This window comes from Coffea arabica, chromosome 11e (genome assembly GCF_036785885.1).
Source record: "Coffea arabica cultivar ET-39 chromosome 11e, Coffea Arabica ET-39 HiFi, whole genome shotgun sequence".
NCBI classification, from domain to species: domain Eukaryota; kingdom Viridiplantae; phylum Streptophyta; class Magnoliopsida; order Gentianales; family Rubiaceae; genus Coffea; species Coffea arabica.
In genome coordinates, this window is record NC_092331.1 from 11,039,441 (window position 1) to 11,163,306 (window position 123,866).

The window sequence follows — 123,866 nt, forward strand, 5'->3', positions numbered from 1 at the left end:
TTGCTGATATGTGTGATGTTGGGTTTTGGTTGAGGAAAAATAATGAAGCCTAAATGGCTGAAAAATTAGGTAAACACAAAGGGCATGCTGCCCGAATTTTTACTCGAGGACTAGAAAACTATATTAGCGACTTGAGTAAAGGTTAAGTGATTATCACTTGAACTAGCAAGGACCTTTGCTACTTATTTCTCGAGGGTTATACGTTAGGACTTGGCCGAACTTGTACCCTTGAGGAAAAGACATAATGGCCAATGTAAACTTGAATTTCCTTGTACTTTCAACTCAAGTGTTATTTCCAAGCATCTGTGTTACAAAACCTTATGATTTGAAAAGCGAGCAAGTGTTTCACGAGTGCCTTTCAAGTGAATTTCAATTGGTCGATTCTTAATGAACGGAACGTTTAAGTTTCAAATCCTACTCGTGTTTCAAAGTTCTCAAACTGAAATTTTATCGCAGATTTGGACTCCAAACCCGGAGTACCACCTCGACGCGAGCATTAGAAGCACTATTTTGGTGAGTGCTTCCAAATATTCGATTGTACTTGATACATGTGTTCCTAACTTGACTTGTATGATTACATGGAAATGAATGATAGGGCAAGGGTGTACTTTACCGCACTTGCCTTAAAATGACTTGTTCTTGCTATTGATTATACTTGACTTGCTTTACATGTACTTGAAATATGTCTTGTCTGGAATTCCAGAAACCCTGTGGCTAGTTAATCGAGTCGAGCCGGCAAGGGCCTGGTTGATTAGATAACGAACCCTGGGTCACTAGTTAAGTCGAGTGGAGTGTTATCTCCTCGGCGATCCGGTATACTCGAGTATTACCACCCGTGTTTCGTGTGACGTGCGGCCCGAAAAAGGGGGTTGATCGGTGGACGGGGATTGGCGTGTAGTGGAGTTTGTTTTGGACTTGTTATTACTTGAAAGTTGACGGAGTGTCAACTACCCATTTATCGAGCTGGAATGGAGCCGAGATATGATTACCGTATCCTTATATATGAATGCAAACTTGATATTACTTGGCTAGTTGAAGTACTATTTCTCTGATTTGACTTGTTTGCTCGCTATTTCACTATTACTATGTTATTCTTTACTTTGTTGGCCAATTTGATATTTGGAACTTCACTGGGTTTCGGCTCACCCTATTAGTTTTGTTTTCCTTACAGGGGTACAAGCGAAGCGTGAGAAGTGTAAAGGCTAGCGTAGTCTAGTTACTTTAGACTTTGTTTTAAATTTTGGTTTTGTACTCGCGCTATTCCTCGAATGGAACATTTTGTACTTGGACTGTATACGTTTTGAACTAGTTTAAGTATATCGAGACTTTGTACCTTGTTTCCTATCAATGTAAATTATAAGGTTGAATTGCGGATGTTATTTATAGTTCTTGGTTGTGTGTACGTGATTCGAGTGAGTGAGTCCTGGCGAGAGCTGGGCAGGCGGTCCGCCGAACCCTCTGGTACGCCTTAGGGGGAGGTGGGGTCGTCACACCCCCAGTCTCTCTCCAATGCTAAAGTCAGAAATAGTTTGGAAGTTAAAGGTATGGGTCAGATTGCATATCTCATTTGTAAATGGTGAATGGGTATTTATAGTGGATTAGTGTGTGGATGGGATCATAAGCTCTACTCACTCTCAGACATCATGAAACAGCTTAGGGCAGCGGTGTCAGACATAGTTTTGAGCAATAGGGTGACTAGCGGTCACATCAATCCATCAGTGAATCACATCCTTTGCTTAGATGTCAGTTATTTTGAGTGGAGAAGTAGACAAGGTGAAATCCGGTTAGGGAATGATTTTGTCAATCACCTCGTCTAGAGATGTCCAAACGAGGTACCTCTTGAATTAGCGAAGTGAATGGGATTAATTTAATTCGAACAGGCCAAGGTGTCCATATAAGCCCCCCAACCTCAGGTGGAGTAAACCTAGCTGATGCTCCATCCGAGGCTACGTTTTGCTATCCAAAAGAGACACGTGTTGAGACATGTGTTGCGAGGAGATGAAGCATCGTTCGAAGGTAATTGACGTGTCTTGCTGTAGGGGTGTTAGTTGAACTGTTAGTCATTTAATGAAGAGAGTGAGTGGCAGGCATTTCGAAATTCAAAAAGTCCGTCATTTACCTTCCTCTCCTTTTATAAATAGGGGACGATTTACAGTTCATTTTCACCATAAGTCAAACTGTAAATGCATATTCGAGGTGATAGTTTGACGTGTGTCTTACGAGCAGATTTCCTCTAAGCACTTCATTGAGAAATAGTAAGTTCTTTTCTTCCTGGTTTTAGTTATGGTTAGGGTAGCTCGATCTCATAAAGAAACTGTGAGGCCAATTTTTGAGGAAGTGGAGAAGCCCGACCCGTCTGAAAAGGAGACTACCAGCTCAGAAAAGTCGACCATCTCAGAAGAGAGCACCTTGGGGGAGTCCGAGGAAACAGTCTTCCAAGTCCTCGAGAGATTTCGATGTCCTGTATAACGACGCTATTTGAGTCGAGGTGGCACAAGATGAGGGTGTGGTTGTTCCGCGAATTCCATCAAATCTATCTGCCATTGACTTCAGTGAGCTCCCATTGTTTAGGAGCACTATAAGAGAAGAGAGGCAAGGAAGTTGTTGAGGCGAACATCTACTGAGCCAAGGCAACAACATCTACTTTCCATCAAGGCTAGAACATCTACTGGGCTGAGGCAAACCAATTAGCAGCGTTTCCTCTCGAAGGCCAGGTGTTGATCTATGCCGAACAATTGGAAGCTGATTTAATGATGCCAACCACGAGGTTTCTCCGAGATAATCTTTGGTATTTGGAGGTTTGGATTGTGAGAGGTCGAAAACTTATCCACATATTTACATTTATCCAAAAGATCGAATGCATTTCATATACCTTATTATTGAATGGTCTATTTGTTTAATTCTTCCTTTATAATTTAAGTGCATAAGAATGTTTTAAATTATTGCATGATTATCTTTATAGGAATTGTACTAATTAGAACAAATTAATGGGGCAATAGTTTGACCACTAAAATTAGTTTTGCCATAGTTGAATAAAGCTTTGAAGTAACACATGCAATTGACAAACGTCCAACTTCTTGCCAAGTGTCAAAAATTTTGCCAAATGACCAAATAGATAAGGGAATGTGTCTAAATTTTGCCAAATGACCAAATAGCCAGGGGAATGTGTCTAAATTATCATGCAACCAACCTACCATTTCTTTTGTCTTAAAACCGAGAGAGTGAGGAAACTTAGTTCATTTTTCTTTGTTCACTTCAAGACACAAGAGAGAGTGTGAGTTTGCATTTTGAAACCGATATGGAGAGAGAGTTTTAGCCTCAATTTTCTTCTTCACTCCAAGACAAAAAGAAGAGAAAGAGAGAGCCGAGAGAGAAGAGTGACCTGCCTTCATTTTCCAGCTTTGATTTGTGAAGAAAAGAGAGTTAAAAATTGCTATAAACCACTTATTTTCTCTATGACTATTGAGTATTATAGTTGTATGTTAATTTTAAACCAAAATGTAAGAGGTTTGTGAAAGAAAATTCACTTTTCTAAGCTATATGCTGTTGGAATTTCAATTTAGATGCATATGATGGATAGTTTTGATTTATAGCTTTGTATTTGGAACTTTAATGGATTTCTTTGCTAAGAACTCATGTCATATGTTTCATATTATGTTAAAAGTGTATTTGCTATGGAAATAAGTGAGAAAATTAGTAGGTAGGATGAAAAATTTTAAAAAAACTTGGTTGAAAAATCTGTTGAGCTAACCAAGTAAGAGAGAGAGAATTTACCAGATTTTCTCCATGATTTATGACTGAAAAATCTCATATTGTTGCCCAGTAACCTTTATAACACATTAATCTTAACATGCATGTTGGATTTGAGTGAAAAATAATGAGTTTTAGAGAGGAAAAATTCATTTCTTTAAATTGTTCCCTTGCTGGAAAATTTTCAGTTTTAAACCGTGGATAAGGCTTGAATTTTCAGCTCTTAGATGCAAAGTTTCCTTGCTGAGTTTTGCTAGAATGCATGATTAATACCTCATCTCTTGTTACAAGCCTATTATAGTGTAATTTATGGTTGAAAGTGAGTAAGAAGGGTGCTGTTTTGGTGTGAAAAATTGAAGAAAACTTGCTGGAAATTTCCAGCCTAAACCGTAGGATGTGAGCTGCATTTTCCAGCTCGTAACTTCCACTTTTGTAGATATTTTTCTAGGAGATTCATGCTTTATAGTCACCTTATGATACATTGTATAATTTATGCTTGAATCAAGAAGGAAAGTTGAGATTTTTGGTTAGATATCAACATGCATGTAACCTATTTTGGATGAAAGTTTCCAGCTTTGAATCATGGTTGAATTTGAATCTTTATTTCAAAATTTTGTTGGCACTTTATTGTAAATTCGTGTGATATGTTTTTTTATAGGTTATGTCAAGTTTTGGTGTGATATATCTAAAAGCTATAAAAGAGATTTGAATTATATTGCTGGAAGTTTTTGCTTGAAATCCGAGAGTATATAGCTACCATTTTTTCCAGTTTTAACTCTAAAATATTGGCTGCAAACCTGCACATGTTGGTTCATTGTACTTTTAATGCTTTAATTATAACATGCATGAATAAATTCACTGGTTTTTGGAGAAAGATTTGAAGTAAATTTGGTAAGAAAATTCTATCAAAAGGGGTCGAGAGTGTGGGAAAGGTTTCCAACTTTATTTCCAAGAATTTGGTTACAAAGCTTTATACATTTTAACCTACATGTTAGATAACCTTTTTAAACTAGAGTTTTATGTGGTATTCGACTTGATTTGACTAAGATAATTTACTAGTTTTGGAAAGAAAGTTAGCAGTGTCTAAAGTTGGAAAAAAATTCTACTCAACTTGCTGCATGTGGTCCGAAGGAGTCAAACTGCAATGCTTTGGTTGTTTCCTCTCAAAACCTGTTAAATTATGTCTATATGCATCAAGATCTCCACCAGGACTATTTTATTCAGTTGGGAGAATAAAATGGACGCTAATTGAAAGAGGGCATCAGTTCATTTGTTTTGAGAGTGGGGTATCCTTTAAATTTCAAACGATTCAAAATATCCGACTAGTTGTTACACTCGGGATAAATATTTCTTCATGTTTGAGACTTGTAAATGATGTCGTATTCTCCGACTTCAATGGCCCACTTAGTTAATCATCCCGAGGCTTCCGACCGAGTGAGGATTTGTTTGATCGGCTGGTCAGTCCGAACGGTAACTGGGTGAGTCAAAAATATGGTTTCAACCATTGAGCAGCGTGGATCAAATATAGCATCAATTTTTCAAGGCACGGATATCGACTCTCAGATTCACATAAAGTTCTGCTAATATAATATACAGGTTGTTGCACTGTCGCGTCCTCTTGCACCAATACCACACTAACTGCTTCATTAGCTAAGGCAAAAAATAAATAAAGAGTTTCTCCAGGTCTCGGAGAAGTGGGTGTGGGCAGATGATGAAAGTATTCCTTTATTTTGCTCAAAAGCTTACTAGCATTGCTTATCTTAGGCAACCTTGTCAACCTTTTTCAACACCTTGAAGAATGACAGCTCCCGTTGAACGGATTGAGAGAGGAATCGATTTAATGCAACTAACTGTCCTGTCAGCTTTTGCATATTTCAAATGTTACCTGGAAAAGCCATTCCTTGAATCGTCTTAACTTTATCAGAGTTAGGCTCAATACTTCGTCTGGATATCAAGTATTCCAAAAACTTTTTCGAGGTGATTCCAAATACATACTTCTTGGGATTAAGCATCATCCGAGTTTCTTGCAATAGCCTAAATATTTTTGCAGGTCTGGTAGGAAGACGTCAAAAGTTTTACTTTTAATTAAAATGTCATCCATGTAGGCTTCTATGTTGCACTCAATTTGTACGTAAAAGATATGATTAACAAGACATTGATAAGTAGTTCTGGCATTCTTTAGTTCGACGGGCATTGTAGTATAACAATGAACACCTCCATCCGTGATGAAGGCTATTTTCTCTTGATCCTGCTCGTTCATCCCTATTTAATGGTAACTCTTAAAGGAGTCTAAGAAGTAGAGGATCTCATGTCCTATAGTCGAATCAACCAAAGCATCTATTTTCGGCAATGGGTAACAGTCTTTCGAGCAAACTTTATTGAGATTAGTAAAATCTAAACACATGCTCCATCCACTGCCATTTTTTTTACTATCACAGGATTAGACAGTCAAGTCCGGTATTGTACCTCCTTTATCATCCAAGCTGAAAGATATTTATCTACCTCTTCTAGGATATCTTGGGCTCGCTATGAGCCAAAATATCTTCTCTTCTGTTTCACAAGTCATACCCGAGGATCTATATTAAGTTTGTGTATCATTAAATCGTGTGGGATACCAATGACATTTTCAGTCGTCCAAGCAAAAATGTCCTTAAACTCCTTGAGAAATTCTATCAGCATTTTTCAAATAAGAGAAGGAAGAGTCATTCCGATTCGGACATTTCGCTCAAGCATATTAGGGTATAATGTGATCTCTTCTATCTCATCCCCAATCTCTAACTTCTTTGGCTTCCTAGTCTCTTTAGAGTAAATCACATCAATGGATAGCATATCTAGTCTACTATCTCTTGGTCTCGGTGAGGAATGGACCAAGATGGCTGCTTACAAGATGACGAGGCCACGTTCGTGAGTCGCTTGGACATCACTAGTTGCCTCAAACACTCTCGTCGGAGTGAAAAATTTGAAGTTTAAATGGTATGTGAAAAAGATTACACGTAGGGCATTTAATATGGATCGACCAAGGAGCATGTTGTAGGGGTGTCCGCCTTTACTACGGTAAAGTTAATAGGGATAGTTCGGCATAAGGGGTATGCTCCCACAGTCATTGTTAGGGTAATCATGCCTTCAGGGTAGATGATATGTCCATCGAACCGTACTAAGGGAGTTCGGATTGGAGCTAACTGCTCGTTATTCAACTACAACCATTCGAAAGTTGAATAATAAAGAACATCTACCGAACTTTTGAGATCAACATATGACTTCTTAATGACAAAATTGTTGATGCGTACATCAATGACTAGTGCTTCATGATTACTTGATGCTATCGGCATCGGATCATTCTGGCCATAAGCAACCATTTGCGTTAGCAAGAACTCGACTCCATGGCATCCGAGTTAACTTGCCAATATGTCAACTTCTTGAAATTTTGGCTAACCCCGCTAATGGATCCACCGGAGATGGTGTTAATCACTCCAACTATATTAGATCCATAATCGGGGGATCTGTTTTGGGGAGGTCAGCCCGGCTCCTTAGGATCTCTCCAGGGTTTGTCATGTCCTCTTAGATCATGTCAATCATCTCGTCTATTGTCAAGGCAGTCTTCTCGGTACTCAGCTTCTCGGTCGTTCTTGATGTATTGCTTGAAATAACCTTATTTCAAGAGATTCTCAATCTCTCTCTTCAAATCATTGCAATTCTTAGTTTCGTACCTGATATCTCTATGATAGGCATAAAAAAGATTCGAGTTCCTCTTCTCTCTCTTCCTAGTCATTTTAGGAGGGGTTCTACCTAAATTATGTTGTTTCATAATAGTAAGTATATGCTATCGAGTTGTTGTAAAAGATATCAGCTCAGTCTCAGTGATTGGCAATGCTTTTCCTTAGCTATTCTACCAAACACACTTCGTCAATCTCGGGAAGAGCCTTGCCCCGAAGTTCCAAATGTCCCAGGCTCGACTCTCCCCTGATCTTTTCTTCTTCGATTAGGGATTGTTCGAGATGTTTGGACTTCTCTGTTTATGTGGTTAACATCTTCTCCATAGATGCTTTTGTCAACCCTTTTGTCAGAGTTCACGCAATGTCTGACGGTATTCTTAGTACACCTCGGTATTGAAAATCCTATCTTTCAATCCATTAGTGAAAGCTGCAACTGTTATTGTATATCTGGATCGGGAATTTGAACGCTTTCTTCATTAAACTTTTAGAGGTACGAGTGCAAATATTCATCAGGTGCTTGATGTATATTCATCAAGTACATCGACGTCTTGGTCATTGGTCGAGAGGAGATGAATTAATGAACGACTTGTCCACAAGTTTTTCTAAAGAGGATATGCTCCTAAGTTCTAAACTCCAGAACAATTTTCGTACAGTCTCCTGAAGAAAGATCGAAAGGACTCAGCATATAACCGAATCGGGTAATCAATACAAATGGAAAGGCGAGATGAATATGATCCTCAGGGTCACCTTATCCATTATAAGACTGTAAGACGGGGAGTTTAAGTTAGAGGGGACTAACTCGTTATTCATCTCATTGGTGAAGGTCGGAGCCTTCATATAGTCAGCAGCGAATCCCGCGTGACACTTAGGCAAATCATTCATTCACCTTTCGAGCAGGCTTTGGAGATGGAGGCCAATTTAAAGGTAGACTTAAAGGGGGTTTGCCTGAAGTAACTCCGCCTCAGATGATGATCATCCGATTCTTTCTTAGAAGGGATCTCTAGTAAAGTGACGGACTGTCGTTTTGATAACTCTGCCTTCTTCTTCCCCTTCCTCTTGATAACCTCCCTAGCTCTTCAAAGATGCTAGGATTTTCGGCCATGAATTCAGTCATTTTGGTGAGGGCCTCTTCGTTCACGAACTGAGGATCTTGTCTCAGTTTCTCCATATATCAAGTGGCATCGTGTTGATTATTGGTGACAACCTTGGATTTAGCGCGAGGAGCTTTCCGACTTCTTGATCGTGTAGATATCATGGTAAAGGAATTGTCATTCCCACAGACGATGCCAATTGACGAGGTGAGTTCTTGGTGAAAGAGCCGAGGTCACCATGAAACGAGCCCACTTGTAAAATATCAAATAGCTAGGGTTTTGTCCCCCGATCTCTTTCCGATGCTAAAATAAAAAATAGTTCAGGAGTTAAATGTACGAGTCAGATTGCATACCTCATTTGTGAGTGGTGAATGGGTATTTATAGTGGATAAGTTTGAGGATGGAATGATAAGGTCCATCCACTATTAGACATCATGAGATGGCCTAGGGCAGCGGTATCAGGTGTAGGTCTAAGCAATAGGGTGACTGGCTGTCACATCAATCTAGCAGTCGCAAATCACATCCTTGGCTTATGTCAACTATAGCTAAGGTGAAATCTAATTAGGAAATGATTTCGTCAGTCACCTCATCTGGAGATGTCCAGATAAGGTGTCTCTTGAATCAGGGGAGTAAACGGGGTTAATTTAACTCGTATAGGTTGAGGTATCCATAGTGAGTAAATGCATTATGGTCTCCAAATCATGCACATATGTAGATGTCCAGATAAGATGTCTCTTGAATCAGGGGAGTGAACGGGGTTAATTTAACTCGTATAGGTTGAGGTATCCATAGTGAGTAAATGCATTATGGTCTCCAAATCATGTACATATGTACTTCATTTTGGAGGTACAATTGTTACTTGACAGAACCTTTTGGTTTGCACCTCAGCAAGGCTGCCAAAATAATTTTAAGTTTTTGTTGGTCTTCGCAATGCCAAACTCTGCCTATGCTGATATCATAATTCTATTTTGGATGGAGAAATCCTATGACACCAGGAATCAATAGGCACTTATTTGTGGTGCCATGTTGAATTTTTTTCCTTTTTTTTTTATATGTTACTCTGTCACATATTTAACTGATATCAAAGACTAGATAAGCTAGTTTTCTACATTTTAGTTAGTGGCAATTGAAAGGGAAAGGATTCTCATCCATATGCTTTTGTTTTGCAGGTTTAGCTTTTCAATTATTTTTTTTACCCACAGTAAGTATTGATGAAAATTATGAAGCTTTTTTAACTATTGCTTGGCTACTCAGACCGCTCATGTGGATTTCGTGATCTTCCTTCCAGGGGAAAATACAATGAGCACATTTGGGCAGATTGTCCTAATTATTTGGCTTTTTGTGGTTCTGATAATCAATTCGACCTATACCGCAAGCTTGACGTCAATCCTCACAGTGTAGCTGCTAAGCTCATCCATCAATGGAATTGAATCCCTGATAACCAGCAATGATCCTATAGAGTTCCAGGTAGGATCTTTTGTTGAAAATTATTTACATAAAGAACTCGATATTGCTAAATCTAGGTTTGTTCCTCTCAACTCACTAGAAGCATATGTTGATGCTCTTGAAAGAAGAATAGTTGCTACTATGGTTGATCAACTGCCATATGTTGATCTCTTCCTTGCGAGGTACTGCAAGTCAACAATTCACGAGAAGTGGGTGGGGATTTGTGAGTACCTTTTAAATTTGGCTAAATCAAGTACTCAAAATCTAGTGACTTGTGAAAGATGATAACAAGATTATATCAGTGTTTATGCTATCATAATTTACTGGAAAAGAGACAAGCAAATCCACATATATAAGCACAATAAGTTTCTGGTCACTAACTAAAGAACATGATTATTTCAAACAAGGAATTAGCTTTCAACTAGTATTAAGAACTTGGGCTCTTCGTGGATTTGGTAGGATTAAAGCATAAAGCAGATGCAACTCTTTTCATTTTGCACATGGTGTTGAAGCAAGAAACTTGTCATTTGCATATGGAAAGTGCAATTCAGATAAGGGGTAAGGGATCTCCAAATCTCATTTTTCATTTCAATTGTAGTAAATGTCGGGTTAAGATTTGAAATTGCAAGATTACTCAAACAAACTGCATCATACTTTAAGAAATTCTGGTCTCCCACATGCCAGTATTGCAACTTTGGTTGATCACATTTACTATAATATTTACATCTTGTTACTCAAGTGCAAATTCATTAGTCCTGTTTCTCTTCTTCTCAACTCGTCAGGCATTTCCCAGAAACTCTCCCTTAGCCATTGACATGTCAACTGCAATTCTTTCATTGTCGGAGAACGGTGAACTCCAAAAAATTCATGACAAGTGGCTGAAGAAAAGTATATGTGGTCCTCAGAGCTCTCAATCAGACCAACTTAACTTGGAGAGTGTTTGGGGTCTTTTCCTCGTATGTGGAGTTGCATTTGTTATCGCTCTGCTTGTATACTTTTGGCTAATGTTCTGCAAGTTCAAGCAAAGTTGCCCTGAAATATCTGAATCCTCTAGTTTTGGTATTTCATATTTTGCATGCTTCTGAAGATCTCTCCTTTGTTAATGAGAAGGAAGGGGTCACAAGCAATAAATTGAAAAGTAAGCGGACACGAAACAGTACTGTGTGCCAAGGGAAAGAAACTTGACCAAAGAAATGAGGTCTAGAAGAACTGAAAGGAGTTGTTTACAAGAGGAGTGCTGAAGTGTCGGCATGTATATTTCCTATAAGCTCACTTTCTTGTAATGAACTTTTATTGCATGTGATGTCATCTATATAAGGAAAACTAGATGTTTGGACATGATAGATTGTGAAATGAAATTGAAATAGTGATAATTGAAACTTTCTTTGCTTCTAATTTGTCAGAGAATAGCATATTGTAGTTTGAGCTTGGTGATTATGCGACATTTGGTCCAATCTTCACCGCTTGAGGCCGTCTGAATTGAAGTGTCATGTCTAGCTTCAGTATTACCAACATTCTTGACATTTTAGAATCCATTTGTAGAAATTGTACCTCCTAAATAATATTTAGAGAAAATCGTTCAAAACGTCTTTTACATTTTGCAAAATGAATTTTTTAGTCCCTCATTTTTAAAAGTATACTTTTACGTCCCTTATAAATTCACATTGGTCAAATTTGGTTCCTATCTAAATTTTTGACTAATTTTTGGTCGAAATCCACCACCTACCTTGCATGTAATCATTTTTTAAGGGCAAAATTACCAAACCAAAATTTACATAATCCGATCCATAGTCCCTCACATTTTACAAAATGAATTGTTTCATTTCTCATATTTCACAAAATGAATTTTTTCATCCGTCACATTTTACAAAATAATTTTTTATCCTTCATTGATCATGTGTACGAATAATTTTTCTCATACATATATTTATTTAATTTCACCTGAATAATACGAATAGCATGTAATATATCTCTATTTGATTTCGCCTGAACGTACTATTTAGGTGAAATTAAATAGATATATACAAGGATTTAAAAAAATTTGTTAATTTTTCACTTATATTCATTTTCTTTTACTTGAAAATTGAAAACAAAAAAAAAACATTTAATCCTAAACATTATCAAGTGTTTATAATGAACTAAATTTGGATAGAAAAAAATAAATAAAGAAAAAGTATGACAAAAAGAAGTAGATGATTGGAACTTTCAAATTTTAAAACAATCACAAGATATTCAACTGTTGGTCTTAAAGGTGACGAATAGAAATTTCAAATTTAAATTGCAATTTGTTAGCATGACTATAGAATTCGATTTAGGACTGATTAATTAGATAATCTTATTACACAACTCAATAAATGAATTATTATTAAAAGAGAAAAGGCCACAAATATTGAATAGATTCACATAGTGAAATCAAATAGATATATTGGGTTTAAAAGAAAATTGTTACATTTAAATCCATATATATATATTAAATAGCATGTGTACAACTATAATTAGTTTGTTTAGATGAAATCAAATAGAAATATATTATATGCTATTCGTACTGTTCAAGTAAAATCAAATACAAATATAAATGGATTTTTAAAAAAAAACTATTCGTATGCATGGTTAATAAGAGATGAAAAAATTCATTTTGCAAAATGTGAGGGATGAAAAAATTTATTTTATGAAATGTGAGGGACGAAACAATTCATTTTGTGAATTATAAGGGAATATAAATTGGATTATATAAAATTTAATTTGATAATTTTGCGCCTAAAAAATGATCACATGCAAGGTACGTGATGAATTACGACAAAAAAAATTAATCGAAAACTTAGGTAGAAACCAAATTTGACCACTGTAAATTTGTAAGGAACGTAAAATTACACTTTTAAAAATGGGACGAAAAAAGTTATTTTACAAAATATAAGAAACGTTTTGAATGATTTTCCCTAATACTTATCCAAAATACTTATATTTGATTGCTGCATTATGTAAAGAGTATAAACCATGGCTCACGATCGCAGCTTGGACTGTTTCACATCGATCTCGATATATTAATCGCTCTTTAATTTTAAAATATTTAATATTTTAAAAATTGTGAATAATATAAAAATATACTAAACAAAAATAATAAAAAATTAGCAAAAAAAATCTGTAAAATGTACTTTTTTTTTTGTTGAATTCGAATTAATTCGAGACGCCTGCTTGCGAGTCGACCATTTCTATCCTTATTGAAAATTTCTCGACCGAATTATTTGCCATCCATGTATTTCAAAATCATTTCGCCCCGGTATTGAAACAGAGAATTCCGTTCCGATGACGTCTCGACTGAATCCGAAACTCACCGATTCTTTGAACCATGGTATGAACAGATGCGAATCCCACCAGTACTGTTCACTTGTTTAAATGATTAATAGTCAGATACAAAACCTTTCTTAGTCGAACCATATTAAAAGCAGGGATTTGATTATCAGAAACTAATTTCTACAGCTTTAACAAGGAAAAACATCTGTTAAAGAAGTTATATGTAACTCAATCAATCAAGAGGAATTCAGGCAATTCAGAGCAAAATCCAGAAGCAAATTCGCATTCTTCTTTTTGTCTTCACAATCGAAACATCTGAAGAGCAATGCTTACAGCCCACCCACCTACCCGTGACGGTCCTTGGGCCAATAAAACTAATTTCAACATGTACCATAGCCACATTCGGCTGGATAAGCTAAGCTAGTAAACAAAATTTAACTACAAGGAGTATCCATGAGCCTTTGATGCATCATATCTTACATGGTAGACGGCCTAAACAGCGAACATATTTTATGTTCCTAACGTGGTCACACCTGCGCATGCACGTTCGGTCATTTACTCTGCAGCTCTAAAGAAAAAATAAATTGCCTATAAAGAATTTACTTTACCTCCAATTCCAAAGGGTTGTAAACAGGAGCCACAGGCAACAGCTGTAGGCTTTAGCTTCTTCCAACCTTTACATTAAAGAAACACAAAAAGAAAGAAGAAACAAAGCCCATCTACAGACATTTAAAGATCAAAGTTCACCCAGAAAATAGGGTTAGGGAAGAGATGAAACAAAAGAGTGGAGAAAAAGATACTCCAATCTCCCAACACAATTTTCCTTCGGCGGGTAAACATTCTACAAACATGAGATCAGTAGATTCACTAGAGCTATGGTACACAGGCCAACACAGGATGGCAACCATAAAATACATGAGAACCAAAAATAAAAGAATCACTCGTAGCCCCAAAGCTTGGGTATTGAGACAAACTTTCTCCCTGTAAAAAGGCAGCTGAGTGAAGTGCAGCAAGCAGCTCTGACATATGAACTTTACCATGGAGCTACTTCAGAGAGGTATGTATGAAAGAATTATAGCCCAGGAATATACCCAGTCAACCTCCTATCAGTTTTTTTGCCTTGGAGCTTTATCCAGTTAATTTATCAACAAGTGCAGTTTTTAATCGTCGGCACCCGGTTACAGCCCACAGAATAAGCTCTTTAAGATGTGTAATTAATCTACCTTACTCTTAGAAGCATTTCTTCAAAGTATCCATCCATTATGTACAACTTGCTCATCCAGCATTACCAGCAACCTCCGCAGCACGCTGTCTCATCATTTCCATCACAGCAGCTCTGCGTCGGGAATCAGACTGCTGTTGTAGCCTTCTCAAGTGTTCCTTCAAATCTCTGCATCATTACCCAGGCATGTGTAAACATACAGCTAAACCACAGAGAGATTTTTCTCTTAATGGCAACCAGCATGAAATCCTTAACGATGGGGGAACATTTGAAAACAAACCTGCAACGTGGAACATGGCATTCAGATTCTTTGCACGCTCGGGCATGCAGTTGAAGGAGATACCACATTCTCTTACAGAGAAGACAGCCTCCAGAGGCACGTGTTTTGCACTGTATTCCATGGCGGAAAAGACCCTTAACCTTGCGGCAATTCGGGTATTGACATTGTGGAGAACGGCATTGAGAAGCATGCACCAGAAGGTCAAGCATTTTACGAAGCTGCAAAAACCAGTAGCCCAATCATATTAGACTCACCAAACAGCTTAAGATGATAATATTTTTCGTAATCAAGCAACCACCACCTATATACTACAAGCTCTTCTGGAACCAAGCATCCTTATTGTAGCATAATAAATTAATAAAAAAATTTGGACAAATAATTTACAAAGCACACAGGCAATTGTAGTGATCAATGACTATATTCACCATTTTATTCATTCAGGCAACTCCCAGTAGGGCTGTAAACGAACTGAGTCCTTAATGAACAGTTCAGACTCAACTCAAATTCGAAAAAGCATTAGAATTGATTAAAGTATCAATTCGAATTCAACCTTGCATATATTCAGCTCGTTAAGGTTTGATTAGGCTCGAATACTTTCGTACATTTAATATTTGTTTATTAATATTTCCTATAAGATTATACATTTACTATTTTACTATATAGATATTATATATGTATGATTGATAAAATTAAAAATTTCAAAATTAAATAAAGTTTCGAGCTCTCCAATCAAACTCGAGCCTATCGATATTAAATCGAATCGAACTCAAGCTTGACTTTCAAGCTCGTAGAGAGTTTGAGAATCGAACTTCGATTCGATTCGTTTACACCGTTAAATGCCAGTCCATCTAAACAAAAAGGTAAAAATAATGAAGGTGAGGAGCCAAGGATGCCTTTTGCATGACAGGTCTTCAAGTTGATGCACAACATGGTCTTGAATCACTTGATTGTTTAGTCAATAAAAAATACCTTTTTCAGTGCATCTGTGAAATTGATGCACAGGTTTAGACAACACCTAGTTCCCTAAATAGGAAGAAAAGGAAATAACATGAACAGCAGCCCTCAGGCCTTATAGGTTCCTCATTTATTAACACAGCAGAATATATGGCATGTCACAAAATGCAGGACATGCACAGCAGACAAACAAAGCATGTAAAATATACAGTACAGTCACAGCACAGACAAACAAAGCAAAAGTATTAATACAAACAACAAATGCACAGCAGTGACTCGTAACTTTTCTGAAATGGATATTTAACATTGTTGAATCACTTAGCATTGATTAACAAAATTCCTCTTCACTGATTTGTCAAAATCCAAGCTTTATGCTTGCTAGGCTGTCAGGTGTGACATATTTCAATGCCCACCATACACCAGAAGATAAAAAACTCAAGACTCAAAGTAACCAAAAAGAAGTCAATTTTCAAAGAACTATAAACATCCCTCAACCGAGGCTGAAAAAAGAATTAAAAAAATGTAAATATAAAGAACTGAAAATCTTGAATTAGGAAAAGGAACAAATACCTGTAAGACCCGCATTTGTCTTGCTTCTTTGTTTTGTGCATCACGTTCAGCCATGGAGGGATGATTGGTCAACTTATGAGGATGATCAATCCCACCATCTTTTTGGTAACATGAATTGCATATATCATATTCTGGGCAAGTTTCGCAGCGCCAGCCTTGACCAGCTTCAATATCCAGAAAGCATATATTGCATGTCGTCACGAATGCTGGGGCAGTAGGATTGTGAAGATGGTAAAGAACCATCATGGATGAATGTTTAGCACGGCGGAGGGTATCATACTGATAATGATTTCCTTGACAGAGACTCAGAAATGCCTGCCTGGTGTCAAAGAACTCACTCTCAAGGATTTCATCTTTATCTTTGGTATCTACTGGTACATCATTGATTTCAACCTGAAAATTTTATCAATCTCTTCCATGTTAGGACTGCTAAAGGAAAAATGAAATAATAGTATGGCAAAGGATGCCTTTATTATGTAGCGCCTCATTGAAGAACTTACTCGATAAAGAGCATGCTTGTCTTTCTGGTTGATAGGATGTCTCTCTCTGTCTTCAAGTTTTTGCTCAGCTTCATAACACCTGTATTATCAAAGCTATGTTCAGTATAAACCAGTGCATAGACTAATTAAGACAAAAGATCACAATATACCTGCCATCAATTAGACATTGGTAAAATGACTCGTAACCCAAAAATAGCACTTTTATACAGGCTGATTCAGATTAATCTCCAAAGTAAAAATTTACCATGAAAGTTTAACTATAATCACAAACAGATATGTAGTTTTTCAATTTGATAGGATTTTTTGTCTCTCTCCTTCAACCATACCCCTAACTAATCGCAGAATTTGTTGCCCAGGGGAAAAAAGAAAGCTTTAATTACAACCACGACTCAATTTATGGTCAAGCCATACTCGATGCTTCTCTTCAGTGTACAGGAGTTCCAATCACCTTCCATCTCTGTATCCTCCTTTTCTAGCCGGTCCTTTTGTACTCACCCACAAGGAAAATGCTTAGAAAGTATCAGGATTCTCTACCAAAACAAATGAAAATGTAGGGCAGCTTATGGAACTTGGCTCCGTATGCTGCCTACAGAATTCCAGGCGCATTTGGTATTCCAGTGTTGAACTAGTGCTGAAAGGCCTGGTAAAAGTTGTTGATTATTTGTGCATGAAAATAAAAAATTTGATGATCAAACCAAGGAAAAAGCACTTCTCTCAGACTGTTTTCTCCTTTCACTAACCTCCCAAAGAAGACTCTGCTTGGCCCCCAGAAAAGTTTAAAATGCCTCACATAATTCTGTAACTCAACGAAAAGACTCGAAACAAGAAACTGGTAATTACAAACATCAAGGATCACACTTTTTTTTATCAAGGAAAGAGACTTGAAATTCAAAAGCAATTTTTTGTAATTAATTTGTTTAGGATTGCCAATCAGAAGCAATAGCAAATCAGTAGGCACAAGATCTTGTAATTAATTTGTTTAGGATTGCCAATCAGAAGTTGGCATCTACAGAAATCGAGCAGGATATGCAGCATCCTATTGCCATCGGGTGGACAAAGGTAAAATATTATTGCAGTAAGGCATACTTACAATTTGAAAAGAAAGAATCCCATAAGTTTCCATGAACAAGTTTTACTTGTGATGCAGCTTTAGAACCATGCATAAAATTCCGAAGTTCAAGCCCCAATGACCTCTATGGAAGGGCAACTCGATTGATGCAGTTCCATTGAGAATTAAGAAAAACAAAAATCTTTGGTTGAACAGGAAAAAAATGTTTTTGTATGAAGTTCGTTTATTCCTCTCTAATGCATTCCTTTCCTCTTGGAACAAATTCTCCTCTCTTATTCAAATTGCTCAACTAATTCTCAACTCTCTTGATTTGTCTTTCTGTTTAATTGAGAGAAAAAATGGCAGCTATTAAGAAACTTCAAAAAGGAAAGTGAAATAGATACCTGTCACAGAGCTGAAAATTTTTGCACTGATTGCAAACCCATTGGTTTCCAGATACCATTAGAATGCAGCAGTGAGTGCAAGCGTGTTGCAAGTGAACCATGATAAAATCCTCCTTCATTGGACATATAGTTTCTCCAAGCTACAATGAAAAGCAAAGCCCCCAAGAACCAAAAAGATCAGCACAAAATTAAGTTGTAAAACAGTATTCAAGGAGAAAATCAGGTCATTGAACATAATTAGGCATGAAAAGCATTTAGGCTGGTGAGAAGTTCCAAAACAATAAACTAATAATTGCATCTCTCCTACCCATTGTGTTGCCATTAGAGAATCTGTTCAACTGGCAGTCCGGCAATTCAATTAGAAAAGTAAAGGAAAAGAAAATAGCAAAAAGCTTTATGGTGGGAAACCATTGAATCTTTGCATCTAATTCAAACAAAACATAAGACGTTCGAAAAACTTAATTAGTGCTGACAAAAAGAACAAGATTCAGAGCAAGAGATTGGTATTGTTGTGGTAGGAAGATAAACAAAAACCAAAAAGGTTCAGATGCAGTAAATTACTTTATGCATTAGTAGCAGATCCTTTGACGCATTGCCAGAAAGATCAGTCTGACCGGATGCTTTTAGAGCTCTCTTTGTTATGGTCTTTTTTATAGTTCCCTTCTTATGCTGTTTTCTGCCATCCTCCTCTTGTTGCAATTGGTATATCATATCTTCTGCAGCCCCAGGCCAATAATCTCCATCAAAATACGGTAGCCGAGCAGCCGTTACCTTAGCTTTACATTCACCCGTATTTACAAAGAAATGGTCATACAAATTAGTAAGATCTACAACAATATTTTCCTTTGAAGCTTTTCTTAACATTGATAAGTACCTGAAACAAGAAAGCAAAACCATATCAAACATCTATTTTGTGGAGAACTAAAATATTTTAGGTGCTAGATACGAAAGTATTGTAAACCATTAGTCTTTTAGCTCACCATTCCCTAAGTTTATCAGATTTTGGCGTCTTCTGGATTTCTGGATGGCAATATAAGATATAATCTTCACCCTTTAGTGGAGGACAAGCCCATATATAACAACTTGTAAAGCCCCGCTTTTTGCAATATTCCAGGTATCCGATCTGGGGCAAATGTCATTATGTAAAAGTTGTTAGTCTGGTGATTAACCCCAAAAAAAAAAAGCAGAATAAAACATTGGAGAAAATGAAAAAGTTTACCAAAATTTCATGGTACACATATGTACGGAGAGCTTCTCCAGTCACAGTTTTCACCTCTGGTCTGAAATATTTAACCGAATCCAGATATGAAAGATAAACACGCCGATGATTTGGTTGCTGGCATTCTGATCCGAATTCTTGAACATACATGCCAAATAAGCATACTTCTACCCCTTCAATCTTTTGGAACAAGAGTAATACCTGGAAGCACAGCTTTTAGTGTTGAGTTCCAAAAGTAAGAGGCAATACAAGATGGAAATCTGATGAAAATCTAGGGCTACAAGACAATTAGCATTTGCAAAGAGAATCTGATATTTGGATCACAACAAAAACAAATTTATTTAGCAATCCAGCAAAACATTTATTTCAAGTGCAGGCACACCCTGAAAATTTGAGGAATAACAACTGAGCTACTCCTAGTGATATTGACCTATTCCCAATACCTCTCCAACTTGTTGAGTCTCTGCTCATAAATCATAATTCTTGATTACTGACAACATTATTCTGTGTCTAGACACCCCTTAGCACCAAAAAGAGGCAAGACAAGAAATTGGGATCCACACTGTCAGAAGAGGTGCATGTGCGAATCTCCAACCCAAAAAACAACCAAATTGATCCACACATTTGGGATTTTGAACACACATAAGAGCTCTAAGATCTCTTGATAAAAAAGAAAAAGAAAGAGACATTTCCCTAGGCCAGGCACAAAAGATAACTGCGATTTATACCAACAGTTAACTTGTATTGCACAGAAATTTTGAAATTTAGAATCCAAGGATATAACTTTTAAAAATTAAACCTCAAACCACCTTCACAACATAACCTTCACATAACTTGGACCGCATACCTTGGACTTGTATGGAAATTCCAATGGATAGTTTTCCTCTTGGAAAATCTCAAGAAACCGTGGCTTTACATCCAACTTTTTGTCCACAGATGAAACTACTCTTACAACGAGTCCTTCTGCTCCAGGAACCTAGTGAAATAGATGCATAAAGATATTAGTAGTAATATATCAAAGATAAGAAGAAGAAAATATTCAGTTTGTTTAAACAATCGTAGAAGAATTAGTACTACAACAAAATCCTTTTTGTAAATACGATTCCCACATGGAATAAATATGATATAGAAACTTCACTAATAGCACCATGTGGAGGAACAGAAGATAACACTTCGCATTCAGACAGGAAAGATCTGAGAAGAGAAGCAGCAAGCCACTAATGCAAAAACCCCTACTCAGCTGAATAATATCAGCACATTATGGCTTCTTTTAAACTAAAAGCTATTTTCAGATGTTGCCAGTAGCTTTTTTCATTTGTTATATTAAGCCTTTCCAGGCAGTGTCACAGAAAGTCAATACAAAATCCATGCTTTTAATATTGTAAACAGCATTTTTATCAACCACTCTTCTTTCAATAGCTCTACAAAAGCTGAAACAGACAAGACAAGGCCCCTCGACAGCTGTCACTAATATCTAAACTTGCAAACAGGTTATAATGAGTATGCTTAATAATCCAGAGCCAGTAAATCCTATTCCTCTAATAGCATATGAACTTGAAACATTGTCAGCTGGTTAATGGCCACTCCCAAAGATAAGACTCAGAAGAAGAGAATACAACATTCAAAAGACAGGTTACATCTCATCAAGATTCCAAGAAATGAATAGAATTGCATAGATGGGCTATAGGCTATAACAAAACATTTAAGCACTTATAATTAGATTCAAAATAACTCTAAAAACATCCATCAACATTTGAGAAAAAAAATCAAGATGTGTCTAAAGTACCACCTCATCAATATTCTTTCCTTGAACACTTGCTCTCTCTTGTCTTTCGTGTTTCAGTCGCTTTGCTAACCGCATCTCAATGTGATCACTCAAAATGGTTCTTGGTAGATCTTTTGCTCCAAGGACAGCACTTTGTGGTAATGGCTTGCGCTCCCCTCTTTCAACTTCTTCTACATAGCAATTTGGGCAAGTATACTCGGCTTGTCCACCGTCATTTCTTCTACCATTAAACAATGCACAAATTTGGTGTTGCCAAGCTTCACATTTGTCACATTGAACCCACTATGAAAAAAGTGAAATAACATCCAACATCACTGAACCATCTGATGAACAAAAAAATTAGAAAAACGCAAAAATGCAGAAAAAGCTAAATGTTATGTACCCATTCTTCAGTCTCCTCATCATTTTTCTTCTTCTCAAGCCTTGCTTTGGGGATTGCTGTTCCATCGGCTATGATGGTGTCTCCACGAGCCTCATTGTAGCAAGGAATACAGAAGTAATGCCGAGTATCACCAGTTCCAATTGTGTAGTACATTGCATTTCTTTTAATGCGAGCACCACATGGGGTGCAATATATCGGTGGTGGTTCAAAAGTGAGCTTCTCAACTGCACATAACTGACAAGAATTTTCACTCATTGATTGTTCCATCGCTTGATTTTTTTCTGCTTTTGCTTTACTCTGCACAAGAAAAAGTAAATACAGATCAAAAAGGATGGATTCATAATATCTACAAGTTTCTATTCCCAGAAAAATCCTAGAAAGCACGATGTTCTCGTTCACAACCAAATGGCAACCAAACTTGTATTCCTGTACACTAGTCATACGAATGCTACAAGGTTTGACCTAAATACAAGATTATATGTTAATTTCAATGCATCATAAGTATAAGATAAGTTATGCAGCCCAGCCTTCACACCACATGTACATTTGCAAAAAGGATATGATGTTCCCCAAACAGGTGATAATAACTTCATTTTGGTTTAATTTATCACAGCACAGAACTTGTAGTTATTCGTGACATCCTTTGACTCAATTGAGTAGTCGTAAATTCATAACCTGGTAGAAGCTCAAACAGGCTTATGGAATATCACATTATTCCACTAAAACTTGAACTTTGAAAAGAATTGTTCCTCAGTAACAGGAGTCGACAAGGTTCAATCATTTCACATTCTATTCACCCGGTATTTCCCCAATCCCAAGCTTGTTTTTCTTTTCAATTTCCTTTCCAGGTCCCCCAATACATCCATACTAACATTTTCATTGTAGAAAAACATTTCAGAATAAAAGCTTAAAATCACAGAAAACCGACATGAATTTATTCAATTCAGCCAATTGCAGAATGACACGGATTCCTTTCAATACCAAGTTGACTATTCCCAGCCCAAAGTACCAATGGTTATGACTCACACGTAGCAGAAAACTGATAAGACACTGAAATTTAGAAAGCCTCAGTTGCCATAACAGATATTCAGAACAACAATCTAATTGGTTATAACTCTGATCATGATTGAAAAACCAAGAGAAACAACTGTGTGCAAAAGAATCTATTGATTTCTAGTGATCTGAACACCAAAGCGCACACTAATAATCCCATATTGTGGCATATCCCGAACCTCTCAAAATACAGAAGCAAAGAGATGAAATTAACATTATCTGAATCACGCAATAAAATTTGCCTATGTCAAAGTTTTTATTGCCTATGTCAAAGTCAAATTATATAAATAATACATTTAACTGGTTTCAGGTCTTGAAACTAGAGATGTCCATCTACAGGAAAGCTACTTTAACATCGCCTATTCAATGAATACTTGAGTAAACTCATAATATATTAAACTCACAACATAATGAACTAACGTTTGTGACATCATTTTTAGACCATAAAGCAACCACAAACAAGATCAGCATTGAAACAGAACGCAAAGACAAGTACAATAACATTCATGAAAATCCTGAAATTGATAAAATCTGTAGATTTGCTACTGTTTCTATTATAATTTGATGTATTTTAACTTTATTGTAAATGTACTTGCAGTAGACCTATATCCTGTCAGGGCTTAAAAGTGTGTGGGAGAAAATTTCAGCGGTTGACTACAGGTTTGTACAGCTAAGACTTTCAGTCATTTTAGGTCTCCAACATAGCATCAGAATGTACAAAATTTCCCTAGGAGACATACCGTTAATTATGAAAAGTAAAAATTGGAGCTGCCAGTTAGAGTAGTCAAATTCACCTCAACTTCCTATCCTCACTCTCAAATGATAAATTTTCTTAGCAATTAAGTTGGCCCTATCTTCAAGAATTCATAGCTTTTAAGTCTTGATCCCTAATAAATAGCTCAGGGATATTGAAAGATATCAAGTAGTTTTGTTGAGTTTAAGATGGTGCATCGTGCTGTAATTGAAAAATCTAGAATTTCTACTCCCTTCTTTCTTTCTTCAGCTCCTAAAATTCATTTTTTGTCCTCAGTCTTCTTCCATTCTCTGATTTCAACAGTTCTACCGTTAAGATTTCAGAAATCACAGAGATCCTCTATTGTTCTTGGTGCTAGATCAAAATATATTGACAACCCACCATGAAGTTATTCCAGGGTATGTAACATTAACCACACACAAGCTAATTAGCTCCAGCTCCCACTCCAGAATATCAACCACACACAAGCCACTTAGCTCCAGCTACAATTCCAGAATAAAACTAATTCCACAAGAAGTAAGAACCACCTTTACATATTTAATAGACCAGATTCCTCTAAAAAAAAGTAGTTTCGTGAAGTCAGTGCAGTAACTGGCTACAAAAAGTTATTGAATTTCTTTTCTCCCCACCAGAGAACTTGGGTGCACCACATTGGCCCAACAATTTTTTTCTCGCTGCATGCACCAGTTACCTAAACCTTTTCCACACCCAAGACCTAACCATACGACAAGAAGGGTTTGGTGTAACAAAATATGTAATTTCAGATATTCAAAAGTAGCTCCCTATTTAAGGTAATATTATCTGTTAGTGCATATTTCTGAATGTCATCCTGGAATTTAGACTCTACACTGTAGTCATTTAAAAGGTTCAAGTTTGCTTCTGAAAAACAATACAGAGATTAAGTCAAGTCAGAAACAAAATTCTAGCCAGTAACATTTTGATGTAAAAGTTCAAATATATGTGAATCCACCAAAAAGTTCTGCATTTTTCACCAGAACATTCATCTTTGTCTGGTATTATCCAGCAAAACACACTAGAAAAATTGATCATAACTTAGAAGCCATTTGGTTGAATTCCACAATCACTATCGCTATCATAGGGTGGTCAATGATAATGGGTTTTGATGAAAACCCATAGTGGGTTTGTTTGGATTGGCTTGATTTCAAATAAAAAAATTTACTTCACAAATTTCAACCACCTTTTTATCTCACATTTATCACATCACAAAAAGTGCTACATTAATTATCTCAAATAAATCATGCAAATAAACTCTTATCCAAACAAACTCAGTGTGTTTGTTAATGTGGAATGGGTTTTACAATATATTATTTTTCTTTTACATTATTTCTTTTTTTATTTTTTTCCCTTTGTTGAATACAGCAGAAATGGTAGCATTTTGTTTTCTTATTTTTAAGGAGAATAAGGGGGCTATTGAAGGAGAATAAGATGGGTAATTAAGATGATTCCCTAGTGAGAGATGGTTAATCAAAAAACACATAAAAGAGGCCTATCATTCCCATTGATCTATTCCCATTGGCCCCAAGCAAACATTACGTATGGGTATGATTGAATTTGAAACCCATAGTAGGGGTTGAAACCCATTTACCAAACACCCCCTTAATATATTACCAACTTGTCTACAATATTCGATAATCAATCTCAGCCATCATATCCTCAACAAGCAGATCTAACATGCAGCCCCTCCTTTACCTTAAAATTCAAGCATTACATGGCAACAAGACAGGATTTACCAGATTCAATACCATGTTAAGTAAAAAGCCTCAAAAGACAGGTACACTGAGATGACACGATGATGTTTTTACTGACTTCAATATAACCCTGGATGCGGCTATAATTGAGAAACCATGTTTATCTAAACAAGAGGTAAATCATTTTTTGCACAATGTAATGATGCAAGTTCTCCAAGTGACTTTGGAAAGAGAAACCAACTGTAAGGAAGTACGTTTGCTTAGGATAAGGCCAATACATTTCATATTTCCCTCTTCACAGAGAAAAAGCAGAATGACAGGTACCAAAGTGGAACAAATTACAAGGAAACAAAAATGCATAGCTTCTGGTAACCCACTCAAGTATCTCCTGTTTCACTCGAGAAAGATTCATTGAATAATCGAAAAAGTCTTTCCATTTTACAGTTTTATACTGAGCCAGGCAGCATTTATGAATAGTGAGTCCTGAAAAGGCTAAGAATATTACAAGAATCTGGTAGGTTCTTCAATTATTTCATTTCAACATTTCAGAAGCCGAAGGAGCTAGTGCTGCAGCTCCATTAAATGTTTATACGACAACAAACTATTTAGGTCAAAGTATTGCAAAGGTAAAATTGCAGTTTTAATTAAACAAGTTCTATAGTGAGAAGCATCTCCTATTCTCCTCTTGGAAACAGGTAAGTGTTATAAGTCATATAAGTATGTGGGCAAGTTAACCATGGTTGCAGGGAGGATGTTTTGATGCTCTCAAGACTCTTCAAACAACCTAACTATCTACGATCAAAGACATCAAGTATCAAATCAAAATAAAAGCATAGATGGTGAAGAGAATGCAGTATAGTGCTAATCAATGTTACGTCCATGCCCAATCCTCTTATTCAATTGCTTCCATTCAACTGCAAACTGAGATGCCAAAGAACAGCTTGTATATATGGGAGTTAACTAAACTATGCTGGATAACTGCTAAAATCGCAATCCATAAATGAAATAAAAACATGGTTTGTGGCATTACCTGGCCAACCCACTGCCTGAGACCTATTATATGCTGCCGAACTTGCTCAGGTGTGAACAATTCAGTCAGTGATACTCCCTTAATTTTTGGCTTCCCAGACTTTGAAGCACCAGCATTATCGGCAGGTAATGAGTTGGATTCCTCTTTAGCTGGATCCACTTCTTTTTCAATCTTAACACTGGCCTGTTTTGGCAAAACAGCAGGGTTATTTGACATAACGGGATCAGCATCAGTCCTTTGCATACATGAATCATTTGAATTGTCCTTTTTCACAACAATATTCTTTGGACTTCCCTGACCAATGTTCATAGAGACTTCCATCTTAACCTCTGCAACCTCAGATTTCATGGGCATACTCGGATTGACAATTTGTTCAGTTTGCTGTGTGGTATGAAACACTTGAGATTCGCTAACAGTGGGAGCTTGTACTACTGGATTTTGGATTTCATGAACAGATTGGGAGGGCAGCTCAATCTTCATGCGCTTAATAGATGGTTGTAAATCTTCAGGGGTCTCAACTATTGTCTTCAAATTTGACCTAACTGTATTTTCACCAGTCTCATATGGCTTACGGGATCCATTGACTGATCTCACAAAACCAGAACCAAAATGGGGCCGACTAAATGCCTTTAACTGGGCCTGCACAAAATTTTTTACGGGAACGCAAACAGGGCAACTAGCATCCTTGCACCGCTTATGATGACTAATTAGAATCTTTGTTGCACAGCAACGAGGAAACGAGCATTGTAATGATTCACACTTTTCCATATGCCTCAATAACTCTTGAACTGTAAAGCAATGGGGATCTGGACATTTCCCTTCTGGGGCGGGACAACGACGAGCATGTCGCAAAAACAGAAGCCATCTCTGCTGATTCCTGAACTGCCTGTCACGACTAAGATTACCGGATCTGCAGGCAGCTCCACCTACATTTGAAGGCTTATCCAATCTAGAAGCAGCAGAAGATTGACCAACAACAGAACCATCTGAGGATAAATTATTTTGCTGGGCTCCATCTTGCCCTGCAATTCTCTGGTGAAATTCCTCTTGAACATTTTGTTCATGTGGGAAGCACCCTGGGACCTGTGAACGATCCTGAGACTCGGGATACCACTGGCCCTGTGCCACAGCATCTGATTGAACCCCACTAGGGAGGCAGCCAAAATCACTTTGCGAGTCAGTAACAAACTGGTTCTGATGCATTAATTGTTGCATTTGCTCTGAAGTCTGAGATAGCGATGGACAAATGTCTTGTGGGCCAGATGGAAAAGAAATTAATTGTGCACCTCCTCTAGAATGCTCCTCCAAAGAATTCTGCCCAAACTGATTTGGCAATTCAGAGAACTGGTAGTGTTCAGGGACTTGAGAATGTAGAGCCCCTTCACTACGCTCTATCCCTGGTTCAGTCTTAACTGAGGCAGGTAACTCTGATGAGAGCTGAGACCGGCCAAAAGCATCATTCTTTGGTAAAAGCTGGTGCTGCTGACTTTGCGGCTTTTGCTGGAGTTGATGCTGAACCAGTTGTGCTTGCTGAAATTGATGAGACTGCTGCTGAAATTGTTGGTGTGGATGGGATCGCCCAAGATTCTCTGTCAGTGAATTTTGGTTTTGAAAATTCTTTTCCATGGAATCAATGGACTGAGGTTTAATGCTTGCCACCTGTTGAGAAGTGTGCGAGTGATGTGACTGATTTGACAACAATGGAGAGCTCGTTTGAGGCATAGACTGCAAGGTAACTGCATTCAAGTTCTGATTGTTCATCATCGAACCAACAGAAGTTACAGGGACGTATAAATTTCCAGATCCTGAAGAATCCCCAGTGCTAACCCCATATCCATCCCCTGCCAAATGGATTAGTTTCAGTGAGAAGCAAGTTGATAGTCAATGCCATCTGATTAGAGCTTGGGAACTCTTTATAGCTTTGCTAAATTTGTGTAGCACATTATAGAAAACACACGCAACGTATGCACACACACATATATAACTCCCTTCACAAAAATCCATGCAGATGAAATAGTGAAATTTTTATTTAGGTAGAACCTACTCCAGTGCCAGTGCTAACAACACCACACACACAGACACAAAGACTACCTTGCACCAATGTTCGTTGATTTGGATCAAAAGATGGTTGCAAAGGCTTGGGTGAGTTTCCGTACATAGTGCCAGTCATATAGCCCTCTGAAGCCCCAGGACCACTTACTACATGCAGATTGCTTGTCATCATTCCTAATCCTCCGTTTAAGACTCCATTTGATAGTCCATAGGACTTCTGCTGCATGCCAGACCTAATCCCGCCACCCATGTGGCTGCCAAGGCTGTGCAAAATTCGGCTGTTTTGACCACCAACAAGCTGCTTTTGCTGCAGCGGTTGGGATATTGCCGTAGAATCAACACTTGAAAATGCACCAACATTACTTGATGACTCCATATTCATGTATGCTTGACTACTACTGGTATTATTAATAAGCTCACTGCCTGGATTATTAAATCCAGGAGTAGGGATCATTTGGCTTGCCATTCTTTGTGCTCCCATAGATGACACCAAATTGCTTCCACCAGAACTGATGGCAAAATTGGAAGGTGGCTGCTGATATCCATTTGAAGATGGTCCTGCAAAAATGAATCTGATTAAACTTTGCGGTTGAAAAGATAAGCTGATAGCATAACCATTTAAAAGAACATAAGCCTTCTCAGTACCATCAGCTGAACTGAATGAACCAGCATGTGCTGCAGTCACGGAGGGCCCATGGGAAGGCAAGAAATTTCCAGAATTTATATTGGAGGAAGCAATATTATTAGAAGTATTTCCATTATCAACAGCTGATGTCGCCATCAGGTTCGAATTCCCACTTTGAGCCATGCCAGGAGTTGGTATCATTGTACCAATAGAAGAGGAAGAATTCACATGTGAGTATTGCTGACTCTGGTTACTCAGAGGCAGGCGTTCAATTAAAACATGCAACCGATTCTCCAAGGTAGCTATGTTCATGTACTCCTCCTAAATTAGAAGACAGCTGCCATGGTTAAAAATACTATAGTATGGCAAAATTTCTGCATAAAAAAATTCTGATTAGAAGAACGATGAATGCTAAACCTCCACATTTATAGCACAGACCAACTTAACTTTTATCAGAATGGTAGGATAATTGAAATATGAAGAAGAAATCAGCAGCACTTAAGTATCTCATAGACAACACGTGAGGAAGATGGATATAACTTGCAATAAAACAGCATGTATAAACTCGGAAAAAAAGTAATACACCTTTGTAGCAGCATTTTTGAACAGAGCCTCTTCTAAACGTTTCACTATATCAACGATCCTTCTTTGTGGCATGTCATGAGCAGGCTGCAAACGCTGCATGAGATAGTGAAATCTGGAAGACAAAAAAAAAAACTTTTATTCAAAGCCTAGTTTTAGAACACTACAGGGATATAAACAATTTATAAGAAGTCAGAATCACAATCCAGCAAAAACTTGACCAAGAAAATATATGATTTGAAAAGCAGAAAGTAGCTACATGCCTGAAAAATTAATCGAGAATAAACAGAAAAAGACTATAGGCCTATATGCATTTCACTATTTTTCAAATACTAGTTTTTCAAATACAACTCTACAGTAACACACCCCAAAAACACTTAATAAAAATACCAAAAAAATCCATAGGAAAAAGTAACATCACCCGCCCCTCCCTCCTCCTCTACTCCCCTCCCCTCCTTACTTCCCCCAACCAGGCACTACATCCACTTTTCCCCTCCCGCCCCCTCTTCCTCTACCCTTTCCCTCCCTCCCATCTGTTTTCCCCCGCCATCCTCACCTCCCTCCTCTGGCCGCTCCCCTACCCCCTCCCCCAACCAGAGCTGGTCACCCTCTTCCTCTACCCTTTCCCTCCCTCCCCTCTGTTTTCCCCCGCCACCTCACCTCCCTCCCTCCTCTGGCCGCTCCCCTACCCCCTCCCCCAACCAGAGCTGGTCCCGACCAGCTCTGGGCGAGGGTAGCCAGGGAAAACAAGGAGGGGAAAGGCCAGCAAGGGAAAACAGGAAAGGGAAACAGTGGAGGAAGAGGGGGCAGGAGGGGGAAAAGGGAGGTGCTTGGGGAGGGTGGGGGAGGCGGGATGGGGAAGGTGAAGTGGTTGGGGAGTCTCGAGGGAGGAGGAAAGAGCTAGCGAGGGACGGGGAGGGTAGCAGGGGAAAAGAGAGGAGAAGAGAGGGGGAGGGATGAAAAGAGATGGCCAGAGGGGGGAAGGGAGGGCGGAGGCAAGAGGGAAGGGAGAGGGAAAGGGGGCTGAGTACAGTGGTGGGGGGTGGTCGGGAAGAGGGTGGTGGTGTGTGTCCAGGGAAGAGGGAGGTGGAGGAGTGGTGTTTGCGACACACCTCAAAAACTCCAAAAATGATCCAACATACATCTACAGTAAAAAAATTTCTCATACAGAGCTACAGCAAAATTTTTTCAAAAACACCTATTCCATATTTTTTTTTTTTAAGAATTAAGCAGAATAGCTGCAAACAAATGCTGGATCTCTGGTGATCTATCGATGTCCATCTATTGATATGACGAACCCCAACACCAATGAGAGAGAGAGGGAGAGATGGAAAATAGCAAAACACCAAGTCAAATGACACACAGCCATACAGACAAAGATCTTACATTCTCTGCTGCATATTTCTGCGTACTCTTATAAACTCGGGCTCCATATTGGGCACATTTGCATGAGCAACAGGATTTTGCATCTGGGCAGTTAAAGGATTTCCATTTTGCTGGGATATTCCAGGCAAAGGACCAGATTGATTTGGTACTTGGCCAGAAATTTGGCCTGACATGTGCGCCTGTAGATTCATCCTTACCTAATAGCAGACTTTTCGGCAACAAATCCTCACAAATCCACCATCCAGGCAATAACTTCATACTAATAGCAATAGTAGCAATAATACATTCATCATTAGCCAATGTACTCCATACTCTGTACAAGCACCTCTCCTGGGGGAAAAAAAAGAGCGTGTAATAAGAAACTCAATTAGTAGACGGTTAAGTCAAGCAATAAATAATACAGTAAAAACAGCGTCCTTGCAAAGAATCAGAAAAGAAGGAAGAGGAACTGCATCCAATGACACCAACTTTAGAGGAACTATTTCTCCTTGAGACTGAAAATCAATTTGAGATGAGCCCGAATACTAACAAATGATAAGAAACCAAAAAAAAAAAATCAACTTTGACCTAAATTATCAAAGGCTTGAATACTCCACACCACAGAGGTGGAATGGCACAATGACCAACTAAGAAAGCATCCTTTCTTTTTTGTCAGAAATTTTAAGAATCAGTAGTTAAATCTAATCCCAAATTAACCTAAAAAGCCACGGTGGTAACTCCTGAGGCCAACTTGGGGACTTATCTACCCAACCCCCAAACCCCCTTACTCAGTCACTCAAAATCTTTACTTTATACTGACATTCACTCTATACACAAAAACCAAAAAAACTACCAACAGAAAACTAACAGGAAAAAAAAATCAACTTTGCACATGAACAAGCAATGAGAGCTTGTTCTATTCCATTCGAATACAATTACCAGCAGCAACAGAATCAATACTATCAAAACTAATGACAACAACAGAATAATCTCAATCCCCAGTTAAGCAAGCAGCAGTGTATGTCAGATGATCCTCATTCCACTTTTCAGCAAGCTAAAGAACGAGCACTTCCCATAAATTTAACGTGAAGCAGCATCATTGAACATGAAAAATCACCTTCAGGAGCAAGTAACACTAGAACCAGCAATCAATTCCAAAAAAGAGATGATCTTTCAATCAAATTCAAAAAAGCAGCAAGAACTACAAACTGAACTCCATTTTTAACAACACATTCATTCCTGGACTTAACTCCCTCCCCGGTTGACCATTTAATAGCACAAAACAGCCCCCCCCCCCTCCCGTACTGGCATGGTGCGCCACAATTGAAGAACAGAAGAAGCACGGTTAGAAGAATAATTAGGAGAAGGTGACGGAAAGGAGGAAGATTTTACCTAAATAATAGTAAATTAATTTTGACTAATTTGGTCAGATTAGGGTTTGAAACCCCCTATTGAGCTGTGGTGATCGATTGCGGGAACGAATCCTCAAATTGGGGCTCAATCGAGGCTGAGGCGACAGAGAATCAAACTTCCCCCAATCTTTGATGGACTCTGGACAACGCCGGGATCTTCGATTTCTTCCCTTTTTGGGTTCGTTCTTTCGTACCTTCGTTCTTCTCCGATGGTGCTCTCTCTCTCTCTGTTTTTAGTGTTTCCTTCTACTACTATAATATTATTAAATTAAAAAATTAAATGTTTTTGTCTTCTTTTTTTTTTTTTTTTTTTTTGCCCTTCCCTTCTCCGTTTTATTAAGTCGCCACGAGGAGTAAATGTTTACGAGTGTAGGATATTTATAGAGCAAATCCTTCAAATGGTTCTTTAACTATTTTGCTAATTCACGTTTGGTCCTCTATCTTAAAAATGGGACCGAATTATCCTCCAATAAAATTTTTTGAGCAAATTGATCCCTATATTATATATGTGACAGAGCGGTTAACAAATAGTTGAACGAAAGTGACGATGAGATTTGAATTCTTTTGATTTTTTCGTGGCAAAGATACCAATTTTGCTGAAAAAAGTTTTGTTGAATGACCATTTTGTTTCATTTTTAAGATGAAGGATCAAAGTTGGATTAGTAAAATAGTTGATGGACTAATTGGGGGATTTGCTCACACTTATCTTTAATTATTTGAATCGATTCATGAGTGAGTAAATATGATAACCCAAAGCAATACTCACTCTAAAGCACTTCTCATGATGAAGAAAATAATTTTGCTTGACTTTAAAAAAAATCTCAAATGAAATGTTAATCATAGCGTCCATTTTGACTTTAAAAAAAATCTCAAATGAAATGTTAATCATAGCGTCCATTTTGACTTTAAAAAAAATCTCAAATGAAATGTTAATCATAGCGTCCATTTTGATCGTTATTTTTTAGAGTTTTATAAAAAATATATATATATACACTATAGCGACTTTATGTATATGAAGTAAAAGAATGATTGGAAAGTATCTCACAGAAAACGTAAAAGTCTTTTTACAGAAAACTACGATCCAAACAAGATAATTTTAGTTAAGATATCATGCAGATATTTGCCGAAAGATGAAAGGAAAAATGCTTAAATTTATGCTTCGTGGAGTACAAAATAACTATTTTTATGCATTATAAAGAGTTTCGGTGAGTTTTAGAATTTTAGGGGAATTATGGAAACCCATCAAATCTCTCATCTCTTTCAAATTTTTATTACAAGGATCGGTTGATTTTTATTTTTATTTTTATTTGAGCTAATATTTAAAAAGTTAGAATGAAGTCCAAAAAGTCTGCGTTGACGTGACAGCGTATAAAGACCTAATCCTACCTAATGATGTATTTTTTAATTAAAAAAAAAAAAAACTTAATCCTAACTTTTGCTACCAGATTTGGACTAGAATTGGGATCAAACCACAGCTCAGAATAATCTCCAAGTTTCAAGTAACAAATGCTCACAGCTAAGCTGTAAGATGATAACTTCAATCTTTGTCACATCCATCCTTCACCTTGTCACAACAAAATTCAAAATGGGGAGGAAAAGAAAACAGAAAAACAGTGGAACTTCAGCCACAAAACAAGTTCACAGAACCACCAGAACTAGTATTGATGTCTTGCAAATTCACTATGTTCAGCAGCAACAGCAAATCTTTTCATACGCCTAAAACCTGCGCAAAAGTGGTCTCTAAACGGATTCAAATATTAGGCGTAGCTTCTCATGAAACACTGAATATAAATAATGTTTTCGAAATCTGAAATCAAGAGGCAAAGAAACAATGAAAGTTTCAGCCTAATTGATCAGTAAAATGTGTTCTAACTCCACCAACGAACTTTCTAAACAATCATATATGTTACCAATGAACATGCAATTTCACAATTCAGTCTCTAGATCATGACGGGACATAAACAGTAAATCATAGACCCAGACACACAAGCATGCACATGCACAACATTGATGAAGGGGATCCAAAGAGTAGCCAAGCACCTTTTGGAACGAAGAAGAATAGAGTCCTGATATCCAAAGATTTATTACACAAGCAACATTTTTCTGATTTCTCAAATATAATAAGAGTGCGCGGCCACCTATTGCCATGGAAATGAAAGCATACGTGATTCCTAGAGGGATCTCCAGAAGTTAATTTTGCATAATGGAATTCAAAAGGTGGTTGCTGAGAACCAAAATGCTTGGAGGCACAAATGAAATCAGAAACTGAGAACATGTGCACATGAACTAGAAGTTTCAGGCTACAATGCTGAAACTTGTGATTCATAAATTTTCATTCATATCTTTTGGAAAGTGATAAAATCAGAAAATAAAAGTAGATGATTAAGTCTACTATGCAAACTAAGTTAGTTTGAATACTAAAGTTGAATTGCACAAAGAGGTGACATGTAGAAGAAATAAATAAATCTACTCCATGAGAAAAAGTTGCATAACCTTTTTATCTTGAGATGACTCGCTGACAGCCGACGGAATGTGTCAGGTAATATATTTACCAAAAAACAAAAACTGAAATAATACTGCATAGGTCACACATAGACAATTCAGAACAACTTATAAAGTTAAAAGACTAGACCTGGATTACAAGATAAAATGACAATTTATATCGGAAAAAGATAACATCTATCAACATGTTAAACAATTTAATCATTAAGGTCAATGCAACTATGACTCAACATCAAGATACAGATATGTCAAAAGTAGCATTGATGTGTATGAACACAGACAGAGATAGACAGCAGATTTTGGCCAAGGTAGATATCACAAATTATAATCATTTTTGGCAATGTAACATCACATATCACCAGAATTTCTTACAAGTAAGTCTGTGGACTCAATGCAACACAAAAATTTACCCAGAAAGATTGTTAAAGAAACAACTACAATATAAGGAACAAAACTAAAAGAAGGGGATCTTGTAGCAGATCTAATGGTATTCATGCTGACCTCAGTCCTAACAAAAAAAATTTTGTTCTAAGAGCACTTCAAGCAACAAAATAAGGGAGAATAATAAAATATGTGACAAAAGCATCTTGTTGCTTAGCAGCTGATTTTGAAGTCATCGTAATACACACTGTTAGGTCCCTTGTTGGGAATGACATTTACACATGAAGGAAATTAGAACATACAACCTTTTGGATCTTGACTGCGACACTGGTGCAACTGAGTCCATATTAAGGTGCTAACCAACTCTGTAAATCCAATTAACTAAAATTAGGAGATATTGTTTGATGAAATGAATCAAATGCACAAGTCATGATGTAAATGTACTACACCTGTCCACTAAATCTTTCTTTTGACTCACATTCAATGCTGTAATTGTGCTTGTCATTCACCTATTAATTCAAGGGAGTATGTAATTGAAGGTTAACGGAAGGTGAGGTTAGGAAGTGACATGATTTCTTTGTGCATTCAACTGCCTATATCATCTTTTCTTCAATTTTGCTTTCCTCAGTACAGTTCCTCCAACTGGTTCCAATGCTATACATACTGAACTAACTAATGGAAAATGCCTTGATTCCCCGTAGAGGTATGATTACTGGCATATGCAATACATGCCCAACCCTTCAGAATCAGTTACTTTCCTCAATTTAGTCCCTAGAAGTGCTTTTATTAGATCTTGTAGATAAGTTAACATAGACTCATACGTTAAATATTTATAACAAATACAGCGGGCACATACACTACAATATGTCACTTTATCATGATCAGATTCTATTCCACAAAGCATTGCTAGTAAATGGCAGTTTTACAAGTTCATTCCAATTCAATAGCTACAAAACTACCATACAAACAAGCTGCAATTTTACCAGATGATTCAAAAACGTGCAAAAGTTCTTGTAACCCTTTCCTTTCAAGGGGACTATGAGGCATCCTAGGTTTATACACAAATCTAAAGAGGTGGAGGGAAGAAAACATAGAAAAAGGATGAAGAGTTCTAACCACAAAGAAAGAATAATATAGTGGGAGACCCAACGCATGATATCAATCAGCCCCTGGAGCATTTGGCCAGTGAAGGAATTTATAACCTTGAAGTGATGGTGGCATATAGGTCTGAGATGAAGCTTTAGGATTGTCAGGAGGATAGACATAGCCTTTCCCATATCCAATCTCCTTCATTAGCTTCGTCGGTGCATTCCTTAGGTGAAGCGGCACCCCCTCATTCTGCCCAACAGAGTCTCGTGCTACCTTCTGTGCATCTTGAATTGCTCTGTAGACGGAAATTGATTTAGGAGCCAGAGCCAAGTAGGCAACGCATTGCGCTAGAACCACATTGCACTCTGGCATGCCAATAAAGTGACAAGCTTGGTAGCAAGCAACAGCCTGAGTAAGGGCAGATGGATCAGCCAAGCCTACATCTTCACTGGCAAATCTGATGAGGCGACGTGCAATGTACAGGGGCTGTTCTCCTCCTTCCAGCATCCTGGCCAACCAATAGATTGACGCATCAGCATCACTCCCTCTCATGGACTTGTGGAGCGCACTGATGAGGTTGTAATGCTCTTCACCGTCCCTGTCATAAGCTATATGCTTAGACTGCATTGCCTCTTTGACATGACTTACAGTGATCGAAAGCACATCTGAATCCAACGATCCTTCTCCTCCTCCACCTCCTTTTTTCTGATGAAAGCGCTCTGTAGCTGCAGTAGTAGCCGAAAGTTCCAATTTGTTCAATGCCACCCTTGCATCTCCGTCACAATGAGCTGCCAGGAACTCAATGGCTTCATCCTCTACTTGAACTTTCGAGAAAGATGAGAGTCCCTTATCGGAATCGGAAATGGCCCGCTTTAGGAGAGTGGCAATGTGGTGGGGTTTGAGGGGATTGAGGACAAGCACAGTGCAACGGGACAATAATGGAGTAATCAAATGGAAAGATGGGTTCTCAGTGGTAGCACCTATGAAAACAATGCTGCCATCCTCAATCACCGGTAGGAGAGAGTCCTGTTGGGCCTTGTTGAACCTGTGAACCTCGTCAATGAAAAGAACAGTCCTCATCCTCCTATTGTTATCGATCTTGGAGTTTTTTGATTTCCACTTTCTAGCCTCCTCCACCGCGTCTCTGACCTCCTTGACCCCCGAATTCACGGCTGAAAAGGGAACAAAACGGTAGACATCAGAGCAAGAACTGACAATGGCTCTGGCAATGGAGGTCTTGCCGGTGCCGGGTGGTCCCCAGAGGACAATAGAAGGGAGGCGGCTATGTCGAATGGCGGAGCGGAGGGCGGAATTGGGGCCCAGAAGGTGTTCTTGGCCAACCACTTGGTCAAGGGTGGATGGCCTCATCAGCTCCGACAAGGGTTCACGTGGAAATGCCACCGGCGAGGAGGAGGGCTGTTGTTTACTACCATAATTATCACGTTCTTGCGGGGAGCTGCTTAGCCTAGGCCTCTTCCCTCCCTGTAAGTGATGGTCATCATCATCAAGAACGTCTTCATCAGCATGATCATGCTGCTGCTGCTGCACCACCTCCTCCTTGCATAGTTGGGATTTAGAAGAAGAAGAAGTAGCGGGCGTTGGGGTTTGAGTTTTGCAACGGAAGTGAAAGAAGCGATCGATTTTGGGCTGGAAATTGGAGGAGGCAGCAGCAGGAGAAAGAGGAGGAGGAGAAGGGCTATTATCATGGTGAATTTGAGGGGGTTGTAAAGCAATTGCAGTATCAGCAGTATGACGATGAGGAGGACTGGGTGTTGTTTGGCTGCGGCTGAGAATCCAGTCGGTGGCCTTGACGATGTCGCCGCCGGCGGCCTTTAGAGCTTCAGCAGCCAGAGAGTTGGGGAACCCCATGCTCACCAGTTGCTTCATCATTACGTGCATCTTTTCTCCCTTCCGCTGGCGCCAACTCTCATCAAGGAAGTGGAATTTGGCACTTTTAGGAAAGCTGAAATATCAATAGCCCACCCCACTTTGTAACTTTCCCATCTTGCTATATCTTACGTTGGTCACATTCAAAAAAGTTGCCCTTCTTCTTCATGTTATTACACTAGTCACCCATAGTCACTATAAGGGTTAATTCTAATAAACCCCCCACCCCCTTAAAAAATGTTTCTTTTTCACATGAATGTCTAATTGAATCAATTCACCTCTTGTGCTATTATAAAGTTTTCAATCAGGTACAATTGGTTGGATAGCCCAATTTCAGCTTGAGTTTGGCATGTACATTACATATATACTAATACATTTATACTCAATTACCAATTACACTTTTACTAATTATACATTTATTCTATTAGCCCAAGTAGGCACCGACGAGGGGGGAATGTTTGGGCAACGGGATGAGGGACTCCACCCCCCCCCTCCCCCGGTTGCCATTCCTAGTGGTGATGGAGATGGGGTGTTTTTATTTTTTTTTTCTCAATACACCAAATTTTCCCTGCTGCAATTGCAGTAAATTCTAAAACAATTACAGTAAACTACACTAATTTTTAGATAAACTCATGAAAAACGTGCCAATCAAATGGATCATGATAACTAATCCATGGATTATATCCCAAAGAAAAAAAACTTTGCCAAAGGTCGAAACCCCCAATCTTGTCAAATTATCAACTTTCATGTGAAGTGATAAAAAATTTTCATGTGAATATGTTAAAAGAGGAAATGACGAACACTAAAAAGAAAATTGATTAAAAAATCATACAATTCGAGTTTCGCTTTAACCTAAACAAGAAAAACACATGCATTGCTAGGTTAAGAGATGGTAGTGATACGGTTGTAAACGAACAATTGAGATTTAATTCAAAAAATGGTAGATTTTAATTCGATCTTCAACTAGCTCGAGCGCAAATTTAAACAGAAATTAGGATTTGATTAAGGTATCAAATGCAATTTGAACTTGTGCATGTTCAGCTCCTTAAGGATAAGGCTTGGATAATTTTTTAATATTTAATATAAAATTATTCATTTTATTATATAAATATTAATATGTATTTGTTATAATTTAATATTAAAATTAAATAAATTTTCAAACTCTCGAATGGAACTCAAGCTTATCGAATGTTAAATTGAATTGAACTCAAACTTAAATTTTGAGCTCTAATAAAATTCGAGTTTGAGTCCAAAATTTTGAATCTAACTTTACAGGTTTAAAATTTAATTCAATTTGATTCGTTTTGCAGGTCAATGTAGTGGTTTTACTGTTTCAGTCTCAACCTAACGAGTCATGGTGAGTGAAGCAAGTTGGATTATGGTGAGACCTAGGTCTTCTTGCACATGGAGCAATGATAGAAAAGGCTCTATAAATTGGCTCATGGTGACATCATTTGGATGTACACCTATATTTACCAAAATACACATATCTTCACAATTCGAGAGCTCAAATAACTGATCAAATTCGAGCTCAGAATGATGCCGCTGATTAGTGAGAAGAAGATTTCGCTCAACATACTAAGAGTGATGCGTGTTTGCTTAAGCAGAGATTGATGTTGGCGAGTTGAAGAGCACCAAGAATATTGCTGGTGTTCTTGATGGTTTCCTTCTACTAAGATTGATGTTGGGGAGTTGAAAAATATCAAGAATATTGCGTTGAATGAAAAAACTTTTTTCGTTACACAATAGACGTAACATCCATATTACACACTTTAATGTGTTGACACGTATTTTCTTCCCTTTGAATTATCATAATTAAGTTGAACTCAGACGTCCATACATCAAGACGTGTAACATAGGTGTTACACACTAATGTATAACAGAGGATTCATAGCCCATTTTGATGGAACTGATTTGTGGCAGTTGAATGCTTAGAGAAACTACACAATTTGGGGCATAATTGTTCCGTTAAATTCACTGTTTCCCAACAAACCTGGTCAGTGGTACATATGTCACCACTGTACATTTTCTTTTGCGAATTGGGGAGAGTTGGTTGACAATTATAAGGTGCCCATCACGGTTCAGTTTTTCTAAGATAAGTGTTTTTGATTCACAACTGACCACAAATGTTTAGAATACAAGACAAGAGGGGAGGGAGTGCAAGGTGGTCTTATGTACCTAATATGATATTCAGGGAGGTGAAATTCGATTTTTTGCTTGGTTTATCTAAGGATGGACAAGACCCTGCATTTACATGTTATGTCGAATACAGTAAGTTTGCCTTTTGTAATCTATATGATATTGGAAGCATTGTTAGGGTGAAAAGGGTGGCAAGGTTTACAAAAAAGATTTCTATACTGGAAGCATTACTCCTTAAACAAGGGATCTTCAAGAACACAGACCTATGTGTGGTTGGACTCTGAATTTTGCTCGCGACGAAGAAAAAGACCTAGAAAGCTGAACTACGAATGAAATGTACAAATATGTACAAAATGTACAACAAGAAGCTTAATGTACACAGCTTGGAACTCACTTCAGCAATGAGCTGGCATCGTTAAAAATCAGTGGCAGGCGAAAAATATATTCATTTGAATTGCGAATGGAAGAAGTCTGCCTCCAGTTTGGCTATTTGAGATTGCTTTGGTGCAGAATGTAGGTCCTGCCCCAGCCTCTGTCTTTTCCCTTCTCAATAGTAGACAAAAGCATTTGTAGAAGGTCCTGCGCATCTTCTTTGCAGGCAAACTCTAAGTTAGTCTGGAATAGAGGAAGAGGACTCTGATAATTGTTCCACCGCTTTACCCGACTTCCCTGACTGTGCTTCTGCTGCTGGTGCGGGGATGCCCTCGAGAAGGTATCCATACTGCTTCCTACTATGTGTACTGCGCATTCATCAATAGTGGCATGAATTACACTGTCCATTCCAATATCTGCTTCTACGGCCCACTCTGGGCTGGCCGGAACCCCCAGGAAATCGGGCTTACCCAAATCAACCAGACTGGAGCAACTCACCACCAAGATACTTCTGTCTGTGACAATGACGAATTTACCACCCTGTCTAAGTGCCTTACACATGATTAAGATCTGGTCTCCCAGTTTCACAACATTTTCAGCATTCCTAAGCACAGCTGTTCCAATGGCTTCCTCCCAAGAATAAGGCTTCAGTGCACATCCTTCACTTAAAGCCCTTGGTAGGCGTACTCTAAATCGCTGTGAACCGACGTGAGGAATTTTGCTTCGGTTTCTGATGCTTTGTGCTGTTTTTCCAGTAACCTCAAGGATACTGGCTGCTGGTTTTGCCACAAGTCCTGTTACACCTAGAGCAATGCCTGCATGGACAAATAGAGAATGAGGAAGGGAATATGTAAAACTTTAGGAATCAGTCGCCAGAATCAGCTAGTTGATTTTGGACTACCAACAGTCCAAGGGAAAAGGCACAATGAGTACAAAGATATAACAGAACAACCAGAAACATTACCTGAAACAACTCCAGGTAGGCCATGTTTTTCAGCACCTTGAACAGGTGATTGGAGAAGGCCAGTAAGCCCCTGAAATGGGAAGCTTAAAGTCCATTAATATTTGAACAATCATTCTTATGGCTCACTTGTATATTCTTGTAAAACATAGGTAGTGTATGATGGTTGATATAGAAACAAATAAAAATGTGATATGGGCCAATCATCACTCATGCAGCTGAAAGGACCAGCAACTCTAGAAGAAGCAATCAAATCACTTTACGAAGCCCAACAGATTTTGATGTTACTGTTGAAAAAGGGCTAAATTCCTGCTGAATTCATGGTTTCTATTAGATCAACTATGGCTGGATATACTGCTTCACTCTCCATGAGGATAGTCTCTCTAATGTAGTAATACAATTGCCAACTTCTCCACTTTAAACTTTCATAATACTACTTTAAATGAACTACATTTTGCAGTAATGCGATTCCTAACTACTCTATTAACTATTATATTACTTTGTGAACAGTGAATAGTGAAATTTTATTGGATACTTCAATTTATGTACTCCATATCAGATGAACGGTGAATTTATGTGTTGATACTTGTTAGCTAAATCCATTTGTTAGTGTTATTGGATATATTTTGCTTTCCGTTTCATTTTCTAATTTTGTGCATATTCTTTTTACAATTACTGATCGAAAACAAAATCATCTTACCAGAAAAAACTTAATACTCTCATCTTGTCTTTCAAGATATCTTTCGCCAAGTTCCCATGAACAGCCTCCATATAAACATTATTAATTATTACCCGTGCATTTGGAAACAACCAATTTCACAGGTGTTCCATTCCTGAAATTACTATACTAATAAAATTGTGTGCAATAATCTAACCAGTTAAAAATAATGATTACCCAAAGAAATTTCCTTGACGGAACAAACTTATATTGTACTTTGATTGATGCTTACTCTGTAATAGTGAACAGTTTCAATATTTAAATGTTACCATCTATACATGAGAGAAGTTAAAATTAGTGAATGGTACAAATTTAGTCAGTACTAATCTTTTTCACCATTTTCTATGCAAATGCATGACTAGAACTACTACAAAAGAAGTGCCAGAAATTGCTCATTTACATCTAATCACATCAAGTTATTGAATGAAGTTTTTGGATAATACAAGCAAATGAACACAAATTTCAATTTATCAAAGCAATCAACAAGTATTATGAGAATTGTGATAACAGAGAAACGCACCTCCAAAAATTCATTAATTACACCTTTGCTATTAGTTGAAATTCCCTTTTTTTCCCTTCCCATCTGCCCAACATTCTGGTTATCCAATGCAAAAGCAACAATACCCTGGAAGTGGAGATTTGTGTTACCACTAAGAAGTCAATAACAATTACACGTTTCAAGTATTGCTAGGTAACAAGTACCTTATGTGCTGCTCTGCTGAATTGACTCGCAGCATCACTTATCGCATAGAGTGTGTTACTCAGAAGACTGGTGGTGCCTTGTGCCATGCCTGTAAGGAGTCCTACAGGGCTCTGCAGGAGCCATTGTTAATTCCACTATATAAGGTTAATCATAGTCTTAGCAAAGAGTAGTATAAACTTACTTGAAAAACATTCTGGACAGGAACTGATACAAAATCTTTTATCCCAAGACTGACGCTCCTCGCAAATCCCAAAGGATTGCCAATAAGGCCAGCAGAACCAAACAACTATAGATAAACAATAAAAGCTTAATATGTTGCTAACACTGCTGATTTAAGAAAAACAAAAAAAGACAATCAGAGAATAATATCTAAAATACAGTTTTAGCACATGCAGAGTTCAAAGTAATTTTTCTTCATACAAGAGACATGGATGTATATGTGAACAGCACTGGTTCTCTGTCCAGCTAATTGAGATTGAGAGGGAGGCCAAGGTCATTGTTCCCTAATTCTCATCAGATTAGAGAAGAATACTCCACAGGATAAATTTAGAGTCTCCAAGTATCAAAAAAATTATGAGGCAGGCTAAGATGGAAAAAACAAGCTAATGAGCCTAATGTCCCTAATTTGATGTGATGAAAGCCAATTCTACTAGGGAAAAAACACATCAAAACATTCCACACTTGGAGATTGGACTTGCACGTACTTTCAGCATAAATTCTAAAAGGCTGGAAAGCCAATAATCCAGGACATACAAACCAATTACTAGAAAAGCACCAAAATAAAAGATATGCATCTCACTGCATTCTTTTTCAATCTATGCCTTCATCAACCCCACTATATAGGAAAGTATAATCTGAAGACTCAAAAAGGATTGAGTGCTCAATTGATTTACATTCTTCAGAAAAAGCTTGTTGTCTAATTTTTGTGTAAGACAAAAACTTTTTGAACTTAAGGAACAGGTCAAAAGACTGGTTCACTCACCAATTTTTGTCCAATTCGAACTAGTACTGGTCAATGAGAGAGATAGACAGTGGCAGGAGCATTACTTTATTGGGAAAGTTTTGGAATCCAAGTATCACAACATGTTATCTACTTCTTTATATGCTGCATTGCCACTTTCTTTTCCTCTTACCACAATATACAAAATGAGCTAGCTCAGAGTTAGCTCTTCCTTTTCCTTAGTTACCTGCTCCATCCTTTTCACCACCAGGCACTTCTAGTCAAAGACCAATCACTCCAGGGTTTTATTTGTCATCATTAGATTCGGTAACTACACCATCATCTGGCTTAGATTCCAACACCTACATCCAACTTCTCGCCCTGTACCTTATTGTAGATATATCCCTCTATACATAACTTTGCTGCCTCACTATGTTCTCTCTGACTTCAGCAATCTGCATGAAGCTATTTGTCATCTGAGTTGGAAAATGGCTATCACAGACATGTTTGCTTTGTAAAAAAAATGAAAAATTTGGCAACTTCTACCAGTCCTTATGTCAGATTAGTGTTGGTTTTACATACAGCGAGCTACCGGGCATATTACTTCTTTCGAAGTTCAAAGCAACTCTGTCACCAAAGGGAGAATTATATGGCTTTTACAATTGTGTTGCAATGGATTCTGATAATCTTAAAGATGCTCCCAAGAGACTTTGACATATTAGTATAATTGGCAAGTTGACGTTCAAGGTCTAAAACTGTAGCAGTTCCAAAGGCTCTGCGGGATGTTGGTCACAAAGAAGAAGAAAACTGACAAACGCTTCATGCAGGAAAGTCAAGTTCCACACTGTAATGTTCTATGTGATAGTATTATACAATCAAAAGATCATTTGAAGAGCTAGAGCACGAGTATTGGGTCAAATAAACATAAAGCACCCTGAAAAGCACAAATTCTCACTCTTCAGGCTCGAAATCTCTCAATCTTCCTACAGATCAGAACATAATAGTCCAATAAGCTGATATTCTAATTGCCAAACCGTCTCAGTTCCTGATGCTGAAGGACAAGAAAACAAGGGACAAGATACCTTGGAAGAATAAATGGAATGTAACTATGAGCCGATCAGATTCTAAGAGATGCAGAGACACCACTTAGAGATTACCTTGTACATCTCATGAAGAGACTGCCTACTGTAATGCCTGATAAGGATCTCCTGGATGGATTCCCAGCTAGCCAGCTGATGAGAAAGAATTAGCTCTTTAAGGTGAATATTTGCACCCTCGACGTCTGCTAGGGCCATAAAACCCCTCTGTATTTCAGTGTCATCAGTATTAGCAACAGATAAAGCTACATCAAGAACTTTAATCACCTTCACATCAGAAAAATTTAACATAATTTCCTGAAAGCTTTTGCTTACATGGATGAGGGATTCTCCCAATGCAAGGACCCCACTTCGAAGCATCCATGGGCTGCTGGAAAAGCTGGAGCAAGTAACACATCATACAGGTCAGGGTTTGTTTATCTCAGGAGAACTACAAAGAGAAAGAAAAAAAAGCAGATAAACGGAAAACCTTAAAGTCATCTTAATTGGTGCCAGATCAAGCAGTTCAACATATATTTTCTTCTGCTTTCTCGCTAGAAGGTGAATTTGCTGCCAGGGAGCTCCAATAGGTATTACTGGAGGAAGCGAAGAGCTTCTCCACTCTTCTTGATATGAAGTAGTAACAAGGGCCTGAATTTGTGCATTAGTATCCTTGACAATACCAGGGTCAGAAAAAGATGGATAAAGTGTAGAATCTACTTGCTGCAGAACCCTGGTTTGGAACCTCATTTGCATAGTTTTGAAGTATCTTAATAGACTTAACACCAAATCTTGCTCAAGCTCAAGATGAAAATCTGTCACTCTGCAATCATTGTTCATAAAAACAAAGTTTAAATACTACTACTTAAATTTATCATAGAGAACAAGTTCTGTAGTGCTTCTTAACATATTAGACATAATTGATAGAACAGCAGAAACCTTAAGTTAATATGTTCAAATGACACCAACGACATATTTTTGGTCCTCCACTTTGCCACAGATAGGTTGATCACTGGTTCTTGCAACCTATCAGAATCAATTTGACCTGTAATCTTTTTCCTATCGTCCTTATTGCCTTTATAGCACTTGTCAAAGGACAAAATGACAGGATATGGAGTGCTTGGCAACTGGTTATCAATTTGCAAGAATGAGATATGCAAGCAAAACTTTTGTTGATCAACACTCTGAATAAGATCAATTCTTGAATTCTTTGCACAAAGAAAGAGCAACTCCTACAACATAATAGAAGCACAAAAATATAAGCACTGATCCATGTAATTGGATTGTTTCAGCAGCTATGTAAAAATTTGATACGTTTTTACATACCTCTGGGTAGGAATTCATTAGAGAGATCCCAATAAAGGGAATGTCAACTAATATCTTTTGGTTAAAAGGACCAAAACTTTCACGTTTTTGGGCTTCTTTTTGCTTAATTTTAAACTTAAAGGTGTCTGAAGTAGGCAAATCATTCAAAACATGGTGGCTGGAATCAATAATGCTGAGGACCTGCCATAATGTTACAGCTAAATATGATCATTCCTGAAAACTGAAGGAAAAATAAGGCATAATAAATATATCAAGTACAGCATGCGTACCTTAATTGCTCCTTCAGAATGAACAGAAACCAGCAAAGTTCTTTCAGGTTTCTGCAAAAGATAATACAAATGACAGCTCATCCTGACAGTACATTCATCCCAGTCATGAATTAAAGAAACACAAATGCCGAGTTTTGTTTAGAACGAACAAAAAATATAGAAATTTTATCACTACAAAAGATGTAGAATGTCGACAAAAAGGCAGAAAGGGACTAAAAGAATACATAAAAACACGTTACCATCATGGATTAGTTATATATTCCTTGATCAGAAAACATTTGCATGCAGAAATTCTTTGACTTGAATGCTACGCTAATTCCACAATGTCAATTGTCAATTCTGGCACAACCGTTTCAATTACTCACCAACGATATCATCCGGTTTATGTTGCACACACTTGTTTTTATCTTTTTTTCCCCTGTTTTGTACAATGGGTGCGTTACCCTAGTCTAACTCTTAACTTTTTTTTTTTTTTGTGGTTCAGGAAGGGGTAAGGTTTGCATTGAGAGAAGCTTTGATGCTGAAGTGTGGATATGTGCAATTAAATTGAAATTCTGGCCCTTGTCTAAGTAAATGAAGCTGCTTAAAATAACTTTGTATAGTGTTCAAAACACACAATCAGACATTCCAGTTGAGAAAGATTGCAAAAATTCTGATGGATCAAAATGGGATCATCAAAACTCAATTCTCAAAGGATAGACAAGCCTGAAGTCTGAATCTATCCACCAACAATTGCAGACAGCAAGTAGAAGAGCAAGACTTTTAATAAGCTACGGGAAATTCATATGTGGCATAAAGATAATTTTTAACTACACAACTTATATGAAGTATGCTGAAGTGCAATATATTTTCAAAAGGATTAGCGCACACCATAAGATTACCTCAAGAGTTGCAGGTAAGTATACTGGTGAGTAATCCTTGACATCATCAAGTGTATATATCCCTATAATGCGCTCACCAAGCACCTGATTAATTGGACACAAACATGTATAGAAACAACAGAAGAGGAGAATTCAGAAATAAAATGTCATCTGGAGTTCACAAAAGGTCATACCTCAACAGTCAGACGGTGTGGAAAGCAAGGTTCATCCCATGCATAAGGTTGAGATGTGTAAGAGTGAACCATAGTTTCAAAGGTTTCACATCTTTGTTGGTAAACTCGTAGTCTCTACAATAAGCAAAAGAAGGCAATGTCATAATCAAGATCTCATAAAATAACTAGTTGAAGGACCATTACACCACCTACATGAATCTAAAAACACATTCCGTCTGTTTATTGACTGAAGGAATAAGACCAGAATACATTTCATGCATGTCTCTGGGTGTTGTGAGCAAGAGAGATCATACTAAAGCCTAAGCTTCCCCCCCTCCCGCTTTTTTTTCTCCTTTTTTAGTGCATGCATGCCAAACACCTCTGTTACTCGGACCCTTCACTTTGCCCTGCTTCATTTTGCACTAGAACACCAGTGTTCACAGACTCCCATACCCAAGTCTGAGTAACATAGCAAAGAACAGGGTTCTTTAGATATAAAAAAGAAAAGCTCATCCAAACTGCAATTTTTGTCTGTATATTTCAAAAGATCTTATGCAACCCAAGCTTTTAAGGCCAGTATGATAATTCTTCTTGACAACTAAATAGGGCAAAAATAATAAGACAAAACCCAAACAAAAATAAATGTAGAAGTCCATGTCAGTTAATAGCCACAAGTCAAGTAACAGAAAGAATAACGAAAAGGAAAAAGTGAATCCATGCAAACCAATTAGTAAGATTATGAATTTCGCAAAAATAGAGCGACATTAAAAGATTAGAGATCATGAGAAAAAGTCAAAACCTTAGAAAACTTCAAATGCCTTGCTGCTACTACATGATAAAATACCATTCTTGTCAAAGCAAGGATCAAATGATTACCAACCTCCATTGAAAAGTTGTCAATCCTGTAGGGCATAAAGCCTGTATCATCATCAGATAAGAGTATCAAGTTCGTTCCAGAATTTCCATGAGCACTTCCAACTACCTTGTTATCTTCAATGGAAACATCAGCACTCTGCACTTCCGCACGGATCATGTTTACAGAACCAGATGCATAATTCCACATTTTAACCTGAGTATCACCTAGATGCTCTGGTGAGAAGCAACCTGACCACTGCGATCCAGGTTCATGAAAACGAATACAAACAAGAAACTCCCTGGAGAATTTAAGAGCGTGAATATTAAAAAACAGGAAAGCACTATACTTTGTAGGCTTGTATTCTCTATTATAGATTTTTATTTTGCTGGTTTTGTTTGGGTGGATATGTGCGCGACCCAGGAAGGCAAAATGGCATATAATTCGACAGCAGCAATTCTGTTGTGAAGACATTTTCCATTTTAAGTGAAAGCTCCTTCACATTCTACACTTACTATAATTCATTCAACTAAGTTATTCAGCCTCATACCTTTCTTTGCTTCTTGTCTATGAGACCATACATTCTATATGGTGCAGAAGGTAGTTTAATAGCACTAAGAAATAGGCTTGAAACTACTGAATTCTAAGAACATATAGGACTTAGAAACAAAGTTTGAGAACCAAAATATCCAATTCGATGGCTCTCATATCATCAGAAACCAAGATACCTAAAAGTATGAAAACTAATAAAATTTCAATCAGGTATTGCGAATTGGGATTTAGCCTCATGCAAGGGTCAATATCTCCCATTCAAGAAGATAGAATTCTAGTCACATGATACATTTACCTGGCTATATCTATGCACTGAATATGAGAATGTTGTCCAGCTTCAAGAAGAAAAACTCGATCAGTACCCTTTTGCTTGTAAAACAAGGCCCTGCTGCATGCATTGCTGATAACATACCTGGAGAAATAGGGAAATACAGGTATCAAGACGATATGAACTGAGAAGAAGAACAATCTGCTCAAGCTAACCAGATAACAACTAGAAAACACATAGAATCAAATTCATGATGATCCCTGCTCAATACCTTGGCTGAAATGTTATAATCTTTGTCCTTCCAGGAAATGGTGCAGCAACAGCACTAACAGATACCAGGTACCCAGCATTTCCACACAGCTGAGGAACAACTACACTAGTTGAACCAGTTGGTGGAACAAGCAAAAATGGGCTCGACCACAAAGAACTGGGGATTTCTTTGGAAACAGTATCAGGCAGGCATCTACTCAACCTGACCAATATTTCACCAGAACTAGAAATCTGACCAGGAGAGTACATGCAAGGATTGGCCTTCTTACAATCAATTCCCTCAAAATCAGAAGAGTTCATGTCTGGTTTCAACTTTAATTGTCTGTTTGTACCAGACTCATCCTTAGGCATATGAAGTGATGATCTTGAAGCATCCAAGTCAGGCATCTCAGCACACCCATGGCACAATTTTGATGGACCATATGGACTCGAGAATTTGTTATACAGTTTGGAGTCAACAGCTTTCTTGTCAATTTTATTTCTTAATGAACTGAATGCTAGATGAGAATTCCTTGGAGCTTTAAGGAGATCCTGAGTAGAAGAAAGCATACTCAACCCAACTTTGCTGCCAAGCGTTGGGTCGTGCTCATGCAAATCGTAACATGAAGTTACAATGCAACTATTGCCCTTGAGCTCATTGACAGAGTTTGATAAAATAAGAGGAAAACCAATGCAATTATATATCAAGAATGGAACAGAAATGCATATTTCACGAGCCCCTGAGAATGCATCCATTATTTTCTCCATGGTGACATACAAAGGACCTATAACCATAAATAATATACTCAAGGAATTAGGTTTTGAGAAGACAAACAAAAATATTTTAATCCTTCTACAAAAAGAAGATAAAATTACCGTCAAGTGGCTCAGAATCAAAAGCAATAGTTTCAGATAGAGAGAACTTGGTTCCACTGAACTTAGCCATTGCACTAAATGTTTCAGCACGTGGAAATTTGAGGACTGAAGGTCTAAAGCGCTCAATGCTACAAGTTATTGTCAGGTCATTTGAGGAATCGATGTGAAAGAAAGAAGTTTCAACCTGAAAAAGCACAAATAAATTTTTCAAAACACCAGCAAATGAAGAAGTTCAGCTTATGGAACACTAGGAAACCTACAAGTTATGCTAAAGACCTTGGAAAGTGCTGCACTACGTGTAATACCACCATTATCGATGAGCACTGAAACTGTCACTGGAAGATAATTTTTGAACACTAATGGGCTAGTTAAGATCACCAGATGCATCAATCGTTTTTTTGACATCTGCAAGTCATTTGATTCTTTCCTGTAGCTTTTATTGGAGGTTTTGGCACTATCCTCACAAGGGAAACTTCTCTTCAGTCCATTGACTGCAGGCAAGGACCTATTATCAACTGATATGCAGCAGCGGAAAGGAGCACTGCTAGGATGAGATGGATAGCACATAAAGGAACGCAGAAGATTAGTCCTACTCTCGTTCAAAACTAAATTTGAGACGTTATAAGCCTCACTCCAAAGGTAAGTATCGCCAAGAGGGCGCCATCTCATTCGACCTGCTTCAGCCAAATGCAAAGGCAGAGGAAACTCCTTCCCTGGATATATAGGATCTAGAATCTGGAAAAAGAAATTATTGCAAAGCTCAATGGCACAAATTCAGTAGGACTAATAATGGAGAAAAAATAATACTTTCCTTCCAATCTCAATACCTTTGGAGACACACCAAATGGAATATCAAAACGCACTTCAAGAGGCACAGAAGTTGCATTTTTTAGTAGAACCTGAAAAACAAAATTGGAAACACTTGGGCCTGCTGCTGAAAAACAATAATAATGCACAAGAAGTATGTCTAGGATTTGGGCATACTGTTGAATATACTCGCAGCAACTTCGAGTAGCGCTGGACTGATACATCAACAACCACAGGAATGACAAAGCCACTCTTTGTCTCTGTCCTACCATCCCCTTGTGCCTTTTTACATCCTGTTGAATTATCCACACCATCAACAATTCCAGATCTAGTATTTGGCTTGGAAAAGTCCGCCTCAAAGTATCTAAGACCTACAAGATCCATTGAAATTGGAGGAGAAGGTATTGATGTGCCCTCTAGTTGTATAATAATAAAACTGTGAGCTGCCTCAACTATTTGCTTGCTATAGTGTCTTTCAGATGATTGAACAAGTCTATCATGGAAAAGCTGCTTCTTTGGAGTTTCATCAACATATATTGGAACTGAAGAACCAGCTTGCAGTATATATCCACCTTTTGAGGGCAATGCATTCTCATATTCAACAAGCTCCCCTTCACAAATATGAAAAACCAAGGGCAAGGAAGTTAAATTTTGAAGTATATACGGAGCATATCTTCTGGTATCTAGATTCTCCTTTATCTGAGACTTAAAGAATCTTGGACTCGTTGATCGAGTAGTTATTTCTGGCAGCTCCCAGACATCCTTCATCATATCTGTCGTCCGGTAAATAACCTTAAGAAGCAAGAGTAAGATACATAAATAATGACTCAAATATGATCTAAAAATGTACAAGGCCTATAAAAGGTGCCAAACCAAGTATTGCATTCAACAGAACCTGATTTCAACAAACAGCAAGTTTCAAGGCTAATGAACTGGTTGACATCATGAAAAGCTTAGCTTCTTTTTTTGTTTAGTTAGATCTATTAACCCATCAACTGATTATGAGATAATACAGCTTGAAACTTCTTACAAGCTTACAGCACGAAATAAATACAACAATGCAATCGATGGTAAGACTAATACTCTCCTTATTACATAATCCTCTTTTGTTAAGGGACTCATCCTCTAACATATCGCACTGTTAATAAGGGAAAGTACCTTCTGGCGTCACGGTATCTACCTTAATAAATTTTGACTTCTATGCAAAACAATAAATGCCCAGAGACTTAAAGCAAGCAACACAATTACTCATCACCACCTGTATAATAATACAATCACCAATACAACAAAATACTTTACATGTTTAGATCAATTATGTTTAAGTTGCATAAATATTATCATTAAGCTGTACAGAGTGAGCACACACCAAATGCAATCAAAATTTGAATTTTAGAAACCTGCACAAACATCAGTTCTCCAAGGAACTAGTCCTATGGCACTTGGGTATGTAAATACTTTACTTTTTCAGTTTTGATTACGATATGGTGACTAAAGAACATAGGACCCCTATGAAGACAAGGTCCTCGATGAACACATTTTCTTTTTGTTTTGGCCCCGACAGACAATTTTTGCCCAAAATGTTTTTAAATACATAAATAGTAGAGAAAGAATGTAATGTACCCAAAATGTAATCAAATGTAATATTAGCCCACTGTACTTAAAGATTTTAATAAGAACACACAAATATATTTCTGATCATAATTTGTGCAGAATTCAGCAAATGTTTTTAAAGTTGTGGATACAGTAATCCAGTGTCTGATCAAGTCATGACGCTTTAGAGAAGGATTAGCAAAACATTCAACATAGAATGCACTACAAGGATGCTTTTGATGTGCAGGTTGACTTATTAGTGAACCTGAAAGAGAGTAAAGGGGTTTTCCAAGCAATATGTAAGGCAGAGGTGAATCTAGCTGCAGTTCATGATGGTTGAGGGAAATAGACCTAAACAGAATAGCAGAAGGTCAAACATCTCAAATTACTCTTCAGAAATCCTGTTACAAGCCCACGACCAGTTTTTACAAGAAAATTCTATTTTGACATTCATGCAAGAAAAGTTGTCTCATTTCCAACCATGCAAGGACTAGATAAACACGAGTATGTAAATGATATTTTCCTTTATTTATCTGGGTTTTTTTGACACTTCATCATCAAGAATCAGCCATTTTAACTGCCTTCAACTGTTGAACAGGCATTCATGGTATTGCAATGAATCTTTTTTACTTAACCATTGTATTAATCCCAAGTCTGCAAAGGGTCTAACTGGGAACAGCATCTATCTAGCTCATTCCTACAGAAACTGCCTCTTCTTCTATGTTGTCCAATGGGGATAGACCCAAAAACAGACTCACCTACATCACAAAGAACTGGAAAACAGAAAGAAATTTCCTGGATATACAGAGAAAAGGGAAATCTATGAAGCATTGGTGGGGAAACAGCAAAGGGGAATATCTTTCAGAAGGGAAAACACTTGGTGTTCAATATTCATCTCTTTGGACTACACAATATACAAATATATATACACAAGTGTAACCTAATTTAGATCCTAAAATCATGCTAATCTAAATCAATCTACTACCTAATTAATATATGATACTATAATCATATGATACCTAATTAATATATAATACTATAATCATATGATACTATAATCAAATCTTTCCTAATATTTACAATATCAAATATTTCCATAATAACATATCACATATCTTCAACAAATATTACTGGCTCATATCCCAAAGTAGGCGGGTTAATTCTCCAAATATCATAAACTCAAGACAACCAACAACTTGAAGAAAGACCCATTGGTCAAGCAACCATTTTTGACAAACAAATTCAGGAAGTGAACCATGTTAACTTGACCATACTACTCAAGCATTTTTTAAATAAAAATCTTTTATATACCTCAATCAGAGATTCAGTAAGATTCAAGTTAAGCTGGGTTGTTGATTTAAGATGTGCATGGGTCATCATTGCACCGTCCAGGAGAGAACTATAATCATGCTTTCTGGATATGCTTAACTGAAATTTCCAGGGCTCTACAAAGGGCTCCCACAAGACCTGCATGCAGATAAAATATCATCATTTAGAGAGCCAAGATAATGAAATCAGCACCCCATGCTGCCAGATCACGTGTTTTATGCTGACGTACCTCGTCAATATTGTTGTAGTTTGCTTGAAGATCGCCCTCAATTGCTCCATTCAATTCACTTTGTGTTATGTTACAATTAAAGAGCAGGTTTCTCATCAGAATCTCAACCAAAGGCCCACATGAACTCCACTACATCGAAAGAGAAATAAATAGTGAATACAGCTCAGTAACACGAAAATAACCTAGCATACCAGAGACAACTAAGTTTTAAATTATCTTCCCATCTCAGTGGATGATCAAAGACTTCTAAACAAGCATGCTGTATCTAACATGCCACAGGCCACAACAGGACTTCAAAGTTCATGTATGATGCCAGAACATTATGATAATATAAAAGCTGATTATCTCCAAATGTAATTCACACAAGTATTTTTCCACAACATAATATTTACCTTAGCATCAGTTAAAAGAATGGAGACTTTTTTTAGTTGTGCACTAAATTTAATACTGTTGAACATGAGTTGAGAAGGCCCAGATTCTGGAATTTCAAACAACATATAGCGGAACAAGCAACATGTATCATTTGAAAGCCATATGTCAAGACTGTCACAATGGATATCCATGTTTACTTGTGCATCCTCGATCTGGTGATTTAAAACTTCAGATCCCAGATTGACCTGAAACACTTCAAAAAGCGACCAGGATCTTGGAATATTGTCCTTACATAGCACCAGCATCCCACCCACTTTTTCCAATTTGACAGTCAGGATCACATTCTTGCCACTGCTAACCATCTCACTGCAACTACTTTGAAAGGCAAAAGCAAGAAATACATGCTGATTTCCAAGTATAATGTCAAAGGGCAATTGGTTTTGGGTTTGGGGTTCTTCAAGTATGCTAAATATTTCTCGATTGACTTGAACAGGAATATAAGTAGTAATGCCAACTCCTTCCAACTTTACAGCAGAAAAACCAGCTTCATTCCTTGGGTTTTCTGATGATAAAGACCTTGACAAAGTAGGAGATTGTACAGTAATTGCCAAATTTTCAATGGCATGGTAATTTTTTGGTAATGCATCTACAGTAGACATTCTGGAAGTTTGTGGTTGGTAGTCACCAAGTAATACAAAGATCTGTCTCCAGTCAAACATGTGCATCCAAACATCTATACAAGGAAGAGACACAAGAACCTTACTTTTGTCCCTGATCTGACACTGAAAGAGTCATTCTAGGAGATAACAAGCTAGAGCTGGAAGACGGGCACTCCACGAGCATAACAGAATTCAGAGATGAAAAGAAAGTGAGATAAGATAATGAAACATTGACAGAATAGGGTTTGCCATCCACTATTGAGGCAGAGCACATGAGTTGCATTTCAACTTCTGCTACAAGCTCAGAAACAGTTGATTCACTTTTTGGAGAACACAACCTAATGGACAGTGACCTCATGCAGAGCCTAATATCTGTGGAGGTAACTGCTGAATCTTCAAGCAAGGCCACAGTGTCATCTTCCATTTGCCTTTTCAACTCAAGGAACTCTAAAACATCATATTTGAATAATTTTGATTGTTTGTCCACCAAGGAAAACTGATTTATGATATCCACCAGTGCCCTGAAGCCACTAACTGTCCATATTCCTGTAAACATGTATAACATGCACAAAGCTTCAAGAAAGTGAAAGGCAGAAGGGATGCAAAAAGATACAAGCGAAAGTAAGGCAGCCAAGTTTGTCCATACCTCCAGCAACAAGCTGACACTTGATAATCTTTGACATTACACAAATTGGATAGGAAGAGGGAACATTACACGACTCTAACTGGAAGGGGACTCTCACCCAAACATCAGCATCGAATGATGAAATTAAAGTAACATTCCGGCATCCAGGACTCAGATCAAAACTTGAGGAATCAAATAGGTCATCCTTCATCAGCATTAGCGACAGAGATAAATCACGTCCAAACAAGTTTAAACAATGATTTCTGTTGGAAATTTTGTCATCCACGACCAAACATTCAAAAGGAATTTCCTTCAGCACAAATTTAAAATCACTGTTTTCAATAAAACAACCAAGCAACTGTTGTATATCAAGCTTTAGAAACTGAGATCCATCTTGCCTAACAGGTACCAACAAGTCACAGTCTAGTATCTCAAACTTATAAAAGGTGGAGCTGCTCACTTCCAAATCACTACAGTCAGAGTTAACTGAGGTAATGGGATTGTCTTCAGACTTGCAGCTCCATTCAGGTGAGGAAGCATAGCCAATTATCACAGCGAGAAGCTCAGGAGGTAAAGTACAGGACACATGTTGAAGGCCAAAACTCAATTCAATTGAACCACTGGGATCATTCCTTGCACGTACGTTCAAAATTGGAGAGAGATTGGGTAGTAAGGGACCCCAAAGGAAGCCACTAATAGTTTGTGGCCACCAAGATGAAGAAAGAATTAATCCCTCCATAGAACACAGAAAATCAAAACAACCATCACAAACTGAAAGAGATGATTTACAGGTTGCCAAAGATATAGTTCCAACTACACATGCTGAATCATGAAAGTATAACCTCATGCTGTAGAGGTTAAATTCAGCTTCAAACATTTCATTACTACTGCAGTTTTGCCAAAAAGGGTCTGCACTATGTTTGGGTTTCTTTAAGTGGCAGTAAAAGCATGTAGACCCCTCTTTCAAACTGCACCTGTTCCATTGGACTTTCCTGACTCTCAAGTCTAAATATTTCCTCCACCGAGGAGTGGCATAGTTAACCAAAGTCTCAAAAGCAACAATAGGACCAGAATTGCAGATTGTAGTGAAAGGAAAATTTTCCAAGGGAATACTCATGCACTCGGAGGATCCTCCTTCAACAAAGTTAGAAAAACCATACTTTTCAAAATCAAAATGAGGTCTTGAGCAGGAACAATTACCATCCACAACAGAGCTGTCTTGATGAACAACAGAAGTTCCAAATTTCAAAATTCTATCAAAAAATCCAACCAGAAGGCCAATTATGAATGGGTAGCAGTGTATCTCAACGTGACTTAAGCTTACTGAAAACTTGTCATAAGCTGACTCCAATCCTTTGTAAGATTCAAAATGCAGCTTCAAACACCCATCGGCACTTGCAGTCTTATCATCAAAGTTCTCATTTTGATTGGTAAGTTTGCAATCCTTCTCAACCTGATCTGAAGATTCAGTAGTCAACTTTCCTCCAGAGGAGCAGAGTATATATTTGGTTTCCACATTTTTCTTTGGATAAGCAACGATCTGCAATCCCTTCATGGACATCCAGCAATCCAGGAACTCTTTCAGATTGAAACTGCAAAAAGCTGTGTCACACAACACACTTATATTGAAGGTCAACAGTTTGACCAACTAATTTTGCAATGAAATTTATATATTTCAAATGAAGGTGAAAGATACTCTTGTGCAGGGCCTTACAAAATCCACACAAGTATACTTCACACCTTCATATGAACCATAAATTAGATTTTTATACAAGTTAAAACAGCTTCAGATGAACATTCTAGCAAGAATTAAACAGCTTCAAATTTATATTTTTACACAAGTCTTAAACCCTTTTCCTATGGCCCCAGTGGGCTGAACCTTCTAGCAAGAATTAAAACTAAAAACACTACTCTAACAGAAAATTACAAAACTTACAAAGGGAAATCAGTTCTCCCATGTATTCATGCATCATTAGCTATTGTCGCAGTTTCTGATACCAAGTACAAAAAGAAGAAGAAGATTACTCAGGACCATCCTACAGGGATATAGTCATCCAATCACCACATATTTTTGAGCCTTTTAAAAAGGGATTAGCGGACAACAATGGTCATATTTACTTTTACTCTCTCTATATATCTTAATTTTCGTATGGATAAACTCATCACCAGTTACCATAAGTGCTTCAGCTTCTATAAAGATGCTCTGATAATACACTCCATAAGAAATTGACAGTAGCCTCTTCCAGCTTTTGAGAGTCTAACAGTACAGACCATGAAAATAGTTCTTTGCCAGTTATAGCTAACTAGTTATGAAGATCTGTCTTAAGAAAAATTATTTCTTGGTAATTTTCCTTGCAAGCATCATATGAATCTACAAGAAACCTTGCTCAAAGAATCTACTTAAAATTGAGCAACATTTAAACTCCCCAACATGTTTTGCTTATGTCTTGTCGCTAGTTGCTTTAATTGACCCAGAGATGTAGTTGGTAAGTATTTGCATTGCAAAGATATGCAATGATTCCTGTATCTAAAAGTAACGCATGTAGCAAAAGAGAAATACAAAGTACACTGCTAATCTGTGACATATCAATCCAGATCATAAAGCAACAACTGAAAGGAACTTACCACATTAAAATTCCATCCAACAATTGATGATAGTGCCATTATTTACTTTGAATGTGCAAAATAAAAATTTAATGCAAGGACCATACCTAACATCTAAACTCCAAGGGCAAAGCAGGAGAACATAGCCATTTTCCACTTCATTTTCAAGGTCAACTTTGAAATTAACAAACTCCAAACTTGCACTAACAGAAAACCAGAAAACTTCAGAAGTCCCAAGTCCATTTGAGTTGTTATGAACCTCATTTCCATTATTCAGGTCTGCACACTCTGATTTGCAGTGCAGCTCATTAAAATTTCCAATTAGACCCAAAATGCTACAATATATAGATGGCGAAAAGTGGAAAAGAATTGATGGAATGTGGATGTAGACCTGAAACACAAAGAACAAAAAAAGTGAATATATCAACATATACCACCATATGCAATCATTGATGAAGGGAAAAAAATCCCGTATTTAAGAAGAGCTCACACAATCTAGTAGTTTTTTTTTTTCCTTCTTAAGGTTATATTAAGTACAGGTCTTCAAAGACGATGCTTTCTGGCCTGCTACAAGTCATTGTTATTAGACTTGTAAAATAATACAACAAAGACCTTGATTTTATTTTAGCCAAAGGATATGAAGGATGACCCTCAATCAGCAAATAGGAAGAGATAAGTTGGAAGATGCCAGAATTACAAGATATAAAGGCAGACCTCAAGCATAGTGCAGAAAAACTTGGGAGAGTCAACAAATCAAATGATTAACCTATTTGCTGACATGCTTGCTTACAGAAAGCCACGGAAAGGAAAATAAACCTAGAAAAGTTCCAAACTCAATTGAAAAACTCCCATCTCTCTCCCCCTCTCTAACATCATTCTTGTGGCACTCTCCATTCTCTTCATTTTGAGGGCACGAAGTTTGGATGAAAGGGTAAATGAGTATAGTTGAAGATGAAGGCTTTTCATAGATGCTTTGGTTTTACATATAAGACATGGCAAGGGTACCATACACCTCTCATGAACTCAACAGTCCACAGCTTGAATCCAATCAAAAATTGTCGAGCTCGAGCTGCTTGAACAACTGAGGGACACTTTGAAATGGGTTTTTAAGGGTGTTTTTAAACATTTTAATGTGAAGAAGTTTTAAAATAACTTTTTGGATGCAGAAAAAGTTTGAAAAGACCTTCCAGATGCGTGTTTTTTTGGGGTGTCTTTAAAGGTGTTCTTCCACCTCACCTACCTCCACCCCCGTCACCTCTACCCATCTCTTCCCTTTTACCCTCATCTCCACACTCCTTTGCCCACCCCCTACTCTCTCCTTCCTCTTCCCTCCCCCTCCCTCCTTCCCCTCTTCACCCTTTCCTCCTCCCCTTCGCCTTCCCTCTTTCCGGCGGACAGGGGAAAGGAGGGTGCGGAAGTGGGTGTTGGGGGAGCACAGGTGGTGGACGAGAAAGAGGGGATATTGTGGTGTTGGTGTGTGTTTTATGGGTTACTTTTTGGTGTGTTTTTGGGAGGTTAATGTAGATTTTGTTGGGAAAAAACATGAGGTTTTTTTTTTAAAAAAAAAAAAAAAAACTCCTAATCCAAGCAGAGCCTAAAATAGTCAAATTCAAACCCTCTAATGCTAGGCTCATGAGCTCTTCAAGCTTTATTAGTTTCTTTATTTCCTTTGTTAGTGAATAACTTATGTTAAATTTACAAGTTGAGCTCGATCTGCAAAAACTTATGTGCAGCTTGAGACCCCGCTCATCATTGGATACCTGATGGTAGGACGGCCATGATACCAAACAGGAAATTTGTCAAACTGAAACCAACCAGAACCAGAACCTGGACTGGAACCCTAGCTGAAAGTTTCGGATTTGGTTTATTAAACATGGACCTGGAGCAGTTCTGGTCCTGTTCGAACCATCCATTTGGGAAAAAAATAATAATAATAAAAGATAGAGAGATAGACCAAGTTAACTCTTTTCAGACAATGGTGAAATATTTTTTCATATAAGCTGTATCAGCTTGTTTTTCCTTGTTTACTAATTATAGCATGAAAGCTTCCTTTTTCCCCCCTAAATTCATTAACTTCAGTTTTTTGCAAATTCACTATCATATATTTTTAGAATCGATCTATAACCATTAGTGACTAAATGTAATTTGCAGGACCAGAACTGAAGGTTTCAGAATCATAACAATAACCATCCCTACAAGGGCCAGTTCAGCCCCTATGATACCCCATCCCACATCAGAAATGTAAAGTGCTATAGACCAATACTTAAGTAGAGGCTCAGCACTCAATTCCAACATGGGCTATCCATTTTGGGCTAGCAAGGATGGAGCCCAAATAGTTGGACTTGGCTATTGAGACTCTGGTTGCACCTTGGCCCTATGGGCCCAGGGCTTGACATTATGGTATCAGGGCAAATCTCCTGTGGTCTTTGCAGAGGGTAAGACTAGGCTAGTGGTATTGGGCCGGACTACACAAGGGAGTGAAGGAACTAAGTGCTGTGAGGGGTTAAGTGCTACGTTGACCTTAGGGCAGGAGCCACCTCTAGAATCTAACACAACTGAGCCGACAGTCTAGAAGGATGCAAAGTCTAAAAAGGAGGGGTGAATGTACAGTGCTATAGACCAATACTTAAGTGGCGGCTGAGCACTCAAGTCCAACTTGGGATATCCATTTTGGGCTAGCGAGGATGGAAACCCAAATAGTTGGACTTGGCTGATGAAACTCTGGTCGCGTCTAGGGCCTGTGGGCCCGAGGCGTGACAATTCTGCCTTTCAAACAAACTGGAACTGGCGGCTTTGGAACCCTGGCCATGCCTGTCTGATGGAGATCCAGCTCATGTTCACGTTTGGGAAAAAACCACTCTGCTTGGCATGATTGCTGCCCTGCCAATCACAAACCATCCTCCCCCCTCTCCCAGCACAGCCTTCAGTATAAAGAATAGTAGTTTCATCTTGCTTTTTAATGAGGGCTTAAAGGCATGAGCCCTAAGTAAATGCCTCAAAATGGTTGGATAATATAATATGCAAGTGTGAAACTTGTTGCCTTATGTAACAAGATATGGTAAAAACATCAAGGATAGGAAATCCTACGAAGCCTACTAATGTGACAATTAATAGACAAAACAGAGCGGAATAATTGCCCATGATGCCTTTAGAGAAAAGCAGTTCTAAGAAAATCTCTGCATTAGCAAAGCCAATAATGTGAAATAGAAAAAGCGATACATACTTACATCTAATCTTTTCAATACTGCCTCATCTGGAATAATGCAAGATTCTAAGTTCGCTGAAAAGTTCAATTTCTCGAAAATTGGGATGGCTTCAGTTGAACATGGGATTGACACCAGAACCTGAAAGTCACAATTTCAAAATTACAGCCTTGAAACAGCTTTAAGTTCTATAGTATGAACATAGACTTGAAACTACTATAAATTTCATTTTGAAACCATCAGCAGAACTGAAGAGTATGGAATCCTGACCTCAAAATTGCTAAAGTTAAGCTGATAGTGATCATAGAAATCATCAAGTTGAAAACCCAAAGGGAAGAAATCACCGGAACTGGAGATCAAGTAGTCACTCAGATGACGGTGAGAATGACCTTGCAGATCAGAAGCCAAAGAACCCCTCTTAAAATTAGATTTAAATGTGAAATCTCCGAGTTCTACTACCTGCCAATTGTTAAGTTTGAGATTAGTGCAAAATGCTGAAATTGTGATATGTACAAATAAAGATGCAAGCCTGAAGGCTTCAAGCATATATAAGAAAACTCATAGCGTTTCCTAACCAACAAGCTGAAACAACTGAAGTGTCGTAGATCAAAATAGCAACATGGTGCCATGGTTTATTTGTCAGATTGATGAATCTAAAACTTTACTATATGTTTGTCTAGCTTCTGGTGATTTCAACATTTTGATTGTTTTGGCTTGCTGCATTCCTATGTTAATATTGTCAGCATATTAGCAACAGATTCTTCCTTGTAGCAATTGTCTCAAGATTCCTTCTCTATGCAATTTATAGTTGATATTCTAGTTGAGCCTTTTATACCTTAAATTGAAATTATGTTGCATATAGAGAAGAGCTATGACTAAGCCAGAGCTCAAAGTAACTTAACCAGTACATCTATTTCGACCATAATTTGACATATACTATGGAGTTGAGCATCATTTCGCATCTAGGGTTCAGCATGAAAGCAGACCAACCTCAAACGACTTGTTAACACTTAAATGGTCAAATGCAGGTGCTTTCACCCATGCCGACCACACATTTAGAAAGTATCTATAGTTGGTAGGTTGTGGAGATTTTAGGACAAAACCGTCTCTCCAAGGGAGGTTAGGATTAAAACCAGTTCACTTACTACACAGTTTTGTTTAAAACTGAGCTTTAACATCTCAAGGACAAAGCCAACTACCACAAACTGCCTCATTTTAAATAAACTCGAGTATCCAATGCAGTCCAAGTCAATTCTCTGATGAAGCAGAATAATTGTCCAAGTCAATTTATAATTAATTAGTTCCTACCCTGATGAAGCAGCCCCAAGATTGTTGGACACATATTCACGTCTTTGGAAGCCTAAGAATAAAATTAAAGGCTCATTGGCAAACAAGAAGAAATTTTGGTCTAAAGGAGTTTGTCCATGGTGATTCTTGGAGTCTGTGATAGTCATATTCAATTCTCTGTATTTATTACTTTAGTATATTCTGTTATTTAGGAGAATTCTAGAATTTGAGCCTTTATTATGTTAGGTGAGTAATTGGAGTCCTTTGCTAGAAGGTAACTTCCTACAGGAATTAGAGTTCTACAGCTAGTTAAATTTTTTATTTAAAATACAGTTTTGGGAGAAGTTTTAGGAAGTTTTTTAGTTATAAATACTTGTGTATCTACATTACTTCGAGAATTGATGAACAAAATTTGAGTTTTAGGTGACTAGTTGCTTTTCCTTCTTCTTACCCTCTTTTCTTCTTTTCTTCCCACTATACTGTTCACGGGTACCGTTCACAGCCCTACGCAGGCCACAATTTCTCATTCTTCCGCTAGTGCTAGTAAGGCAAGATCTAACCCATCTTGTACTACATCTACCCATTTCACAGGAATATCCATTTCTTTTTGCCATTTCATGTTCAGTTCTCAGCACATCTATATTGATAAATAATCATAAGAACATAACAGCAGAAAACTCTCAGAGTATAGAAAATTTAGGAATCTACACAAGTTTAACTCCTATAAGGTTTTTAGACTTCATGCACAGCCCAACGAGGTAGATAATACGTCTTTTGGCTATGCATGTTAAAAGAACATCATCTCAGAGTATGTCTAGCATACATGGTTTTTGCCGAAGGAATAATAAATATATGTAATTCTTCAAACTTCCAATTTCTTATTCTTTATTTTCACATCAACTATGGGATTTGAAATTTCTCAGGATTCTCACATCTCTCATAGACAGGACTTCAAAATCCATAATAATGGTGTAATTCAAAATTCACATTATTGTCGATTGGTTGATAACCCGTTCTTCAATGTTTCTTCACAAAATCACATTAAAATAGAACCACCAAAATCTCCAGAAATACCAATTGCCTACATTTTCTTAATCTAGACATTCCCAAACCAGCCAAACAAACACAAACATATTAGATAAAACTGTGGTAGATGAGAATCATAATACATCTAACACGAACATGCTGAGATTTGAAACAAACAACACTTTTAAATGTGAAGTCTAGACAACATAATTATCAAACCAGAGACTGGAAGTACCATGCAAGTTTTCAACTATATTTTTGAGGCCCAACATTTTGCTTATAGGAAAACATTAAGAAGAAGCGTATCAAAATGAAGTAAAAATTAGACTTGAATTGAAGAAAAGTGATATACATGAGCGTTATCATGCAATTACCATTTTATGCACTTCAACATTGTCCTGTGATGCTAGTGATCCAAATAGAAATTAACGAGTGTTATCATGCAATTACCACTTTGTGCTCTTCAAAGTTTCTGTCCACCCATGGTATCGTAAAAAGAAGATAGGCAAGATTGACATCCCACATTACGCTTTTTCGATTTGATAAAATGCAACTGCAAAAAAAAGGAGAAAAGGTAGAGCAATTCACAAAATTTGTATACATGCTAGCTCAAACCTGTCCAACCACAATAGCAATTTTGACATACATTGAGTTCAATTTTCAAAACTGAAACTAGCTAATTTTTTTAAAAAAATGTTACAAATTATAAAACTGAACTTACTCAATTTTAGACAGGAGTCTCGTGCGGACATTACTGATCTCATTTATTGATGATAGAATCTACATGAAGACAGACAAGTAATTAATTAGTGCATATGAATAACATATATTTGCCAGATCTCTAACCCAAAAAATAAAATATATTGTGAAATAAATCAGGTGAAGAAAATCATTGCAAACCCAAAATTACACGAAGTATTTTGTTCCAAACAGTATAAGGCACCTAGAATAGGTCAACATAGCGGTGTAATTTAATATCACATTCTTTGAGGAGACAAACTATAATATAGCGCTTTCTCCACAAAGAAGAAACATTAAGCCATTGTTTAAATAACAGAAGAATTTGTTTCTGGACAGTGTTTATTCAGGAAAGTGAGGTAAAATGAAAAAGGGAAGGTGCATGTTCGGTGAAGTAATGACATGTGAAAGTGATAGTTAGCAGATGATCACCAGTACAGTGCCTAGTTATTAAAAAATTTCCTGCAGGGAAAACTAAACATTCAAGATAAGTAACAAAATACACTGTACTTAATTTTATTTATCCCTTTGTTCAGATGGTGCCTAAAGAATGCCAGATCATCTACAAAACCAATAATAGAGTTACAGAATGGTAAGCGTACAGCCATGCACTAAACTAAACTATACACCAAATTTTAGGAAGTATGAAACGAATCTCAGATATCAAATGAAATTGATCACATGGAAACGAATCTTATTTTTTAGAATAATAACAAAGAGTATTACTCATTTGATCACATGGAATAACCAAATGATATTAATTACTTAGAAAATATGCTTTAGTGATAAATTTTTCTACTACAATCCGTATCTTATTGCTTGAATACTTACCCTTTCCTGTTGAAATTTGAAATTGCCGAAGATATAAAAGAACTCCAGATTATCCATAAGAAATCTTGTGTCACATTTCACTTCAATAGGCTGAAGATTGACCTAGACATGGATGTTACAATATATTACAACACAACTAGACAATATCAGAAAGGACGATAATCCAGATTGGGGAAAAATGCAATCCAGATTGGGGAAAAATGCAGGAGAATAGGAAACCTGAAGTACCTTCACTGATGAACTAACTTCACAACTGCGAGGCAGAACCTCAACTTGGATACTTAAGGATGGTTCAATGTCGAGTTCATTTTCCTTGGTGTTAATCTGAAAAGATTAATGTCAGTGATGAGAAATTGCAAAGCACGCATAAACCAGTAATCTGGTCTGGGAAGGATATTTTTGCTTGAACCAATTAGAATATGTTTTTAAATTACAGGTGCATGAATGTTACCACTGGAGACAAAACTAAGAAGATAGACGCAGCACAACAAGCTTACAGGGAGCACCAGGGAAGAAGGGGAGAATTTAGTCTCCCCACCTCTTTGCCGACAACCTGGCAGTTTCGTGGTCGTATGCAATTACTGAGTAATTAAATGTAGTAGTCACATGGTCAAAAACTATGCAAGGTCTCTCACGCAGTCACCCACAAACACAACATTAAGCAAGCTCACAAACGCAAAGAACACACAGAGAGGAGAGGGATTTGAGACTGGAATGATAAAGATGGAACAATAAGAAGCATGCTGAATTCCTTATGAAACACAGAAGACCCAGCGTATGATACCACCCTTTAATGACAAGGCACAGATGTGGGGAAGGAGCAGTTAATTTTGGCGGCACAGCCAAAGCTATGCAAAGGTACATAGGCAAGTTAATACAGCAATACATAGTTGCAGAATGATTATAAAAGAAAAACATAATGTGGTGTGGATTAAGTATAGCTATGAAAGTAGCTAGTCCAGGTAGATTTCACCAGCAGGTTAATTGAACACGAAGAATGTGAATCAAGTATAGATAGGATGAACGATCAGGATATCTTGTAAATTGTCCTATATCATGCTACTTACACAATGTCAATCATAGAAGTAATGCCTTCATTTTGCATCAAATGTTAAATAAATTATACTTGAGAAAGTCAGCACCAACCTTTGTCATAAGAATAACTTGATTATTAAATGGATTAAACAACTGGACTGCATTAATTGTAGCAGTGATTCCAGTATATCTTTCCCAAATCTTGCATTCAGTGGAAACACTATCAAGCATCAAATGAGCAATTGCACGTCCCAATCTCCTAAAAGATGATAGCAACTTACAAGTTATTGTCATTTTTAAAGAAACCAATAAATATTAGCTAACAATAAGACAATGACATTACAATTTATACGTCGTAGCAGAAACACCAAGTTTCCAAGCATCTGATTTGCCTTGTCATACCAGTGATCTACTAAAAACATTTGACCAGTAAAAAGACACCCCGGGGAGGAAAACAAATAATGGCATATTTCATTTGGTGAAGTATAAAACCAAGGAATGGAGGTTCTGAACTATATAGTCCTAAAACTCTTAAGGTGTCAAGTAAACCAGAATTTTATCATGCACGCTATACAGGTATTTGCTCGAGGATCACTAGAGAGTCCTTTAAAGGAATTAAAATTTGGAGCTCCGTAAGCAACTTTTGGTACATGGACATACAAAACAAGATAAGGTATAAGTGTTTCTCATAGTCATATTCATTCTTAATGCAAGAGAAAAAACATACACGCTCTGCAGAGTAAAAGTAAATTGATGAATGTTAAACTTGATTGAAGATAAGAAGACTTCATCAGCTTTGGCAGCATCTTCATTCATTGATGGAGCAGGACGGAACTTTGTTGCCTCATAGATATCCTGTAATAACAAATATCAATAACCTTACAGACTACAACTAATGACAGGAATACAGCATTGCAGTCACATTCATATTTCATAAGTACAATAATAAGTGCCAAGTTTCCTAATAGCTGCTCCTACCTTGATTACATCATCTGAAATAACACCAGAAAACTGACTAGAATCATCTGTTCCACCAGCCCCTAGCATGCCGCGTGATAGCCAGTTCAACCATCCACGAGGTTTGTTTGAAGGACGCTCATCTTCCAAAGACATGTCAAAGTTGGCACCATTACTTCCACGGCTAGACAATGAAGTCGCAAGTAAATCCTAGAAAATTACCAAAATAACCCAAGAAAATAAGCAAGGGCATCCCAAAATCATTCAACATGCTAAAAGTGACAGGTGTCAAAACGATATACGTCCACAATGAGCTAAAGTTTAACGAAACAAATTCACCACAGGGCTATGGCATGTAGAGAATGATGTTTCAGTCGACACTCCAAAGCTAGAATAACCACAATATGTACCTTTATCTCACGCTCCGCAGCAGACCTGTAACTTAATATGTCGTCTATATCAGATAGTCTCTCCATTTCCTCCAACTCACAAAGAACATCTTCCTCGATTGCCTGATTAAGGCCAAGGCAAGCATGTAACAACATGGATATTAGAAGTCATTGACAAGAGAAATAAAAGATTAACATAAACTGTACATTTCTAAAGATAAAGCAAAAGCAAATGGAAAAAGAAAACTGAGTCAACAAGGACAAAACAGACATTCATCTTGTTTCGATAAGATATGTAAAAAATAAAAATAAAAAGACAGTACATTGTTAGGGATGAGGACAGAAAGGAAAGGAAAGGAAAGGAATCAAATACCAAACTTTGATTGAAATTAGGGTAATTTAGGTACTACACTACAAATTCATAAAAATGGTTTCCTTCCGCTCCATTTCCATGTTTGTGCTGATTTTAGGATGAAAATAAAACTTTAGTAACTTACTCTATACCTTCCTTTCCCCCTCCCTCCTCAAAACAATCCAAACACAAAAAACTTTTACGCATCCATTTCCTGTCCTGTCCTGTCCTTTTCCTCCTATTCATTCAGAACAAAGAGCACCTAATGTTATTTATTCTACCTCCCAAATAGGCTAATTGTATTCCAACACACCAAATTAATTAACAAATTCCAGCAACTGTTAAGTTCACTTTTTCCTCGGCTTTGTGTAGACCAGAATATTCTTCCCAAGTTTAAAAGCATTGACCAAAAGTTCCAAAAAGTTGTCTTCTTTTTCAACTGAGATACCACAATGCCAATGTTGTTTCTGAAATGTCTATGAATGTCAATGTCCATTATTTGAACAGCTGACCTGGAATTCTTCTCAAACTTGCTTTATCTCTCAGTGCACAAAGAATTCTTGTAGATTTTCCTTTGCTAACAAAGTCATCCTGTGTCACGTGCTTGGTATCCTCAGCAAAAACAATGCATCATTTGGTTCAGAGTTTTTTAAAATTCTTTCCTTGTAGAATTCTTAAAACTTCTTAACCTTTTTTTTTTTCTACTTTGCCAACCTTATAAAGATCCATAAAGGATGGCAAAAGATGGACAGCCCTAACTGTCACAAATTCAAATTGATAACCAAGTTTACAGAACTTTAACTGATTCTACAGGAATGATTAATACCCATATCCTTGCTCTCAACTTTTATCTTCATCCGCGATGATCAAGGAAGTCTCTTACTATCTGTATGGCGTAAAAACATATTTGCCAGTTCATGTTTATGAACAACAGTTCTTCATCCTCATGCAGCAAGCATGACATATTGCCTTGTTCAAAGCTATAAACATCAAAATCAAATATATCTATGTGAAACAGCAATTACATGAGTAGCCTTCACAATAAAATTAACACATAAATTAAGTTCACAGAATTACTCCCAGTTCCTACAACATTACTTTGTGATAGAGACTCTTTAAGTAAACATTGGAGCCCCCCAACTATGCTGTTAATCTTCCAAGCAACTTCAAAATAATGCTTGAGCAAATTTCCAGAGTTTCTTATTTTTCCCTGAACTTTTCGTTAGCTGCACTAGTATAAGTATGAGAAGACGAGATTTGCTCCCCCAATATTTAGTGCACTATTGTATTTGCCAGTAAAAATCTGGTCTTCCCACCAAATTTACGATTAATTCTTTCACAGCTTTTAACAATATGCTAATTTTGACATGTATTTCGAATTACTTTCAGAAATGCACATATGGAAAAATCTTATGCTCCCATGAACATGCATATTCCAACGGAATAATTTTTTCTATAAAGATTTTAAAGGTGCAAGATTATGAAATGACAACAAATGTAGCACATCTAATAAATTGGATGGCTATAGGCAAACATTAACATGATGAAAGTAACAATATCACCAATTTGGGGCCCCATTGGAGAGATTGTCAACAATATTAATTTTCAGATTTCTTAGTAATAAATAGTTTCAACGGTTCCCAATGTCATAATAAATTTTACCAACTTATTCTGATTCTTTATATGGACTTTAATTGAGTTCATTTGCCATGTTGTTGGTGTGATTATACATATATACAAAAGACTACAACACTAATAGCAAAAAAGCACTGAACAATTGGCCATGGAGTTTATGATACAAAGCAAATAATTAAACAGAAGAAAGGTATTACAAAAAATTCTACATCAATCCCCACAAATGAAATTCCATACCTGATCTTGTTGAAGACATTTTAATTTGGTTTTATACAAATGAATATACTTCCGGCGTTGGTTCCTGCCATTGAAATGAAGTTCGAACATTATTATCGATAACAGACACAAGTATGAATAATGCATACATACCAAGTCAATGGTGATGAGAACAAAATTGGACATTTGAACTTAAAAAAGATAGAATGTAGAACCCAATACTGCTTTTGTGGCCAATGTGAAGAAGAATTTGCTACATGTGTAACTAATATCTAAATATTACTGTTGCAACTATATACGAGATTATTAACATGCACAAAATAACATCTATGCCACCATAGCAGTTCATAGAATCAAAAAGAAGGAAAACAGCTTTCAACGAAATGAACATACTTACATGCGCTCTCCAAGGTACTTCCAAGAAGTTCTCCTCAACTGCTTTCGAACATCTGACAGCACAGATTCCTGAGCATAGTGCCACCATGCTATTTGCCAACCTTTGCGCTTTTCCCCTAAAGGACTCCACCAAGGACGATACCTTCCATATCTACAATGTTTGAAGACATCACAAAAGGGTAATTACATTTGTGTATCAATTTCAAAACATTTTGGAGGATACATAATTTTGTCCTGGAAATGTACATTCCTGCACCTAGAATAATTAAACAACAACAGCCAAATACGATAACAAATATCCCAGCACATACAATAAGTATCCTATGATAATCAGTAAATTAAAAAAAAAATGAGTAAATTATCACAGCTTGACTTTAAGTTGTTCTTATACCGAAAGCAGGGAGTGAGGGAGCTCTCGATACAGAGATCCCCTTCCTTGTGGCAGGAGGTTCCAAACATCTTTTCTTCTAGAGCGTTCACCCACAGCAGTAAAAGCATTCCTTTCAATTGACGAAATCTCTATTTTTGCTAATAGCTCATGTGATTCAATAGGAACCTCTTTCAGATAGCAAGGAGATCATGCTGGCAGACAGTACCTCCTCAAAAAGGAACAATCCCTTTGCCAACCTAAGTCTAAGGTATATCAATGAAGAGAAAGCTCATGGCCCAAGGGAAGGTCTCACAGTAGACATGTCTTCCCTATGGCTCTTTGAACTAGTTTTGCAGAATTAGAATGCTCAGGATATTTTTTTAATTTCAACAGCTGCTGAGGATGAGCCACTGCTGCAGTAGAAACATTAGGTATTTGGGTCATCTAGAGTAATATCAGAAGGCTGCCTGCTCCAAGGTAGTTAAAGTCTAAACCAACTTCACTTACCAGACACATTAAGGATTAGCATTTTCGGTTGTTAGGACCATTTGAGTATTTTTGTGCTCCCCTCTATTTCAGTATTTAGCATCCATATCTAAGGGATGTCAGGGATACGAAGCCATTATTCTCTCTCCTCCTCGGTCATTTGGCAATAGTTTTTTGTCCTTTCCATTTTTTTTAGAAGATGTGCAGAGGATGTCCTAAGAAGTTATATCTGCTGCACTTGAGCTGTAGATTCCTCAAATCTATTTTTCTAGAAATCAAAACAACTTGCCATTTCATTAGGATATTCTTGTTTCCTAGTAACTCCAATCTAGCCAATCAGAGTGAAGATACATTCAGTTACTGAACTAAAAAAGAAAAGAAGGCAAGATACCAATACCACTTCTATCATTACCAAGAGACAAAAACCAGCCAGAGAACTATTGAAAAGATGAAGAACAACATATTGACATGACAGACAAAACAAGAGCATGAAGCTGAGACGTTTTCCAGATAATGACATGTTAACAGACTCACTTCTCCCTCATTGGACACGTTGATAAATAATCACAAAGCGTCAAAATCTGTTGCAACTGAACTTCATCCAAAGACACAACCTAAAAGAGATAAAAGTTACAAATTTAATCAAGATAAGGTATTATTAACAAACTTAAAGGTAAATTTTCACTTTAAAGTAACAGTAACAAATGTACAGACCGGATTAGTTAAAACAACATTAACATTATACTGAGGAGCATCGTTCTCGAGCTTTCCTGATCTATTCACCTATTGAAAGGAAAAGAAAAAAAGTTACAAAAAGAAATATGAATATACACCAGGCAGACCATAAGCCTACCACACATACAAATACACATTAGAACAGTATATTTTCAGTAAACTACAATCAAGAACCTAAGCTATGAAGGAAAACAAAACTATGACAAAGAAAGAGTTAATCTATGCTGGATTAGGTGCAGTATAAGGCATTAGAAGCAATAAAATAGATAGATACCCAAAAAAAATGCATGAATACGCAGGATTGTAAGTATCATAAAAGGGCAGACAAATACCCATCCACAAATACAAAAGAAATGTAAAATCACCTTTCATAATAATGAAGTGCGAGAGCTGAAAATTCGACCATAAAAACATGACTTGTGAAAACTGTGCCAACTTCAAGGCACGTTCAAAGAATTATGCAAAGCATATGTAAGAATTTTTGTCTTTTCTGTACTGCAAAGTGCATCATATAAATACTCCCTCCGTCCCACTTTGATAGTCCTGTTTTCCTTTTTCGTCTATCCCAAATCATAGTCCAGTTTCCAATTGAAGAATGTAGTTGTATTTTAATTTTCTTAAAATACCCTTATTCAATGTAAGTTGTTGTTACTATAAACCTACCCCATTTAATAAGAGTTGATTCTTTTTTTACCATCAATTCAAGTTCCCATAAAGTTATACTCTAATTAATGTGAGGGTATTTTAGGAAAATAGCTATCTAAATTGATTGTTCCAACAAAATTAACTACTTTTTCTTAAATTGTGTGAAAAAACAACCAGGACTATCAAAGTGGGACGGAGGGAGTTACAGGTTTTGAGGACAGTATTAAGCTGATGCCCTATCCGATAGCAAAGAACTTCCTTCATAAGCTAACAAACACTGCAAAGAGACCATGCAAAGCTCATGTTACACCATATACATTATCTACATGCCAGTGCTAAACTTTAAACAATTTTCCAATGTCTATGTCTTGGCCATGTTCTGTCCAAAGCATCCTAAACAATGCTATCTGTGATTAAGGACTAATATTTACCCTTGATGCATGATGCAGAGGCAAGAATATGAGCAAATGGAAAATTGTAAAAGCAGACTTCCATTTTTCAAGCAGTTTCGATGTATTTCAATCAGCTATAATTTCCTATTATAGATGGTCTGTTTTGTTAAAGAGTTTTTGTAGTATGGTACTCAATCTCACCATATGCTGGAGTAGATTGCTGAAGTAGGCGCCTGCCATGATGTCAGTCACATGACAATACAAAGTAGGATTTTCTGTTGGATTCTATATGTGTTGAAACCAAATTTGGCAGCTAGCTCCAATTAGACTTCTCACATTTATTAGCTTTCAGCTTCATTCACTGTTAATGTCTCTTAGCAGTCAAGTGCTTTTTCATAAGAATGTTTGCGCCTATTAAACTTCCACACAGCCACATATACGCAAAAAATGAATTTAGGAACATAAAAAAAAATTGAGGTAAAAATTCTTTATCAAGTCAATCTTGTTGAATTCTGCCTCCTTTATGTATTGAAGGAAGTTGCACCATGGTGGTAAACCTTAAGGAAATCTAGATGGAACTCCAAGAATTTCTGCCTCACATTCACATTAAATCGCAAGGAAATCTAAGCAGAATTTCAAGAATTTCTTCTCCTTGTCGTGCTCTTCCTTTCTCCTGAACACCAATTGCTTCCCTCTCCTATCTTAGATTCTCGAAACTCTCTCTACACTCTTTAGGATTTCTGCCAAGACATTCTGAAATCAGATCTCAACTGTACAAACTTCTTTGGTGCTGCATTCAATTTGGTATCAGAACTAAAAAATATTTTGTTAGCTTTGTTTTTTTTTTCCCGACAATGGTTACAAAGGCAGATATAGCTTTAAGATTGATGCGTTATCAAAAAGTGTTGACCAAAAAAATCCAAGTGAATTTGCTGCCAAAATTCCAGAGTGGATTCTCTCATGTCATCCATCCTTTCTTTGAAACCTTTCACAGATGCTTCTACTCATAAACAGAAGGGGGCCAAAAGAATTGGTTATAAATCAGCTTCCACTTAATCCAAAGAGCCGGGGGGGGGGGGGGGGGGGGGGGGGATGCATTTCTCTTGTGGGAACTGAGTCAGGTAGTGGTCCAAACAACCAAGAAAGGAGGGGAAATCAAGTTTCAAGTTTCAACAATAACATCAAGTAACACAAAAGAAGCAATAGCGCGGGCAGAGTCAAAAAGGACAATTAAACAGAGGAACAAAGCATAGGAAGCAGCAAGATATACATACCGAAAGATACACTAACACATTCAATGGGGATAACATGTGAACATGTTTATCGCCTTCAGGTCTTGAATTCTCTTGATACTTTGAATCAATGCCACCATACATACTCATCAAATCAAGAGTCCCTTGAAAAGTTCTACAGTATGACTCCAACCCCTGAACTTCAATCACTTTATTGACTTGGCCCCCTCTTATTTTCCCACTAGATAATCTGAAAAGAAACAATAACACAATAGGAAGAGTTGAGGATGTTGCAAAATGCAAACAATGTAAATTTCCACAGAAGAGAATTTCTCAAGGAAAAACTGGTAGTATTGTCAGAACCAAAAAAAAAAAATTAGACCATTTTTTATGAGTTCTGCATGGTCAAATGGGAACTCCTAAGTACTCACTCCAACACTCAGAAAATCCCAGCAATACAATATCTGAAGAGCTGAACTGAATCTGTCTTGTATACTCTGATCATTTAGGATGGTACTTCAATAAATAGTAAGAGAACTAATGATGTAATACCAAAGTAGAGGCATAAGATACACAGTGCCCAGCTTTGATCAAGACTTCCAAAATCACGTTTCCCAAAATACTTTGACTGAACCGACTCAACAAGAGTTATCCCATAGTAGGTAGCCCTACTATACATACTAACAAGCGTGTGTGTGTATATATATGTATACATGTATGTTTGTAAATATATATATTTCAAGAATATCCTCAAGGTGTAGCATGTTTATTACAAGCTCCCAACAAGTAAACCTCCAAAAAAATTGGGTAAAAACGTCAGGTAAATCAATTTAAAGATTGTTCCAGACATTATCTAATTGCCTCTTCTAGCAACTCAACCCAATTAAAATAATGGCAATCAACTTTCATATGCATCATTCTCTCATGGAATAATAGGTTACATGGACTATAAATTGCTAATTGGTTATCAGACGCTAAATTCAGAAGTTGATTATGCTCAAAACCCAGTTCGCATATGTCTTTAACCAGTTCAAATCAATGTACATGAGCAACAGCACTGCACACACATTGTGCACTTGACCTGGCAACAACTTTTTGTTTCTACTCTTCCATGCCGCTCAGTTTCGAGCGACAAACACATTATCTCTATTTAAAATTGAATCAACCCAATTTGCAGATTTACACCCTTCAATCTAACTAACACCAGAAAGCAAAAAATTTGTAGTGTAAGTTAGATAATGTGGCTTTCCACAATACTCTACCGGATCTTCTAACAACTCACACTCTTCTAGGAATAATTTCAAATTGGGACACACAAAAGTTATTCATGCATTTGAAATATCATGCCAACATCAAATTATATCAAGAGCATACTTTCTTCGGAAAAAATGGATATCCAAAAAGTATCTCGAAAATCTTCAGTTTGGCACCATAGCCAATGAGTAAATTAAGCTCTTGAATACCCTTACCTTTCTCACCTCTAATTATGCATCTTCATGCTTTAAGCTGCAATACCTTTAATTATAATATTATGAATACTTCAACGGAACACAGTGCATTCCACAAGTTTAATTTAAAATTGTAATCTTCAAATACGATTAACAGAATGTAAATCATATGTGGCATGTGTGGCTTGTCAAAAAGATAAGACAAACACAATAAAATGTGATTGGTCAAAATGAGAAAATGTCAAGGAAATGTATACTCTACTGGCTTGTGTATAGGTTCAATGCTATGGCGACCATGAAAATTCTTTGCAACAAAAATAGCTCATGAATAATGACCATTAACTTGTTCAGTTAACTGAAAGTTGCGACTTCTCTCTCATAAAACTTTGCTCTGATACCATGTTAACATAGTTTAGGAGAAAAAGAGTGATCACTTGGTTGGTGACCATCCATTATATAATAGTAAACAAATAGGTAAATGATAAGAATATCAATTCCTTTTTCCTAAAGAATTTTGGACAAGTATACACTTGAAAAGAAGTTTCACAACAATAAAACAACATTTGATCTTTGGCTCAGTACTATTAGTTGACCATGCAATAGGTCTATACCGCTGTTTACATACTCAAAACAACAAAATCTCAAATCTTAAGTACTAAGATGCACAAAAAGAGAAAAAAAATTAAGAAACCATAAAGTGAAGCCATTCTCAATAATTCACGCCCATGCCACACTTAAATCTTGCTTTATAGTCAGTTTTATTCAACAAAATTTTAGTAATGATCATACAGAACTTTCCATTGAACGCGCGATGGATAATAACTCAAATTATTGACTAATTTCACTATATCAAAGTTCTAGTTGTCTAGCAGTTACTTAGTAACAAGTTTTAAGGACAAATTTAAATCCTCAACACTATAAAAGGAATTGATTTGGACCTATTTGTTCTATGGGGAGCTAATCAACTTATCCCCAAGTTAATGAGAAATTTAGTTATTGTAGTTTCCTGCTTCTCTGAATTCCTTCTTTTTCTCTTATTTTACGTTGAAACCCTGTTTGCGGTGAAGAAGGCCCTAAGTCACTGATGTGTGCTGCTAGTTATAGGAGATTTTCTACTCACCCTACAACAAAAGGAGCTGCAGTAAGCGAAAACATACACGAAAACAATTCAAAGATCAAAGCTCAAGCTGTCAACCTATTAGGATGGACAATGAGAAATATGCGTCTCATAGTGAGAGAAAATTAGGAAACTTTTAGAAAAGACCAAATGCAGAACAGAGAAAGTTGTCTGATAATGTCATTTATTAAGCTTGAGCCAGCATACCGATGTCACATCCTTGATGGAAAAATGTGAAGTACAGAGAGAGAGAGAGAGAGAGAGAGCACTTGTATCTGACTACCAAAGTACAACCTCAACAAAATACACCTAACCCCCCTCTCAGGTTGAACAAATATATCAGAACTACCCTTTGCCACGGCGTGGGTTCAATCAGCTACACTATTTTTCAGGGTTTTAATGGATGAGAGTGAGGGTTTTCAAACAGTAACACACATTACAGGGAGTAGAAGAATACCCAACAAGATTTTGTCGGCTAATAGTCAGACCAGAAAACTTCAAACCAAATACAGTCACCGCCTGGAAATTAAAAGGAAAAAAAATGAAATAAGTATCTTGAATCTCTCTAATGATGTTCTATCAACGGTAACATGGTAATTTCTTCAGCAAATTGCTTCCACATAGGAGACTGAAAAAGACAATGACATAGTATGATGACAATAATACACAATATCACCGTTGACAAGAAGATTACTTCAGACATTACCAAACCAAAAATAGCCCTTGAAGAACCTGTTGATTAATCATCTTCATTTCATAAAGTCTAAAAAATACCCCATCCATCCAATTTCATTGTTCATGCTTACTGGTTTCGTCCATGCCAAAATATTTGAACATGGGTTGAAAAATTAAATCAAGAAACCACTATTTCCCCATCTTAACCCCCTAAAATTTCCAGAGTAATGATCTTGATTAACAAAAGCAAAAGTAAATTGAAGGGAAATTGTGAATAACATGATGCCAAGTAACAAGTCTTAGTCAACTTTTGAATTTCTTGAACTGCGTGCACTTTGACCATGACTAGTGAAGAGCGGGTATATATAAAAATGGCAGAGGAAGGGGGACAACACAAGGTCTACTCCTTTCCATTCTGGTGTTACTCTTAATTGAAACAGAATACAGATGCCAGTGTCATTGATGGTAAAGTTATAGGAGGTGGAATCTTGAGGGATCATCATGGCAAATTGGTTTTTGCATTCTACAGAGAATTTGGGGAGCTTAATGTACAATCTGCTGAAGCTGGGGCATTTTGTGACTACATCTTTCTTTCTCTAATGGTTTCCAAAATGTGGACATTGAAGCGGATTCCCAGTCATTAGTGCTTCTCATTAATACCAATGCTTCATCCAAACGGCATTTGTGCTACTGTTCTGAGTAAAATACGGCATCTCCTCAAGGAAGTTTGGGGGTCTTTAAGGCAGATTTTCAGCTAGGCTAACTCCATGGCTGATTCCATTGCATCATGGGGTGCTCCATCAGAATGCTTTGTACATTTACTGTCAGTATTTCCAAAGAAGAATCAAGGTCATGTCAAACTAGTATGCTTAGACCTTTCCATGTAAGGGAGCAGTACTCCTTTATTTTTCAAAACACTAAAAATGTACGGAGGTCAGGTCTTATTGCCCCCCCCTTTATTTTTATTAATAAAATTTCGGGCTGGCATCGGTTTCCCCAAAAAATGAAATTAAAAAAGGAAGAGCATAAGACATGGCAGAAATGCCAGTCTTGTGCTAGCTCTTCTTTATTTTTTCTTTATTCTCTAAAGAAAAATGCTTGAGCAGCTTTCCTTCCTCGTAAAATTTTTGGCATTGAGTCTTCAAAAGCCGTTGATCAAAGCTTGTTCTTCACCAAAACCAACATCTCACATAAACCGACACTTTTTGGGTTAATATAGTAATGCGTGGACCAATGCTTAGCACAAATAAAAGCCAAGAACAATTAAGTTATGCAGATTCAAAACATTCAAACCTTTTCGCCAAAAGTATACAACAAGCAGCAAATGTCTAACCCTAGGAGAATCTTGTAGCAGAAGCCTAGCTGCTTTGCACATAAAATAATTAATCAACATCAAAAGAGTTAGAATTATTAGCTACCACGCAAGCCCTGCTTTATTTAGAATTCCTAAAGGTTATAGTCAGCTTTATAAGAACCAAAAAGAAATGACTTAACATCTCTATCAAAATAAAGGCAAAAACGAGACATGGAAGAAATTACCATCTTTACAACAATTATGAACCACATAACTCTGTAATAACTGTCAATTGAAATATTTACGCTCAACAAACAGCTTTCTTATTGGGCTCATTACCGAACAGATATATCAATAGTGCTTCAAGTTATTTTGTTATGCTGTATCATTGACATACATATTCCCTAATAAAAATATACAGATGCTAGGATGTTCAATTGATAAAATACAATGTAACGTCTAAGAAATATAGCAGAAATAGTACCGAAGCAGTCAGCATGTCCCGGTATAGGACGTGGACATTTCTTATAGACACTTGTATGCCATCAAGAATCTGTGTCAACAGAGAGAGAGAGAGAGAGAGATATGAGTTAACCCTTCAACAGAAATGAAACACAGTTAAGGGCACCTTATTGTAGTTGTTTTAGTAAAACTGCTGGTGCTTGTCCAAAACACTCAAATCATCCTCTATTTTGCAAAAATACACCTTCTCCCTCCCCACCACCAGTACCCACCTCCGCCACCAGTACTCTGTTTAACGTACTTTCCTTTTGGTGTTTTCCTAACACTTGTGGGTGCTTTAGAGTAATACTGTAGATAGTGTTTTAAACAAATTTTGTTTTCTAACATAGACCATCCAAACAGAGGCCATATTTATCAATCAAATGGACTCCCTTGGCTATTTTCTTCATGTAATGCATTTGAATTAAATTAATTTAAGGTAAAATATGGCCCCAAAGTGTCAACTGAGCCGTTGGCAAAGTATTCATTTTCACCTTCCAAACAATAAAAGCTGCTCCAGTTTTTACATTGAACCACTTTTGATTTCATACCACAGGAAAACCAACTCAAAACTAACCAACAGAAAGATTTTCCAGTTAAATACAATCTACACCAACTGCTAAGGCCCAAAGTCTCTTGAGATTTAGCTCTTGCAACCAAAATTTTAAATGAATAAAAGATATTTATCCTTATCGAACTAATTAAATCATATTCATCCCATTGCCTCCATTGACCATTAGAATTTCTACTTTACATCTGACTAACTAAAGAATTAAATGGACCTAAATTGTCAGATTAAGCAAGTCCAGTTAAGTGTTCACAAAACTTTATAACAGACATGTTAGGATTAGATAGTTTAATTCACATCCAATAATTGAAGCATTAATAACAAAAGCAAACTCAAAGATAGTAACAAGCAGAAACAGAGCAAATTTTCTTTGATGAGTAATATCTTGGAACTTCACAAAAAAGGAGTACTCAAGAGTAAAATTAGGACATACAGGCCAAATACTTTTATTTAGTTTTTACGCATACAATATATTACCGATGTATGTTCCTGAATCACACGTATAATTCATCTTTGTAATTATCTTTAATCATGTTTTGGCTTCACAAATTAGTTCAACTTCCTAGCTTGTACACAAAAGGGGGTAACAGCTACTTATATCTGAGAGCCACATCAGTAGTAGTAGTTACTCGTAGAAATAAATATTTTTCCAAGAAAAATGTCATCCTCATCATTTCCTACTCCTACCATTAAACAAAGAACAGTGCATACAAAACTGAAGTGCCATTGACACTCAACACTCTGTCATAGCTGCATCCTATACCAGTATCTACACTTTCTACAAAAAGCAAAGGAACAAATCATAGTTACCTTTGCAGTAATGTATGAACTAAATGATTTTCCAGCATGATCATCTGCAGCAAAGTGAAAATGTTATAAACACCCAAAGAAGAAACTGGAGACAATATATTTACTAGTCCCACAAAAAGAAAAGTTTTTCATTTTTGTAAACTGAAATTCTTAATTTTTATCAATATACTTCCCCACAAATGTATTATCAAGAGATTAGCCAATAAGTGGAATGATGAATAAGTCTTCATTGCAACGCAAATTTCTTTTCTAGAGCTTTAAATGTTTCCTAGTTCATTCTTTGTAATTTCAGTACTTCCCCAGTCACTTGACAGCAATAACTATTAAAAACTAACATATACATGCATATAAGAATTCAAATTCCTAGATTACTAACACAACAATCCAATTTTAATAGTCATGTCATCCCTCGTTGCAGAAAGGATCAATATCTTTGCCTTCTAGGAGGAAATCAACAAAACAGTCCCACTAAAGGCATGTTGGCTGTATAAGATATAAGATTTATGAGACTTCCTTCCACTTAAGACCAAATCATCCACCAAAGCAATAAATAATAAAGAAATTCTAGAAAATGCTTGGATTGGTAAAACATAAACCTGTTTTATAGTCCCATTGGCAGTTCAATCAATTACGAAGTGACCTCACTGAAGAGCTATTTTAGCACCATTAGTCTAACCAATAAAAAACTAGCCACACTTTACAAAGAAAAGTATTTCCCCAAACCATATTCAAGGTTTGTGCTCCACCCAACCGAAGATGATTTTCACCAAGTCATGCTATGATTCGATAGGATATTGCTACTCTAGCTACATTAGAATCAAATTGACAAACAAAAGATGGCACACATGTAAATGACACAGTTTTCTAAAATCTAGGAAAAATCATTTAAAACGTCCCTAACATTTCACCGAATGAATTTTTCCATCCTTCATTTTTAAAATGGTAACTTTATGTCCCTTGCAAAATCAAGTCAATAAAATTTGGTTCCAACATAGGTTTCAACTACTTTTCACCGTGAAAGCACCACGTGACCCACATGCAGTCATTTTTTATGTACAAAAATGTCAGATCCCACTTTTTTAGTGGCAAAAATGAATATGGATTGGGTCCAATCCCACCTTTTTAAGGAAAAATAAACATAGTTAGCGCCAGATCCTACTTTTTAGGGCAAAAATAAATATGGATCAGATCATTTGTTTAGCTACAAATGGGATTAATCCCTTTGCTCCTAAAAAATGATCATATGCGGGCCATATGATAGATTTAACGTAAACAGCAGTCAAAAACCTAAGTTGGGACCAAATTTTACCAACTTGATTTTGTAAGGGACGTAAAATTACTATTTTAAAAGTAAAGGATGAAAAAATTCATTTAGCGAGATGTGAGAGACATTTTGAACAAATTTCTCTAAAATCTATGTATAAGCTGACATAATACCATAATCCCAGGCAGAGAGGAAAGTAATGCTCCTCTTACACTTAATGCAATTTGATTAAAGATTGTTGGGAGATATGCATACTAATAAAAAGTGTATCTTTGCTAGACTGTGTTAGCAAGTAAAACTTTTCCAAACTTCCAATTTGAAGTAGCCAATATATTATCTAACCAAACAAAACCACTCATGGTGCCTTCCAAATTCTGGATTCATTTATTCCTATTGAACAACATATCAAAACTCAAAGCCAAAAAAGAAAAAGTTATTGTTCTCCAAGACACATTTGTTAGATATGTTTTCAGATTACAAGGTTAACCAGCATGCTATTCCACTATGGACTCTCAACTCGTTAGCAACATGACAATCAAATTTTCACCCCTAACTAAATCAGTAAATGATAGATTATTTTCAAACATGATAGAGCCAATCATCATAATTAAATATGACCATTTAAATCAATCATTCCGATCCAATTCAAATCCTAAAAAATAATGCAAATAAAAACCAACAAATAAAAAAGTTTAGCAAGGATCTACTTGCAACTTGTTCTATATTGATAATTTTCAACTTAACAAAGGATCCAGTTTCTTTTTTTTTTCTTTACTGTTCTTCAGTAAAAAGAATATGCTCATTCCCATATTAAGTGCAGATTTATTTTCTGGGTATTCTTGGTTGCTTATAATAATTGTCTGCAGATAGCTTCTGTATTGAGCTTTTCTCGTTTTGCCTTGACTGAAAATATTAGCTTTATTTCAAGCTGAAACCCTATTATAAGAAGCAGCTATAAACATGCTGCAGAAAAGCTTTTGGTCTTTCAAATGTTCTTCAAAACAATGACAACTTCTCAATCTTTTAAACAGCGTTCTCAAGAATCACCCTTCATTTAAGCAAGTTGTTAAAAGTTAAGTAAACGAGATCAGGCCCTTTGCATACCCATATTCATTGATCACTTATAAAAGCCAATGACTATAAGCAATATCTCATAATCCTCTCTTCTTAATTTATGAGACAACCTTTTTGCAGTATTATTAATCTGGCTAAAGGTAGAATATTACAAGATGCTTAACAACCCCCATATATAGTGACATTATCTTAAAATTCATCTTTATAAAAGGGAACAATAATTTTTGGAGCCAAGGAATATCAATTGTGAAAGATGCAACTCTTATACCTACAAGCCAACCTTTATCAACCGTTCAAACAAAAAATGAAGTTTGAAACCCTGTGCAATCTCTCCTTACACAAAGAATGTTTCCATAGTTCGCCACTTTCCAGATACATTTGTACTATGCAAACCTTTCAAAATTCCAAGCTCCACCATTCTCCTTCATAGGAAAAAAACTTGAATCTCTACTCGTCAAAGAAAGCTCTATCATGTAGGATGAACCCAGTCCAACAGTTAACATTGACAAACATGTAACCAGAGATAAAAAGACTTATTAGCACAAACGTTCACCATAGGCTACAGCCATAGTAGCAAACCATCTAAGCACACATTCCTCAAGTCACAGCAAATATGTAATAAATCAACAGATATGGACGTGTTAATTCATCTATTAATGCTTTTAAGAGGAAAAGCAAAGGACAGAGAAGACAAATTGAACAAGACAAACACAAATATGGTCAAATTAGATATGTGATCATTTAAATAGGCAATTAAAAGCATCAACCATGAAGAATCCTATAGCAGTCCAGAGTCTTAGTCCCAGAAGAAGGAGGAGAGACAAGTGAAGAAGAAGAAGAACAGAAGCAGAGAAAGAAAACCAGGGAGTTGACAGACATTAAAACTTGTGCGCAACTCAGCCCTTACTTTTTCTTTTATAATGGTCACAAATTAGGGCAACATGATTTGGTACACAAGAGTGAGCAACAAATATAGCACAACCCAGTGCTAGCTGTTAGTTTAAAATTGAACTGACCAGATTTAAAAAGTCACCAAAAATTAACAAAAGGGCCATATTTTAGGTGCTATGTGCTATTGCGAACATGGTGACTGCTAATTAAAAGTGGATGCACTAGTGCTGAACTTCTGCTGGAGCCATAGCATACGCCATAGCAAGGCACTGAACTATGCATAAACTGCAAACATAAGTAGCAAGAGGAAATCATAGCCCGTAGAATCCCAATACAGCCCCAATGAAGTGGATGTACAAATCATGACATTATTCGTAACATATGAACCCGAAAAACTACCATAATCATGTACTCTTCATGTATAAGCTTACCGCTGATCACCAAAGAGTTCTTTTATTTCTTTCTGCATTCTTCTTTTAGTTTCACTCTAAATTGTCTTTACAAGCACTTAGAAATGCAAGCTCGGCGCCTCTTTTGGGATTATCTCATAAAGCTCAATAACAGTAAGCCCATGATTCTACTTACCACACACACGTCTTGACAGTTTGGCAAGCTCTGCAGCAGCAAGTTTAGCCTTTTTGCCTGCAAATTCTCTTTTCTCAATTTCATCTACAGACCACTGCCAAAAAAAGAAATGAAACATGACTAAAACTGTACATTAAAAAAACAATGGAACCAAAAAAAAAAAGCTGTATTATGTATAGAGTCAAAATGTCTAGGTAATTATTAGATTTCAAGGCAAAGGTACTAATTCATGGCTATGTACAGTACATATATCTGAAAAAGTTGACCTCATAATTTGACTATAATACTCAAATATACAGGGCAATTGTTCATCCTTATCATCATGCTATACTAATACTGGTTGAAGCAGCTGCTCTTCCTTTATAATATATAAGATCTCACGTGAGCAACAGCAAGAACTGGAGATAGATTCCAATAAAGTTATAGATATCTACAAAACACAGGAAGCAGAAAAACCTAGGAATGCACCAAGGGTTTGGCAGGAATTAGGCTTGGTAAAACATGGAGTCAACCTCAAAAAGACTAGATTCACAACAAACCTGCAGAAGAGAACATATATTTTTGCTTAAGTTCCTCCTTTTACTATAAGCAACATCCCCTATATAGTAAAGGCATTTATTGTAATCACCACTGGTCGATATCTCTATGAAAAATTTTTTAGGTTGCACAAATTGGGTTACTCATGCAAAGAGCTTCACACTTAAGTATTTGACTGAAAGAGTTTAAGTCATAAAAGTAGGTACATGCTAAAAAAGCTTGAAGTACTAAGATTGCACAACTAAGGTGCTGCTCCCAAAAGGGTCAAAATTCTTTCGTTGCCAAACAATGTTGGCTTGCTAAGGTCACCAATTTGGACCTGTTACAGTCTCATCTGACATGATAACTGGTTTTTCCTCATTGTAGACCTTACTTGAGGAGTATGTACAATTGGCATTCCAATCTCAATTCTTTTCCTTATTCAAGGGGTTTCACTTATTTAAGATCTAAAATTGCAGGAATCTTTATAGAGAAGGAGATAGACGCATCATTTTTACTATCAAATCAACTTCCCCACTTTTGGAACTGAAACTAGGATTTGTGTAGCTTATTGTAAGGTGACAACCCTATGAAACTTTCATGACTGTTGAATGCCAATCTCCTCTCTTTCTCTAGATAAAGTGCTTCATGCCGATAAAATCACGCAGTCATGGTTAACAAATAATTTTTCCGGGTAGGGATGAATATGTCAAAGAGACGAGAATGAGAAACACCCTTTATCTTAGACTCTATTGGAACAAAATAAAGAAGGGAACAAAATGAAGAAGGGGCAAGAGCAGTCATTTTGGTGCTGTGACCTATCAAAGGGGTAACATAAGTATATTCCACTAGCAGAATGGGACAAGCATATTTTCGAAAAGACATTCTTCACTAGAACTTTTAATTGATTTTGGAATAGGCAATCCACAATATATACAGCTTCTTGGAAGCAATTCTTGAGAGAACTAAGGGCCCATATGGATTAGGTGTTTTTCAAAAAATTGTAGCACTGTATTTCAAAAATTTACTATAAAATTAAAACTTTTTGGGGTACTTTCGAAATTTTAAATTTTGGTCTTCTCCCTCTCTACCTGAACCTCCTCACCCACTCCACCCTCTCCCTCCTCACCTGCTCCTCCCTCCCTCATCCCTCCCTCATCCCTTGCCAGCCACCCTCCTCCTTCCCCCCTTTCTCTCCTCCCTCCTCTTCCCCCCATCTCCTCCTTCCCCTTGCCCTCCTCTTTTCCCCCCTTCTTCCTTCCCTATCCAGCCCCACTCCTCACCCCTCCCCCAGATCACTTACCTCCTCCTTCCCATTCCCTCCTCTCCCCCCTCCCCTTTCCTTCCCCCGTCCCCCCAAAACCACTCCAGCTCCTCCCCCCTCCTTCTTCTTTTTATTAAGGAATTTTTTTTTGTATTTATTATATTTGGAGTGTTTTTCAGGTGTTTCTGGGGTGTGTCACTGTAGACTTGTATGTATTTAAGGTTTTGTACATACCCTGCAGTGAACCATTGGTCTTTCTGGACATGTCAAAACATCTTCAAGAAGAATTTTTATAATTCAAAGGCAATTCTTGATAGGTCGACAATGCTTAACTTGATGAGGGATCTCAACCTCCAATTTTCAATTCCCACTTTCTGACACAAAAATGTCCATTTTTTTGGACTCTCAAGGTGAATAGCATACAGCAGTATGATGTTTATCGAGCCCTCACATGGTGGGTTCATTATCAGAATGCCTTCCAATCCATTTTTGTCGTATGCCTAGTTTAAATCCATTGCTTATGTTGTGATAGGGCAAATCATACTAGCCAAAACATATCATGCAAAAATTATGTTAAGGAATATCAAACTGCCAAATCAAAGAACCACAGGTGATCTACAGTGAAAATAGTCTTATTTTAGTCGAAAATCAACCTACTAAATTAAGCATCTACTCCATATACAAACTCAGTAATCCAACGCAGCTGGCTTAAATTTACTCAAGCAAGTCTAAAATATGTTCCCCGTGTACAAGCAGTAGCAAGAATATAAACATGCTCCATTCAGATGAAACAAAGTAAAGAGGCTAAATCTTAAGAAAAGTTCTCTGATACACTTCACTGAGCAATTAACTTGTTTCTGTGATCATCAAACAGATCATATCTTGTTGAAGACCCAAGGAAATGAAGTTAGCAACCTAATAACTAAATTAAAATAGATTAAACCACAAGTTGGATAGAATGTTACCTCCTTGTCCTCTCGTTGACAGGCAGAAATAAAAACATCTTCCAAAACAATTATGATGGGGTCCCAACCGAGCTTTTTCCATGGAATCTTTATGCTCAATTTACCAACACGTCCTAATATACAAGATACATAAAGATGTTTATTTAAAAAAAAGCTGATCATAAAAATTCAAAAAAAGAACAAACTTTGTATACTTTTCAAATCTAACCAATTACGAGTGTTGATATCTGATGTAAAACATCATAACAGTAATCGATGGAACATAAACGAGCGGATTTACCATGCTTGAGAGCGAATGGCAACTGAAGGTAATCGAAAGCTTCAAGAATCAGCTCTACATTTTCCAAAAGAACTTCTTCTGCACAAACAAACAAGAAAAACCACATACCAGTATTCAATCATCAAGCTAAAAACAAAATTAACAAAAAAAAGGTTAAATTAGGAAATAGTCATAAAAATACTCAACCGACCATTCCACAGTGTAATCTTAAGCTGCTCCTTTTGGATGTCTCTGATGTATCGACCCAAGTACCCCAATATCAGTTGCCGCACTAACCCTTCGAACATCTTCCTTTCTTCCTATGCTCCTCCTCCGCACCACCACCACCACCACCACCACCACCAATACCAATTGAATTTAATCAATTAGACCTAATTCTGATTTCCACTACAAAATTTTGATGCATCCCTGCCCTAGCTGAAAGCTGAGAAAAATGAAATAATTAGAAAAAAATAACTAAGAAGATGAGAAAAGCAAAGCATTTTAACATTGATTTACAGGTATTTACTTACTTTTTATTCGATACTAAAGCACGATAATTGTAGTACTAGTAACCATTCGTGGAAGTATGGAACGAAGGCGAAGGCGAAGACGAAGACGAAGATGAAGACGGAAGAGAAGAACACAGGGAGTTCCGTCAGCCAACAGCAGTGGGGGAATTCTATTTCTACTGACCGGAGCGAAGAAGCTTTTTAACTCTCAATTTTTACCAAGTCGATCCCTGTAACTTTACATTTATCCCAGTTTTCACCCACCCAATGTTTTAAAGCTAAACATTAAACCCCTAGCTTTTACCCTTAAAATGTATGTATTAATACGGGTTAATTTCACTTTGTCCCCCCAAATTTTGGACAATTACCTACTTAAGTCCCTAAACTTCAAAATTGGACACTTAAATCCCTAAAACTTATAAATTTGGACACTTAAATCCCTAAACTTATAAAATGGGACACTTAAATTTCTAAACTTATAAAATGGGACACTTCGACCACCAATGGCATTCAGGATTTTGTCAACAATTTTCCTTAATTAGAAGTTATTTAAAAGTTTAGGGACTTAAGTGTTCCATTTTGAAGTTTAGGAATTGAAGTGGATAATCGTCCAAAGTTTGGGGGGGACAAAGTGGAATTAACCCTATTAATACTCTAGCTTCTAGCTTTTATCCTTTAAATGTATATTAATATAAACTATTCTAGGTTTCATCACCTTTTTTCTCCTGCACTTTTTAGTTCAGAAATTTAGGTCCCGATTGGAAGGTGAGTTTTTTAGGTGTTTGTCTAAAATTTTATTGTAAATTACTATAAAAGTTATAAGAAAAATTTTTAGAATGAAAAACTTTTTTCTTTCTTTTTCTTTTTCTTTTTCTTTCTTTCTTTCTTTCTTTCTTTTTTCTTTTCTTTTCTCTCTTCTTCTTCTCCCTTCCCCCACCCCCCGCACCTCTACCTCTGATGTAGAAGAACCAGCAGCCATGGGAAAAAATTTTTTTAAATTTTTTCTCTCCCCCTCTTCTCCCTCTCCCTCTCTCTCTGCCTCTCTCCCTATTCTTCCCCTCCCCGTCACCCTCCGACGCCGGAATAGGTGAAGCCATGGATTTTTTTTTCTGGCTTTCTCTCCCCACTCTCCTCCCCCTCCCCCTAGCTGCAATCTAGTCGCCCAACAGCCTGCAAATTTTTTTTCCTTTCTCTTCCCCTTTTTTCCCTCTCCCTCTCTGTCTCCCCTCTCCCTCTCTGTCTCTCCTCTCCCCTCCCCCTCGCACTCCGACTTGTATTAGAACTTACAGCCACGATATATTTTTTTTTAGTTTTTTCTCTCCCTCTTCCCCTCTCCTCTCCGCAAGCCTTCCCGCTTGCGGGGAGGAGAGGGGAAGAGGGAGAGGGAGAGAAAAACAAAAGAGGAAAGCCGGCACTGATTCCAGTGCCATAATAGGTGTCGGCGTCGGGACCGGTGGTGGCTAGCAACCAGTGACATGGTGGGTTGGGTGAGGGAGGAAAAAGAAGAAAAGTTGAAGGGAAATTTTTTGTATATTAGATTTAACATGTGTAGGTTTAAAACTTTGATAAATTTTTTGGGGTTCCTGTAGCAAAATTTGTTAAAAAACTAGTAGCGTACAAACTTGCAAAAAACTTGAAGTTTCAAACAGGGCCTTAGTACAACCAGGGTGTACAATGGATACAGCAGCATGTAAAAAGTTTTGTAAAACGATAAATTAAGGTATTTTTAAAAATTTATTATTTTCCACCAACTTTCATCACCTATCATCACCACGTACCCTTCCTACCTTCTCCGCTGTTGCCACTGTCTTCCCCCTCCTTTCTTCTCTCTCCTTCCACTTCTTTATCCCCCTCTTTTATCCTCTTCCCTTCTCCCTCTTCCTCTTCCTCCCCTCCTTCCTCTTCCCCCCACTTCTCCTTTCCTTTTCCCTTTCATTTTCCTTTTCAATTTGCCTTGCAACCCCCTCCCCTTTTTATCCATCTCTGATCGCAAATGGAGGAGAGAAAGAGAGAGAACAAAGGGCAAGGTGGCAATGGCAGCGACCTGTAGCAATAGCAGTAAAAAAGTGAGGGAGAAAGAAGAGTAGCGGTAGTACGGGGAAAGAAAAATAAGAAAGGAACAAAAGGAGATAAAAAAAGAAAGAAAAAGGAAATTAGATAATTTTTCAATTTTTCCAAACCTTCAAATGCATAAAAATAATTTACAGTAAAGTTTTGTATAAACCCTCAAAAAACACACCATCTCAATAGACCCAACAATTGCCACCAACCCTATGCCCTGGTGGTCACTGCCAAGCACTTAAGTCTTAGTGGTATTGGGAGGTCAAGAGTTCAACCCTTGCTTCCCACTAAATTGCCACTATTTATGGCTGCCTTTAGTGGCTTTTTCCGATTGAGTTTCTACTCCCATCGGTTCCCCCTCCCCCTAGATTATAATAGTTTAAGTTATAGGAATGTTACCATTGCGCCAAAAAAAATAATAGACCCAACAATTGCTCTTCAGCAGATAAACTTAGCATCATCATCATTAACCTTACAAATTTGGAATAAATAACATCTTAAGAGCCATTTCCCTTGTATATTATTTTCTTAAAAGGCTTTTAGGCCATGTTTGATAACCCAATTCAACACTTAAATTTAATGTATTAAGATCTTAACATATCTGGATGTGTTTGATAACAAAAAATTGAACACCTGAATTAATTAAGTGGCACTAAATTTTCTAGACAAAATTTACTCTCAAAATAAGTAATAAACTATGCATTTATCACTTAATGTGATATACACTAAAATGTATCAAATTTAGTACTTAACAATTCAATAATTTAATGGATTTAAACTTCTGATTTTAGATTTTACTTTTCAAATTTCAATTTTATCAAACGCACCATTCGTCATGAATATAGAATTGAAAGTGGATAAAATCATTCGGTAGGAAAAATCTCTCCTATGATGTAATACCTAATGATCAAGAGAGCTTTCTTAAACACCATGCTCCTTGATTGATTTGGAATTGTTGATTTTATCGCACATTCATGCCTTAGACATTACGCACTTAAAACCCTTCAAATAAACTACTTAGAAGTGAAAACTACCCATAGCAACTCATTTTACCTCTCAATCCTTACATATAGAAGTGACAAAATGGATATATGGTTGATAAATGGTTTTAGTTAAATGGATAGTGGATCAAATTGATCCAATCCAATTAAAATCATTTAATAAATGGATCTAAATGGATGTCATTTAAATGGATAGTGTAAATCATGATCCATCCATTTATCCATTTACTCTCTCAAATCCTAAATTTAAGATCCAAATGTTTTTTTTCAAAAAATACAGATCCCCAAAATTCTATCCTTAAATCACCTAAAACCTTTTGGTAATAACAAATGCTTGTACTACTACTCTATTTCAGTACTTCATAAAATTAGTTTAGTTCCAAGAAAATTTAACTGTTGTGGTCAATTTAACCTTTCGTCATTACTTTAAGTATCATTTTGTAAAGTAATGAACAATTAAGAACTTGGCTACATTTTTATAACTATTGAATGAATTGAATACGGCTTTACAGTGAAAAGAAGTTTACGTTTCCAATTTTTTGCACTTCTGTTCAAGAGTGATGTCTTGAATAAAAGTGGAGTTCTAATAAGAAATCTTATGTTATTTGACAAGTAAAATATTTTCATCACATGTGCACGTAGTATCTAAAAATGTATGAAACTCCTTATTATACCATTGATATACAAGCTACCTTATATTACTTAGTAAATTAGGTGTCTTTTTTTTTGGATAGTTGGGTTAGGTGATAAAGGGAGAGGGATTGCAAGTATGAGGATTTGGAAAAAAAAAAAAGGTGTCATTTACATATCTTAACCAATGTTGCGGGGACACTCGTTAGAAAAATTCTTTTTATAAATAAAAGAATTAAAAAAATAAAAATTATTTTGACACTGCATGATGCATTCTCGCTTTTTCTTTACTTAAGAATATAAATGTTTGCAATCATTACTACATGAGAGTTTAATTAAAAAAAAATAAGAGTAGAGACTAAAATATAATTTTGAAAAGGATGGAAGAAGTCTAGGAACTAGAAGCAAATAAAATGCAATTAATGTTATTGACAACTTGGCATGTGAGGAAGTTATGAAGGAAAGAATTGGTGGTCCCACAAAATTAATTTGACATATGAGGAAGTTATGAAGAAAAGAATAGATGGTCCCACAAGATTCTATCTCACATTTTTATAAATGTGTTTTCTATTTTTTAAGTTAAATGGATGTATATGGATAAGATGGATAATCCATTTAAATCCACCAACATAATTGGATTTAAATGGTTATCCATTTAAAATCATTGAATTTATATGGATCATCCAAATCCATTTAAGGTTGGTTTATATAGATGGATTGGTGGATATGAATCCATTTTGCCATTTCTACTTACATACACATTGATATTGTCAAATTTCAGAAGTTCGAATTCCATATTAGAAAGAGAAAATTAAGATAATTGTTGCAAATTTCAGTTTTCTATTAGTAGTGTAATGAAAAAAAAAACAAAAAAAAAGAAAACATTGAACATGAAATCAAATAATAACCCAAAAAAAGAGAAACTTTGGGAAGAAGGCCAAAAAATAGAGCATAAGAAGAAACAAGGGATTAAATTAATTTTATTTTTGAAAAAAAAATGCTCGTATCTTATTCCAAAATTTTTCTTCTACCTCATCACATACTATTTTTTTTCCTCTCCTTATTAGGATGGTCAATTTGTAGATCTGTAAATAAGTCGAGTCGAACCAAGTATCTCATGCTTAAACTCTATTTATTAAGTTACTCGAACAAGTCTCATGTTCGATTCATTAACAAAACCTTAGTTCGAGTTCGAGTTTGAACTCGACTCGTTTAACATAAATGAGCCGTTTGTGAATAGGCTCAAGACGTTTGATGGGAACTTTGTGAAGTTTGAGTGGCCCAGGTTTGAGACTAACAGAAGCTGGAAAGCTTGGAATAGGAATTAGGAGTACAATATTATTAACTCTAAATTTTGTAAAATGACAATTACGCGCATCTTTTGTGAACGATGGTTTAAATTCACTAATGAACTCTTGTTCATTTGATTATTTATAGAATCAAAAATGATTGTTCGAACTCGACTCATATAAAATTTTGAACGAACCGTTATCAAATACGAATGAGTCTAAATGAGTTAAGCTAATAAATAGCTCGATTCATTTAACAGCATTATCAATTTGAATCTTTGGGCCAAATTTTTTTGAGTTGAAGCCCTAGTTTGATGAAAAAAAACATCCTTACCACGAGGGATTGATTGTCTCGAGCTTAAATTGTTAGGGCCCAATCTTGGTGCAATTAGTTCTTAGGATATCTTATCTAATATTGGCGTGGGCCAAATAAAAATTTTTTGCACATTTTATTATTTAATTAAAAAGTATTTCACCAAAAGCATAAGATTTGAATTTAAAACCCAAAGTTATAGAAAATTCACATAAAACTACTTTAAATTAGTATCATAAACTTGTTAAGTAATAACAATTGTCACATAATAAATGAATTATGATATAATTATTGAAATGACAACTAAACATAGGGATAATTTCAAAAACCCTTCTTGAGGTTTTTAACAATATCAACTAGTTCCTTTGAGGCTTGAAAAATTACACACATCTCCCCTAAATTTACCATTTTGGTAACAAAAACTATTTAATGGTCAAAATTTTGAATGAATAACCCAAAATGCCCTCATAAATTTGTGAAATTTATTTTACCTTTTTGTAAAATTATTTAAAAAATATGGAATATGCACAAAATGTCACACTCATTTTTAACCCTCATCTCTACTTTTTTAAACTTTCATATTATCACATCTCAAATTAGTACCATTGTCACCAAGATCATTATAACCATCAATCCCTAAATTCTAAAATTGCAATCGAAATTCAAAAAAATTCAAAAGTTTTCAATAACTGCATTAATACTACATCCTAACCCTCAAATGTTGGAGTACCAATACTAGTTTTACATCTGCTTCTATTTATCTCCAGATACTTCAAACAAAGTTAAAATTAATTTGTAATATGTTATAATTATGTTTAGGATATAATCGATTAATCCACGAGTGAATTTTATTTTTGTTTCCAATAAATATCTAATTATGTGATGTAATCATATGAGAATAGGAGTAGATTGTTTAATTGCATGAAAAAATATTGATATGTTAAGGCTATTGTAATCATTTCGTATGGCCAAGGGAGGTAAGTGTAATATTAAAAATCTTAAGGGTACTAAATAAAATTATGAGAAATCTCGAGGGAGATTTTTTACATTTTCCCTTAAACATATATAGGCAGATTTGGGTCGAATTTATATTGCCCTGAGTTTTGAATTGCTCAAATTAGTGTAGACACCAAAATTTTATCAATTCATTTTATTGTTATCTTTTATTAAAAAAAAGAGAGAAAAAAAAGAAGTTGTTGTTGTTTAAATGAATTCATTTTTTTAATTGTTTTGTTTTATTTTGTAGGAAAATGAAGAAAAGCAAAATAAAAAAAATCAAAATCAAAATCAGTTTTTGTTAAAAAAAAAAAAGAAGGGAAAGCGCGCTGGTTTTCTTCTTCTTTGTACGAAGAAGAAGAGCAAAGCCAGTACAAATTGTAGCAGCATTTCTTAGCCGTTTCCATTTATTTTTTCTTCTGTTTTTTCCTCTATTCGATCACTCCAATACAAAATCACTTGGCATTGATCTAAAACACCAAGAAAAATTTGGATTAAAGCCAATCTAATGGCCCAAAATTGGCCAGAAAATGCAGCAAAATCTGCACCATCATTTCTAGAGTTGGGGAGAAGGTTTTGGTTCTTATAAAAGGCTCCAAATGCAGCCATTAGGTAAGGAGAACAAAGGAGAGGCGGTGGAAAAAGAAAAAAATAGAGGGAAAGAGAGAAAAAAAGAAAAAGAAAAGAAGAAGAATAAGATTGCAGAAAAATTTCAGAAAAATAGGGTTGGCCGATCAGCCACCTTTGAGCTCCATTTTCTCCTTCTACAAAACTCCGTTAAGAGAGATTTTTGCTTCTAGAAAAACTAGGAAGTGAGGAGAGAAAATTTCATTTAGAGACCTCTTGCAAAAAATGTCTAGAATCCCCTCCAATCAAGGCTTGAATCTGCTCTCTTGAAAGAGTTTTCCGGAAAAAAATTTTGAACCAAAGTTGGTGGTTCAATCACCTTTCCCGCCTGATTTCGATCTCTCTAGGGCTTTTTGTGGGAAGATTTTCTTTTCTGGGCAAACTACGTTGGTTGGGGAGGAAGTTTCATGTTGGAAATTTTCAGAGAAAACCTCATAAACATTTTCAAATTTGGGTTTGAACTTGTTGTCTTCGTCACTCTTAAAAATTCTGCAGCAAGTTTGATTGCTAAATTCCAGCATTGGAACGTGTTTTTCTTGGAATTTTCCACACTTGCTGCCAAAAGATGTCAAAAGGTAGCCCGTTCATCCCTCTTCTTTCGTATATACCCGAATATGCAACAAATATGCCGAAATTTGATCCATTTGTCCTTGTCTCTTTCCTTTTTCTGCTGTATTTTTTTTATGGATTATTAGTTTAAGATTTTTGCAATGTTTGCATGTGATTCGATATGATGTCCAAGTAATGAGATTTGGTTAAGTTTCCAAACTGCACAATCTTGTTTTGGTCCAAATTTTGATGTTTGTCGGCGGCATTTTGCATTTTGATGAAATGAGAAGAAGTTGCAGAAACCTTCTTCGAAGCTTGCATGGATAATTTTCAAAAATTATATTTTGACCCCCTACTTTTGTCTAATTGCACTGTGGCCTAAAATTTGGAAAGATTGAACTAATTTTGCCCCTTTTAAACTTTAATCTTTTTTGTATGTTTTGTGTGACTTTTTGGGTAGATTAATTCTGTGATTTAATGCATAATTAAGGCATAGCATTTTTTGTAGATTTATTACTTTGTTTGGTTTTAATGAAATAGGTTAGTTTGGGTTGAAGGTTATTTCTATTTGGATTTTGATAAAAGACTTTTGTTGTGTTTGGATGCACTGTTTTTGGCTAAAACTGTTTTTGTTGTCAAACTACAAATTTCAGTCAACTAATGGATTTGAATTGCTACTGCCGCGCCTGACATACGACTCCGTTTTGGGTCTCCAATTGTAAAACAAGTTTTTAACCAATCCTTTGTTGAGTAACCCGTTGCTCCTTCAATTTTTGTCGGCACAAAGTTTCTGTTAAGTTATCTTTCCTCTTCTTGCTCCTGTTCTACGCACATACAACCGAGCTTCATTTTCGTTGGAGAAATCACTAACAGTTTGGACCCAACTGGTGCTAATCCTTCGAGGTTCGGTGCTGCACCTCTCCGAAAGTTGTATTATTCCTATCTCTCTCCACAATTACCAGCTAAACTTCGGTGTTACAGAACAGCGAAGAAGGAGCTGAAATTTGCTTCGCTGCAGAGCCACCGAGGACAAGAGGCAGGGTGGCGCTGAGAAAGTGAGCAGCATATTCAGCTTCGAAGTCGCTCCCTGAGGTCGTCAGTACCTGCTGTGCTTGCTGCGACGTGGTTACGCCGCTGGTCAGCTATTGCCCTTTGGAGGTACGTTGAACTGTTCACGAAATTGGGCCCTAATTCGTAAGGCTACAGTATTTATTCAGCCAAATTTTTTTGGTTCAATCAAAGCCTGTGAAAATGCTTGTGCAGATTGTAATTGGTAGAGACAGAGGAATTTATTTCCAATAATCGAATGACATGTTGTGAATTGGAAATTGTATTTCACACGGGTCAATTATGCATCAATGCTGCCGCAATTGCTTTTATTCTGGTTTCGTAGATGCATTTTGTCTCGGTATACTGTCAGCTTCACCACTTATTTGTACCTTTTTTTTCCTCCCCTCGTATGTCAAAGTATGCCCCAATTGGTGGTTGTTACACAGGGTAGACATAGTGGTTATTTGCATATTAATTTGGTTTGCTGCTTTCGGATGTGTGTTTGGCATTCATAAGATAGCTTTTTTTTAATAGCTCATGGTCTCTCTCTGTTTCGGTGAATTTGGTCAATTCGTATTGTTCTAATCTATTAAATAGATCAGTTACTTTATATGAGACTGAATTCCTAGACATCTTTCCCCGTAGAGGTGGGGTTACCTATCTTGAGCTGATATATATATATATATGTGTGTGTGTGTGTATTAATTAAGGTACACATTTTTGGATTTCTAAACCTAAAACCATCAGATTGGAATGTCTTCTTTATCCCTGTTATGTGCCTCTCTAGTAAAAAGGTAGGGAAGAAGTAGAATATCCAACAATAGATTGTCGTGCTCTACTTTTATTTCATTCTTCTTGGAGCAATTGTATTACCATTAAATGTTGGCAAATAAAACTCAACTTTGGTAAATTTTATTGGTCCGTGATAATCAGGTGTTTTTGATATTGTTTAAATCAGTAGGTGCCAGTGAACCTGCTTATTACACGGCACAACAGTTGAATAGTGTGTACAGGGCAGCCAAAGTTAGGATCTGTCTCACCTAATTGTCCACTTTTTTCACAGTTATTTTAGACAGTAATTGTCGATTATTTTCACATTGTGTCACCTATTCAGGTTAGTCCTACCTTGCATGTCTGGTCATAGATGAATTATAGCGATTTGAGTTTCGTTTTGATTGCTACAGCCAAAGTAGATGGTCAAAACTTGCATATGTTGTTCTATTTGCAGTTGTTTATATTTTGTGACATTGTTTCCCCGCATATTATTGACCTCATATGAACTTCGATAAATGGATGGAACTGATTGCCACTTTCTAACAAAAAATCGGTTACTTTTTCTTAACATTTTATAATATTGGCCTGCTAATAGCATTTTAGTGGTACCTTGTACATATTTTTAGGATTGTGATGCCCCCTGTGACTCGGAGTGCTTCGAAGGGTAAGGAGCAACAATTGCAGTTCATTTATTCAGTCAAATTTAAAGAGTGTTGAACTGTAGGAGTCATATTTTTAACATCCTTATTCACAGCTTTGGTTCGGACTACGGGATTTAACAATTGTTCTTCGAAGTCGGCGCAGAGAAAAAACAATTTGCGTCTTTGTATAACTAACTACTTCATGGTCAGTTACAAGTGACTAGGTCGTGATGACTTAAGCAAAGTTCCCAATATTCGCTTATAATCTGTCTAATTTCCCATGTGGGGTCACCCTAAACATATTTTTGTAGTTTTGACATTCCTAAAGAAAACTAAGATGCTCAAACCAAAAGGTTCGTATAAGGAACGAAATACCTTCAAACCGGATATGGAAATTGCCATGGCACATCAGCTGGTCATCATGCATAGGAATAGAGAAATTGCACCACATACCATCGGGGGCCATGTTGTCCCTGTTATTACTACGTTGTTGAATGAGACTTTCGGGGTATTTTTTCCCCGCGATACTATCCGGCAGAAGTATTATGTCCTTCAAGAGGCGAGGCATTGGTATGGGTTGGGATTCAACCAACTACACCTTCATGATGGACGATGAGAGATGGAATCATCTACTTCAGGTCTGATACTTCAATTTCTCTGTTTAATAATGGTTAACAAAGCTGTTTATTAATTGTAAATATAGTTTATCCCTTAATATTTGTAAATATTGCTGACCTGTTGCACCCTTATTATTTCTCAATGCTGTCTATTGACTTAAACTCTTTTGCTGTTAAGTATTGTTGGGGATTATTACAAAAAGTTATTTTGGTCTGCTGTAGGTGAACCCCGGATACAATAGATTCTACAACCGCTCATGTCTGCTATTCCATTTGCTTGAAGAAGTCTCCATGAATCAGGGGACTATTGGGGATTTTAGCTCTGGATTTGTCGTATCACCTGCTAATTTGGCCGACGAATTGGAACTGGAAAAAGCTGCTAGACGTTCCAGGGACAAGGGGGTTGTGGATGTCGATTCATCAGACGAAGAAGATGGCGTTCATGTGACCCGGAAAGGGAAAGAGAAGGTGAAGAAGGGCAAAGGAAAGCGCAAATCGGGGGACATGTCAAATGAGTATTTCTTTGCGCCGTCCTCCCCCCAATTCCAGAAATACGTCCGGGTTTTAGATAGCATCTAGACACGATTGAGCAGTAAAAAGAGCTCTGGGATCTCCGGTTCGGTCTCTTCTCCCGCTAAGAGTAAAAAGCCTCCTGTTGATGAAGACGAGGAGCTAGAGACTGCCTTGGCCAGTTTGAGCGGTCTTCACTTGGGTGTAACTGTGCGCCTCAAGATGGCCGATCTGCTAAGGAATCGTGAGGAGCGTCTCATTTGGTTTTTATGCGTGAACGACGAAGATCGCCTTGCCTTCGTGAGACATTGGGGCTTCTTTCCCCCCGCTTAGCACCTCATTCTGTCCAGCCAGTGACTATTGCGGCAGCCTTCTACCTTTTTCCCCATGCCTTAAAATTTCAGCTGTTCGTTTGGATTTATGTAGTTCGAGTTGACATTGGCCTTTGTTATTCATTTCTGTACTGTACCGCGAACCTTAGTTTTTTTTTTTGTAAGGTGAAGTTGAGGTTACAAATATTTTTGATAATTTATTTGTGTGCGCTTATAAATGTTGGTTGAAGTAGTTTACTATATATTATTTGTTAGCAAATAGTACAAGGATTTTGATTTTGTGTGACAGGAGTTGCCGCTACATTTTTTTGTGAGCTGATGTTGAACTTTGTGTGGTTATTTTTTAACATTTGGATCTGGTTCAGGTTATTTCTGATATTTTTCTGTATATTCAGGGATTTGTCTGCTAAATAATTTGAGTGTGCTTCTCAATATTGGTTGTAGTAGTGCTTCTCAATATTGGTTGTTAGGAAATAGTGCAATGGCGTATATATTGGTCAGCCATGTTGCCAAATTAATTTTATTGGCAGCATATAATATTGTACTTTGTTCATTCTGTTCTCACATTTGGACCGGAGCCAGTTATCATTTTTTTCTTGTGCCATTTAGGGAATGTTTACATAATTTATTTGTGCTGAGGATAGCAATATTGGTTGATGTTGTTTACTAAATATCAATTGTTAGGAAAAAGTGCAATGGCTAATATTTTGTGTACTCGGAGTTGCCATATTAATTTTTTGGTGAGGTGATGTTGGTATTAATTATTCATTTATTTTATTAAATAACTGGCTTAATGTCTTCTAATTTATTGAGTGAATGTACCTGGCTCATGTCTGCTAATTTATTTGTCCTGCGATTAGAAATATTGGTTGAAGTAGTTTACTATATATTAATTGTTAAGAAAAAGTGCAATGACTATTTTGTGTAGTTGGAGTTGCCATATTAATTTTTTTGGAGTTGATATTGGACTTTGTTCAGTTATTTTCTCAAAAGGTAATTGGACCCGGGCCTGTTTTTTTTTTTTTCCTTTCCGTACCTGGGAATGATGGCTAATTTATTTGTGCTGAGGTTATAAATTTTGATTGAAGTAGTTTACTAACAATTAATTATTGAGGAAAAGGGCAATGGCTATTATTTACTGTGTACTTGGAGTTGCCATATTAATTTTGGGCAGTTGGATTTAGTAGACATTGTGACTTTGCCTGGGATATTTTTTTGTCTTAATATATATTGAGGATATTCATTTGTAATGATTAGTGAGTGTTTATTGTAATTGGTTGAACTTATTTGCTATACTTGTTAGGATATTTACTTTAATTACTTGTGAGTGTTTGTAATAATTGGTTGATACTATTCACTTAGTCCACTTGTATTATAATTGGTTGAACTTAAATTTAGGATATATTTCACTTGTTTGCATAACAGGGTTGAACTTATTATTTTCCCCATATTGACGATATTTCTATTAAATTATTTGTGAGTGTTTATAAATATTGGTTGAACTTATTTGCTATACATGTTACGATATTTACTTATTTCACTTGTGAGTCTTTATATGAATTGGTTGAACTTGTTTAATTATTTCACTTGTATTGTAATTGGTTGAACCCAAATTGAGATTATTTCACTTGTTTACATAACAGTGTTGAGCTTATTTTTGTTTTCATTATATTGAGGACATTTGTATTAATTTATTTGTGACTGTTTATAATAATTGAGTGAACTTATATTCCATTTACTTGTTAGGAGATTTACTTATTTCACTTGTGACTATTTATAATAAATGGTTGAACTTGTTTAATTATTTCACTTGTAATGTAATTGGAAGAACTTATATTAAGAATATTTCACTCGTTGGCACAGGGTTGAACTTATTTTTTTTCTTTATATTGAGGACACTTTTCCCTAATTTATTTGTGAGTGTTTATAATAATTGGGTGAACTTCACTTGTTAGGATACAATGGCTTATTTCACTTGTGCGTGTTTATAGCAATTGGTTTGTCTTGTTTTCCAATTTCACTTGTATTATAATTGTTCTCACACTTGTATTGAGAATATTTCACGTGTTTACATAATATGGTTGAACTTACTTTTTTCTTTATATTGAGGATATTGCTATTAATTTATTTATGAGTGTTTATAATAATGGGTTGAACTTATTTAGCCAAATTTGTTGTGGATTTCACCAATTGGTTATATTGGTTTACGTGGAGGTGGGTTTAAATGTGGTTGTGAGTTAACATACGAGGGATTATGTGCTTATTTCCCGATTATGTATTCATAGTTACATTTTTTTTGCATTATATTGAGGATATCAACCTAATGTCTTTGTGTTTTTTTTTTCAGAAATAATGCTTGGACGTTTTTTTATTATAATAATTTCTTGGAATGTGTGCCACGTGGTTATTATTTCTTGGTTGATACTATTCCACTTGTACTATTCTGGTGCTTAATGTTCTTTAATTACTTGGCCAGTTTCAGAGTTCAAAGTTGTTGCCCAAGGAAGATGGACAACCAGGGGCACATTCAATGAGGTCAACTGGATAACGAGCTAGATGATGAGGAGCTCGACAACATCCTTATGTACATCGTATTATTGGGTTTCATGTTCTTATTTCAGGATACACATCAGCAAGTCCCCAGAAGAAGAAGAGTACGAGATAGTGCGCTCTCAAGGAGGGATTATGTGCGGATTATGTGCTTGAGCTGATAAACGGTCATGAATCCCGAATTATTGAGAATAGGCGCTTGGATGTTCCTCAATTCCTTCTGCTGTGCGATTTATTGGTTAATCGGGGTTATTGACATGCATATCATTCTCAAAGAATGGGGGTACATGAATCCGTTGCTTTAACCCGAATGTGCCTGAGCCATGATGAGTGGCACCGGGTGCTAGACGAGCGGTTCTAGCATTCAATGGAGACAATTAATCGACACATTCATCGTGTCTTACGAACTTTGGTTCGGCTAGGTCGTGATCTCGTTAGGCCAAGAAACATCGATGACACGCATCCAAGGATTTTAAACAATGGTTTGCTCATGTCGTGGTTCTGGGTATGTATGTCATTTTTATTCAGATGCACTTTTCTGGTTTCTTATGCGCTTTGGAACTTATATTAAAACCATCGAACTTCTATAGGATTGTGTAGGAGCCTTAGATGAGACCCACATATCCGCTTGGTGCAGAGCAGAGGTAAGAGAGAGGTTCAGAAATCGGCATGGCGACTTATCCCAGAATGTACTTGCTGCTTGCGATCATGATATGCGGTTTGTCTTTGTTCGGGTCGGTTGCGAGGTAGTGCTCATGATGCCAGAATTCTCCAAGAGACCTTGCTTGATCCGAGCTCAGGATTTCCAATGCCACCGCAAGGTAATTTAATTGACATGCTATTTTGGAATATGCCCAGTAACGAATTACTTTTATAATACAAGGCAGTAGGAAATAGTCTCAAATTTCTTTGACAAATTTTTGCATTTGTTTCCGTATAAATGAGTAGGGGTCTTAAATGAAATCTATGTCATTAAATCAACAGGAAAATATTATGCGGTAGATGCTGCCTAAAGAAATATGCCGGGGTTTATAGCTCCGTTTAGGGATGCACGGGGCACGCATCATGAGCAAGCAGCTAAAGCGCTGTTCAATAGGCGACATGCATCGGTTAGGAATATTATTGAGCGCATATTTGGAGTTCTTAAGAAGTGTTTTCCAATACTCAAAGGTCCAATGCAGAACTACCTGATAGCAACGCAAAATAGTATTGTACTTGCATGTTGTGCTTTGCACAATTTTATGCGCGTTTATGTGCCAAATGACGAGTACTTCAACGAAGAAGCGATAAATGGTGCCTTTGCAGATGCACACATAGCAGGGGAACAAGTGCAGATGGGTCAACCTATCGATATGTCGCAGCAGGGCATAGATAACTGGAATGAAAATCGGCGGGCAATGGCGGCACACATGTATTGGAATGCTAATAATTAGACTCCAGTGCTTGGCCTAGGACCGATAGTGTGTTAATTTGGCAGCGGTTTGTACTTAATATTTGGTTCACGTTCGTTGTGAATGAGCGATTACTTTTAATTTGTGTACAGTTAATGTATTATTGCTTGAACAGGATTTGCACATTTGTATTATATTTGCGGACTCATACTTTGCTCTACAACCTCAGTAAGTATTCAGTTTGCCGGTTTAGTTCTTGTTTTTGTAAATGGTAGCATACGAATAACTCATGACCCAGTTAAGTTCTAGGTACATTTTTTACAGGGGTTTTGGTTGAACCTTTGCCAACTAGTACTTTGCCCAATTGCAGGAGGGGACATTTTTTGAGCTGTCCATTATTTGCAATGACCCGAAGGTGTTGGCCAATTACACATTTGGACCTTTCAAATAATTTGTTTATAGCTATTTTTCAAAAACAGCTCAATCCAAACGCATGTGTTTTTTAAAAAATGAGTTTTTCAAAAACAAAAATCCAAACGACAAATGAGTGTTTTTAAAAAATTGCTACAGTAAAAATTTTCAAAAACATCCCAAAAAATAGGGAATCCAAACGCAGCCGTTGGTTTTTTAGTTCTGGGTTTTAGCATGGGTTTGGGAGTTTGAAACCTATTCTTTTTTGTTGAGTTTATTTGATATAAATAGCAAGCTGGCCCGTTCTTCTGCCTCGGGTTTTTATTGGGCCAAAATGGCCTTGGACCAAGAAAAAAATAGGAGAATGGCCAATGGCCTGACGTGCTTAGGAAATCTGGAGATGAAATTGCAGTTTAGTCCCTGTATTTTTGCATAATTTTTTGTGGTCCTACAAATTTTGAATTTTTTAAATTAGGTTCCTAATTTAATTGCAATCTGGTCATTGAACTTTATTTTTCTTTGATTTGATCCCTAATTTTTATAATAATTATAATTTGGCCCCAAAAACTTTCTTAATTTTTACACTTAGGTCCCTGATAGTTTTGATTTTTTAAATATAAGTTGTTTGTCTTCTTTAATTGTTAGTTATACTTCATTTCAATGTTTTAATTAGTAGATTTCATAATTATTTCCATTTCTTCATAATTTATTTATTAATTAAATTAGTGCCTTGACTGTTTTGTTGATTTTGGAGTATAAATAGGACAAATTTCACCCCATTCAATCACTATTTCAAGGGAGGTAATTTCTCTTATTATTTTTAATTTTTTTATGTGCTCCAATGTATTTTTATGTGTAATTGCATGTTTTGAGTGCTTTTCTTTTAATTATTCATTTCATTCATTTTAAATTTCATTTATTTTATTTAACTTTGATGATTATTAGTGAGGCATTTAAATGCCAAATTGTAATAGATAAGTGTTCAAAATATGTATTTAGTTAGCCTATATATAGATAGGTTTTAATTTTTGTCAAAAATGTAATTAGTTAGGTCATTATTTTAAAAATTTTTCCCTTAGATTGTAATTAGAGCCCCGAATATAATAGTTAAACTTTTATTTGCATTTATTTGCTTGTGTGCTTACATGTTTGTGTGTTTACGTGTTTATTTACTTTCATTAGTGTTTTGCATCTAGAAATTATGCTTATGTGTTATGCGTTCTATATGCATTATGTATTTATTTACTTTAATTATATTTTATATGATTTATTTGTTTAGAATAAATATATGATGTCACCACATTAGTCCAACGCTAGTTGTGGCCATTTTTCCCGATTTTTCACTAGTTCAACGTTGGTGAAAATTTGTAGAAATGGGATAGTCCAATACTAGATCCTTTAGGTTGTTCTTGCAATAGAATTCATATTTTTGCATGACATTCATCACATTTTATACATATTTTTCACTTTTAGGATATTTTCTCATCTTGCATGATTTTCCTGCTATATATTATTTTCCTTATTCCTATATGCATAAAACATGATGTAGACACCAAATTTTCAGTGAAATTTCATTTACTATTTATTTTTTGGTTTTTATTTGTCGTGCTAGGTTGATTCATTTTTTTTTTTAGTTTTAGTGTTTTATTTTATTATTTTATTATTTCATTTTAAGTTTTAAGTTTTAGCATAGAATTTCTCGAAAAAAAAAAGGAAAAGCATTCCAAAAATTATGTTTTAGTTGTCTTGATTTGAATTCAATGTTTTCTTGGAAAAAGAAATAGAAAAATGAAAGAAATGAAAAAATGAAAAATTGCAACTTTGCTGTTTATTATTTCTAGTTTATTTATTTTTATCCGATGTTAATTAAATTGTTGGGTTTTTGTTTACTTAATTTTATTATCATTTTTGTTAAATTACTTTTCAAAAAAAAATTACATTTTTACATGTAAGCTGCGGAAACGCAGCTTGCAAGGACAGCCGCGCATGCCCATCGGAGGGCTGGAAATCTTGGCAGAAACCAATCCCTTATCCTCACCTTTGAGGTGAGGGTTTAGGGATTGGGGGGTTCATATAAAAGGAAAAGAAAACAGCAGAGAAAGGGAGAGTTTTTGAGTTGGCGGCGGTAGGAAAACGCAGAGGAAGCTTTGGACGGAAAAAACAGAAGAGCTACGGGGAGAGTTTGAGGACAGAGAGTTTGACGGCTGAGAGGGGGCTGGGAGTTTAGCTGAAAGAAAAAGGAGCCGAGAGGATTTACGGGGGATTAACAGCAAGGGTTTGGAAAGGGGCAAGAAACCGAGAGAGAGTGGGAGGCGGAGAGGAAAAGAAAACGGCAACGAAGGAGCTAGCAGTGGAAGGGAAGATTGAGGGAGGCGCTCGATTGAACAAAAGGAAAGGAAAGCAGGCTTCGGAAAAGGCTAGGCTGAGGAGCAGAGGGATAAACGACTTCCACCACCACACTACAATCCACCACCATCGCTGACAACCGTCATTAGAGGAGCACTGTAATGCTTCCTTACCTTTTTCTTGCCTTTAATCTTTGAAATGAGAGTCATTTAACTTGTTTGTTTCTTTCCTTTTGTCGGTAGTAAAAAGAAAAATGTGTTATCTTTTCTGAGGACTATGCATGACTCCTGATTTTGGTAGGGATTCTTTAGATGATTTTGTAAGAAATGGGCTTGGGGTCTCTGTCTCTGTCTTGGCTGATGAATCTACGAGGATTTTTGAACCATGCCCGCTGCCTTTTGTTGTGCTCGATCCATTTGCTGTTTTTATGGTTGCCTTGCTGTGTTTTCAGTGCTTAGAGACCAGTGCTTGACGTTAGGTAGAGACTTCACTCATGGATAGATAATGAAAATTTGCTTCCTAGAAATCTGATCTGAAGTTTTTAAAGTTTGTTCGAGAGGATTGGATTTGCTTTGGTATTATTGGTCATGCATATTTCTCTTGTGTTTCATTCCTTCACGACTGTTTGCTGGTCATCTGGATAGGCCTCCTCTTAAGAACTTAAGAATCGTTTTTCTGGGATTGAAATTTGCATGCTGGAGTGTTGAATGTTGTGTTTACTGGCTTAAGGTCTAAGCTGGATGTTTGGTAGAATGTTAGCCGTGTTGGGATGAAAACTTTTGCTTGAGATTAAACACAACTAAGTTAAAGAATTAAACCTGGAAAATTGCAGTGAGCTTCTGATGCATGAAACCTTCAATGCTTGCATCGCTACCCCTCGGTCCATTTTGTTTTCTTTGTCTGCATTTCACTGGAGATGTTTTAAGTCTGTCCCATGCGCCCCAAGGTGCTCAAGTGAGCTCCATATTAGATGCTGCACCGCGCATTACAACTCAGGAAGTTCGAAGCTTCTAAAGGCTGTTACATAAAATGCAGCAGCCTGTTTGTTTTGTTGCAGAAAATCTTGCTGCAGTTTTCTTTCTTTCTTTGTTGTCGGTCAAACCAGATTTGCCACCTTAATCCTGCAAACAAAATTTCACGTTTTAATTGAGTCAACATTTTCTGGTTTGATGAACTTGTTTGTATGATGAAACGGATGGAATCATAGCTGAAAAATTGCAGCAGTTTTGTTCTCCAAATGTTAACATGTTTTTCAGATCATTTTGTTGCATTTCCTGAGTTCAAAAGCCTGCTAAATTTCCTCCCCCTACCTTTGTTTCAATGCCTTTGCATGTTGTGTTTGAATGAATGGGGATGTGTTTGAGCCATTTGCATGAATGTAACTAGGCTGGGAAAGGCAGGAACGGCATTGGAATGGTTACCGAGAGCATGCAAGTTTCATTGCCGAGAGTTCCTCCATGACTTTGCATGAAAAAGCTGCATTTCGTTTCATATGTTTTGCTGTTTTTCCTTTGTCCCATAATAGCCCAAAAACTGGTTTCCTCCCTTTGTTTGCATGAGCACTCTGGCTTTGTTTAGCCTCGGCCATTTTTTTTTTTGGGTCACTAACAAGCTGCGAACTTGCAGCAGAAATGGTAAGAAGTTAAGCGTTTCAGCTGGTCGAAATTTTTGGTTTGTTTCAAATGTTTGATTCAGTTTGCTACTTGACTGGGATGGCATGCCTATCTTTGCTGCAAGTCTTTACCTTTTTGTGTGTTTGAATGAGTAGAGATGTGTTGAGTCATTTGCGTGAATGTCATCTCAGCCGAGTGAGTGAAAATTGCAGAACATTCTTTCGGTTGCAAAAGTTCATTCTTTGCATGAAACTTGCTTGAAATTCTCCTAAGATTGGCCTTGTTAAGGAGTATTTGGACCTTCTTTCATTAGAGTTAGTGTAAGGATTGGATAGCTGGAGGTTATGGATGAAGTTTGTGGCTGGAATTTGTTGTTTTTTGGTTGCAGAAAATTTTCATCAGAAACGTTTGTTGCAGACTGTTTCCGTAACCTTTTGCATGGAAAAATTGCACTTTGGCCTCTCAAGTCTCCCCTTGATTCACTAAGGCCCAGTTACATTCCAATTTCTTGCAATTAAGTCTTACGTTGATTGCAATTTGAACCGTTATTTGGCCTCTTGTTATTTTGGGACTTCCGAAGTGCTTAAATGTTCTAATTGGACTCACATGATTGATTAATATTTGCAATTAGATCCCTTTTACATGATAATTTGCCTTGACATGTTTTCATGTGAATTGTGGACAATTTTCAATGGATTTCTAGGATAAAATCATGAAAGCTTAATAATTTGGAAGAATTTATAGTTTTGGTTTCGTTTGATTTAATTTTGCTTAGCTAATCTTGTTATTTAACTCTAATAAATAATTTTCCATTCTTCTTTTGTGATTTTTGCATTTGATTGTGATGGATTCCACCTTAAACCATTCAATTTAGTACTCCATTTTAGACTCTTGAAACTTTTATCTGGGACCGAGTTTGCCTACACATGCACGGTTTATTCCATGTTTAATTTTCATTTCGTGCTTATTTTTCATTTTCGTGTTTAATTTTTGTTTCATGTGATTATTTGATAATTAAAGTGGTACCTTGACCTTTTTATTATTTTGGAGGGTAAATTAGTAAGTTCACTTCGTTAGGGCATCGATTCAAGGGAGGTACACTCTATCCCTTATTTTGACCTTGTTTGACCATATGTGATCCAACGTGCTAAGTGAGAATCGCATGCCTACTTTACTTGATTTCCTTACTTTTCCTTAACTCCTTTCATTTATTTCATTTACTTCTGCTTTTATTAAGTCTTTCTTTTATTTATTTATGGGGTATGTGTACACCTCTTGGCTTGTAATAGATAGGGTTTGGAGAGCAATTTTGTCCATTTTTCCCCTTCCCCTTTTGTTTTAGTTAGCAAATGTAATAGGTTCATTGCCTGCTTTTGTTGCTATGTGTTAATTTGCTTTATTAGGCTCTCGCATTTAGTCGAGCATGCTAAGTGTTATGTGATACGTGTTTATAGATGATTGGCATGCCTATTTGCTTTCTATAGTCATAGATGAATGTGATGGATGAATGCACGTCACCACACTAGTCCAACGCTAGTTGTGGCTCATTGTCCCGTTTTCCACTAGTCCAACGCTATTAGGAATTCATAGAAAATGGCTAGTCCAATGCTAGACCTAATAGGCCGTCCCCTTTCGTTAGTACATACTTGCATGTTTCACTACATTTCATACATTTTTCTTAGTTTTTTTAGCATTTGGCATGCTCCTCCGATCCTTGCCCCTTCATTTTAGGTTTTTGCATCTTCATGCTAGTTATAGGGTACATTTGCTTGTGAGTCCCCTTTCGATAAGGGAAACGAGCGAGTGTGGCTACCCAATAGCCTTAGCACGCTAGTCTTTCCTTCCAATTAAAGGGAAAATCAAAGTCGTAAAGTTAGGAGTCCTCCCCGTGCCCGACTTGATGCATTCCTCTAGGGTCATACACTTTCATTTTTATCATATCACTTCCTCACTCTTTTATCCACATTTTCTCACTATTTATATTTTTTTCAATCCACATGCCATGTTTGCACATTTTTTTCTTTTATCATTTATTTACTACCTCACAAATTGCACCCAATTGCACTTATATGCATTTACTACTATTGTACCATATTTTCATCCACTTGCACACAAGCACCTTTATTTTCTCAATTGGCACACATGCACTTCTCTTACATTTGCACACTTGCACTTTTCGCACATTTGCACACTTGTACTTTTCGCACATTTGCACACTTGCACTTTTCGTACATTTGCACACTTGCGCTTTTCTTACATTTGCACACTTGCACTCATATTTGAGTCTTCATTTGCATCATTCGCGACCTTTATGAGAACTTTTCTTAATGGCCACCACAACTCATGTGGTTGGGACCAAAAAGCCTCATGAGAGACATTTTAGATTTAGGATTGCATTTCTTTTTCATATCCATTAGTCATATCCAACATGCAACGCATACTTTGGGTAGAAAAATTAGGAAAAGAAGGGTTAGGTCACGCAACTAGCTTTTACTAGGGTAAGGGAGTGCCTTAGGCTTTGCCTTTGCCTTCTCCCTTATCAAATGTGACCCCCGATCCCTTTTTTGGATACGTAGACCTAAAAATTCTTTAAAAAGGGTTTGTTTACTTTTCTTTCCAAAAATCACCTTTTGGGTGACTTGGTACACCCTAACTCTATACCAAGTGGCAACTCCATTTTCCATTAAAAACCCTTTTTGAACTTTGTTTGGCCAAATCGTCGCATTATCAAGTCCCACGGCCTTTTATTTTCATTTTTACACACGATCACATACACTACTTTCACACCACATAAAAAAGTGGGGCGCGACACATGACATTTAGACTTGCATTTCATTTAGAAAAATAGAAGTAGGTAATTCATTTGTTTGACTAGAGTAGGAGAATCCCCTTTTAAGTATGGGAAACAAACGAATGTGGCTTATTAACCTTAACACCATTGTATCCTCTCTATAAAAAGGAAAATTGAGTCACGAATCTTAATCTCCCATTCGGTTATGTTGCATTCCTCTCATTTAGGTCACATGCATTTATATATTATATTTTTTTTTCGAGTCTTATTTTTGCATATTCGTAACCTCTTATGAGAATCATTTTAGACATTACAATTAATGTGATTTACACCAATTAAATTTTGAAGAGATATTTCGATCCTCTCGATATTCATAAGGTTTAGATTTGCATGCATATAGAAACGCTCTAATGTGATAAGTCTTATAAATTAGATTAAGAAAATTTTTGACTAAATCTCGCAACTAGTCTTGATTAGGTTGAAAAGGTACTTCAAGTTTGATTCTATCAAATTTTTGTCTTCTCTTTATTCAACCGTGACTCCCGAACTATTTTCTTTTATTTTTAAAGACCTGGAGTCGTCTAAAAAGAGTTTCATCTATTTTTATTAAAAACACATTTTTATGTGATTTGATATACCTAAACTCGATATCAAGTAGCGATTTTTTTTTTTAAAAAAAAATCCTTTTTAAACTATTATTTTGGGCCAAAATCATCGCACTTTTTAAGTCCCATTTTTGTGATACCCCGAATATTAGGAAGTTGTTTGTAAAGAAGATACTAAAGTGTATTTCTTTGGATTTGATTTAAAACCTTATTTTGTTTTAAAAGATTAGAAACCCTAATATTTTAATTACAATCAATATACAAAGCCTCTATATACCCAAACAGGTTCAAAGTGTATACAATCCAAGTACAATCATCCTAATCGAGTGATAGCGCGAGTACAAGTCAAAACAAGTATTATATAACAACTTAAACCAAAATAAAAGAACCAAAGCCATGATTTAGCCTTATACCTCAACAAATGAAGCTTGTAAGAGTGATACTTCACCTCCTCTTGGAATTCTTGGTTCCCCTAGCTTCTTAAACTCACAACTCACTCTTTAATCGGTTTAGAATTTTAGTTCCTCACTTAACACTCACAAACTCAAGATAAAAATGACAGCTCTCACTTGGGTTTTTCTCTCCCTCTCTCTCGGCCAAACAGCAGAAAAAATGAAGAAGAAATGCAGCTCCAAGGTGATAAGAAGGTTGGACAATTGGTCTTGGTCATTGTAATACCCCAACTTTTAGGATACTATTGTTGTTTAGCCTCAAAGAGAATATTACGGTTTCTTTATTTTATTGTTTTATTTTACAGACTAGAAACCCTAAATTCTAGAAATAAAGTCTAATCAAAACTCTAGTTTCATTTGAGACTGACCGTTTTCTCAAATTTCTCATATTTCAACCGAAACCCTAAATTCAATTTGTGAAATTGTAAAATCCCTCACGTTTTCTTAAAAATACATTTTTAATTAAAAATTATGATTTTATAATAACCCTACCACCCAATCACCCCACAATAAGTGCAAATGAACAAGAAAGTAAAGATTTTCACTTTTCGTTTTCAAGTTGGAGCAAGTTAGGGTTTTCACGTTTTTCCGTAGTGTAATTATCTGGTATGGAGTGAGGATCAAATTTGGTGCTTAAGAGTGACTTTTAGGTGAGAAATAATATGTGATTAGAAGCAATGATAAAAAGTTAGTGAATAGGAAGTAAAAACCCTAGTACGTATGATTTAAGGAAAAACGGCGCGAACCGATGGGTACCGCGCACTACCGATTGAACCCACCACTTGACCACCACTTTCTTACCACATAAGCTCATTAATATTTGACCAAAATATCCTCTCATTTTTCAGTTAGCTTTGACCGAATTTTGGGGCTGAAATTGCAAGAAAGGAAAAAAAAATTTTGCTTGGTAATTGGTGGTGACAAGTTTCCATAAATGTTATAAAGTTATATAGTTTGAAAAGCGAGCGAGTGTTTCACGAATATTTTCCAAGTGAATTTCCATGTCTTGATTCTTATTGAACGAAATATCTAAGTTTCGAACCTTAGTTACTTTCAAAAACTCTTAAACAATATTTTGTCACAGATTTGGACTTCACACACACGGAGTAATACCCAAACGTAACTTGTAAAGGCACCGCATCTTTTGGTGAATGCTTTCAAATTTCTGGTTGAATTTGACACTTGTTTTGATACTTGATCCATGAAATACATGATACGAGATTTGTTGATCGGGTAAGGGTGTACTTTATCGCACTTGCCCTAATATGATATATACTTGTTTATTGTTGCAATTGATTTAATATACTTGTACTTGAGTTGTAAGTGCGGAGCGGCAGTATGTACCACACTCAATCCGAGTGGGAGGTGCCTCTCATTCCCGTCTCCATACTTTGATTATAATTTAGTCGATTGGAATGTTACCTCGTCGACTTTTGGGGAACCCCAACTCATTGGCTAGTTAATCGAGTCGAGCCGGCAAGGGCTTGGTCGACTCGATTTAAAACCAAAAAATATGTTTATCATGATATAAAGTAGGGTTTCACTTTTCGGTTTCAAGATTTGGAGCAAATTAGGATTTTCGCGATTTTTCGTAGGATGATTTTCGGTACGCAGCAAGGATCAAATTTGGTGATTAAATTTGGTGCTTAAGAATGACTTTTATGTGAGAAATAATATGTGATTAAAAGCAATGATAAAAAGTTAGTGAATAGGAAGAAAAAAATCTAGTACGTGTGATTTAAGAAAAAACGGTGCGAACCGAAGTATACCGTGCACTACCGATTGAACATACCACTTGATCACCACTTTCTTACCATACAAGCTCATTAATATTTGAGCAAAATATCTCCTTAATTTCCAGCTAGCCTTGACCGAATTTTGGGGCTGAAATTGCAAGAAAGAAAAGAAAATTTTGTTTGGTAATTGGTGGTGACAAGTGTCACACCATTAAGGGTCTTGACCAAGACCAATTGTCCAACCTTTTTATCACCTTGGAGCTGCATTTCTTCTTCATTTTTTCTGCTGTTTGGCCAAGAAAGAGGGAGAGAAAAACCCAAGTGAGAGCTGCCATTTTTAACGTATCCTTAGAAAATAAATAACACATCCACTTCAACTTAATATATATATTGATAATCAAATCCAGATACAAAGTTTCTAAATATCAAAATACTTCAAAGTGTTTACAATTCGAGTACAATCAACCCTAGTCGGGTGCTAGCGTGAGTAAAAATACAAAATTCAAAACAACTAAACTACGCTAGTCTGTACATGTCTCACGCCTCGCTCGTACCCCCTGTAAGAAAAACAAATGACGTGTAATGAGTTAAAAGTCCAGTGAGATTTCAAATAGCAAGTTAACCCTTATTTAAAAGTGCAAGTATCACGTAGCAAAGTAATGACCATGAATAGTTCATAAAAGTGAGCAATAATACTTCAAGTAACAAATCTCAAAGTGAGCGAGTGTAAAAGTTTTCAGAATAAACAATAATTACTCTAAAGTATAAGGATACGGATGGCTCTCAGGAGCCAAATTTCCATTGCAATACCAGAGCTTGATCAAGTAATAGTTGACACTCCGTCAACTTTCAAGTAAGTAATCAATCCAGTAGAACACCGCTTACACGACTCTCCGTCCACCATTCACACCCCCTACTGGGCCCAAAATCCTCAATAAACACGAGTGGTAATACTCGAGTATACCGATTAGTCGAGAAGATAACACTCCACTCCACTCGACATCACGAACTACCCATGGTTCGTTATCTAATCGACCAAGCCCTTGCCGGTTCGATTTGATTAACTAACCAGTGAGTTGGGGTTCCCCAAAAGTCGACGAGGTAACCACTCCAATCGACTGAATTAAAATCAAAGTACGGAGACGGGAATGAGAGGCACCTCCCACTCGGATTGAGTGTGGTACACACTGCCGCTCCGCACTTACAACTTTGTGACTGACCAAGCCTTAAAAGAATCGAGTCGACCGTTGCAACAAAAACAAGTATATATCATATTAGGGCAAGTGTGATAAAATACACCCTTTCCCGATCAACAAATCTTGTATCATGTATTTCATGGATCAAGTATCAAAACAAGTGTCCAGTTCAACCAGATATTTGGAAGCACTCACCAAAAGATGCGGTGCCTTTACAAGTTACGTTCGGGTATTACTCCGTGTGTGTGGATTCCAAATCTGCGATAAAACATTGTTTAAGAGCTTTTGAAAGTAACTAAGGTTCGAAATTTAGACGTTTCGTTCAATAAGAATCAAGAAATGGAAATTCACTCGAAGAATATTCGTGAAACACTCATTCGCTTTTCAAACTATATAACTTTGTAACATTTATAGGAAATGCCATTTAAGTCAAAAGTACAAGAAAAACGTATTCCTAGTAGTCATGATTGTATTTTTCAAGGGTACAAGTTTGGCCAAATTCTCACTGATATACCTCGACAAAGAAGATGCAAATATTCTAGATAGTTCAAGTGATATTCATTTACCAATTTTACTCAAGTCGCAAGTATTTTTCTCTAGTACTCGAACGTAAATTTGGGCAGCATGCCCTTTGTGTTTTCCTATTTCCAGCCATTTATGGCTTCATTATTTTTCTCATCAACCCAAAGGTATACATACAACAATCCAAGTTCAATAGCCATTCAATAGGTTTAAGACAATACAAGGACATAAATCAACTAATAACAAATGCGGAAATGAAGTTTACAAAAGACAGATTTGACGGATTTTTACGAAAAGAACACATCTGAGGCTACGCTTATCGGATTGGTGTGTAACTTATACTGTTTCGAAGCTAAGACGAAGGCCTACAACTTTCATGAAGGTCACTAAGTCAAATTTCCAGTGTAACCTGGTCAAATTCCCAATTTACAAAGCCAACTTCCAACTATACGGCTAATTAATCGCACTGTACTAGAATGGTCATATCTCAGGCTACCAAGGTCCGTTTAAGATGTTCTTGTAGGTGTTGAAAAGCTAAGACAGAGTACTAAAACTTTCATATTTTGGCAAATGGCTAAATTAGCACAGATCCTAGCGAATAAAAATGATAAACTGGATGAACTGACTAAAACGGAACACTGGAAACATCCTAAAACAGTGAGGGTATTTTGGTGTTTTCACAGGCTACGTTGCGCCGATTGAGCTGAAATTTTGTAAGCACCTATAAAATATCATTCTCTACAACTTTCATGTTTTATGACAAGCCTAATTCGGCCTCTAACATGGTGCAATAACACCGGACAGAATAGAGCTGAAATTTTCCAGAAATCTGGAATTTTGGGATTCAATGCAACCTTTCTTGATTTCTTACTCTAATCATCACCACAACCACTTATATAATCTTAAATACAACATATATCATCCATATAGTAAGGATAGGCAGCAAATATCTCAAACCCTAACTCACATTAATCACCTTTAAATCATCATAACAACTTGTATCATCACTAATCCAACCAAAACAAGTATTATATAACAACTTAAACCAAAATAAAAGAACCAAAGCCATGATTTAGCCTTATACCTCAACAAATGAAACTTGTAAGAGTGATACTTCACCTCTTCTTGGAATTCTTGGTTCCCCTAACTTCTCAAACTCACAACTCACTCTTTAATCGGTTTAGAATTTTAGTTCCGCACTTAACACTCACAAACTCATAAGTTTCACACCAATCCGATAAGCGTAGCCTCAGATGTGTTCTTTCCGCAAAAATCCGTCAAATCTGTCTTTTGTAAACTTGATTTCCGAACTTGTTGTTAGTTGATTTTTGTCCTTGTATTGTCTTGAACCTATTGGACGGCTATTGAAGTTAGATTGTTGAGTGTGTACTTTTGGGTTTGAATGAGAAAAATAATGAAGCCAAAATTGTTGAAAAATTAGGTAAACACAAAAGGCATGCTGCCTAACTTTACGCTCGAGTACTAGAGAAATATACTTGCGACTTGAGTAAGGGTTAAGAGTGATTACTACTTGAATCATCTAAGATATTTGTGTCTTCTTTTACCGAGGTATATAAGTAAGATTTTGGCCGAATTTGTACCCTTGAGAAATAAAATAATGACTGTTCGGAGTACGTTTTCCTTGTAGTTTTGACTTAAATGGCAATTCCTATAAATGTTACAAAGTTATATAGTTTGAAAAGCGAGCGAGTGTTTCACGAATATTCTTCAAGTGAATTTCCATGTCTTGATTCTTATTGAACGAAACGTCTAAGTTTCGAACCTTAGTTACTTTGAAAAGCTCTTAAACAATGTTTTGTCGCAGATTTGGACTCCACACACACGGAGTAATACCCGAACGTAACTTGTAAAGGCACCACATCTTTTGGTGAGTGCTTTCAAATATCTGGTTGAACTTGACACTTGTTTTGATACTTGATCCATGAAATACATGATACGAGATTTGTTGATCGGGAAAGAGTGTACTTTATCGCACTTGCCCTAATATAATATATACTTGTTTATTGTTGCAATTGATTCGATATACTTGTACTTGAGTTGTAAGTGCGGAGCGGCAGTATGTACCACACTCAATCCGAGTGGGAGGTGCCTCTCATTCCCGTCTCCGTACTTTGATTTTAATTCAGTCGATTGGAGTGTTATCTCGTCGACTTTTGTGAGGCCCCAGTCCGTTCTTAAGTTTGATATTAGGTTATATTCATTATTTGTGCGGTAACATTAGGTTTTGGGACTAATTCGAAAATCCTAAGCGGGGGTTAGGATTGAAACCCTAGTTTTTGTATTACTTATAAGTTCGAGTGGTGATTAAAGCTAGTTATGCTAGTGTGTGTGTTTTAGTACAGGTACGTATAAGATTTGATCCATTTTAGATAGGTTAAGTGAGTTTAAAAGTTAGGAAAATCCTAAACTAGAAAAGTTTCTAAGTTTAAATCCCTAATTTTGCCCTTGACAAAAAGATTGTTATTTAATTGCTTTTATGTGGGATTAAGTATGATTAAGATAGGAAGGTGATTAGTGAAGTAATTAAGTGTGATTATATGTTGTGGACTAGATTAAGTTATAACCTATGGAGTTAATTGAAAGAGTCCAAAATGTTTGAGGGTAAGGGTGGAACTAAAGCTAAGTTGAAGTGTAAGGGTTAAAAAGTAAATAAGGTACTTTTATGTGATTGGTGGAGAGAGAAAATATCTTCTTACACTTTGACCATCTTATATATATCATAGGATTGCAAGATTGTCATAAGAAAACAAAACAAAATAAGAAAGAAAAGAGAAGGAGAGAGAGCAAGAAAGGAGAGGAAATTTCCTTCAAAATTCTTCAATTTCTAGCTTCCATCTTGTAGTTGGAGCTTAAGGGAAACAACTTGGGGCCTTGTTGTGGTAGCTTTCTTCATTTACAAAACTCTCTTGAAGGTAAAACATCTTTCTTTGAAGTTAAGTTTGGTGATTAAGTTTTGAAGTCATGTAAGTGAAGTTTTGTTGTGATTATTTATTTTTATGGGTTGTATGATGACTTTTGAGTAGTTTAATGGTTAATTTTAGTGAGTTATTGCTGCTGGAATTTCGGTCAAGAGATGAAAGAATTAGGGTTTCTTGTTAAACATTTATGTTAGCTCTAATCTTGTGTTATTGAACTTGTAGTGGTTGTATTTGATGATTGGTTTCATTGGTTTGGTGAGTGAGTGGTAAAAACTGATTTGGGTTAAGAAACCCTAGGCTTTCTTAGGTTGGTTTAGCTTGGCTAATGTTTAGTTAGTTAGGGTTTGGTTAGTAAGTTGTTAGATTAAGTTTGGTAATGCAAATAAAGTTAGTTTAAGGATCATGGTTAGTTTTGGCAATTTTGTAGTGGCTTAGAGGGAAAACTTCGGACCATTTGTAAGTCATTTAGAAGTTAGTATATGTGTGCTTAGTTGGTATGAATTTGGTTGGAAACCTTGCATAAGAACCATAGAAATGAACCATGTGTTTGCGTCATTGGAAACCGACAAAACGGGTAACCAGGCCAGTTCAGCATCTGAACTTCGGTTCCATTTTTCTTGATGTTACGTATGGATTCAGGGTTTGCTCATAACATGAAAGTTGTAACCCATTAAGTCCTTGTTGTGTCTGCAAAATTTCAGCCCAATCTGATCAGTAGATCCTGAGTTATGGCCAAAACCTTCACTTCTGTTCTAAACCCAGGATTTTGCTATGTTTCTGGGTTTTGCCTCTGACTATGTTTTGTCCGTCTTGACCACGTATGAACTGGGTATTGATCCCTTCATAATAAATGTAGATCTTGGTCTTAGCTTCGAAACGGTATAAAGTGCATCCAAATCCGAGTTCTGTAGCTCCAGTTATGACCAAAACAAGATCGGTTGTCAGAACTGCATTTGAATTTGGACAGTTCTGATAGGGACGTTTGGACCCATTTTTTCCCATGCTCCGTATTGATTCAGCTTTTGGTCCAAACATGAAAGTTATAGCCTTATGTTTTAGCTTTCTAACGCCTCTGGAATTTCTTGATTCCGATTTCTGAACCGTGGGTTACGGTCTTTCAAACATGGCCTGTTTGGTAAACCGAAATGAAATGTCTGGAACTATTTTGTGCATTTTTTACCAATACCTATTGAGATCTGGGTTGAGATGTTTAAATAAAAGTTGTAGCCCTTCCTCGTAACTTCGAAACGGTGTCTCATCCACCTTGATCCGATATTCCTAACCTAAATTTTGATCAAAACGGTTTTAGATGGCAGATTTGCCCGTTTCCGTTTGCCGTTTCCGCACTTGCGTGTGTCCATTTTGCCGTTTCCGCACTTGCATGTGCCGATTTTGCCGTTTTGCTTGTTTTGGGCATATTAGTGGCCGTTTGTGATGTAATGTGATACAATCTTCTATTTCAGACCATGGTGAGTTAGGCGGAGCTGGTGGGGCCTACTACTAGCTAACACGCACGAAGTGATTTCTGCTCTTGTACTACTTTTGTGTTTTGAGTAAGTATTCAGGCCGTTTATGTGTCTAAACTGCTTATGTGTTTTGATGTGAATAAAAGGGGGACTTAGGCGATGGTGTACTTTATCACACTCGACCTAAACCCTAGTTTGTACCTATGTTTCTTTATGAGATGTGTATACATGAATTGTTTTGGATTTGAACTCCTTGAACTTGTAGCTCGGGGTGACTTTTGGGTGATTTTGTGAAGTTCGTGAGTTTGGGGCCCGATCTCAAGACTTAGATGGACTATTCGAGTCGGTCAGGACTTGGTCGAAGTTAGTCCAACCTAGTGTGAGGTCACCAAGTTTGTGAATCCGGTTCACCGAGTATGTGAACCAAGTTTGTGACCCGAGCTTGTGAACCAAGCTCAATTTCGTTCGCTCGAGCAAGTTTGTAAGGTGACTGGCCAGTGAGGGTGATAAGGTGTTAGGTGGGAGTACAAGTGGAGTTCTACGGATCTTATTTATGGTCGACGGAGTGTCGACAGGAGGTCACGCATGGCAAACGACTTGGTTTTGGAGCCAACCCGTATCCTACCATTGTGATGTTACATTCCTGTATTGATGTGAAATATTTGTATTGTATATGTTTAGTTGAATGTGACATTTACCGTTTTATCCCTGTTTACTTACTAAGCATATAACTTACCCTATTTCCTTTGTTTTCCTTAGCAGGGGACGACGCGGGGAACTCCTTGGCACATTCACTAGTATAGTTAGGTTTGATTGTCTTAGTTAGACGTTTAAGATGTTTGTTTTTGTTTTGGTGGTTTGTATGAGGACACTCTTTAGGGTCCACTTAATTCTGGTGGTTATCATAATGTAATATCGTGGTTTGACTAGCTGCTTTTGGGGATGTAAATAGGACTCTTTTGGAATTGTATATATTGTGAATAGTGCTCTTTTGGGTTCACCTAGCTTTTATTGTTTTAAGTTTTGAGTCCTGGCGCGAGCCAGACAGGCGGCCCGCCGATACCCTTGGGTTCGCCCTTAGGAGAAGTGGAGTCGTCACAGGTGGTATCAGAGCACTTAGGTTAGAGGATTTGGGCAAGTGGGATATACGTGATAGGCACTAGGCATATTCCATAAAGTCTTGCATAACCAAAAAATATGCTCGTAAAATTTTGCAATCTCCATTTAAGTCGAAATGACAAAGAAAATGTACTCCGAGCAGTCATTATTTTATTTCTCAAGGGTATAAATTCAGCCAAGTCCATACTCAAGTTGCAAGTATTTTTCTCTAGTCCTCGAACGTAAATTTGGGCAGCATGCCCTTTGTGTTTTCCTACTTTCAACCATTTATGGCTTCATTATTTTTCTCATCAGCCCAAAGGTATACACACAACAATCCAAGTTCAATAGCCATTCAATAGGCTTAAGACAATACAATGACTTAAATCAACTAATAACAAATGCGGAAATGAAGTTTACAAAAGACAGATTTGACATGTTTTTGCGGAAAGAACAAATCTGAGGCTACGCTTATCGGATTAGTGTGAAAATTATACCATTTCGAAGCTAAAACGAAAGCATACAACTTTCATGAAGATCACTTGGTCAAATTTCCAGTGTAACCTGGTCAAATTCTCAATTTACAAAGCCAACTTCCAACTATACAGCTAATTAACCGCACTGCACTAGAATGGTCATATCTCAGGCTACCAAAGTCCATTTAAGGTGTTCTTGTAAGCGTTGAAAAACTAAGACAAAGTACTAAAACTTTCATGTTTTGACAAATGGATAAATCAGCACGGATCGTAGTGAATAAACATGATAAACTGGATGAACTGACTAAAACAGAACACTGAAAACATCCTAAAATAGTGAGGGTATTTTGGTCTTTTTACAGGCTACATTGCTCCGATTGAGCTGAAATTTTGTAGACAACCATAAAATACCATTCTCTACAACTTTCATGTTTTATGTCAAGCCTAATTCGGTCTCTAACCACATGAACTGGAACCGGACAGAACAGGACTGAAATTTTCCAGAAATCTGGGAATTTTGGGATTCAATGAAACTTTCTTCATTTCTTGCCTCAATCCACCACCACAACCTCCTATATAAGCTTAGATACAACATATATCATCCATATAACAAGTATAGGCAGAAATCATCAAACCCTAACTTACATATATCACCTTAAAAATCATCCCAACAACTTGTAGCACAACTAATCTAACCAAAACATGAATAATTTATACGTCTCAAGTCAGGCAGATATTCATATACACAGATACACAACTGACGGCATGTAGCGACAATATACGGGCGAATCAGAAGAAAAGGGATATATCGTCCCACACCCAGTTAGAATAACCCTGTCCGGTCTCTCACGTCACTTTCTATCCGACTCGATGTACCTTAAAAGAATCTAGTTTCATTTGTGACTGACCGTTTTCTCAAATTTCTCATATTTCAACCGAAACCCTAAATTCAATTTATGGAATTGTAAAATCCCTCGCATTTTCTCAAAAATGCCCTTTTATTTGGAAATTATTCATTTATTATATCCCTACTAACCAATCATTTCACAATAAGTGCAAATGAACATGAAAGTAAAGGTTTTCACGAAAAGCTAAACACGGGTGGTAATATTCGAGTATACCAATTAGTCGAGAAGATAACACTCCACTCGACATCACGAACTACCCATGGTTCGTTATCTAATCGACCAAGCCCTTGTCGGCTCGACTCGATTAACTAGCCAATGAGTTGGGTTCCCCAAAAGTCGACGAGGTAACACTCCAATCGACTGAATTAAAATCAAAGTACGGAGACGGGAATGAGAGGCACCTCCCACTCGCATTGAGTGTGGTACATACTGCCGCTCCGCATATACCGAAAACTTGTGCTTATAAATAATGGTCAATTTGCTATTTGGAACCTCACTGGGCTTTTAGCTCATTCCACTCCATTTGTTTTCCTTACAGGGGTACGAGCGAGACGTGAGATATGTAAAGACTAGCGTAGCTTAGTTATTTTTGACTTTTGACTTGTACTCGCGCTATCACTCGATTAGGATGATTGTACTTGGATTGTATTCCAATGATTAAAATTAGGGTTTTCAATTAAAATATGAGAGATTTTAGAAAACCGGTTAGTCACAAGTAAACTAGGGTTTTTAATTAAAATAGAAAAATACAAAGGGCATGCTGCCCAAATTTACGCTCGAGAACTAGAGAAATATACTTGCGACTTGAGTAAGAGTTAAGAGTGACTACTACTTGAATCATCTAGGATATTTGCGTCTTCTTTTACCGAGGTATATAAGTAAGGATTTGGCCGACCTTGTACCCTTGAAAAAAATGAAATTTATGACTAATAGATATACTTTTCTCCATTTCGTCGACCCAAATGGTATTTCAAAATATAATTGTTTCCAAGTTTCAAAGTCTTAAGAGTGAGCATGAATTTCTTAGAATTTGATACGTATCTTGAATATTACTTATACGAGTTGCATTTACTTGTTTTTCTTGAAGTGAAACTCCTATGTTTCGAACTCTAGAAAATTTTACATTCGTAAATGATATTTTATCACATATTTGGACTCCAACCAAGGAGTTGGACCTGAATGTGTTTTTGAGAGGCACTAGACTTTTGGTGAGTGCTTCCAAATATCTGGTTGAACTAGACACTTGTTTTAATACTTGATCCATGAAAATACATGATACCAGATTTGTTGATTGGGCAAGCGTGTACTTTATCACACTTGCCCTAATACGATATCTACTTGTTTATTGTTGCAATTAACTTGAGATACTTGTACTTGATTTGTAAGTGTGGAGTGACAGCACGTACCACACTCTATTCGAGTGGGAGGTGCCTCTCATTCCTGTCTCCATACTTTTATTTTAATTCAGTCGATTGGAGTGTTACCTCGTTGACTTTTGGGGGACCCCAAACCCCATTGGCTAGTAATCGAGTCAAGCCGGCAAGGGATTTGGTCGATTAGATAACGAACCATGGGTCGTTAGTTATGTCGAGAGGAGTGATATCTTCTCGACTAATCGGTATACTCGAGTATTACCATTCATCTTTCTTGAGGATTTTGGG

General features: G+C 36.7%; 2 protein-coding genes, 1 long non-coding RNA gene and 1 other non-coding gene across 10 annotated transcripts; 1 reads left to right on the forward strand and 3 right to left on the reverse strand.

Annotated features, from left to right (window-relative positions):
• Nucleotides 1-9,154: 9,154 nt before the first annotated feature.
• Nucleotides 9,155-11,395, forward strand: LOC113718936 (uncharacterized). 2 transcript variants are annotated; one of them, XR_011825041.1, is made up of 4 exons: nucleotides 9,155-9,400; nucleotides 9,724-9,755; nucleotides 9,843-10,021; nucleotides 10,783-11,395. It is a non-coding gene; the product is annotated as an uncharacterized lncRNA (long non-coding RNA). The 2 variants fall into 2 exon arrangements; XR_003454674.2 differs by having other exon boundaries at nucleotides 9,160-9,755.
• A 2,668-nt stretch (nucleotides 11,396-14,063) lies between these two features.
• LOC113719493 (histone acetyltransferase HAC1-like) lies at nucleotides 14,064-32,586 on the reverse strand. Its single transcript, XM_027244702.2, has 17 exons — nucleotides 32,219-32,586; nucleotides 30,848-31,177; nucleotides 29,465-29,576; nucleotides 28,900-29,200; nucleotides 28,294-28,812; nucleotides 26,203-28,043; nucleotides 21,657-21,953; nucleotides 21,278-21,556; nucleotides 20,336-20,464; nucleotides 19,489-19,689; nucleotides 19,250-19,392; nucleotides 18,831-19,143; nucleotides 18,270-18,409; nucleotides 16,818-16,896; nucleotides 16,318-16,710; nucleotides 14,794-15,011; nucleotides 14,064-14,681 (listed from the first exon to the last, which is right to left on the reverse strand). Exons 2-17 carry the CDS (start codon nucleotides 31,036-31,038, stop codon nucleotides 14,567-14,569), a joined length of 5,271 nt encoding a protein of 1,756 aa, XP_027100503.1. The 5' UTR covers nucleotides 31,039-31,177; nucleotides 32,219-32,586; the 3' UTR covers nucleotides 14,064-14,566.
• Nucleotides 32,587-33,696: 1,110 nt separating this feature from the next.
• LOC113719552 (uncharacterized) lies at nucleotides 33,697-38,237 on the reverse strand. 6 transcript variants are annotated; one of them, XR_011825339.1, is made up of 3 exons: nucleotides 36,238-38,237; nucleotides 35,427-35,486; nucleotides 33,697-33,961 (listed from the first exon to the last, which is right to left on the reverse strand). XR_011825339.1 is itself a non-coding variant. In XM_072072508.1 (2 exons), exon 1 carries the CDS (start codon nucleotides 38,107-38,109, stop codon nucleotides 36,280-36,282), a length of 1,830 nt encoding a protein of 609 aa, XP_071928609.1. In that variant the 5' UTR covers nucleotides 38,110-38,237; the 3' UTR covers nucleotides 33,697-33,961; nucleotides 36,238-36,279. The 6 variants fall into 6 exon arrangements, 3 of the variants coding, with proteins under 3 accessions (XP_071928609.1, XP_071928608.1, XP_071928607.1); XR_011825338.1 differs by having other exon boundaries at nucleotides 33,697-33,978; XR_011825337.1 differs by having other exon boundaries at nucleotides 33,697-34,045.
• A 2,196-nt stretch (nucleotides 38,238-40,433) lies between these two features.
• LOC113719357 (intermembrane lipid transfer protein VPS13) lies at nucleotides 40,434-88,594 on the reverse strand. Its single transcript, XR_011825183.1, has 48 exons — nucleotides 88,337-88,594; nucleotides 88,015-88,248; nucleotides 87,825-87,902; nucleotides 87,545-87,657; nucleotides 84,800-84,893; nucleotides 80,986-81,029; nucleotides 79,591-79,659; nucleotides 77,595-77,656; nucleotides 74,615-74,822; nucleotides 72,283-72,351; nucleotides 72,103-72,182; nucleotides 70,714-70,863; nucleotides 70,338-70,401; nucleotides 68,135-68,236; nucleotides 67,746-67,934; nucleotides 67,495-67,622; nucleotides 66,879-67,026; nucleotides 65,961-66,056; nucleotides 65,733-65,834; nucleotides 64,885-64,943; nucleotides 64,614-64,716; nucleotides 62,121-62,309; nucleotides 61,875-61,991; nucleotides 58,755-59,038; nucleotides 56,065-57,635; nucleotides 54,780-55,964; nucleotides 54,388-54,516; nucleotides 54,141-54,296; nucleotides 51,417-52,031; nucleotides 51,260-51,331; nucleotides 50,709-51,167; nucleotides 50,433-50,616; nucleotides 49,579-50,341; nucleotides 49,335-49,451; nucleotides 48,515-48,788; nucleotides 47,656-47,769; nucleotides 47,483-47,566; nucleotides 46,602-46,652; nucleotides 46,333-46,512; nucleotides 45,946-46,238; nucleotides 45,497-45,829; nucleotides 45,343-45,406; nucleotides 45,088-45,234; nucleotides 43,172-43,276; nucleotides 42,990-43,100; nucleotides 42,808-42,912; nucleotides 41,573-41,642; nucleotides 40,434-41,423 (listed from the first exon to the last, which is right to left on the reverse strand). It is a non-coding gene; the product is annotated as an intermembrane lipid transfer protein VPS13 (transcript).
• Between the last annotated feature and the right edge of the window lie 35,272 nt (nucleotides 88,595-123,866).

Coding starts and splice junctions, on each gene's coding strand:
- LOC113719552 (XM_072072508.1), bottom strand. CDS start 38,109: ATGCACGTAATGATGAAGCAACTGGTGAGCATGGGGTTCCCCAACTCT.
- LOC113719493 (XM_027244702.2), bottom strand. CDS start 31,038: ATGAATCTACAGGCGCACATGTCAGGCCAAATTTCTGGCCAAGTACCA. Junction 21,557..21,656: donor ATGAGGAGACTGAAGAATGG/GTACATAACATT, acceptor CTTTTTTCATAG/TGGGTTCAATGTGACAAATG. Junction 14,682..14,793: donor TGCCATGTTCCACGTTGCAG/GTTTGTTTTCAA, acceptor GTAATGATGCAG/AGATTTGAAGGAACACTTGA.